The sequence below is a fragment of the Aphelocoma coerulescens genome, chromosome 29, assembly GCF_041296385.1.
Source record: "Aphelocoma coerulescens isolate FSJ_1873_10779 chromosome 29, UR_Acoe_1.0, whole genome shotgun sequence".
Lineage (NCBI taxonomy): Eukaryota > Metazoa > Chordata > Aves > Passeriformes > Corvidae > Aphelocoma > Aphelocoma coerulescens.
The window spans coordinates 1,887,710-2,020,657 of NC_091042.1; the positions used below are offsets into that span (position 1 = coordinate 1,887,710).

The 132,948-nt window shown below is 62.1% G+C and overlaps 8 protein-coding genes across 13 annotated transcripts in view; 3 read left to right on the top strand and 5 right to left on the bottom strand.

The window, feature by feature from the left end:
- Window positions 1-3,885: 3,885 nt before the first annotated feature.
- On the bottom strand, window positions 3,886-6,714 carry LOC138100034 (inhibin beta C chain-like). The gene is made up of 2 exons (XM_068997709.1): window positions 6,183-6,714; window positions 3,886-5,613 (listed from the first exon to the last, which is right to left on the bottom strand). The coding sequence occupies exons 1-2, from the start codon at window positions 6,487-6,489 to the stop codon at window positions 4,862-4,864; spliced, it is 1,059 nt and encodes a 352-aa protein (XP_068853810.1). The 5' UTR covers window positions 6,490-6,714; the 3' UTR covers window positions 3,886-4,861.
- Window positions 6,715-11,926: 5,212 nt separating this feature from the next.
- On the bottom strand, window positions 11,927-15,230 carry LOC138100053 (inhibin beta C chain-like). Its single transcript, XM_068997736.1, has 2 exons — window positions 14,423-15,230; window positions 11,927-13,185 (listed from the first exon to the last, which is right to left on the bottom strand). The coding sequence occupies exons 1-2, from the start codon at window positions 14,766-14,768 to the stop codon at window positions 12,443-12,445; spliced, it is 1,089 nt and encodes a 362-aa protein (XP_068853837.1). The 5' UTR covers window positions 14,769-15,230; the 3' UTR covers window positions 11,927-12,442.
- A 1,219-nt stretch (window positions 15,231-16,449) lies between these two features.
- R3HDM2 (R3H domain containing 2) lies at window positions 16,450-56,928 on the top strand. Of its 2 annotated transcripts, XM_068997568.1 has the most exons (24): window positions 16,450-16,490; window positions 35,341-35,539; window positions 36,309-36,350; window positions 36,777-36,863; window positions 37,082-37,208; window positions 39,415-39,493; window positions 40,157-40,216; window positions 40,391-40,531; window positions 41,079-41,187; window positions 42,300-42,395; window positions 43,287-43,318; window positions 45,240-45,472; window positions 47,863-48,032; window positions 50,101-50,190; window positions 50,776-51,018; window positions 51,582-51,708; window positions 52,140-52,375; window positions 52,698-52,852; window positions 53,282-53,382; window positions 53,990-54,159; window positions 54,307-54,451; window positions 54,538-54,638; window positions 54,736-54,820; window positions 56,257-56,928. In XM_068997568.1, exons 2-24 carry the CDS (start codon window positions 35,372-35,374, stop codon window positions 56,598-56,600), a joined length of 3,141 nt encoding a protein of 1,046 aa, XP_068853669.1. In that variant the 5' UTR covers window positions 16,450-16,490; window positions 35,341-35,371; the 3' UTR covers window positions 56,601-56,928. The 2 variants fall into 2 exon arrangements, with proteins under 2 accessions (XP_068853669.1, XP_068853668.1); XM_068997567.1 differs by lacking the exons at window positions 16,450-16,490; window positions 50,101-50,190 and adding an exon at window positions 34,987-35,120.
- Window positions 56,929-57,631: 703 nt separating this feature from the next.
- Window positions 57,632-61,879, top strand: STAC3 (SH3 and cysteine rich domain 3). Its single transcript, XM_068997681.1, is given in 13 exon segments — window positions 57,632-57,835; window positions 57,837-58,099; window positions 58,849-58,915; window positions 59,298-59,565; window positions 59,715-59,812; window positions 60,032-60,107; window positions 60,217-60,308; window positions 60,419-60,485; window positions 60,702-60,751; window positions 60,870-60,964; window positions 61,215-61,266; window positions 61,416-61,553; window positions 61,781-61,879. Coding segments are annotated over 13 exon segments (1,569 nt in total).
- A 14,140-nt stretch (window positions 61,880-76,019) lies between these two features.
- NDUFA4L2 (NDUFA4 mitochondrial complex associated like 2) lies at window positions 76,020-80,890 on the top strand. Of its 2 annotated transcripts, none has more exons than XM_068997690.1 (4): window positions 76,020-76,149; window positions 79,026-79,114; window positions 80,367-80,427; window positions 80,651-80,890. In XM_068997690.1, exons 1-4 carry the CDS (start codon window positions 76,093-76,095, stop codon window positions 80,705-80,707), a joined length of 264 nt encoding a protein of 87 aa, XP_068853791.1. In that variant the 5' UTR covers window positions 76,020-76,092; the 3' UTR covers window positions 80,708-80,890. The 2 variants fall into 2 exon arrangements, with proteins under 2 accessions (XP_068853791.1, XP_068853792.1); XM_068997691.1 differs by lacking the exon at window positions 76,020-76,149 and adding an exon at window positions 78,077-78,246.
- A 599-nt stretch (window positions 80,891-81,489) lies between these two features.
- Window positions 81,490-86,642, bottom strand: SHMT2 (serine hydroxymethyltransferase 2). The gene is made up of 12 exons (XM_068997640.1): window positions 86,526-86,642; window positions 84,849-85,049; window positions 84,667-84,746; window positions 84,313-84,513; window positions 84,151-84,232; window positions 83,482-83,604; window positions 83,274-83,413; window positions 82,973-83,138; window positions 82,796-82,895; window positions 82,437-82,592; window positions 82,071-82,178; window positions 81,490-81,892 (listed from the first exon to the last, which is right to left on the bottom strand). Exons 1-12 carry the CDS (start codon window positions 86,547-86,549, stop codon window positions 81,765-81,767), a joined length of 1,509 nt encoding a protein of 502 aa, XP_068853741.1. The 5' UTR covers window positions 86,550-86,642; the 3' UTR covers window positions 81,490-81,764.
- A 1,543-nt stretch (window positions 86,643-88,185) lies between these two features.
- NXPH4 (neurexophilin 4) lies at window positions 88,186-94,010 on the bottom strand. Its single transcript, XM_068997716.1, has 2 exons — window positions 93,960-94,010; window positions 88,186-89,068 (listed from the first exon to the last, which is right to left on the bottom strand). Exons 1-2 carry the CDS (start codon window positions 94,008-94,010, stop codon window positions 88,295-88,297), a joined length of 825 nt encoding a protein of 274 aa, XP_068853817.1. The 3' UTR covers window positions 88,186-88,294.
- An 11,512-nt stretch (window positions 94,011-105,522) lies between these two features.
- The window catches only part of LRP1 (LDL receptor related protein 1), an 80,094-nt gene continuing 52,668 nt past the window's right edge, over window positions 105,523-132,948 (bottom strand). The window contains exons 35-89 of one of the 4 annotated variants that reach the window (XM_068997655.1): window positions 132,536-132,667; window positions 132,202-132,336; window positions 131,997-132,126; window positions 131,389-131,515; window positions 131,050-131,201; window positions 130,811-130,935; window positions 130,278-130,649; window positions 129,052-129,241; window positions 128,486-128,690; window positions 127,741-127,933; window positions 127,013-127,138; window positions 126,799-126,927; window positions 125,842-125,961; window positions 125,123-125,236; window positions 124,605-124,754; window positions 124,230-124,352; window positions 123,612-123,728; window positions 123,297-123,425; window positions 123,099-123,221; window positions 122,558-122,698; window positions 122,283-122,470; window positions 121,617-121,800; window positions 121,353-121,438; window positions 120,988-121,107; window positions 120,217-120,404; window positions 119,620-119,825; window positions 119,238-119,426; window positions 118,913-119,061; window positions 118,436-118,529; window positions 118,040-118,156; window positions 117,829-117,948; window positions 117,277-117,399; window positions 116,569-116,694; window positions 114,875-114,991; window positions 113,131-113,237; window positions 112,838-112,970; window positions 112,377-112,496; window positions 111,814-111,936; window positions 111,419-111,562; window positions 111,207-111,341; window positions 110,910-111,029; window positions 110,289-110,560; window positions 110,023-110,201; window positions 109,678-109,784; window positions 109,398-109,514; window positions 109,139-109,315; window positions 108,614-108,754; window positions 108,339-108,512; window positions 108,087-108,248; window positions 107,569-107,743; window positions 107,127-107,231; window positions 106,872-106,936; window positions 106,554-106,641; window positions 106,328-106,472; window positions 105,523-105,693 (exon numbers count right to left, since the gene is read on the bottom strand). In XM_068997655.1, coding sequence (XP_068853756.1) covers window positions 105,556-105,693; window positions 106,328-106,472; window positions 106,554-106,641; window positions 106,872-106,936; window positions 107,127-107,231; window positions 107,569-107,743; window positions 108,087-108,248; window positions 108,339-108,512; window positions 108,614-108,754; window positions 109,139-109,315; window positions 109,398-109,514; window positions 109,678-109,784; window positions 110,023-110,201; window positions 110,289-110,560; window positions 110,910-111,029; window positions 111,207-111,341; window positions 111,419-111,562; window positions 111,814-111,936; window positions 112,377-112,496; window positions 112,838-112,970; window positions 113,131-113,237; window positions 114,875-114,991; window positions 116,569-116,694; window positions 117,277-117,399; window positions 117,829-117,948; window positions 118,040-118,156; window positions 118,436-118,529; window positions 118,913-119,061; window positions 119,238-119,426; window positions 119,620-119,825; window positions 120,217-120,404; window positions 120,988-121,107; window positions 121,353-121,438; window positions 121,617-121,800; window positions 122,283-122,470; window positions 122,558-122,698; window positions 123,099-123,221; window positions 123,297-123,425; window positions 123,612-123,728; window positions 124,230-124,352; window positions 124,605-124,754; window positions 125,123-125,236; window positions 125,842-125,961; window positions 126,799-126,927; window positions 127,013-127,138; window positions 127,741-127,933; window positions 128,486-128,690; window positions 129,052-129,241; window positions 130,278-130,649; window positions 130,811-130,935; window positions 131,050-131,201; window positions 131,389-131,515; window positions 131,997-132,126; window positions 132,202-132,336; window positions 132,536-132,667 — 7,967 coding nt within the window. In that variant the 3' untranslated portion in view covers window positions 105,523-105,555. Of the gene's footprint in view, window positions 105,694-106,327; window positions 106,473-106,553; window positions 106,642-106,871; window positions 106,937-107,126; window positions 107,232-107,568; window positions 107,744-108,086; window positions 108,249-108,338; window positions 108,513-108,613; window positions 108,755-109,138; window positions 109,316-109,397; window positions 109,515-109,677; window positions 109,785-110,022; window positions 110,202-110,288; window positions 110,561-110,909; window positions 111,030-111,206; window positions 111,342-111,418; window positions 111,563-111,813; window positions 111,937-112,376; window positions 112,497-112,837; window positions 112,971-113,130; window positions 113,238-114,874; window positions 114,992-116,568; window positions 116,695-117,276; window positions 117,400-117,828; window positions 117,949-118,039; window positions 118,157-118,435; window positions 118,530-118,912; window positions 119,062-119,237; window positions 119,427-119,619; window positions 119,826-120,216; window positions 120,405-120,987; window positions 121,108-121,352; window positions 121,439-121,616; window positions 121,801-122,282; window positions 122,471-122,557; window positions 122,699-123,098; window positions 123,222-123,296; window positions 123,426-123,611; window positions 123,729-124,217; window positions 124,356-124,604; window positions 124,755-125,122; window positions 125,237-125,841; window positions 125,962-126,798; window positions 126,928-127,012; window positions 127,139-127,740; window positions 127,934-128,485; window positions 128,691-129,051; window positions 129,242-130,277; window positions 130,650-130,810; window positions 130,936-131,049; window positions 131,202-131,388; window positions 131,516-131,996; window positions 132,127-132,201; window positions 132,337-132,535; window positions 132,668-132,948 lie in introns of all 4 variants that reach the window. The other 3 variants (XM_068997653.1, XM_068997654.1, XM_068997652.1) reach the window with 3 other exon arrangements.

Consider the following 132,948-nt stretch of genomic DNA (forward strand, 5'->3'; position numbering starts at 1 on the left):
GCGGCGGGAGCGTGCGGGCGTGGGCGGGAGCACGAGGGGACGTGACGGGGCACGCGTGGGGCCGATCCCCTCTGCCCGCCCCGCGTGGCCGGTCCCCCCACGCCGGGAGCCCCGGTGGAAGTCTCGGTTCCCCCGCGGAGCCCACGGGACGGCCCGCAGAGAGATCGGCGCCATCCCGGGAGCGAGGATCCCGCGGCCCGGACCCGCCCGACGGCTCCTACCTCCGGGGGGGCTCCGAGCGGCCCCGGGAGGGGCGGCGGCTCCGGCGGCTCCGCGTCCCCCGTTCCCCCGGTGGCGGCGGCGGTGGTTCGGTCTGGGAGAGAAGCGGCACATCCAGGGGGGACGGCGGCGGCCGCCGGGATGGGGCGGGACGGGACGGCGCCCCCCGCACTCCCCCGGCCCGCCCCGGGCGCCCGGAGTAAGTTACCGGAGCCCCGCGGGGGCGGCGGATCCCGGCGGGTCCCGCTCCGCCAACTGCGGCGGCGGCGGCGCCGATCGCGCTCGGGACGGAGACCCCGGCCGGGAGCGGCGGCCCCGAAAACCCGGGCTGGATCCGGGACACGCACGGCCCCGCGCCCGCGCGCACCCCCCACGCGCGCACCGGTCCCGCGCGCTCACGGCCGCCAGGCCCCCACGCGTGTCCGTGCGCTCGCGCGGGTGTCCAGCGGGTCCCGCGCGCTCGGCGGCCGCGGGCACCCACGCGTGTCCGCGCACCCGCGGGGCTCCCGCGTGGCCACGGGGCCCCGCGCGTTGCGTGGGCACACGGTAGCGCACACGCACAGAGGTGGGGACACGCGTGGGCACCTGTGCGCGCGGACACGGGGCGCTGGCAGCGGGCGCGTGTGTGGGGACCCCCGTGGACGCGCAGCTGTGCCCACTCGCGTGAGGGATCACGAGTGCACGTGTAAGAACGCACGCGGCGCACACGCGCGTGCAAGCGTGGGCACAGCTCTCGCACGGCTACACGCGGGGGACACAGCCCACGCACGCGTGGGGGGGACACTCTCCAGCCCTCGCACACAAAAGCGCAGGGGGCACAGCCCACGGATACGCAGTGGGGCACAGCCACCAGCCCACGGACACGCGGGGGGAACAGGTCGGGCACACGCGGGGGACACAGCCCGTGTACACGCACACGAGGTGGGCACAGCCCAAGCACACGGACACGCGGGGACACAGCACACACAGGCGCGCACACGGCGAGCACAGCCCACCCACAAGTGGGGTCGCAGCCCTCAGCCCACGCACACGCGGGTGTCACAGCCCGTTTACACACACCAGCAGGGGACACAGCCCGCACACAAACACGCGCGGGCCGCGCCGCCCACGCCCACGTGGAGAGAACCCCCCCATCCCACGCACTCGCACACGCGGGAGGCACAGCCCATGTACACGCAGGGGAGACAGCCACGAGCCCACGCACACTCAAGGGGCACAGCCGCGCGCTAGCAAGGGGAAAATAGCACGCACAGGCGGGGGGACACAGCCCACGCGGGGTCCCACTCCCAGCCCGCGCACACGCGGGGAACGCAGCACAGGCTCTCAGGAGGCACAGCCGCGCACCCTGGGGTCACACCCTGGGGTCACACCCTGGGGTCACACCCTTCAGCCCACGCACGCTCGTGGGACACATCCCCCACCCCGGGGGTCCCGGCCGGTCCCGTGCGGGGGTCGGGGCCGAACCGGGGGGAGCGCGCGGCGGGGCAGCGCCCCCTGGTGGCGGCGGGCGGAGCCCGTTGTGCTCCCCGGGCCGGTGCCGCCCGTGACCGGGGCGAGCCCCGCTGACCCCGGAGCCGCTTACCGGGATTACCCCGCCAGGAGCTCTGGTGTCCCCGGCATTAGCCTCCCCCTGTCCCCTGGTGTCATCGCGCACCGGGGGTGGCTTCACATCTTCACGGTGCGACAGCTCCGGGACCCCCGGGGCAGAGGGGCAACACGGGGACTGCAGTGACAGGATTTTAGGACCCCTCAGCTCCCAGACGTGGCCTGCAGAATCCATTCCCTGCCTTAGTTTCCCTCGCCACTGTCCTTATCTGGGATCAGCTTCTTCCCACCACAGCGAGAGTGAGGAGGGGTCTCTGCTCCCCGGGGAGCCCCCAGCACACAGGGGAGGATGACAATGGCTGCAGGGTCAACCCCTTCCTCTGACAGGAGGGGGAAACAGCCAGCGGTGTCCTGGGGTGCCCCCAGAGTCTGCCATGGCTCGAGTCCCGCCACAGCGGCCACGAAGCAGGGCCGAGGGTGTGGGTGCAGGTGAGGGGGTGGGCGCAGGTGAGGGGGTGGGCGCAGGTGAGGAGCTGCCTCCGTCTCCATTTTGTAACAGGCATAAGCTGCTCAGCAGCTTTACTCTGAGATGAGTGTGACCCTGGATAAGCTGCTTGGGGTCTGGGGACTTGCCCCGAGCCCGCCTCCCTCTTCTCACGGAACCATCTGCGTGGCCAGACTCTCCCAGGTCCCTTCTGCCACCAGCTCCGAGCCCCTGGGTGTAACCAACACCTGGGCAGGCCCTCGGAGCAGCTCTCAACCACCACACCCCGACCCCGCCTCATCCCCCACTGCACGAATAATCCCGGTCTCCTGTTTGGGAAAGTCAAAGCAGCTCAGAGCAGGGCCAGATGATCCCCCAGATTAGGGATTTAGCGGTGCCACCACAGCCAGCTCAGCACCTCGGTGCGGGGGCAGCGTGTCAGTGTGTCAGTGAGTCAGCACACGGCACACACGCATGTGGACACCCCCCTCCACACAGGGACACGCTCACTGCCATGGGGAAAACAAAGGAAAACTTCCCTTCTTGCTGGCGACAGAAAACACGTTTGTGGTGTCTTGGTGGGATGCTCCACGTGGCTGGATGCATTCCCTCCTGGAACGCTGATTTGGGAGGGGAACAGGGTGACTCTGCAGACACCACACACATCCCCGTGTGCTTCCTGGAGATCCAGCTCCCAGCGTGTGCAGGGCAGCACGTGCTCCCAGGACACGGACTGGGGGTGTGGGAGCGCCCAGGAGGCCGAGGCGTCCTGCAGGTGCCGTTGGCTTTTGCCCACAGCGGGGATATTTTGGGAGTGCGGTGATGGCCGCAGTGCCCCAGGCGCTGGGGGGATGCCCGCTGCACTGGCTGATGAAAGCTGCCCTTTGGCCGCTGGCAGGGCCAAGCTGGGAAATCGAGGGGGTTTGTCCCCAGATAAAACAGCCCCAAACTGAGCTTTGAGCGGGCGCTTGCGCAACAGGGACCCAGGCCAGCATGTGGGATCTCAGCGGGATGAGCATTGCCTCCCGCTCCAGGAGCATCTCACCCCAAATTCTGCAGGAGACTCCCCGTCACCCACCCGACCCTCTGTCTGGGATGGGGCTGAGACTGGGGTCATGGGTGGTGTTTGGGGGAGCACACGAGGAGGACTGGGGAGGTGGGACATGGTCAGGTTCTTTGCAGTGGGGCCCAGGATTTGGGGGTGGGCTGTGGCTCAGCAATTGGGATCACCCACCTGCAGCCAGAGTGACCAGAGTTCCACTTGGGATTGTTCCAGGTGAAGAACAGCATCTCCAAGCTGGGTGATGCTTCCCAGTGCCTGCCCTGCTGGGACACAGCTTTGATGCTCCCATCCCTCTCCAATCCCTAGTGAGGTGGGACCTGGGTCCCAGCCCCTGCTTGATTCCTGGGAACCCCATCTGCAGGGAAGACCCCCCTGCAGAGGCCTTGTGAGCACGCCAGGAGCCCCTCGAAGCCCACAGCTCCCCACAGCTTCCAGTATGGCAGTGCCATGCAGCTCCTGTGCTACTCCAGCCCCAGTGCCTGAGGGATCTGGACTCTTCTGGCCAAGCAGGACCCTCTCTCCTTCACCCCATCCCTGTAGGTGGTCCCAGGAAAAAGCAGCCAGAGCCTGGATCTTGCATTTCCACCCCTTTATTCCAGAAGTCACACCAAAATGTTTTATAATAAATTAAAACGGAGGCCATGTGGGTGCATGAGGAAGGGGAAGGCAGAGGGGGATCTTCGGCAGAGAGGATGGAGCACCAACGAGTCCCAACGGCTGCAGGAACTGAGAAAATAAGAACAGCTGCAAAACCAGCGGCATAAACCAAATCTGTACCTTGAGTGTGGTCTTGAAGGCAAAGTTTGAGCTGGAGCTCCCCTTATAGAGGCACCAGGCTGGAGGAGATCTGACTGGGGCTGGGAACAGGGGAGGAAAGCACAAACCCAGGGAAAGGAAAAGCACACAGGACCTGGAAGCTTGGCCCTCACAGCTCCACACCCTCCAGGGATCAGAGAACTTTGTCCAGTCACTGCTGTTTTGGGGTTCTTGACGAAGTCCTACCCTTCATTCCCCTCTCCCAGGCCTGTTATCTGTGCCCCATTCCATCTGTCCCCAAAACCAGGCCTGAACTGGGTGCAGGAAGGTTTGTTCAGTAGGGAAACAAGTGGGACTGCCTTGTCCTCCAGCTTCCCACCTGGAGGAAGCAGCTCCGTTTCTGCACCCACTCTGCTCCCAAGGAAGCCATGTCCCAACCCCTCATGAGACACTGAATGTGAACCAAGTGGGGCCCCCACACGAGGGGGGAATGTGACCACCAGGAATGTGAGATCAGCTTGGGGACAGCGCAGGCAGGGATGTCCAGAGTCAACAACACCCACAGCCCAGGCTTGGGTAGACCAATGTGGCTTTGGCTCAGTCCCATATGTCCCCAGAACCCCCTGCTCCAGGCACTCTCCGGAGATTCCCTGCTCCCCCTGACGAGACCCTCTCCCTCCCAGCCTTTCCAAAGGGGTCCATTGCACCGAGGGCTGACTCCAGCTCACGGAGCTCTCCAGCTCCTTCCCCCTCCACCAGAGGAGAAGGGGGGTCCCAGCACAGCTCCCCCAGCCCTAACTACAGCCACAGGCATCAACAATCATGTCGGGAATGTCAGTCTTGACAATATTGCTGTTGCGATCGAAGTAGAGGACGGAGAGCGGCCGGCGCCGCGTGGGCACGCAGCAGGAATGCCCCAACGCCCGGACGTTGTTGGCTTTGACAAGGTTGAAGACGGCCGTGTGGAAGGAAGAGGCCATGCCAGGGCTGCCGGCCACGTGCAGAGGGCACTGGCCCACGCAGTAGTTTATCTGGTAGCCCTCGGGCTTGATGATCCAGTCGTTCCAACCGATGTCACGGAAGTCCACGTAGTAATCCTTGCGGCAGCAGAGGTTGGAGTTCTGGCTGCAGCGGAGGCTGCGCTTGGCCACGTGGTGTTCGGGCTCCCTCACCTTCACCTTGGCCACCAGGAAGGGCTGGTGGGACCAGCTGGCATTGACCAGCGCCATGATATTGCTCCTGTCCCCGCAGCTCTCCAGTTCCAGCCGCAGGGTCCGGCTCTGCCCCCCGAAGAAGCTCTGCAGGGCCGGCAGGAGGGGGAAGGAGCGCCAGCCGCTGTCCGCTGTGCTCAGCCGCCTCTCCCCCAGCAGCGTGCGATTGCCCCGCGCCACGGCCCCGGCCTCGCTGGCCAGGAAGATCCTCAGGGTGAGGCCGGCCCGGGGCACTCGCAGGTAGAGCCAGAGCTGAGCCTGCAGGATGCGAATGTCCTGGTCCTGCGCCTGGCTGAACTGGAATTGCAGCCCCAGACTGGAGGGCGATGTGAGATCTGAGGGGAGAAAGGCATGAGAAGGTGAGCGCTGAGGGATGCTCCCCCGCCATCCGGCAAGTCAAGACTTCCAGCTTCGTCTGTCCTCCAACCTTCCCTGGGAATGCAACCTCCGGAATGGGGGGCTGTCCCACGCTGCCTGGCAGAAGGGGTGCAGAAGGGGAGCTTGCTCTCACCTGGCCCCTCTTCACAGGGTGAGGCTGGAAAGTGTTTCCAGCCCCCCAAGCTAATCCTGCAGCTCCCATCTCTAGCTACTCGGGAGTCCCAGGCACTCTGGGGAGCCCCATGTTTTGGGGGGTCATCGCAGCCCCTCAGGGCGCAGGGTCCCAACAGGCAGGAGCAGGAGAGGGGGCACCTCCGCCTCCCCGGCTGAGCCCTCGCGCAGCGGGGATGTCACTGATGCGCGACAAGTGCGGTGACTCCAGAGCTACCCACAGCCCGCGTGGGTCCGAGTCCCCGCACCCCGCGGGGCTGCGCGTCCCTGGGGGTCCCCAGCGCGGCAGGGCACGGACCCCTCGCCCCGGGGCTCACCGGGCTCACCCGCGCCCCGTCGGGGGTCGCGCACCCACCTGCCTCCGCGAAACTGATGATCTCGTAGCCCTGCTCCTCCTCCTCCTCCTCGCCGGTAACCCCGGGGCTCCGGTGGGCGCCTCCCGCCTGCAGCCGCCGCAGGGCGCGGGCCACCGCGGCGCGGGGCACGGCGTGGGCGAGCCGCGGCCGATCGCGGAGCCGCAGCTTTTCCAACAGCTGCTTCTTGGCCACCTCCTCCAGCAGCCGCCGCTCCGCGCCCGCCGGGCACGACGGGCAGCGCGGCTCGGCCGCCGCGCACAGAACCGCGGCCAGCAGCAGCCACGGGCCCGCGCCGCGCGCCGCCATCCGCGCCCACCGGACGGGACGGGATCAGCACCGGGAGCGGCACTGACGGGGCGGGACCGTCACCGGCACCGAGGGACCGGCACCGATCGGACGGGAGCGGGAGCGGCGTGACGGGACCGCGCCGATGGGACGGAAGCGGCACCGGGAGCAGCGCCGACGGGACGGGAGCGGCACCGGGAGCGGTGCGGCACGGCCTGCTTTGGGCACCTGCGGCCGGGGGCGGTCCCGCCGCCCCCCCGCCCCCCCGCCATTGGCCGCCGCACCTGCCTGTCCCGTCCCGTCGGGGATTACGGGGATTAGCACCCCACCCCCGCCTCCCCGCGGGGGGGTCGGTGAGCAGCCCCCCCATCCTCCCCCGTTCCCGGTCCCCGCCAACCGTCGGGTCGCTGCGGGAGGAGTCCCACGGGGGACCGAGCACCGGCCCCCGCCGTGCCCGCGTGGGCTGAACACGAGTGAGGGGTGATACGGGGGAGGTTCACGTGGGTGTGCGCAGAGAGTGGAACGTGAGGGGCTGTGCGGGCAAGGGGCTCTCTGTGCCCTGGGCTCTGCCTGCGGATCACCCTGGCATCAGCCCGCGGGGAAGAGGGACCCCGGCCAGCCCCGCCAGTACGGGCAGTGGGATCCTCCAAAACCTTCAGGGAGTGAGGGCTGGATTAAATCCTGGCCGGTGGAGGAGCCCCAGCAGCCAGCCAGAGACATCCCAGCTCAGCTGCCCATCCATGGATCCACAGACCTGCCCCCAGCCTGGGCACTGCCCCCAGGGCACCCCCGAGCCCTCCTAGCCATGACAGTCCCGCTGGGTGCTGACAGAGGACTCAGCAGGGATCCAGGGGCTCTGGGATGACCCTGCAGCTCCTGGGGACTGTCACGTCTCTGGGCTTTTGTCACTCCCACCAGTGATAGGTTTGGGGGTCTGAGCCCACCCCTTGGACCACCTGGTCCATCCTCAGCCCGAGGCAGAGCTGGGAAGGGCCAGTGAATGCATACACTGTGTTCCCTCCTCCTCACACAATAAAAAGCGGATTTGTGTGTCCTGAGGACTCAGGAGGTGACAGCCAGTGTCACATCAACCTGAAGATGTTTCTCAGACTCTTTGGAGAGGGTTGTGCAGACTGAGGCAGGGCAGGGACCGGCAGAAACCTCCTGAAAGTGATGCAAGGTGCCACATTGTGTGGGATCGGCAGAGCCCAGCTGGAGCAGGGAAGCCAGGGAACTTGAAGCCCTGCCAGGCCAGAGCTCCTGCATGTCCTGTGCCCACCGCGCCATGCACCGACTCCAAGGTCTTGACCACACAGAGCCCCTGGCCCTGGCCAAGCCAGAGGTGCCATGTAAACAGAGTGGGCTGTCTGGGAAAAAGCACCCACCGGAGGTGATGCAACCACGGAGCAAGGGGACAAAGGGCTCAGCTGGCCGGGCCTGCTGGCAGCTCCCAGAATAGCCCAGGAATGTCAACAGAGAGGAAAGAGTGGGCACAGGCTGGCCTGGGAGCACGGATCCCACAGGGCCTGGGAGCCCTGGCTGCAGGCAGGAGCAGGATGGAGCAGGATGGAGCAGGATGGAGCAGGATGGAGCAGGTGGCACTTCCAGCCAGGTGCAGGGCACACGTGCTCACAGGCAAAGATGCTCCCACATGGAGAGTGACTTCTTACAGGATCGGGGGTGGTGTCTTCCTGCTGACACAGGACAGAGTTAGATGGGACATTGGGAAGGAATTCCTCACGGTGAGGGTGGTGAGGCACTGGCAGAGGTTGCTTGGAGAAGCCCCATCCCTGAAGTGTTGAAGGCCACACTGGACAGGGCTTGGGGCACCCTGGGATAGTGGAAGGTGTCCCTGTCCATGGCAGGGAGTGGAACTGGATGATCTTTAAGGTCCTTTCCAACCCAGACCATCCTGGATTCTGTGATACGCACTTACACACATTCAGGCTCCCTCCCAAATATCTGGACACCTGCTCCATTTTGGACACTCTCCTTGTGCACCCCATACCCATCGCCCTGCTGTGCTGAATTCCCCCACCCCTGCCAGATCGTAGAGCCACGACCAGCGCAGGGGTGGGGGAAACAGGAGACAAAGCGTGGCAGAACGGGTGAGGGACTCTCCAGCACACCCACCCTCCGTTCCAGGCTGGCAGTGGGGTGTCCCCAAAGGGATTAACCCTGTCCAACCTGCCCAGATCCCTCTGCATGGGGCAGCACTCCAATGAACCCCCACTCCATCTCCAGCTTAGCAAGAGCATCCCATACCCCTCACACCACGTGCCCCCCGGCACGCTCCGGCCCCCGGATCTAGGGCAGGGGTCAGCACGGAGCCGTGGCGGCTCTTGCACCCATTGCATAATTGTGTTGTTGATTAAGCGGTTCCCAGAAAGCAAAGCCCAGGGACTGACCTGACCAAAATACCCCCAAAGTCCCCCTGGGCCCAGCACCCGGTGCACACATGGCTCCGGGGCCTCTGACCCCATGGCCGGTGGGGCGAATGTGGCACCCGGTGACCTGACCTGGAGGTGACAACTGGCTGGGCTGAGCCGGGACCCCCCAAGAGCTCGTGCAGCAGCGCCTGAGCATGGCTCATGGAACCATGGAATCATGGAATCATGGAATCATGGAATCATGGAACCATGGAATCATGGAATCTTGGAATCACGGAACCACGGAATCATGGAATCATGGAGCCATGGAATCATTAAAGCTGGAAAGTCCTGGATCATTGAGTCCAACCAGTAACCCAGCACAGCCAAGGCCACCATTAACCATGTCCCCAGCTGCAACATCCACATGTTTTGGAACCCTTCCAGGGATGGGGACTCCACCACTGCCCTGGGCAGTCTGTTCCAGGGCTTGACCACCCATTCCATGATGAAATTTTCCTTAATCTCCAATTGAAACCTCTCCTGGCACAACTTGAGGCCGTTTCCTCTTGCCCTGTTGCTTGTTCCTTGGGAGAAGGGCACCAGTCACCACAGTGGTGCTGCTGGCTGGGAACGGGCCATGAGACTGAGAATTAACGGGCCATGAGACTGAGAATTAAACATTAACTCTTCTCAAGGCAAGGGAAGGGACTGTCAGAAATTCCCACCCCTCCTGGGAGCTGGACTTGCCCAGGGACACTTGGCACAGTGCGCTTGGACCTTTGCTTCAGGGGCTGTTGATACTGGCAAAGGGTCCTTCCAGCACATCTGTCTCCTCCTGGAGTGGAGACGGAAGGGACATCACATCTGTCCCCATCTGTGTCACAGCTGCATCCAGGCTGATTGCATGGATGCCATGTCCCTGTGGCATTGCTGTGCTGGGGGCTGCAGGGTGGGCTCCCCACTGGCCTTACTGGTCCCAACAGGACAATTTCCCATCACCAGGCCTGAGCCACCCCTTCCACAGCCTCCTGAGGGATCAGGGGATACCAGCAGAGCACAGTGTCATGGCAGGGAGGGACGATCCCTGGCTCCAAGGAATCTTTCCTGATTGCACCCTCCTCACCCTGCGAGTTCCCCAGGTGGGAAGTGCCACCTTGGAATTCCTGAGCACCCTGTGCTGTGGGTGAGGAAGGGGCTGTCGGGTCCATTCAGGTGCCGTGTTTCCCGTGGGAGCAGGACAAGCCCCAGCTCAGCCTCTCAGGGTTGTGCTGCTTGAGCTGAGGGGTCTGTGGGGCCACAGGACCAGCCAACAGCTCTCCTGCCCCTTCCCTGGTCTCTGCGTGCCCAGAGCTGCTGCATCCCAGGAGGCTTGGCCCTGGCTCCAGGGAAGCTGTTTGTTCAATAAATATAGACAGTGAAACGAGGCGTTGGAAAAAGAAGGCAAAAAACAAACACCAAACCCTCTTTGGGTTTGCGCAAGTGGCCTTGGATGCCAGACAGGATCAATCCCAGAGCCTTCCTCCCTTCCCATGTGGCAGGAACGCTTTGGGTCCAAGTCCTGGAGGCACCTGGACACCTGGATCTGGGGAGAAGGGGGTCCCTGCCCCATCAGGGCTGGTGGGAGGATGTGTACAATGTGGGTGGTGTCACCTGCTGATGGCCCTTCCATCCCTTCTCCAGGTGTCAGAGGTCCTCCAGGACAACCCTGCTCCAGCCAGAGCTGCTTGTGGCTTGGGGCTCATCCTGGAGCAGGCAGAGGACGTGAAGCTGGATGGGGAGAGGGTCTGACACCACCTCCTCACTCTTCTGACCCTTTCCCCACCTGGATCAGTTCTGTCCCAGCCTCTGGGGTCAGTTGTCAACCCTTGCAGGTGGATCCCAGGACTGAGGTCACCCTGGCTGGGGCCATGGGGGTCCCCATTCCATGGGGGCTTCATGGGAGCGCCTGCCACAGGGTGTGTGCGTGTGGCCAAACACTGTCACCTGCTCCAGACACTGTCACCTGCTCCAGACACTGTCACCTGCTCCTGGCTCTTCCATCCGTTCTCCACATGGGACAATGTGCGTCCTGCCCTGGCTCCAGCCAGAGCTGCTCACGGCTCATCATCCTGGAGTGGGCAGTGGATGCAAAGCTGGGTGGGGAGAGGGTCTGACACCAGCTCCTCCTCCTGCCAACCCCCTCCCTGCCCACATCACCTCTGTCCCGGCCTCTGGGGTTGGTCGTCAGCTCTTGCTGAGTGGACCCCAAGACTGAAGTCACCCCTCAAGGATCACCCCAGGACCCCCCACCCCAATGTCCCACCCCAGCACCTTCTCCCCTCTTCTCCAGTCCTCGCAAACGGGGGACACGTGGGGAGCGGTGGAGAAACCCGAACGCGCAGTTACGTAATGGGGCCGAAGTGTTGGAGCCGCCCTTTGCCCCCCGCTCTCACGGCCCTGACATGTCCCACTTTGCTGTCACCAGGCTGGCGAGGGGCAGCGGGGGGGGACAGCTGCTCTGGCTGCAGGCCAGGGATGTGCCGAGGGGATGCTCTGCAGTGGGGCGAGGGGGTTTCGGGGGGTTTCTGGGTGCTGAGGCTGCCCCAAAGTCTGTCCGCTTCAAAAGGCAGAAGCGTTTCTTGGTTCTGTCCTGATTTGGGACAGGGGTGGCCAAATACAGGTGGTTTTGGTGGAATGGGAAATTCGGCCCAAGCAAGGAATGGCGCCTTTCCTGGTGGGAATTACAAATCTGTGCCCAGTGGGTTACCCTGCTATGCCCTGGATTTGGTTGGGATGAATTAGGGGTTCCCCATTGTCTTGGGGTGACCTTATGATGTGTATCCCATATCGCTGCCTATGCCCAGAAATAAGACAACCTCTACCACCCCTCCTCCAATGCCGTGTTTCCCCATCCATCCCCCTGGGAAAGGCAGCCGAGGGGCAGAGAGCATGGGAGGGCTTTGGGAGCAGTGTGGAGATGCCCAGTCCCACTGCCTGGGTTTTCAGTGGCAGAACGGGTCTGTCCCGTGCCATCCCAGGGCTGCCCATGCCAGGAGCACCGGAAGATGTGCTGGTGAGTGACAGGGCACACGCACAGGGACACACACCACGGCTGGGAGTCTTTATTGGACACCAGGTAGCTGGGGTGCTTGGAGAGGAGGACACATTCCTCCCACTGGGATAGATTTCCCTTTCCTCTCCCTGCTCAGCCACGTGTCCAGCTGAGTGGGGCCATGGGAACGACCCCTGCCCTCTGTCCTTGCCAGCCCCAGCAGCCCAGGATGGCCACTGGTGGGTCCTGTGTTGGTGTAGCCGCAACCATGGCGCACCACGACCTTGGGCTGGGATGGCAGTGGGACCATCCTGATCTGGCAGGAGAAGGCTCTGGAGTCCCACATGAGCCAGTCTGAGGGGCTGTGAGAGGAATCCATGGGCAGATCTGAAGGGGGAAAGAACCATGTGGGAGTGGAGAGAGGAGGGGACTTGCACATTCAGCATCACCCTCGATGCTTCACCCTGAGGAGGAGAAACCCCCTTGGCAGAGCTCCTGCCTCCCAGCCAGGAGCCGGGAGGAGGGAGCCCTGCACTGCCATGTCCTGGCCTCCCGCCCACTCCGGCAACACTCAGGTGCAGCCACAGGAGTCCACGATCATGTCGGGGATGTCGGTCTTGACGATGTTGCTGTCCCGGTCGTAGTAGAGCAACGAGAGGGGCCGGCGCTGGGTGGGAACACAGCAGGAGTTCACGGCCGCCGCCGCGCTGGCAGCCTTGATGCGGTTGAGGACGGCGGTGTGGAAGGAGGCGGCGAGGCCGGGAACGCCGGCCATGTGCAGCGGGCACAGCCCCGCGCAGTAGTTCATGTGGTACCCCTCCGGCTGGATGATCCAGTCCTCCCAGCCGATCTCCTTGAAGTCCACAAAGAATTCCTGGCGGCAGCACATCCGCGAGTCCCCGCCGCAATCGATGCCACGACGATGGAGACGGTGGGGTGTCCTAGCCTGGGCTTGGGCCACCACAAATGGCCAGTGGGAATCACTGTGGTCAGATGGCAGCGGGGACCCCCAGTCCTCCGGCACCTCCAGTTCCACCGTGAGCCGTGGGATGTCTTGTCCAAAGAGGCTCTGGACAGCTGCTCCAATGTCCAGCGTGGTCCAGCCGGATCTCTGCACCTCCAGCTGTGTCTCGCTGGCCACTGTCATGTTTGGCCTTGCTGGGTCCGGCTGCAGGATCCTGATGGTGACGGGCTGTGCCCCGGGGCTGGGGGCTGCCCAGAACAGGTAGAGGGTGGCCTGGAGGATCTCAGTGCTCCTGGCCACCTCCTGGGAGAAGCGGAAATGAAGATGGACACTGTGGGGAGTGGAGGATCCTGTGCACAGAACCAAGAGCAGAGTCAGGAGTGAAGCAAAGCAGGGACTCGCCTCTTCCCACCCCTGCCATGGGCAGGGACACCTTCCACTATCCCAGGTTGCTCCAAGCCCCGTCCAACACGGCCTTGGACACTTCCAGGGATGGGGCAACTTCTCTGGGCAACCTGTGCCCATTTTCACAGGGAGGAATTTCTTCCCAAAATCCCATCTAAATCTCCTCTTCTCCAATATGAAGCCCTTCATATTCCAAGATTCCCCTTTGTCCTGACACTCCAGGACCTTGCCCAAAGTCCCTCTCCAGCTCTCTTGGAGCCCTTGTAGGTACTGGAAGGGGCTCTGAGGTCTCCCCGGAGCCTTCCCTCCTTCCTTGGCTGCAGAGCTGCTGCTCCTCCTGGCCGAGAAAGGGCTGACGGGGCCATGAGAGCACTCGGGGCTCCTGGCACAGCTCTGCCTGTGAGGACACAACCCCCTCCCCGTGCTCCAAGCCTGGGATCACCCCCCGGCTCGATTCCAGCCAGCGATCCACCAAGCCAGGAGACAGCTCCCCATTGTCCTGCAGTGTGGGAACACAACGTGCCGCGGAGCAGCATTGTCCCCGAAGGGCTTTGAGGACACGGGGCCTGCGAGGGGAGTGGAGCACCCCCACCTCACCACGTGGAATTTGGTCTGGGAAAGTGAGGGTGCAGGGTGCTCTGTGGGATGGGGTGGCGAGTCTATGTCTCTCCAAGGAAAGTTGTCTGCTAGAAGTGGGATTCTCTTTATCCAGGGATGCTTGTCAGGAGCCCTGAGTGTGTTTTGGGGAGTTCTCTCCTCCCAGAAGCAGCAGATTTTGGAGTGAAATGAGGCACCCACCGCTTTGGGTGGGACGTGGAGGCACTGTGGGCTGTGGAGCTCTGTCCACATGCTATGGGCTGGCAGGAAATCGAGGCTAAAAATCCCGTTTCGGAAAACGTGGCCATTGGAGCCCTCCACCTCCAGCACAAGGGGGACGGTTCAGCCGAAGTGGGCAACAGGTGACACGACACAGCAGCACATCCGCGCTCTGTGCCACCCTGCCACCTCTGCACGTCCCCTCTGTGAGTGATTCCCTTGGGACACGCTTGGGATGTGGATACAAAGGGTCGGGAGCCTCTGGCACCTTCCAGCAGCATTCCCTCCACCCCGTGCACCTCCCACCTCCTCACGACCTCCCTTCCCTCCATGCCCCCCACCCACAGGATGCGGATCCGTACGCACCTGACTCAGCAAAGCTCAGGATCTCGTATTCCTGCAGCCCCATCCCGGGACGCAGGGGTGGGACGCGGCCGTCCCGGAGCATCCCTGGGGTGGCGGCCGTGTCCGAGCGCTGCGCTCGCATCCTGCGGAGCGCGGTCAGCAGGGCCCCTCGGGCCGGGGGCTGGGGGGCGCTGGGCCTGGCTGGCAAGCGGAGCTTGGCTAGGATGCTCTGCTTGGCCATCGCCAGGAGCGCGTCCCGCTGCGTGCCGGGGGCCAGCGCGGCCACCCCGCAGGCCGGGCACCACGCACCCTTGGCAGCCGCCACCCGTAGCAGGCTCAGGAGCAGGAGAGCCACGGTGACCGTCATTGCCGGTGGCGGGAGGTGACAGCGTGGGGGTTCCAGCAGTGTCCGAGAAGCCGAACGGGATGAGCCAGCGGCAGCGCCGGGGCCAGGGAGCGGAGCAGGGTGGCGGAACTGGGCTCAGCGGGAGCACGGAGCGAGGATGGGCTCGTTCTCCTGACGTGGCCACAAATATTGGCTGATCCCGGGCGAGATAAACGCCCCTGCGCTCCCGCGGAGCCGCCCGGGCGCGGGCAGCGCGGCGCGGCCGCTCCGGTTAAGGTGGAGCCGGGCGGATGGTGCTGCTGCTCGGGGGGCGCAGAGCGGGGACATCGAGGCCGCCCCGGTGCCACCTCGGTGCCACCCCGGCGGTGCCCAGGCAGATACACGGTGGAGGCTCCCGGGGTATCCAGGGTGTACCGGAGGCCCCCGGTGCGCTGTGGGGACCACGGAGGCGGGGGGTCCTCGGGGAATGTGGGATCCCTGCGGGCTGGGGGAATCTCTGGAGGTCGGGGATCCTCAGAGAAGGGAGATTCTGGGGGATGGAAGGGCTGTTGGAGATGGGAGATCCCGACCAATGAGGGATCCCCGGCGGATGGGGAATCCTGGGGAATGGGGTAGCCTTGGGGGTGGGGGATACTCAGAGAAAGGGAATCCCAGGAGTATTCCCGGCGGGATGAGGGACCCCTGGGGATAGGGGATCCATGGGGGATGAGAGATCCCTGGGAATGAGGGATCCCCAGAGATGTGGGATTCCCGGGGCTGGAGAACCCTTGGGGATCTAGGACCCCTGGGGGGCTGTGGGATCCCTGGTGATGTGGGACCCCCCGGGAGATGTGGGACTCCTAGGGAATTTGGGATACCCGGGGATGGAGGATCCCGGGGTGTTGTGGGACCCCGGGGAAGATGTGAGATCCCTGGTGATGTGGGACCCCGGGAGGCTGTGAGATCCCTGGTGATGTGGGACCCCCGGGGGACTGTGGGATCCCTGGTGACGTGGGACCCCCGGGGGACTGTGGGATCCCTGGTGATGTGGGATCGCCGGGGAGGTGTGGGACCCCTGGTGATGTGGGATCCCCGAGGGGCTGTGGGATCCCTGGTGATGTGGGACCCCGGAGAGGTGTGGGATCCCTGGTGATGTGGGACCCCCGGGGGGCTGTGGGATCCCGGGGTGCTATGGGATCCCCGGGGAGGTGTGGGACCCCCGGGGAATTTGGGATCGCCGGGGATGGAGGATCCCGGGGGCTGCGGGACCCCTGAGGGGGCAGAGCCGGACTCCCGCGCGCGGGGGGGCGGGGTCACGGCGGGTGGGCGGAGCCTGTCCGTAGCCCCGCCCCAAGCCCCGCCCCTTTCCATAAAAGGCGCTGCCGCGCGCTGTGGCGCCCCCGCCGCTCCCTCCGCCGCGCCAGGGGGCGCCCCACGCCCCTCCCGCCTTCCCCGGCGCGTAGCGTCCCTCCGGTTGCCACAGCAACGCGGGCGCGCGGGCGCAGGATGATGACGCAGCGCGCACGGCGCGTTGACGCAGCGCGCACGCCGCGGGGGAGGGGCCGCCTCCTCTTTCCCTTTTTTTTTTTTCCCGTTTCTTTCCCCGTTTTTCCCCGTTCCGGCCACCCTCCCCTCCCCCCCCCTTCCCCCCCCGTCCTGCGCCCCCCGCCGCCCCGCCCGGGCGGCCTGCGCTGGCCCAGGCCCGGCCCGGCCCGGGGTGGCGGCGGCGGCCCCGCGGCGCAGGGCCCGGCCCGGCGCGGCCCGGTAAGTGGAGCGGGGGCGGGGGGGATCAGGGCTGGGGACAGCGCGGCGATCGCGGTGCACCGGGGACGGCGGCCGCCGCGGGGACCCTCCCACGGTGCCCCCGGTCCTTCCCCCGCGGCGGCGGCGTGTCCCGGGGCTGCTCCCGCCGGGGCGCTGCCGTCGGTGCTTCCCGTCCCGGGGCTGCCCCTCTCGGGGGTCGCTCGGTGCGGGCTCCGGCACGGGGCTGCCCCTCTCGGGGGTCAGTTCCTGGCCGCCCCTCTCGGAGGTCGCTCATTGCGGTTCCCGGGCTGCCTCTCTCGGGGAGCGCTCGGTGCGGGCTCCGGGGCTGCCCCTCTCGGGGTCCGGCTCCTGCGCTGCCCCTCCCGGGGCTCGCTCGGTGCTGCTCCCCGGGGGCTCTCCGGGCCTCGCGGAGCCGCTGCTCGGAGCAGTCCCCCGGAGCCGCTTCCCCGGGCACGTTGGTGGAGCACGTGGAGCCGGAGCTGCCGGCACCCGAGACACGGCAGATCCCGCTGGGAGCCGGCAGTGCCCGGGCTCGGCTCGCACGGAGCTGGGGAAGCCGAGAGCCACAGGTGGGAGAGGAGCCCGGGGCCCTTCAGGAGCTGGGAAGCGCCGTGCGGTGTTCTGCTCTCCTCACGGACAGTGTCTTTGCTTTGAAATGCTTTTCCCGGCAGTGATCGCCAGTCCTGGCATCTCCCAACAGGTGGGAAGGTGCTGGTTTGGAGGGGTCCGGAGGGTCTGTGCTGGTGGCATACGTGGAAAGGCGGTTTTGTTGCTTCTTTTTCGGTGTTCCTGGCCCTGAGACCGTTGAAATCCTCCCAGGGTTTTTATTTGGTACCTGTGGGAATTTGGGCTGAGGGTCAGAGTTGCTTCTGTCTCCTGGCAGGAGGTGTCATAGGTGAGTTGATGTTAATTAAAGTGTTCGTTAAAGCGTCCTCAGGTCTGTTTGAAATGGACTGGTAGAAATCTGTGCTTCTGAGCTGCTGGTGGAAGCAGATGTAGCCAGTGGGTTGGGGGAAGGAACATCACCAGAATCCTTGTTGTTCATTCCCGAACACGTTGGCTTTTGGGGAATTTAAAATTAAATGTCCTGGCTCAAACCTGGTGTGGGCCTCACCTCTCTCCCCTTGTCCGAGATCTCCCTGTGGTGGTTCCTAATCCTGGGAGCTGATTTGCCTCTGCCTAATCCCAGTGACCTGTTGCTGTAGGGGTGCTCTTAATGCCAGCATGGATCAGCTCAGGGACACAGGAGCTTTTCCACGCTGGGAAAATTCCCAAGGGTTCCTGGAATACTTTTGTGATTCTGCAGCGCTGACGAAAGGTGTTGGGAGGAACAAGGTGGATTTTTGGCCACGTTTGCTGAACATGCAGCAAACCAGAGTGGGAACTCCACACAGCTGAAATCCCTGTGCCTGGGAAACTGTGGGCCGAGGATTTGGGATTCCTGGAGTGGGGAGTGTTGGGAGAAAGGGCGGCACTGCTCAGTCTCACAGGAATTGTTTGTTCCTGGTACTTGTCACTGGTTGTCTGACCTGGCTTGGAAAAGGGGTTGGAAGGAATGCCAGATCCCTGGAAGTGTCCAAGGCCAGGCTGGACAGACCTTGGAGCTGGGATAGTGGAAGGTGGGCTGGAACTGGATGAGCTTTAAGGTCTCTCCCAACCCAAACTATTCCAGGATTCCCTGATTAGAGGGGCCTCACCTGACCCAAAGGGGAAGGAAACTGCTGTGCTGATGGATGAATTCCTGAGAGAGAAGCAGCTCCTCTGGCTCAGTGCTGCCTTGGAGCAGTGGAGAATATCCATGTCCAATCCCTCCTTCCAGCTGTTCCACGGGACCCCTGGTGCTGGCTGTGACACCGGATCCCCCGTTGGAATCGAGTTCCCCTTATAGCACTGATGCCATTTGTGTTGCTAAATTTAAGGTCGTGGCAGTGCTGCTATTCCAAACCCCTGATTTTGGGGGGAAGGTGCCTAAATCACCCCTTTGAGGTGCCTAAACCACCCCTCTCAGCAAACACTGCTCCCAGCCCCGCTCTCTGTGCCTCTGTCTGCACCTCTGCAGTTCACTTCACCTCATTATCTCATTTACTATTAAATTAGAGCCAGATCAGAGCTTGTTTTAATAAATGGATTATTTTTTAGTTGTCTTCGAGGAGGAGGTGGCTGCCCCAGAGGCACCACAGAGGGATCTGTGTCCAAACTTCCAGAGCAGCTCTGGGAGCTCCTCTCCCACCTGAATCACTCCAGTGCAGCAGGTTTGGGTCACTCCGTGTTATTCCCAAGTAATTTGGAGCAGGAGGTGCAGCCAGAGACAGGGAACACAGCTTGGCACCTTGAAGACTTTTCAAAGGGCTTTTTTTTTTTTTTGGCTAAAGAGAAACTCAATAAACTGATCTTGCCAATACTCGGTGCTTCCCCTGCATTCCTGTGCCAAGGCGCTTTCCTGGCCCTAAATTCTTCCCAAATATCCATTTGTGGCTGGATCCAAAGGCTCCAGCAGAGGTTGAAGCCCATGTTAAAATGATTTAATGCCTGTTGAGATGATCCTGAGCCTCTGAGCCTGGCTGCAGGGGCAGAACTCCCGGTGGATTCATTCGGGAATAAGCTGTGGGAGATGTTGGTGTTTCTGTGCCCTGGCAGGGAAGGCGATGTTGGGAGGAAACAAATGCATGGGACAGGGGGATTCACCTCCTACCTTGGTCTGAATCATTTTTTTAAGGATGGGTTTTGGAAGTGCCTGTTGGAGTTTGGAGAGGTCAGAGACCTCCAGGTGCCTGGAGTGTATCTGGAGAAGGACAGTGGAGCCTGGGAAGGGGCTGGAGCAGCAGGAGAAGGGGCTGGAGAACTTCTGAGGGAGCTGGGAAAGGGGCTCAGCCTGGAGCAAAGGAGGCTCAGGGGGGGGCTTGTGGCTCTGCACAACTCCCTGACAGGAGGGGGCAGCCGGGGGGTGTGGTCGGGCTCTGCTCCCAGGAAACACCAGGACAAAGGAAAACAGCCTCAAGCTGCACCAGGGGGGGTTTGTGTTGGACATCAGGAGGAATTTTTCCATGGAAAAGGTTGTCAGGCATGGGAAAGGACTGCCCAGGGAGGTGGTGGTGGAGTTCCCATCCCTGGAGGTGCCCAGGGAATGACTGGATGTGGCACTCGGGGCTCTGATGGGGATCAGTCACAGGTTGGACTTAATGCCCTTGCAGATCTTTTCCCACCTCAGGGATTCCATGATTCTGTGGAACAAGTGGCAGACCTGATGGTGCTTGACAACCTGACAGTGCATGACCACTCTTTCCATGTAATATTCCTCCTGCTGTCCATCCTGACCCTCTCCTGGAGGAATCTGGGGCCATTTCTCATCCTGGTGTTCCCTGGGAGCAGAGCCCGACCCCACCCGGCTGCGCTCTCCTGTCAGGGAGTTGTGGGGTGAAAAGGTCCCTCCTGAGCCTCCTTCGCTCCGGGCTGAGCCCCTTTCCCAGCTCCCTCAGGAGTTCTCCAGACCCTTCTCCTGCTGGCCCAGCCTTTGGCCAGCTCTGGCCACGTTCTGGCCCCTCAGTGTCCCTGTGGCCGTGAGGGCCCAGAACTGGATCCGGCACTGGAGGGGCCTCAGCAGTGCCAGCACGGGGGGACAATCCCAGGTGCCATCGGCCTTTTGCCCACCTGGGCACACCTGGGCTCGTGTCCAGCCGCTGGCACACCAGGGCCTTTCCCAGCTTTCCAGCACCTCTTCCCCCAAGCTGGAGCGTTCCATGGGGTGGTTGTGACCCAAATGTGGGACCCAACACTTGACCTTGTTGAACTCAAAACACACTCAAGGACCTGAGGGAGTTTCCCTCCCCTCCAGCTCTCCTCCATCTTTCCTTGCACCTTCCCTCGAATCCCACGACCCCGGCTGAGATCCATCCCTCCCTGGATTGCAGCCCAGGTGAGGGGTGTGGGACGGGCTGGGGTCTCCCTCGTGCCTGTCAGCACCGGGATTCCCTGGCACACGCTCCGGGATGAGGCGCGTGTGGATCCAGGGGTTCCTGGGAAGGGCAGCTCCATCCTGGGTCAGGAGCACGAGCTGTCTGTGTGTGCCGCAGGCTGAGTCACCGCTGCTTCCCGGAGAATTTCGGGGATGATTGAGTGTGGGCAGGCCCAGCCCACTCGTCAGAGCAGCTCTTTTTGGGTTTTTTTTTAATGAAGTTTTTTAAATTTTGCTCTTGCTTTGACATCTTTTTCTTTGAGGAATTAATTTCTCCTGAGCTGAGTTTAGACACAAAATCTGCTTTGTTTGGGAAGGTGTTATCCCAGAAGCTGACCTCTCTGGGGAGGCTTCAGGCAGGAAATTCCATGAGGAAATGGGATCCTCTGCTGCCTGCTTCCCTGTGTCCATCCCAGGAGCTTTGAGCCCAATCCTGGTGGGATTTTACCTTGGATGGGGGGGAAGGAGGGAGCATGAGCAGGAAAGAAAGATCCAGAACGTGGGCAATGCAGTGATGCCCAGTAGGATCCTGTCCTGCCTGGTTCCCCATGTCCAAACCCAAAGGACCAGGAGCTCTGAGCCCACTTCTGTTGGGATTTGACCCTGCATGGGGGGAAAGGAGGATGAATGGAAAAGGAAGACCCAGAATGTGGGGAATGCTGAGGTGTTCGTGTCCTTCCCAGCAGGATCCCATCCTGCCTGCTTCCCTATGTCCAAACAACCCTGAGCTTTGAGGCCAGTGGTGTTGGGATTTGACCCTGGATGGGGGGGAAAGGGGGGAGCCTGGAAAAGGAAAACCTGGAATGTGGGGAATGCTGAGGTGTTTGTGTCCTGCCTCCGTGACTGGCTTGGTTGCTCCAGCCTCAGCCTGCTCTCTCCCTTTAAACGAGTCTGTATCCCAAAATTTTGGGCTTTTCTTTTCCCAGCTCTCCCCCACAGGTTGCCTTCAAACAGGGACATGGGATGTATGGAAGCAGTTGGTGTCCTTGGCGCTGCCTGGATGGACGTGAGCCCCTCCTGCTGAGTGTGATCCCAACAGCACAGAGCTTCCCAGAATAAGGAAAAATCCTAAATTCCCACTGGGATGTGACTGGGAGGGTTCAACAGCAGATTTGCTGGGCTGGTGAGAGCAACTCTGTTTTACCAGGGAATTTTGGAATCCCAGGATGGTTTGGGTTGGGAGGGACCTTAAAGCTCATCTCATTCCACCTGCCTGTCAATCCTTACGGGTATTCCCAGCTTCTGTGGATGGATTCTGGGTGGATTCTGGATCGCAGGAGTCTTGACTTGCCACTAGTGGGAGCGTTGGGAGCTTCTCCTCCATCTCCTCACTGACCAGCAGCTTTTTTGGGAGTTTTGGTGTCCTGTCAGAGTCTCCTCACAGCAGCTGCTGCCATGTCTTCCCTATATTTATTTTCATGTTTGTTGGGAAAACTCCAAAATATTTATGGAAAGCCTCTCGGTCCAGAGTTATTAGGTTTTTAATCACCTATACATGACACAATTTTATTTTTCCTTAGGAAAATCTCACTCTGTATTTTCTTATTAGTGGCAGTTCCCCATCTCACAAGTCCTTAGGAAGCTGGGATCGTTGTTCACGAGGAAGCAGGGAAAAATCCGTGTCTTTCTGGAGCTATTTTTGAAGCTGAGAGAGGAGGGGAGAACGCAGCCATCTGGCAAAGTATTCCTGCAAAACCTGGAAAGCCCATTTTTTTCCTTTAGAGCATCCCCGTGGCAAACTGGGATAAAGGGGCTGTACCTCTGACTGAGGTTAATTAATAATGAATAGGGAATGGGAAGTGTTTTGTACAGGTGGAAGGAGCTGGTAAATGATCTTCCTACATCCTTTCTGTGTTCTAATCACCACCACGAAAATCCAGGTGACACCTACACTGTTCAGAGAGTTGGATATTTTAGGGTAGCACAAAGTTGGGTTGGTTTGGGGTTTTTTTTAGGATGCAGGAAGGGTGATGGAATCCTGAGACAAGAGTTTTCCGCTTATTGCCTGACTGGGAGTGGTGTTTGTGTGATGATATTTGTATGGTTTTGATGGATAGATTGTATATTTATCTATTTTTATACATTTTATATCTCTATAAATACAACATTCTTTATTTCTATAATTTGGGGTACAGCTCTTGGGACAGTTGTCCAGCAGCTGCTGTTATGGGTGATGAATGGAAGTGCCTGGGTTGCTGGCAGCTGGATTTGAGGTAGTACCCACCTACATCCTTCCTCCTGCTGGGGCTCGTTTTTTGGGACTCTGCCTCCTTGCAGGGCTCCGATCCAGGACAGGATCCAGCCCGGAACGCTGCTGCTGTGCTAACAATAATTGAGTTAAATTCCCAGCTAAAAGAGAATGTGAACACCTGTGCTTGGGGTCGGGGTGTGGAGCTGCTGGCACCCCTCGTGCTCCCGTTCCTGCCACCCCTCTCCTTCCCTCCGTTCCTCCGGAGCGGCGCATGGTCTATTTTTAAATCTTGCTGGGCTCTGTATTGCGGCATTTCTCTTCCTGAATTATTTATCAGGGATTGGAGCTGAATGGAGCGTGCTACGTTCTCCCTGCTCGGCGCTGCCCACGTGTCTGTCTTGAGCCATTGACAGATTTGGTTCATGGCAAACCACACCGGGCCCGGCTCGGACAGGGGCTGGAGGGGTCGAGGGGTCACAGGCTGGGCCCAGACCCTCTGGATCTCCGGGTGTCTGATGCTGGGACAGACAGGGAGGGAGTGGTTGCTGTGATAATGCATCCGTGGCCAAGCCAGGTTTGAATGGAAAGGCCCTTTTTTAAAATAGAAAGTGGAATTAAAATTCTTTGTGCTGCCTGGAGAACGCTTCCAGCCCGGGAAGCGTCACCTCTACACACATGCCGAGGAAAACACGGGATCAGAATGTGGGCGTGGAGGACTTGGGAAGGTCCTTGACTCTCCATGTGGTTCTGTGGTGTCTGTCCAAGTGTTTGTGTCCTCGCTGACCCCCGCGCTCGGATGCTGGCAGGTACCTGGCAGCACCTGACGTTGAGTCACAGCAGGCAGCCTCTCCATCTCCAACTCCTCTCCGCAGTCCGTGTGCTCCTCATGTCCTTGGAAGCAGCTGCTGTCTGGGGCGTGGTTCCACCTGTGCACTCCAGTAATTAACGCTGGCAATGGCCGCTGCTGGATCCTGAGCAAAGTCAGTTCCATCCCAAAGAATATCTGTGCTCCAGCTCCTTGGGGATTCTCCTCTCCCTCATCCCTGTGGTGCTGTGGGGGCTGAGGCTGACAGGAGTGAGACGTGAGCCTGTCCCAGATTTGGGGCTTTCCCCCATTCTGAGGGGACAGGGAGTTCTGTGCTCTGGGTGGGTGCATGGATACATGGAATTCCCTTGGCAAAGTCTGTCTCTGGGAGATCCCAGTCCTGCTTGCTGGTGGCGACTTGCACCAGTGCCACCCCACTGGTTTAATGTCACAAGTGCTGACTTTTCCCCCTTCCGGTGGAATTTATCCACTTCCTAATTGACTCCTCTCCATGGAAGCTGGGCTGCCAGACAGAGCCTGGGCTCATGCAGGGAGGAGGGAATGTCTTGTTGCTTTTCCCTTTGTTTCCTCCTTGCTGTGACCGTTGGGCACTGGCAGCTTCCCTGCCAGCCGGGAGCACAGGCAATACCTGGAACTGCTGCATCTTCCTCGTCCCCGCTTTCCCTGACCCAGTTTCTCTGTGTGGCTGCGATTCCAGAGCCGAGGGCTCTCGGTATGAGAGGCAGGAATCTTCTCCGTGGGGCTTTGTCCAGGCTGCTGGGGCTGATTCATTCTTCTTCTTCCTCCTCCTCCCTCCACACGGGATTTGTTGTCTCCCATGTAAGGAGAAGGATGCAGCTCAGGAAATCCTCTCACTTGCACTGTGTTCCATGAGGATGAAACGCTGCTGGCTCGCAGCGATGGACGGGGATTTTGGGAAGAGCTGGATGAGCCTGCAGGAGGCTGCACTTGTGCTGTCTGGGGCAGGTGCTCACGTCTTGGGGCCGGAGGCTTTCGCATTCCGAAATCTGCTGATCCACCTGCCCAAATGCCAGAGCTCAGGTCTGCAGGCTCTCATGGAGCTGCTTTTCTTCCTCCTTTAACTACACACAGTGAGGCCTCGACATCCAAACCAATGGGATGTTCTTTGAAAACAGGGAGATCTGGAAGAAGGGGAGAGCACCCATCCTGGGTTTTCTCCTTGTACAGCGCTGATCCTGCCACTACAGGGCTCCAGCACCCATCCCTCATGATCCTGAGGCTCCAGCACCCATCCCTCACAATCCTGAGGCTCCAGCACCCATCCTTCATGATCCTGAGGCTCCAGCACCCATCCCTCACGATCCTGAGGCCACCTCTGACCACAGGATGCTCCTTAGCAGAATGAAGCTGTTGGCTTCACTGGGTTTGGGGGAGCTTGAAGGCTCTGTGTGGAGCAGTGATCCTTGCCCTGGGAATGCTTCCTCTGCCCCTTTCTGTCACTTTTTCACTTGCAAAGTGTCTCCTGGAGCCGCTTCAGGGCTCAGAGCTCCAGGTTTCACACTCCAGGGGCCTATTCCCAGGTGCCAGGAATAACCAACCCCCAAAGAGATGAGTTAAAAGGGGGTGAAAGCTGGTGCTGAGCTGTTGGGCTGATCCCTGGGTCCCGCAGGCCTGGCTGCCACGGAGACTCACTCTGAGCACGCGCTGCCGGCCACGGCTCCAGCCCGGCTCCTGCTGAGCAACCGGGGCTGCCGCTGCCTCTGGAGCTCCTGAGCAGCAGCAGAACCCGAGCTCAGCTGGAGATCCTCATCCTCCTTAGGCTGAGCTCAGCTGGAGATCCTCATCCTCCTTAGACTGAGCTCAGCTGAAGCCCCTCCTCCTCCATAGACTGAGCTCAGCTGAAGCCCCTCATCCTCTGTAGATAGAGCTCAGCTGAAGCCCCTCATCCTCCTTAGACTGAGCTCAGCTGGAGCCCCTTGTCCTCCTTAGGCTGAGCTTAGCTGAAGCCCCTTGTCCTCCTTAGGCTGAGCTCAGCTGAGGCCCCTCATCCTCCTTAGGCTGAGCTCAATTGAAGCTCCTCATCCTCCTCCCCCCTGAGCTCAGCTGAGGCCCCTCATCCTCTTTAGACTGAGCTCAGCTGAAGCCCCTCATCCTCCTTAGGCTGAGCTCAGCTGAAGCCCCTCATCCTCCTCCCCCTGCTCAGACCCTGGTGCCCATTTCTCAAAGAGCCCGTGAGGTTGTGCTTTGGTTTTCTTGCCCAGGTTCCTTCATTGTAAAAGTTCTTTGCAGAATTGAGAGTAAAAAAAACCTAAAGTGGCCAGAAATGGGAGACATAAAAGGAACTGGGATCCTTTGGATCCGTCTTCCTTGCACCTTTTGGTGGGAAAATCTTGTACCACATTCCTGGAGTCTCTGCATTCCAAGGTGTGGGATGATGAATTGAGACCTTTGACAACACTGGAAGAGCATTGCAGGTGATTTTTGTCTTCTTGTCCCTCATAATTCCTTTCTCCCCCATTTTCCATCCATGGGATGTGGAGAGCAGATTTGATTGCGGCCTCTGTGCCTGCAGAATCGCCAAGTCTGGGGTGGAAAATGCCTTTCTGGGGAAAATTTAAGCAAGCGAAAGGTTTCCAACTTCTCTGGGGCTGTTTGCATTTCTTGTTTTCTGCCTCTCCATATTTAATCACCGATGAATGAGCAAGAAAAATAAAGAACTGAATTGAAATTAAACCGTTAACAAAGTGACCCCTCAGAAGAGTCGTGGCAGCAGTGACAGGAGCAGAGCAAGGCTGGCTGTGACCCACCTGGGCAGGTGTGGGGTGTCGTGTTGGGTGTTGTCCACGCACCTGAATCCTTCTGGAGGCTGCTGATGCCTTGGGTGGTATCTGCCATCCCTTCTTTTATGGAATCATGGAATACCCTGAGTTGGAAGGGGGGCTCCCAAGGATCATTGATCCCAACTCCTGGCCCTGCACAGACACCCCAAAATCCCACCCTGGGCATCCCTGGGAGCAGTGTCCAAAGGCTCCTGGAGCTCTGGCAGCCTTGGGACCATGCCCATTCCCTGGGGAGCCTGGGCAGTGCCCAGCACCCTCTGGGAAGACCCTTTCCTGATATCCAACCTGACACAGCTCCAGCCATTCCCTGGGGTCCTGTCCCTGGTCCCCAGAGCAGAGGTTGGAGCTGCCCCTCGGGATGAAGCTGCAGCCCCCAAGGAGTCTCCCCTCAGTCTCCTCTCCTCCAGCTGAACAAACCAAGTGCCCTCAGCTGCTCCTTGTGCGTCTCCTCCAGACCTTTCCCCATTCCTGTGTCCCTCCTTTGAACACTCTCCAGTATCTTTAGACCTTTTCCCTATCGTGGTGCCCAAACTGCCCCCAGCACTGGAGATGAGGCTACCCCAGCCCAGAGCAGAGTGGGACAATCCCCTCCCTCACTGTCCAGCGGTGCTGGAGCTGATGCCCCCAGGATGTGGTGACTCTCCTGGCTCCAGGACACACGCTGCTGACTCACATCCAACCCCCCATCCACCAGGACCCCCCGGTCCCTTCCGGGTGGCTCCGGGGCTGGCAGGGGACGGATGCTGCGTCTTTAACGGCGTCTCGGGCTGTGCGGAGGCAGCTCCATTGAAGATTTGCGGGAGAGCAGGAGGGGGGTGTGGATGTGGCTATTGGCAGAGCTGTGCTGACATCCCTGGGAACAGCTGGGATCTGCTCCGCTGCCGAGCCGCTTGTCAGAGCCCTGAGCTCGCCGGAGCAGCCGCAAAGATCGCAAACGTTTTATTCGGGAGAGCTGGCGGGGGCTTCCCGGGAGCGATGTTATCCTGGCAGAATTCCTCTTGAACTGGTCGTGGCCATGGAGTCTCCGTTGAAATCGGGAAACAGCTGACGTGCTCAGAGTGCACAACCACCACGGTGAGTTTATTTTTAGAATGAGGTTTTAATTATTTGGGGCTTGAGAAAAAGAAAGACCGATCAGACTTTTCTTTTCCCCCTCCCCGGTGCAAAATGCAGCGTCAATGTGGGTGAATATTTCAGGGATGGGGACCTGGCAGTGCCCTCTCCCACTGGGAAGTGCCAGGATTTCTGCTGCTGGATGGGGTTAATTTAAAATGGAGCTGGACTAAATGAATATGTGTCTCTGGGATCCCAGTCAGGACTTGGGAGCGTGAGACGAGCTCTCCTCTTCCTCCTTTTGTGCTGCCGGGGATGCACCTACGGAGAGAGGGAATCCCCGGTCGGCATCCTGTGCTCTGCCATGTCATTAAGGAGTTCCCCTGACGGCATCATGGAATCTCCTTGTGCTCCAAGCGTCTGCAGCTTGCTCCTGGGTAGTTCCCGTTGTTTTGCAGACAGAACGTTCCCGGCTCTTTCACTGGGTTATATTTTAATGGATTTACTTGTTTGGAGCTGGCTAGCCGATGGGGAATGTTGGCTACTCAGTTGGCTGCGTGCCATGTGACGTTTTCGGGGTGGCTTATGCAATTTGGTGTTCTGTAGGACAGTGTTTGTAATCATTGATACATTGACCCCATTTTTAAAATTAATTTAGACCTCTCACTGAGTTGGGTTTAGTGGAACCAGGAGGTTGGGTTGACTTTTCCCCCTCCTCGCACATGTCCGTCATCCAGTTTTGCCTCATGCCCAAGAAGTTGTGCTCTCATCATTCCAGATTTAGTGCTGGGAGCTGGTTTCCTTGGGACTGAGGTGTGGTTACTGTGCTTTGGGATCTCGGGGTCTCTCTACCTGCTCTTCAGTCTCCTCAGACTTCACACTCAATCCCAACTTCTGCTGCTGGCAGCCAACAGATGAAGTTGAGTTTTTTCTCTGAATCATGATTTCCCCATTTTTTTTCTATGTTCAAATCCATTTCTGGGTCCCACCTGGAGAACATCCCATGTCTCAAGTGGCTCTGTGTCCTCTGCCAGCATGGGGAAAAGCGGGAGCAGCAGCTGGAGAGCAGGAGGAGGGATGCAGATAACATTCCTGCCTCGTGCCTTCCTCCTGTGGACATTTGGGTTTGAGAAACAAAGTTTGGGGATGTGCTTTGCCAGCCGGGTCAGCTCGGGAAGGTGAGGGAATTCCTTGTTCCCTCATCCAGATTTTTAATGCTGGTGCTGCTGCCTGGCTCAGGCTCAGCACAGGAGCAGCTGCCAGCAGGAGAAGAGCTGTTTTCCATCTTTTCCTGAGCCTGGTTGGTACCTCCAGTGCAGGTGCCTCATTACGGATGGGCTCAGGAGGGAATTCTGCTTGGGATTCTCCAGAAAAATCGGGAGCGTATCGGTGGGAGCTGTGCCAGGGATTTCCGCTGAGCCATGGAAGGGTTAACAGAAATCCCTGTTCAGTGCTGTCCTATTGCATCCTGACACTGTGGAAAGTAGGTGGATAATTCCTTGCTCGCTTTTCAGGAAACCCCTGTGGTGGACAGCCCTCATTAATTGTTGCTGGGAAACTGCTTTGACGTCACCGGAGCAGTTCCCTGCTCTTTGGGTGAATACAGGAATAGCTTGTGATGAGGAAGTGGGAAGTGGTGTGAAATGGAGCAGGGAGCTCTTGACAGGGGATTCTCATCCTGGATTTCTTTCCTCTCTCCCATAGTTCTGCCCAGGAACCCTCAGGAACTGTCCACAAAGCTTCAGTGCTGCACTGGGAGCAGCGCTGCCTTCTCCAGGAAGCCCTTTGTTCTCCAGGGCTGTGTCACTGATGATCCTTCACTTTTTAACTGTTTTGGGGTCAGGGTTTTTTGCTGTTGGTTTTGGGTTTCTTCCTCCTCCAGATTTTGTGAACGAGGGGTGAGAAGGTTATTGCTCAGCCTAAAGCAGCTCCCAAAAAATCAAAGGAGAACAGCAGGATCACAGTTTCCTGTCCTTTTAACATCAAACCAATAATGTCCCTTTTCCTTCCTGAGGGGAGAGCAGGGCTGAGAGCAGCCCTTGGTGCTGGGAGGTTCAGGCTCGGACAACTTGGAATTAAAACTGTTTAATCCCACTTTCCTTAGGGAAATGTTCCTTAGGACCATTTTAATTCCTGGGGTGTTGATGCAGTAGGTTCCTTTCTCCCAGCGTTACCCTGTCAGTGTCTGGGAGCTGGGGCACAAGATAATTGGAGCAGGAATTCTCTGTGATTCCTTTTCCACACGTGGAAATTAGGTTTAAACAAAGTTTTCTCATTCAGGTCAGAGTATTTAAAAGATTTTTGTACCCAGAGGTGCTGGAGAGCAGCAGAGATCAGCTGGGGCTGTGGCTCAGGTGTGCCCAGGTGGGACATGAAAGGGCCTGAAAGGTGAGGAAAGTGAAAGAAAGGACCTGAACGTGGAATCATGGAATGGTTTGGGTGGGAAGGGACCTTAAAGCTCTTCTCATTCTGCCCCCTTCCACTAAACCAGGCTGCTCCAACCTGGCCTTGGACACTTCCAGGGATCCAGGGGCAGCCACAGCTCCTCTGGGCACCCTGTGCCAGAGCCTCCCCACCCTCACAGGGAGGAATTTCTTCCTGAAAGAAGGAATATTGATGTTTATAAAACTTTTATACACTTTTACACGATTCCTGGGTGTCACATGGAAATGATTTTGGCAGTCCCAATACTGGTCACACTCCTAGAATACTCCTGGAAGTTGACACCTCTCCTGAGTTTAGTCCTTGCCTTGATGGAGGGAGGTACCAAAATATCCGAGTATTTTATTCCCCCTGAAATGAGGTTGTGCTTTGAGATGTTTTCCACAAGGAAACCTCCTGATTCTCCAGAATTCACTCAGACTGACCCGCATTTCCTGTCTGCTTGTTCATGTAAGGTTATTTCCCCCCTTTTCACCTGGAGTCAAACCCTTCCATCTGCATCAGAATTTCAGGATTTGATGTCATGTGGGGGTGGAGATTAGGACTCAAAGCAATGACTAAGCACGGGGACTGTGCAGGCAGAGACGTCCGGCCTCCTGTGGGGACTTTTGCTGGGTTTTGTGGGAACTGTAAGGTAGGGAGGAATTAAATCCCTCTCCAACTGATGATAAGGAATAAGGAGTGAATTCAGGAGAGGTGGCTTTGAAGTTGGAGTTTATGAGTGTTGCTGCATTTGGGGTTTCTCACTGAACCAGCTTGTCCCAGTCAGAGCTGTTACCTGACTGGGAGCTGCTTTCTCCAGCAGGAGGAAAGGGGAGTGAGCTCCAAAGGCTCTTTACCTGTCAGAATTCCAGCCGAGCCTGCAGACTTTTCCTGGGCTGCTGGGGCTGCTGGGGCTGCTGGTGCAGTGCTGTTTTGCCTGAGTGGAGCCCAGGATGGAGATATTTCGGGAGCTTTGGTCCTATTAACAAATCCTTCCCTCCCGGCCTCTTGTTGCACCTGGCAGGTGCCCCCGATCGTCGGGATTGTCTCAGCCGCTCTTCCCTGGCCGAGGAGGAGCCGCTGGGACCATCCCTGGGCACGGAGAGGGCCCGGCAGAGCCCGAGGGGCTCCGTGCCGGGAGTGGCAGCCCCCTCCCCACCCCGCCGCCTCCGCTTTTCCCTGTACGAAGCCTTTTCCGCAGCCTCTGCCGCGCCGGGGATGGGGGGACCTGAGTCACCCCCGCCCCGTTGCTCCTGGCGACAGGGCCCGTTGCCATGGAGCTCGGCTCCCCATTGGCTGCCGGGCAGCCAATGAGCGAATTGCTCGCCAGAGCATCACTGGTACCCGGCGGGAGGGCGGTGGTGGTGGGTGGTGGGTGCTGCTGCCCCCAAACACAGGGGGACAGTGGGTGCTGGGGACAGCATGGGATGATCTGGGCTGGGAGGGAGCGTAAAGGCCGTTCCATCCCAGCCCTGCCACGGGGACACGGCCCTGTTGAGTGTCCCGTGGAGCGAGTCTGGGAAAGCCGAGGGAGGCAGGAGTCTTGTCTTGGAAGCCAGGTGGGAATGCTGCAGCACTGACACTGCTTCCCGCGGCCGTGGCTTGGGTAGGTGCTGGGAAGGTGAAACCCACCTGGAATCGTGGAATATTCTGATTTGCAAAGGACCCCAGTGATCACTGAGTTCAACTCTTGGTCCTGCGCAGACACCCCAGCAATCCCACCCTGTTCCTGAGAGCGTTGTCCAAACACTCCTGGAGCTCTGGCAGCCTCAGGGCCGTGCCCATTCCCTGGGGAGCCTGGTCAGTGCCCCAGCACCCTCTGGGGGAAAACCTTTCCCTGATAACCACCCTAAACATCTCTTGACACAGCTCCAGCTGTTCCCTCAAGTCCTGGGTCAGCGGAGAGCAGAGATTGGTGCTTGTGAGGAAGCTGCAGATGGGAATGAACAAGCCAAGTGCCCTCAGCTGCTCCTTGTGTGGCTCTTCTGGACCATTCCCTATCTCCATGTCCTTCTTTTGGATGCTCTCCAATAGCTTTAGATCCTTCTCATATTGTGGCACCCAAAACCGCCCCCACAGAACTTGAGGTGAGGCTGCCCCAATGCAGAGCAGGACAATCCCCTCCTTCAGCACCTGTTCCCTTAGCCCTGAAACCTGAGAGGGAGAGGCTGAGGCACCTCAGACCCCTCTATCCCCACCTCAGATCCTTCCATCCACACCTCAGACCCCTCTATCCCCACCTCAGATCCTTCCATCCCCACCTCAGACCCCTCTGTCCCTGTCTCAGACCCCTCCATCCCCACCTCAGACCCCTCCATCCCCGCCTCAGATCCCTCCATCCCCACCTCAGACCCCTCTGTCCCTGTCTCAGACCCCTCTATCCCCACCTCAGACCCCTCCATCCCCACCTCAGACCCCTCCATCCCCACCTCAGATCCCTCCATCCCGCTGCACCACCGGAGCCGTGTGTGGGCAGCTGCACCCGGCAGCCATATGTCTCCTTTGCACCCTCATTTAGCTCAGGAGCGGGTCTGTTCCCTGAGAAACAAGGCCAGGAAGAGAGTTTATTTAGCAGGAGCTTCCTGCCTTTTCCAGATTTGCTGCCGGATCCATCTGAACTGGAAATGCAGAACTTTCTTGCTTTTATTCCCTGCCCAACCAGGAGCTGCTGCTGCTGCATTCCCAGGGCTCGGCAGCTGCGAACTGCGGGTGGCAAGAAGGCAGCAGAGGTGGAATTCCATGTTCCTTTCTGGAGTGAGGAGGAGGATGTAAATGTGTCCCGACTCCCTGGCCCTTGGCCAGCATTCCCAGTGTGCCCAGTCACTGCTGTCACTGGCCCAGTTGCTTTGCCAATCCCCATCCCCAAACCAAAACAGCAACAACACCTCACCCACCTCCTCCCTTCCACCTTCTCCCACCTTTGCTCCCATTCTCTTTCCTGACACAGATTTTGTGTTGCATCTGTGTGATTTCTTTCTCTCTCCCGAGGCCCAGCTCAATCCCACCCACCCCCCCCGAGTCCTCTGAACTTCCACACTCTCCACAAGCCCTGTCTGTCACCGTCACTCGTGTCTGCCACCCCCTCGCTGCATCCCACGGCTGCCCGAGGGAGCGGGGCTGATTCATTCATCCCGCAAGGAATCCTCCTCTGGAAAGCAGCAGTGCACAGATCTTCCCTGGATTCTGTATGCAGGGAAACGTCCCGGAGGCTGGCTGGCGGGGACGGAAGCTGTAACAGGAGGGGGCAGCTGATAAATGTCAGTTCTGTGGCTCTGAGTTGTCTTTTCTGGGAAATCTGATAATATTCCCCGTGTGATGCTGAAGTTACATTGCAGCACGATAGAAAAAGATCCTGTTATCCTTCTTAAATTTGGCTGAGGTGTTTGGCTTGGGGGGAAAAGCTTGTTAGAGGGTGGGTGGTGCAAAGGGAATGAGCTGTACAAAACCTACTCCTTTATTTGAGTGTCATGTGTGCAGTTCCGGTGCTGCCTCCTTCCTCCCTTCCCCAAATCTGCTCCAGATCCTCTCAGAATGTTTAAGCCCCCGGCCTGGGCATGAGCCTGGAGCAGTTTCCTACAGTGTGGAGTGTTTTGGGGTGGGGGGAGGCAGTTTACCACCTTCCCCCCCTGCACAATCCTCCCACCAATGAGGCACATCAGGCAAAGCGTTCCCTTTTCCCTTCCTGACCTAATTCCTGTTGGAGCAGCGTGGGATTCCCTCGTGTGGGGCTCGTCACCCTGTACAGCATCCCTGGGAACACCACTCTGGATATCAGCCCACTGGGGTGAGGACAGGCCCTCGCAGCTGCAGGATGGATGCTTTCCCTGCACCTTTTTCCCACAGATTTTCTGGGATATTTCCCACCCACTTGAGGTGTCACTTAGCCTTGGGTTGAGTAACTTTTCCCTTTCCTGGTTGTCCCATCTATGGCCCTGGACTGGCAGCAGCCTCACTCACTGCAGCCTTGAGCAGGTGGTGATGGAATGTAGGAAGCTGAGGTGGCCAAGCTGCCTCCGTGGGTCAGTCCTGTTCCAGTCTCCCACTGGATCTGGCGTTTCCCACTCGCCCTGGGGCACCTGCCCTCCATGTCTTGGCAAATTTGTTGCAAAGCCCCGTAAGAATCCATGGAATGGAGGCAGTTCCCTGCGTTCTCCTGCTTTCTGTGTCTGGAAGTGATTCCAGTAACTGCATAAATGTCAAATACACCTTTTGTGCTCAGCAGCTCCACAAATTAAAGGGGAATGGTCTGGGAATATCAGCTGTCCCTGTGCAGAGTCGGGAGCCGATCAATCTCCGTGGGGTCTGGCTCTGTTTCAGCCACGTTCTGCCAAAGGAGTTGGAAATGAGTTGTTAAACATCAGATGTGTTTTCTGGTATGAGGGGTTTTGTTTGAGCCTCGCTCTGATTTAGGCTCCCCTTTTCTTTTTGGGAACTTGTCTCTCCAGAGGTGTTTCCCAGTGCCACATCCCTCCACAGCCCCGTGGAGCTGGTTTAGTTCTTGCTCAGACTCCAAGAGCTGCTCTGAGTGACCAGAATCATAAAATCATGGAATGGTTTGGGTTGGAAAAGACCTTAAAGCTCATCCCATCCCACCCTGACATGGCAGGGACACCTCCCACTATCCCGGGGTGCTCCAAGCCCCGTCCAACCTGGCCTTGGGCACTTCCAGGGATCCAGGGGCAGCCACAGCTTCTCTGAGAAATCCATTCCAGCCCCTGCCCACCCTCACAGGGAGGAATTCTTTCCCAGTATTCCACCTAACCCTGCCCTCTGGCAGTGGGAAGCCATTCCCTGTGTCCTGGCACTCCAGTTCCTGATGAGCTCTAGGAGCAGGGCTGATGTTTTGATTCCAGATGATCAGTTTGGAATTAAAACTTAATCTGATGAGCGGGTCCTGGTTGAGGCTCTCAGCACCCCAAAGCACAGGCGCTGCCCTGTCCAGGCTCCACTCTAATCCAGAAGTGCTTCCAGGGGCTCTGGGGGCTGCCTGCTCCTTGCTAATCAAAGGGAAGCAATTAAATGCAACTTTAGCAGGAATTTTTGTCTTCGTGTGTAATTCGAGTCCCACTTGTCCTGAGGTATCTGACCAGAAGGAGACAGCAGGGTTGCCTTATCTCCCAGAGCATGTTTGGAGTACAAGGCCATTTTCTCACTGAAGATTTGACTGACTCCAAAAAGATTGGGCTGGGATTTGGGGAAATGCAGATTTTTGGTGGTGGTTTGCCCTGGGGCAGAGCACAGCTCTGGCTGCTGGAATTTATTTCACCTGTGTGATGTTTGCTGGTTTAGAGCTGCCCTCAGTCTCGCTCTCCATCACTTACCTGCCTCAGGACCTCTGTCTACCTCAGGGACTTTGTCCAGCCCTGGTGCCTCCAAAATCCTGGTGAGAACCACAGAGCTCCTGCCAGATGCCCTCGAGCTGGGGCTGCACCCGGGGGATGAGTGGGGGGGTTTGATCCGAGTGCTTGGGATTTGTGGGTTTGGGATCTGTGCACGAGGTGGGTTCCAAGGAAGTTTCAGCCTGCACGAGCAAGAGTTTGTGTCCAGAGAGAACCTCTGTGCACCCCTGACCCCCCGTCCGTGTCCTGCCCCTTGTCCTGCAGGTGCCCGTCGCTGCGCCGGAGGGCTCTGAAGATGTCCAACAGCAACACAGCACAGGAGTCCCTGGAAATTATGAAGGAATCAGAAAAAAAAGTGGTTGAGGAATCTCTGAACAAAACCAAATATGTATCCAGGTCACCGAGCAAGGAGGAGGTGGAGAAGGATGGGGGGGAAGAGGTCAGCGTGCGCCAGGAATCTCAGGTGAGTGTGGGCAGGGAGAGCTGGGCCCTCACCTGCTGCTTCCCATCCCTTCCCCAAGGATCTGAGCCTGGGCCCCCTTTTCCATGCTGTGCAGCCTTTCCAGCCTGCTCCTTGCCTCTTTAGCTGAATCTGCCCTGGCCAGAGGGATTGAAATATTCCCTGAGCCTGGGAGTGGAATAACTGAAATATTCCCTGGGGACACTCGTGCTCTGTCCCCAGGTTCTGGTGCCAGGGCTGTCACCTCCCTCTTACTCCTTTCTTTGATCTGAGGATGAGTTAATGACTTCATGTCAAGTGAAGGCATCCAGGGAGAGCTTGGTTTCAGGAATGCTGCTTGACTATTGCTGCGCTTCAGTTAAAAATAGGACGGGAATGTTTTGGGATTTCATTTCAATAAGGAAAAAAAGCTCAGTGCAAGCATCATTTGCGGGTGCTGGGACTCATTCCCACTGCTCTGCTCTCCTGCCACCTGTGCTTGTGGCTCCTTGTGGAGCTTGAAGCAGTTCCCACCCTCAGCTGCCTGCTGGATGCTGCTGCCATTCCAGCTGTGGGCTGGCACAGCTGCCAGATGTGCTCACAGCTGCATGGGCAGAGCCGGAGCTGTGCAGGGAGAGCCTAACCAGGCACTTGGGGATGGACTGGGGGAGATTTCTGGGCTCGGTGGCTCTCCAGACAGAGCAGCAGCGTCTCTGCCATGATCCCCTTTTGTGTCCCAGGAGTGGCAGAATTCCAGGTTAAGCCTCTTCCCTTCCCTTTTCTCTCTCCACAGAAGCGAACGTCAAGCCATGGACACGCCAGGAAAAGAGCCAAGGTAGGAGTTCTGCTGCCATCCCAAATTCTGAGCTGAGTCCTGATCCCAGCCTTGGGATGCTGCTCCTGAGCCTTTCCTGTCTCTGGAGGCCACGTGCAGCAGAGGATGGGCAGGACAGGGATTTCCGTGTGCTCCCTTCTAACAGGATAAAGGCTGGAATTGCTGTGTCTGGAAGTCAGGGAGTGCAGGAATTCAGGCAGGGAACTTCTCACCTAAAGTTTGGTTCGAAGGCTGAAGGAATAAAACAACTCCTTGTTCAGGGATTCCAAGTCGTTGTATATCCCTGAATATTGAGGGGAATATCCCTCTTATTGAGCAGTTTAATTGGGAATGGCTGCACAAGTGCCTTAGGAATGCAGCTGCAGGAATTCCAGGGTGTGTTTTGGCTGAGGTGGTGTAACCACTCTCTTTTTTTACCTATTCCAGTCTAACTCAAAGCTTAAACTGGTCAGGAGTTTGGCTGTGTGTGAGGAATCCTCGGGCCCCTTCGTGGATGGGCTGCTGGAGTCTCAGGTAAGCTCAGAATGAGACAAATTTGGGAGTGTAGAAGCCCAGGAAATCCATGTTTTGCTAGAAATGATCCAAGTCTTCTCTCCTGTGCCTTGGGGAGCCAAAAAATTCCCACAAGAGCTGGTTGAGACCTTCCCGTGGTGCTTTTCTCAGCCACTGGCATCTCCAGCCATGGCTCAGGGAATGTCTGAGGGACTCCAACGTCCTTTGTTTCATCCCAGGACATCATCCAGCTGCACGTGAGCTGCCCCTCTGACAAGGAAGAGGAGAAATCCACGAAAGATGGGGTGGAGAAAGAAGAAAAAGACAAGAATAAAGAAAAAACACCAAGGAAGATGCTCTCTCGAGGTCAGCTGCTGGTTTGAACTGGGGCAGATGCTGGTTTGAACTGGGCAGGTGCTGGTTTGAAGTGGGGCAGGTGCTGGTTTGAATGGGGCAGGTACTGGTTTGAACTGGGCACATGCTGGTTTGAACTGGGCAGGTGCTGGTTTGAATGGGGCAGGTGCTGGTTTGAACTGGGGCAGGTGCTGGTTTGAACTGGGCAGGTGCTGGTTTGAAGTGGGGCAGGTGCTGGTTTGAATGGGGCAGGTACTGGTTTGAACTGGGTCAGGTGCTGGTTTGAGCTGGGCAGGTGCTGGTTTGAAGTGGGGCAGGTGCTGGTTTGAGCTGGACAGGTGCTGGTTTGAAGTGGGGCAGGTGCTGGTTTGAGCTGGGCAGGTGCTGGTTTGAAGTGGGGCAGGTGCTGGTTTGAGCTGGGCAGGTGCTGGTTTGAACTGGGGCAGGTGCTGGTTTGAGCTGGGCAGGTGCTGGTTTGAAGTGGGGCAGGTGCTGGTTTGAGCTGGGCAGGTGCTGGTTTGAACTGGGCAGGTGCTGGTTTGAACTGGGCAGGTGCTGGTTTGAACTAGGCAGGTGCTGCTCACCTGCTCTGGGAATGCTCTGGAGCTGGGGCAGCTGTTGGATGTGTGCTCGGTTGTCTCTGCTGCTGCTGGGCAGGACTGTGGGGTTGGTAACATCAGGGAATCCTGGAATGGTTTGGGTGGGAAGGGAGCTGAAAGCTCATCCCATCCCATCCCATCCCATCCCATCCCATCCCATCCCATCCCATCCCATCCCATCCCATCCCATCCCATCCCATCCCATCCCATCCCATCCCATCCCATCCCATTCCCTCCCATCCCATCCCATCCCATCCCATCCCATCCCATCCCATCCCATCCCATCCCAGCCCCTGCCATGGGCAGGGACACCTTCCACCATCCCAGGGTGCTCCAAGCCCTGTCCAGGCTGGCCTTGGACACTTCCAGGGATCCAGGGGCAGCCCCAGCTTCTCTGGGCACCCTGTGCCAGGGCCTGCCCACCCTCCCAGGGAGGAATTCTTTCCCAATATCCCACCTAACCCAGCGCTGTGTCAGTGGGAAGCCATTCCCTGTGTCCTGTCCCTCCATCCCTTGTCCCAAGTCCCTCTCCAGCTCTCCTGGAGCACCTTTAGGCCCTGGAAGGGACTCTTAAGGTCTCCCTGAAGCTTTCTCTTCTCCAGGTTGACACGTGCTCATCCCATCCCACCCCTGCCATGGCAGGGACAGCTCCCACTGTCCCAGGTTGCTCCAAGCCCCTTCCAGCCTGACCTTGGACACTTCCAGGGATGGTTCATCCACATCCTTCCAGAGCAGAGCATAGAGAAAGGGAGGGAGGGATTCTCCATTCTCCAGGCTGACACATTCCTAACAGACTCAGATTCCTGAGGCATCAAAATGGCTGAAAGAGACACGTTGGATGTGGGGAAGAAATTCCACCCAAAATCCCCGTGGGGCAGCTCCGCACCGGTGCTGATTTGGTTTCATTGGTTTATTCTGCAATTATTTTTAAATTAAAAAGGCTATGGGAAGAGGGGAAACACAGGCCAGCAGGGCTCTCTAGAGCCTGCAGCATTTAAGGATTGTAAGGCAGAAATTGCTTGGACCAAGGTGTGGAATATCCACCTGCAAGGACCTGCTGGGACGGCAAGGAGGGTCCGGAGGGTGGTCCAGGGGGTGGTCTTGGGGCCAAGGTGTCCTTCCACAAACCCATCCTATCAAACTCTGTCTGGAATCCTCCTGATGGGGCCTTGGAGTGCCTTGTACTGGGTGTGCTGGTCCTGCTGTCCTGGGAAAAGGCTGCTTAATCCCTGGGTTAGACTGGGGAATGCAGGAACGTCATCCTTGTGCACACAGACACTGAGACACAGCCCTTTCCCCTTCCCTTCCCTTCCCTTCCCTTCCCTTCCCTTCCCTTCCCTTCCCTTCCCTTCCCTTCCCTTCCCTTCCCTTCCCTTCCCTTCCCTTCCCTTCCCTTCCCTTCCCTTCCCTTCCCTTCCCTTCCCTTCCCTTCCCTTCCCTTCCCTTCCCTTCCCTTCCCTTCCCTTCCCTTCCCTTCCCTTCCCTTCCCTTCCCTTCCCTTCCCTTCCCTTCCCTTCCCTTCCCTTCCCTTCCCTTCCCTTCCCTTCCCTTCCCTTCCCTGTAATTTGGGGTTTTTTTTGTTAATTTGTTCTGCTGCCCTTGTTGTTTTTATTTTTCAGATTCCAGCCAGGAATATACAGACTCCACTGGAATAGATTTGCATGAATTTTTAGTAAATACACTGAAAAAAAACCCACGGTAGGTCCTGGTCAGTAAAACTACTCCCTGAGGGGTCTGTGTGTCCCCGTCTTTGGGCATTCCTGTATCCTGGGGTATTGCAGCACTTCCAGACAGACCTGCAAGTGGTTTTGTGTTTTCCTCTTTGGAATTCCAGGAGTTACCAGAGCTGGGACGATGCAGAAACTAAAAGCACAACTGTAATTTTATATCCTGTTTAATTCCAAACATGGAATTGTGTTTGATGGAGAGAGAGAGGACAAATGATTTGGTTGAATGCAAAGAAATAGTTTTGATTGCTTGAAACCCTTTTCTATAAATGATTGTCAAGTGTCAGCCCATAAAGGAGCTGCTGGGGGGACAATCAGTGGAATTGAGGGAAAGGCTGGCAAGGGAATAGCAAAGCTGGAATCTCCACCAGTGGAGCTTCCAGCAGAGCAGGGATTCAGGCTTTCCAAAGCCAAGCACTGTTAGCAAAACACCCTTAAACTGGAAAAAATCTGGTGTTCAGTTTGGAATATTTGCAAAGCACGGAGTTCTTTAGCCCATTCTGTTACCGTGTGGAATCAGGTGTCACCTGCTCGGGGAGTTTGGGACTTGTTCTGCTGCAGGAGAGGGGTCGGGAGCAAGAAATGCTGTTCCACTGTCCCTAAAGTGGCCTTTTCCTTTCTTTTTTCTTGGCAGGGATAGAATGATGCTGCTCAAGTTGGAACAGGAGATTCTGGAGTTCATTAGTGATAACAAGTAAGTGATCATCGAGTTTGTGTCAAGAAAAAGGGGTTTGTAATGCGGAGTTTGGGAATTCGGGCTCCCAGGGGAGAAGGGAACATCCTCGGGACACACCGGTGAGGAGACCTCTTCCCTTGTACATCCTGACATGACTGACTGCTTGGAATTCCAACCCTTTCCTCTTCCCAGCAATCAGTTCAAGAAGTTCCCCCAGATGACCTCGTACCACCGGATGCTGCTCCACCGGGTTGCGGCTTATTTCGGGATGGATCACAACGTGGATCAGACCGGGAAGGCTGTGATCATCAACAAGACCAGTAACACACGAATGTAAGGTCCCTTCCCTTCCCTTCCCTTCCCTTCCCTTCCCTTCCCTTCCCTTCCCTTCCCTTCCCTTCCCTTCCCTTCCCTTCCCTTCCCTTCCCTTCCCTTCCCTTCCCTTCCCTTCCCTTCCCTTCCCTTCCCTTCCCTTCCCTTCCCTTCCCTTCCCTTCCCTTCCCTTCCCTTCCCTTCCCTTCCCTTCCCTTCCCTTCCCTTCCCTTCCCTTCCCTTCCCTTCCCTTCCCTTCCCTTCCCTTCCCTTCCCCCCTTTTCCCCTTTCCCCCAGCCCAGGAATGCTCCATAGCAGGATGGGTTCCACACCACATTTTTTGTTGCCTCATAAGAAGGGGAGATCCCTCTCTAGAAGAATCAGAGTCATGGAATGAAGGAATAGGGAAGAATCTTTTCCTTCCAGCCCTCCCTGGCTCTCCGTAGTTCCTGGAGAAGGGACAGGAGCTCTCGATGCCATCAGCCAGAGCCAAAATTTCACATCACAAACATCTTGGTCTGTTCTGGGCCCGGTTTTCCCCTCCTAACAAGGCTTGGTTTCCCTGCAGCCCTGAGCAGAGGTTCTCTGAGCACATCAAGGATGAGAAGAACGCAGAGTTCCCGCAGAGGTTTATCCTGAAACGGGATGACACCAGCATGGATCGGGATGATAACCAGGTGAGGGGTGGCTGTGGGGCATCTGCAGCCTTTGGGAAAGTCAAATGTGACTGGTCACAAGGCAAGAACAACTCCAGAATTCTCTTGGGTTTCCTGAAGTAGCATTTCATAGAAGCTCCCACCCCACCCAAGCAGCAGCATCTGAATTTCGTGAAAGCTTTTCCAAGTACTGTGGAAATGGATGAAGAATTGGTGTGGGTTCCATGGGTGTGCTTCTCCATACCCTCAAATCAGCCAGGGGCGAGGCCAGGTTTTAAGGTGGAGCCTTTTGCCAAGGTTTCCTTGGGAATACCCCTCAGCTGAGTGTTGCCAAGTGTCTTTCCCCTCTCTCTTCCCGGGGCTTGCAGTGAGTCCTGCCCTTCCCCAGGGATCTTGGGGTCTTGTAGCTCCCATCTTCATAGAAACATGGAGTGGTTTGGGTTGGAAAAGACCTTAAAGCTTATCCAGTGCCACCCCTGCCATGGCAGGGACACCTTCCACCATCCCAGGGTGCTCCAAGCCCCATCCAACCTGGCCTTGGACACTCCCAGGGATCCAGGGGCAGCCCCAGCTTCTCTGGGCACCCTGTGCCAGGGCCTCCCCACCCTCCCAGGGAGGAATTCTTTCCCAATATCCCATCTAACCCCAGAGTCACATTGCCCCAGTGCTGTCCTGTGCTCTGGGCCCTGTTCCTGAATTCTGGTCAGGATGAGAAGCTGGTCACTGCAGTCAATCCCAGATTTTGGTTTCCCTGTGGTGGCACTCAGGGGTGCGGCTGCCGATGGAGCACAGAATCCCTGAGGGGGCAGAAGCGTTGGCACAAGCTCCAAAGGGTGACCTTCAGCTTTTCCCCCTGGGAACAGACTGTTGGGGATATTCCTGATCTCTGGCTCAGGCAGAGTTCAGGCAGGGTGGTTGTGCTCGGGGCAGGAGGTGGATGGATGTCAGGAATGAACATCCTGGCACCTCTGGGAAGTTCATCCCTGGACTCGGGTGTCCCGAAGGTAGGTCCAAAGGCAGAGGCTGAATCACTGCATCCAGGCACCACCTAATCCACATCCCACCCAAAATTCCCAGCAGCTGACTGCTCCCGCTGGCAACTGCTGACCCCTGAGCTGTGTTTGTCCCTTCAGATCAGACTCCCCTTGCAGGATGGGAGAAGGAGCAAATCCATAGAAGAGCGAGAGGAGGAATATCAGCGGGTCAGGGAGCGGATATTTGCACGAGAGGTAAGTTTGGATCACTCACCTGCCAGGACCCTCCTGGAGCTTTGGGGCAGAAGGTGGCCTTGAATATGCTGAGAGGTCAGGTCTTGTTGTTGCCTTTTTGACCAATTTCCCAGAATTTTTGGGATGTGCCAGTGAATTCCACCTCCCAACAAAGACATCTGAGATACTGGGCTGGAGGAGCCACGCCTGCACCCTCCAATCTGCTCCTTCCATAAAATTTCAGGGATCAGTGGATGCAGTCCTGTTCCTTGCTGCCCAGAAGATGATAAATTTACACAGTGGCATTTTTGGGGTGATCAGAAAACCAGTTCCTGCCCCAAAGGGAGCAGCAGCTGCATCTCCCAGTTTCTTCCCCATGCTGGAGCTTCTACCTCCTGACCCAGCAGTGCAGGGCTCTGCCTTTCCTGGGGGAATTTGGGCATTCCCAAGAGGAATTTGAGCAGGCTGTTTATTGTCTGTCTCATGAAGTGTCCAGCTTGGGTATTGCTTCCTGAATTCCCTGCTCTCTGCTTGAAGCTATGTCCCACGCTCCCATCTGGCTCGGAGGCTGCTCCAAGGGCACTCCCAGCTGGAGTCAGCTCCAAATGCTGCATTTAGTCCATAAAGACCCTTCTGTGCCTGGCCTCAATTGTCACATGGACAAATCAAAGCTGCCTCAATGCAGGAGGGAGCTGAGGACTCAGATTTGAGTGATCTCGGGTTCGCAGGGATCAGGAAAGGTTCCCAGAGGCCTGGCTGGAGATCCACAGGGAGCTGATGTGCAGGAGGTTCAACACCACACCTCAACACACACTGTCCCAGCCCCACCCTCTGGAATCACCTGGGTTTGTTCTTCCAGAGTTACTAAGTCTCCCTTTTCTTTCCTCCCCATCTCCGTGGTCGTGCTCCCAGTCTGGCCAGAACGGATACCTCACGGACAGCAGGTGAGTGCTGCCCTGCAGCCCCTGGGGGTGTCTCCAGAGCCCTGCATGACTCTAAAATGATGCTTTCCTCTCATCAGACTCTCCACAGAAGGCTTTGTAGCTCCCACAGACAGAGGCAGATTTGTAGAGATCTCTCTGTGTGATTTATTTTGTGCTGTGTCCTGCTGAGTCTCCCCCATGCTCAGCTGCTCGTGGAGTTACTGACGGTGTTTTCTTTGCAACGTCAATTTGGAGTCCTTTTTTGGCTGATTCATCAATTAAAAGGGAGGGTGGGAATGGCAGGGAGGAATTCCAGCAGTTTTCAAACCATTCCACCTCTTATTCCCCAAAAGGATAGGAAATCCCTGCCCTTACAGTGCCAGGATCAGCATTAGGATCAGGCAGGGTTGTCCCTAATCCCTGATTATCAAGGCTGGATGATTTGATGGTGACAGCAAAGTGTCTCAGGCTCCAGCTCAGCCAGAGGAGCTGCTGAGGGCACTGGAACGTGTTTGAGCAGCATTTTCTTATTAAGCAGTTTTCCCATGGATGAAAGGGTTGGCATGAGGCTGGTGAGTCACCGGGCACAGACCCGGCTGCCGAGGTGTGGGGATAAAAACGGGATCAAAAGGGAGAGAGTCTCATCCCTGCTGGGCTCTGCTGTCCCAGCCAAAGCTCTGGAGATGGGGCAGCTCCGTGTGGGACAGGACAGGAGGATCTGAGCCAGGCAGGAGCAGCTTTGTGCCTCTCCTTGGGCCATCACCTGCGTCAGGCTGTCCTGGAGAATGCGGTGTCCTCAGCACAGTCACAGGGGCTGTGTCCTGGGGTGTTCAGGACAGCAAGGACAGTTCTCAGATCTGTGAGGTTGGAGTAAAACTCCCCCAGAATGGAGCAAAAGCCCCGTTGCTGATGGGGCTGCAGCTTTGGGAGCTGAGCTGCAGCCACAGCTGTGCCAAGAGCTTCCCTGCCTGTGGTGCCCAGGCCCCGAGGAGCTCGGTTAAGCTGCTTTTGGGGTTTCCCTGGATGGGAGAGGGAGGAGATGTGGGCCTCGGGACCATTTTGAGCTCTCTAGGGACATAACCATTGTGCTGCTTTTCCAAGAGATGCATTTTTGGCTCCCACAAACTCCCAGCAGCACAGGACATCACCTCAGGAGTTCCTTCCAAGCCTCTTTTTTCTGAGCCAGGCTTGGCAGCTTTTCCTCACCATCCATCCCCAGGGAAAGCCCAGGAACCCATTCCCAGGCTTCCTATCTGGGCTGATAGACCAGGCTCACTGCTCAGGGTCATGTGCTGATATTCCATAAAATCTTGCTGTGGTCAGAGCTGGCCTGGGCTGAGGGAGGGTGGTCAGTGTGGGCACAGCTCTGGGGGTAGTGACATCCCAGAATCCTGGAATGGTTTGGGTTGCAAGGGACTTTAAAACTCATCCCTTTCCACCCTCGTGCCATGGGCAGGGACACCTCCCACCATCCCAGGTTGCTCCAAGCCCTGTCCAACCCGGCCTTGGACACCTTCAGGGATGGGGCAGCCACAGCTTTGGGCAGACAGGCCCAGCTGGGCAGAAATCCTCACCAGGGCTGGGGTGGGAAGTGGTGTCCAAGATCTCCATCAGCCTTGTTTCCAGGCCTTTAAAAGCTCCCCGTTCTAAGATGGGGAGCTTTTTAGCACAGGATCTTACTCTGACCCTGCTGGGGTCTCCTCCAGGCTGGGGTCAGGCTGGGGAAGGGGCCAGGAGCTGGCTGTCACTGCAGGGGCTGCATCAGCACAAGAAGCTGTGCCCTGGGGAGGTTTTTGCTGTCAGACTCCCCCCGCCCCAAAAGGGTCCCAAACCCAGCTGCTGACTGTCCCCACCACCCTGCCCTGGGTGTGCTGGTGCGGCACCAGCAGCTCTGCCACTGCCCCTTCACTGGAGCCCCGTTTGACTCCTCTGCTCTCTGCAGGGGCAACCGGGACGGGCTGAGCCGGGCCTCGGGCAGCCGCCAGAGCAGCACCGAGAGCGAGATCAAATCCCTGGAGCCACGGCCCTGGAGCAGCACGGATTCCGACGGCTCCATCCGCAGCCTGCGGCCGCCCGTCACCAAAGCCAGCAGCTTCAGTGGCATCTCCATCCTGACCCGGGGGGACAGCATCGGGAGCAGCAAGGGCAGCACTGCCAGCAGGACGTCACGGGCAGGTACGGCGCTGCTTCAGGCAGGTGTGGGGCCCTGTCCCTGCCAAAGGGCACCTGGCACACGGTTTTTGGGCTGGGGAACTGGAGCTCTTTCCCTGCCAAAGGGCACCTGGCAGACTGGTTTTGGGCTGGGGAACTGGGGCTTGTGGTGCTCTGGTTAAAACAGGACATGGGTGGCACCAGGATCTCGGTAGCGTGGCATGGATGTGCCACCTGGTTGTGCCACCTGGTTCATCACCTGCTTCTTCAGAACTCACCATTACCTCTCCCATCCCTTCAGCAGAATTACCTGGGGCAAAGGGCAGAGTTTGCTCCCAGCCCCTGTGACTCAGACTCCCAATTTGTGTTGTTTTCTCTCCTCTGCTGTGCCCCAAGTTGTGTTGCTGTTCCCTTCTGCTCCCAAAATCTCTCCCACCCCTGAGGATCCTCAGGATGAATCTCCTGGCACTGGGTCTTGCTTTCCAAGGAGGAGGGCCATGAAAGGTGTCACCCGTTGGTCTCATCAGACATTGCAGTTACCTCGTCAAAGACTCTGTAACTGGGATCTGCCCACGATGTTCTCTCAGGGATTCACTGGATGGGAGCAAACTGCAGGCTTGAGCTCCAGAGCTGCTGGGAGCCAAGGGGAATTTGGCTGGAGCCAAAGGGAATTAGGATCCTGAGTCTCTCTGCTGCTTCAGCTCAGTCCTTCCTTGTCCATCCAGCCCAGCCCATGCATGGGGGATGTTTCCCTGGGGTGTCACAGGTGGCCTGTTCTGGCAGCAGCTTCCCAAGGGATGTGTGTGCTGGGTGGGCATGTCCAGGACACCTCCCCTGGGTCAGGGAGGAGCAGAATCCCTGATTTCCAACCAGCTGCTTGGCTGAAACACCTGAAAGATGTTTGTGGAAGAGGCAGCCTGGGTTTTGCTCTCACTTAATCCCGTGACAGCTGAGGAGCTGTGGGGCAGCTGGTGGCTGTGTGGTGTCACTGAGCAGAACCTGGTGTTGTCCCACTGTCCTCTGTTCCCACTGGTCAGCAGCAGGTGCCAAACCCTTGGGAACCATCATTTTTGTGGGCAGGAGGGGCAGATTGGTGCGTGTGGGCAATAACTGCTCCACAAGAATCCTTCCAGGGCTGGATCCCAGCACCCAGCCTGGCTTTGGAACCACACCTTCATCTCCCAGTTCAGAGGTGCCCATGGTGTCTCCTGGGATCCTGTTCCCATCGTGTGCAGGGCTGTGCTCACTCTGGGAGCTGCAGCCACCTCCAGGACTGATTCATGGAGTGCTGGGAGCACTTACTGAAGATCTGTCCCAGCGTGTGCTGAGCAGAGTGAGAGAAAAGCTGCTTTTTGGCTCTTCCTGTAATTTTCCCTCCAGGCCCCACCCCGGGAACAGAACATTTGCTTTCCAGGCTTTATATAATGGCAAGTGATCAGAAACATCTTGGGAGAAAGGGAAAAAAAATGCAAAGGAATTGTCGCTCGAGGAGAAAAAACACCAAGCCCACCTTCTTCCACATCCTTGTGGTTATTCCGTGGGGGTGGAAGTGCTTGGGACTCAGGGGCTCTTTTCCCATCCAGTCCCTGAGCAGCTGGGCCAGTGGAATATTCCCTCCTTTGCAGCGTGTGGCTGCTGACAGAGCTCCTCAGCAGAATCCCTGGAGATCAGCTGTGGAAATGTGGGAGATCAGAGGCAGCACTGGTTAAACAGCAGCCACTGGGCATCGAGCAGTAGTTGCACAACCCTTTTATTTCTGGAAGTAAGACCGGAATACTGAGGAGACACTTCCCAGCTGGGTGCCAGCAGTGCGTATCGTGCTCCTTCCCAGCTTTTCCTGCCATGGGAAGGGATTGCTTTCAGCCTGCCATCATCTCCCAGCCTTTTCCAGGGAGAAAAGGGGCTCAGTGAGGCCGTGGAATGGGATCCCCCCACTCCCCTCTGCTCCGGGCAGTCAGACGGGTCATGACAGGGTTGGTGTGCAGGTGGGGCTGTGCTCAGAGCTGAGCTGGGACTGGGAGCAGCTCTCCAGCTCCTTCCCACAGACTCTCGTGATCCCAAGCTGATGCAGGTGTGCCTGGCAGCTCCCTGGTTTTGGGATCCTGTGGGGGTGAAGAGCCTCCACCAGGCCAGTGCTGCTGTTGGCAGCCCAATTCCTCTTCCCTGCATGTGGGGCAGAGGAGGAGATCCCTGATCAGCTTTGGAGGGTCAGTGTGTGTGCACCTGGACATGGCGAGGAGGGAGGTGCCACCCCCTGGAGCGTCAGCACCTTGCTTTGCTGTGAGCAGAGACCAACCATCCCTTACCCACCGCCTGCTCACGTGTCCCCGTGGGAGCTCCAGCCGTGACAGGATCCCCCCGAGCCCTCCCCTTTCCTCCTGGATCCTGTCCCTCCATGCCTGTCTCTGTTGCAGGTTTGGTGCTAGGTGCCCCTGAGACCTGCAGCCAGTCCCCATCGTCACAGCCCAGCCGTGGCCTCCTGCCCTGCACGGCCCCGCAGCCGCCCCCACAGCCGCCCCCGCAGGCCCCCGGCCTCCCCCCAGGCCAGCAGCAGCCGGCCATGAGCAGCCCCATGATGTCCCAGGTGAGTCCCACAGGGTACAGGGAGTGGGGAAGCCGGGCTGGAGGAATCCCGGGGTGCTCTGGGCTTTGGGGGTCCCCACGCTCGCTGTCCTGCTGTGCTGAGGGCAGAGCAGGAGGAGGTTGGGCTTTGCTGTGTCTGAGTGATTCTGTGGGATATCCCACCTTCCCAGCTCCCTATGGTCTCCTCTGGGAAAGGGTCTGTAGCCCTTGGATGAGTGGCAAACTGGAACCAGTTCCACTCAGGACCATCCCGAATGGGTGTTGGATTTGGGCTCCCCAGGGCTGATCTGAAGTCCTGGGGGAAGGCAGGCCTGGAGCAATGCCTGTTGTGTACTCCAGACCGTCCCTCCCTGAGTTAAAGCCAAGGGATGTTCTGTGTCTCACAGCCTGCTGGGCTGTTCCCAGGGCTGGAACCCTCCAGGAAGCACCCATGGGTGACATTCCCATGTCCATGTTCTGCTCCTGAGGCTGTGACCAACCACAGCCCAGCCCTGTCCTGCTGCAGGGGTGGGGATGGGGTGGGAACCATCCCAGTGCGGGGTTTGGGGAGCACATTCATGTGGAGTGGGTGGTGGTGTGGGGGTGTCCACAGCACCTTCCTGTCCCCCACGTTGGTGCTGGACCTCAGCCTGCCCAGGAGCTCCACAGGGATCCTCTGGCATCACCTTGGGCTCGTGGTGTCTCCTACAGCAAAGAGCTGCTGGAGTTACAGCCGAGGGGTTCAAGGTGCAGCAGGGCAGGGAGGTTGCTGGATAACCACACCAAGGCTCCCTTTCCCATGAAAAGTTGGACCACGTGTTCTCCTGAGGTCCCCTTCCAGCTTGGGCTGCTCCGTGATTCTCAGTGTTTTCACTAGACTGAAATGAGAGGAGGGAAGAACCTCCTCGAAAAGCTTTTAGTGCAGGTAACAGGAACAGCTCCTTGCTGGCTTTTCCCAGCTGCAGGAGAGGGGAGAGCCCTGGAGTGGCTCTGGGGTTGTGGATCTGTTTGTGGAGGATTCTGGGGCTCAAGGGATGAGCTGTGTCCCTGGGGTGTCTGTCTGGAGCTGGAAATGCAGAGTCCCTGGGTGGGATCTCGTGCAGGATCACCGGGTTGTGCTGGGGTTTCAGTTTGTATCTTCTACTGTCTCGTCCAAGGGTTTAGGTCCTGGTAAAACTGATTTCAAGGGTTTGACTCTTGGTGAAGGGTCTGGAAATGCACCAGCCCCATGTCCCTGTCCCTTCCATGTCACCAAAGGTCAAATGAAAAGATCAAACCCCCCTGTCCAGCGTTGTCACAGGGTCAGTGCCCAAAGCGCAGGGTGTGTGGGGTTTGAGTGAGGGGTTCTCATAAAGCCGGTGTCCCAGGTGACACAGTGGGGGTCCCTGTGGAAGGTGAGTGTGCAGGAATGGCCAAGGAGCGCTGCAGGGAATGCTGGAAACGGGAAAGACACGAGGGCTGTGCTGGGAGACGCTGCTCCTGCTGCTGCTGGCCCTGGTGAACTCGTGTCACTCTTCCTGCCAGGCAGGAGCTGCTTTGGGACAGCTCACTCGTCCCCAGCTCTGCAGAGCCTCCGGCTGGGCCGTGTCTGATGGGATGGATGCTGCCCTGGAATGGTCTCTGTGCTTCCCAACCCCTGCAACGCCCCTCTGTGTTTGCAGTTGGCTCACTTGACTAACCTTGTTGTTCCTTCTTTCTCTCCTTCCTTTTCCTTCCTTTTCCTTCCTTTTCCTTCCTTTTCCTTCCTTTTCCTTCCTTTTCCTTCCTCTTCCTTCCTCTTCCTTCCTCTTCCTCTTCCTTCCTTTTCCTTCCTCTTCCTTCCTTTTCTTCCTTCCTCTTCCTTCCTTTTCCTTCCTTTTCCTTCCTTTTCCTTCCTTTTCCTTCCTTTTCCTTCCTTTTCCTTCCTTTTCCTTCTTTCCTTTCCCTTTCCCTTTCCCTTTCCCTTTCCCTTTCCCTTTCCCTCCCTCCCCCCCTCCCTTCCTCCCTTCCTCCCTCCCTGCCTTCCTTTTTTTTCCCCTTTTCCTCTCCTCCCTTTTCCTATCCCTCCTTTCCCCCTGATCTCTCTCCATTCCCTTCTCTGCTGGTCGTAGCCGGTCCCGGCGCTGCAGCCCGTTCCGTACTCTCCAAGCTCCTGCCCCCAAGTCCTCTTGCCAGTCTCTCCACCCCAGCAGTACAACCTGGTACAAACCCCAGTTCCTCTTCTGCACTGTCTGTTGTGCTCTGTGCTGTGTTTGTGTTGTGTGAGCTTGTGCTGATCAGGTACGTCCCGGACACCGACCCCCTGGGGTTGGGATTCACGGAGCTCTGCGCTGCAGCGGGATGCCCGAGGCCACGGGAGCACCGCTGCTGGAGTGGAGCTCTTGGAGAGACCCTGGGAAGAGCAAATTCCAAGCCCAGAGCTCCCCAGCCATGCCTGTGCTCAGTGCTGCGGTCTGGGGCCGCCCTGTGGGCTCAGCCAAGCCCCTGTGTTGTCTCCACTGGGATCTTTTGGGAATGGTGTGCCCCGTGGGACGTGGCCGCTGGGCTGGAGTCACCCCTGCCTGCGTGGGACCCCGCAGTGTCCCCCGTGTCCGCTGAGCATTTGGCCCCCCCAGTTCGCATGTCCCCCTGTGCTGCTCTGGGGCTGTGGCTCGTGTGTGGGGGCCTTTTTGGGGGAGCTGCTCCCAGAGCAGGGAGAAGGGGTCTGCATCTACCAGCAGAGCTGTGTCCTCCCTGCTGCTGTCCCACGTGCCGCCCTCCTCCATCCTTCCCTTATCCCACTCCAGGCCGACGAGCTCAGCAGCCCCTTTGGGCAGATCAGCCTCAGCCGACAGGGCTCGACGGAAGCCCCAGATCCTTCCTCGGCGATGTTCCAGTCATCCCTCATCTCCCAGCACCCTCAGCAGACAGGATTCATCATGGCAACCCCTGGGCAGCCCATCCCCACCTCCAGCTACTCCGCCTCGGGGCACACGGCCCCCACTCAGCAGGTGCTGCAGCCCCAGGGCTACATTCAGCCTCCCCAGCAAGTAAGGACACGAGGGGACATCCCCAGAGCTGCCAGGCCAGGGACTGCTGGGGAGTGGGTCCCTCTTTTTCTGCTGCTAGTTGGTGATGGTTCCATCCACGGGGGTCCAGGCTCCGGGTCTCGCGCTCCCCTGCTAGGCACAGGATGCTCCCCGTGTCCCTCTGAGCCCACGAGGCTCTTACCTGGGACCCCCAGGGCCACTCCTGGCTCTCAGCAGTGGGGGAGGGACAGTGGCCGGACTCAGGGCTGACACCTCTAAGCTCTCTTTGGGGTCCTGCAGGGCTTTATGACCTCTAGGATTGTCCCCTGAGCTGTGAGGAGAGAGTTGTGCCTACTGTGCTCTTGCACTACTGTGCTGGGAAAGGCTTGGATGAGGAGGCTGGGAGGCGCGGGAAGGGGCTGCGGTTCCCCGAGGAGCCATCAGCTGGCCAGAGCCAAAGCCCTGGGTGGTTCCCTTCAGCAGAAGCCAGGCCAGGTGAGAGAGAAAACTGGTCCTGGGGGATCAGCTTTCTTGGTCCTGCCCCTTGCCGTGTCCTCACCACGGTGTTTTCTTGCCCCCAATAGATTCAGGTTTCTTACTACCCCCCCGGGCAGTACCCGAACTCCAGCCAGCAATACCGACCCCTCAGTCACCCAGTGGCCTACAGCTCCCAGCGCCCACAGCAACTCCCCCAGCAGTCCCAGCAGCCAGGTAAGGGGCTGGAAAGTTGGGATGGGGGCAGCTTTCCCTTTCCTGCTGCTTTTGTTGGCTCCAAAGATCTCCCGTGTGCTGTGTGGGGCCAGGTCACTCTTCCCTGTCTCCCACTCTTTGCTGGACCTGCCTCTTGGCTGGGAAGTTGGGATGCCTCCATCTGCAGAGGCTGTTGAGTCCTTCCCCTCCCTCTGCTCTCAGCTCACTGGAGGGGGGATGAGGTGGATTTAAGCCCCACTGAGGGGCTGCCAGGGGGATTTAAAGCCAGGAGCTTCCCTTGGGTGTGTTCACATCTGCTCTGAGGGAAGCCCTTTCCCCACTTTTTAGCAGGAGGTGGGAGCAGAGCAGGAATTGATTCCCTAAATCCTAAATCTGGGGCTGTTTCCTGTGTCCAGCTGGGAAGCTGCTCCATCAAAACCTTGTTCTGGCAGGTTTACAGCCAATGATGTCCAACCAGCAGCAAACATACCAAGGTGTGATGGGGGTGCAGCAGGCACAGCCCCCCGGGCTCCTCAACAGCCAGAGGAACAACATGGGGGGCCAGATGCAGAGCGTAATGGGGGTGCAGCAGGCGCAGCCCCCCGGGCTCCTCAGCAGCCAGAGGAGTGGGATGGGGAGCCAGATGCAAGGTCTGATGGTGCAGTACACGCCGCTGCCTTCGTACCAGGTGGGCATCTGCTGCTGCCCAGCGTGGGGGGCTGGGAGGGAGCCTCGGCTGTGCAGGATGTGCCCCGTTCCTGTGCCTGAGGGATGGAGCCCGAGGTGGGGATCCGCTCACAGGGCATTCCTGCCAGCTTGGGAAGGGCACATCCATGTGGGAATCCTTGGGATGGATCTGGAGCAGGGGGACCGGGAGAATCTCTGGGAGGGGCTGCCTGTGCCTGGGTGAGGTTGCTCTGGGCTGTAAGAAAAAACCACCTGGAATCTCTTCACCTTGGTTGTTCCCCCTGCTCCGTTACCTGTTACCTGCTGCTTTCCTCCCTGCCCAGGTTCCCATGGCCAGTGAGTCCCAGAACGTGGTCCAGCAGCCCTTCCAGCAGCCAGTGCTTGTGCCAGCCAGCCAGTCTGTGCAGGGGGGGCTCCAGGCTGGAGGGGTCCCCATCTACTACAGCGTTATCCCCACTGCCCAGCAGAACGGCACCAGGTGAAGCTCTGCCTGGGGGTTCTGGCCTGCCTGGGGGAGAAAGGGGTGCTGTGCCCACGGTGGGGGTTTTGGGGGTGTCCCATTAAGGCCAGGAATCAGCCTTGATGATCCTTGTGGGTCCCTTCCAACTGGGGAGATTCCATGATTGTGTTTGGTGATTCCATGATGATCCTGCTGTGAGCACACCCTGCTCCTGTGGCTGGAGGGGGCTGGGCGCCACAAGTGGTGCTCCTCCCTGACCTTGTCCATTCCTGGCTCCCTTAGGGCTTCCTGGCCACCAGTGTGTCAGGCTCCCATGTGCCCAGCCCTCTTCAGAGGCTCCCGTGTGCCCTGCCATCCCAGTAAAGAGGGAGCTGGGAATTACCTGCGCAGATGCCCCAGCTCTTCCTCCCCATCCCCATCCTCACCTGAGCCCTCTCTGCCCCACAGCCCATCCGTGGGGTTCCTGCAGCCTCCTGGCTCCGAGCAGTACCAGATGCCACAGTCCCCGGCACCCTGCAGCCCCCCCCAGATGCAGCAGCAGTATTCAGGTATGAGGGGCCACGGGCAGGGCTGGCATCAACTGCACGGGTGGGATCAGCTTTTGGATCACGGCCAAATCTGGCAGCTTCTGTGCAAGGGGATTCCTTAGTCTGGGAATGATCAGGATGTGGCACTGGCTCGTGCCTGGCATCTCCCTGCCGTGGTGGGCAGGGGGGCGGAGGGAGCTGTGGATTGGTGAGAGCGGGAAGAACTGCGGATGGGGAGCCTCGGGATTCCTGCTCCCTGTCACAGCTGCTGGGAGCGAGCTGGAGCAGAAGCTGGACTGGGATGGTGGAGGTCTGTGCCTGGATCCGTGCTCGGAGCCTTTGCCTGGAGTTCTGTGGAGATGCTCAGAGCAGTCACTGAGCTGCCATCCATCAGCTTGACCCCTGTGCTCCCATTTCTCCTGAATTAATCATCATCACTCCCAGATGTAACCTTTGATATTAGAGAGGAATCCCCAGCAGGTCCTGGTGGGGTTTTTGCAGCTGGAGAAAGGCAGGAGTGGCAGAGGAGAGAGTCCAGAGAGGGATCGTAGGGAAGGGTGTGCAGTGGCCGGGCAGGTGCCCCGTGTCCCACAGCAGCAGAGCCATCTGTGCCTGTGTCTGTCCCCAGGGGTGTCCCCGTCAGGCCCCGGTGTGGTGGTGATGCAGCTGAATGTCCCCAACGGCCCCCAGGCCCCCCAGAACCCCCCCGTGGTGCAGTGGAGCCACTGTAAGTACTACAGCCTGGAGCAGCGGGGGCAGAAGCCAGGAGACCTCTACAACCCCGACACCAGTGCTCAGGTACTGGGGGAACTGGGAGGGACGGGGAGGAGGCAGCTCAACCTTTGGGGTGGGCTGGGTGAGGGGTGGGGGGTTACCCCATGGGGTCAAGGCAGGTGTGGGAGCCGTCACAAGCACTGGGGGTGTCTGACACTGTCCCTCCCCCAGGCCAGCACCCAGCTGAACAGCCCCATCACATCCCCCACCCAGTCCCCGACGCCGTCGCCCGTCACCAACCTCAACAGCGTGTGCACGGGGCTGAGCCCCCTCCCCGTCCTCACACAGTTCCCCCGGCCCATGGGCCCGGCACAAGGTAAGGGGGAGGTGTGTGGGGCCAGCTCAGGGCTGGGAATGCTGCGGCATTTCCCGGGATCCCACAAACTCGGGCTCCTTGTGCAGGTGACGGGCGGTACTCGCTGCTGGGCCAGCCGCTGCAGTACAACCTGTCCCTGTGTCCCCCGCCGCTGCTCCACAACCAGCCCAGCTACACAGGACACCAGGTACAGCCGGGCCAGGCCGTCCTTTCCCAGCCCTTCTGTGGCTCTGTGAAGCCACAGTGTCCCCTGAGGTGACACGGTGCCCTTTTTATCCTTCAAGGGGCAGACCGGAATGAAACACGGAAACCGGAGCAAGAGACAGGCCCTAAAGTCAGCGTCCACCGACCTGGGGACAAGTGACGTAGGCAAGTGACCCCCTCGAGCCCCTTTGCCCTCTGATGTCCCCACATACAGATGTTGGAGACTCCAGGTGCCATCCCTGCCCAAGCCAGCATCCCACAGGACCCCGTGCTGGTTTTGGACAGCGGCTCCTGCCAGTCCCTCCTCCCCACACCCACAAACACCCCCCAGCCCAGGTGAGCCCAGGCTGGGGGTGCAGCAGATCCAGCCCCAGCCCGCTGTGCGCCGAGGGAGGTGGGAGAACAGGGAGTAAAACCTCTGGAGGAAAAGGACACCTGGGTCCTGTTCCTGCCTCTCAGAGGGTGGAAATGATGGAGCAGGTGGAGCTGGCAGAACTGGGATTTTATTCCTCTTTATCAGCAGAAAGTGAGTGTCCAGACACTGAGATCTCATTCCCACCATTGCTTTCCCAAGTCACTCTTCCCATCCATGCTTCCCTTTCCCATGGGGCCTGCAGCTTCAGAGCTTCCTCTTTGGGATTTGGGATGTCCCGGCGTGGCTGTGAGGGCTGAGGGCCCCAGTGAGTCATTTCTCTCTGAAGGACACCCCATGCCCGGGGGTGTCTCCGCTGGGTCCTCAGGGAGGGAGGGACCCACAGCTTGGATGGAGCAGCTCTCCCTGACCCTCTGGAGGCCTCAGGCGTGTCCCCCATGTCACCTCCGTGTCAGCAGCTGGTTGCAGGGGCCCTTTAAGAGCTGCCTACCCCCCTCCTGCCTGGCATGGTCCGTACGTGCCACGTTAATATTAGCAAAGAATCCCTTCAGCAGCTCTGCTAAGCCCAGGGCCAGGGCTGGAGCCAGGAGCTGCAGAGGGATTTGGGTACCACCAGGGAGGGTCCTGGAGCTGCAGAGGGGTTTGGGGATTGCTGGGCAGGGGCTGGAGCTGCAGAGGGATTTGGATACCATTGGGGCAGGGGCAGAGGTCAGAGCCAGAATCTGCAGAGGGGTTTGGGTACCATCAGGGAGGGCCTGGGAGCTGCAGAGGGATTTGGGGACCACCAGCAGGGCACACCCAGTGCCACCATCCTCCATGGGTGCAGCCATTCTCCCTCCCAGGGTCAGGGAGTGTGGGGTTGGCTCCCAGTCCTGGTAGAGGAGGTTTGGGATAGAAAAGCGGACAGGGCACTTGGGAAAGCCTGAACTGCCCAGCTGTCCAAAGGCCACCAGGAGTGTCCCCATAGCCCTGGGACACTGGGAAATACCCGCATCTCCTCCTGAAGCAGAACCAGAGCGTGGGCACGAGAAGGGATTGGGATGGGGCATTCCAGGGAGCAGGTAGGGATGCTTTGGAGGGGAAGTGACTGGCTTAAAAAGAATCGATTCCTGCTGCGGGGGCAGCTTGGCACTGCACTTGCTGTGCCCAGGAGAGGTGGGTGCTCCAGCCTGGGGCCGGGGCGGCTCCTGGGCCACCAGGCCAGTGACACCAGGCTCCTTCCCCGCAGTGCTGGGCCGGGTGCTGGAGGTGACGGACCTGCCCGAGGGCATCACACGGACAGAGGCCGACAAGCTCTTCACGCAGCTCGCCATGGCCGGTGCCAAAATCCAGTGGCTCAAAGAGACTCAGGGGCGCCGCGGGGACGGAGGCGGCGGGGACAACAGCGGGACTCCGGAGAACGGCAGGCACAGTGACCTCGCTGCCTTATACACCATCGTGGCCGTGTTCCCCAGCCCACTGGCTGCCCAAAACGCCTCCCTCCGCCTCAACAACTCCCTCAGCCGCTTCAAGCTGCGTGTGGCCAAAAAGAACTACGACCTGCGGGTGCTGGAGCGGGCAAGCTCCCAGTAGGGCTCCCGCGGGCACCGGGCACTCCCCTGGGCCTCTTCTCCTCCCACCCTCCCTTCCTCTCGCCCTCCTTCCTTGATATATTTATATGAACATAATTAAGAGACAAGAAGTTGATTTTTCTTTTTTTTTTTTAATTATTATTATTTTTGGAGTGACGCCCGTGCCCGCCCCCCTCCCCTGTGTCTATGGTTTTGTTTAAGCACTGTGTTGGACCGCACATACAGGTGTTGATTGGTATGTTCACTGCACATTTTATTTAATCGGATTATTATTTTGCGGGGGGGTATTTTTGGTTTTATTTTATTTGGGGGGTTGTTTTTAAATTAAAAAAAAAAAAAAGGAAAATTGTCCCATCACTCGAATGTAACTTTCCGTTCTCTGCCAGGGCCAGGGCTGGGGGCTCTATGCTGCCTCTGGGGGGTGAGGGGACAGCAGAAGGGACACTGGCAGGGGGATGGTCCTGCCCAGTGCTGCCCTCCAGCTTGGCATGTCCAAAGGCTGTGAGCCTGTGGAGTGCCAAAGTGGGGAACCCAGGCTGGGATCAGAGCATTTGGATTGGGGCTGAACTCCCCTGAGAGATGTCCATGACCCCATCCAGCTGTGGAATTCCAAGGCAGGAATGAGGGCCAGGAGTGGCCCCAGCTGTGTGCTCTGCCAGGAAGCATCAAATCCCTGCTGACAGGAGCAGCATCTGGAGCTGGTGGGTGCAGGTGGGGACAGGATTTGGGCTGGCACAGCCAGAGCCTCTGGCAGGAGCAGGATGCTCCCAACCTTCCTGGGCAGGTACAGCTGGACAGGTAAGAGCTGCCAGGAAGGGGGGGGCTCTAACCCCAGGCTTGTGCCAGCCCCCACCTCACTGCCACCCACAGCCAGGCAGGGACCCGAGGGACCCCGAGGTGCCCGTGAACTCCAGGGTCCTGTCCCTGTCACAGGCAGCCCGGCAGCAGTGGGATCCCAGCTCCTGCCATCCCAGCAGAGCCTGGACCAGCAGGATTTGGTGCCAGAGGGTGCGAGGCAGCCACTCCTACCCCATGAGAGACCCCACTGCTGCCCCTCTGCCCGGTGACCCCCCAGCCTCAGGGGCCTCCAACGCACGAGTGGAGACACCGAGGCTGGAGCCTTTGGTGTGCCCAGCTCCTGGAACCCTCCGTGTGCCCGATTCCCGGAGCCCTCGCTGTGCCCGGTTCCTTCTCCGTCCCATGCCAGGCTGGGGGGGCCCCTGGCACGCCCAGCAACCCACCAACGCAAATAGCCGGTGGCTCCTCCGCCCGCTCCCTCCCGGCGCACGCTGGGGCTCCAATTTCCCGGCGTCAGCCCCCGCCACCGCTCAGCTGTCGTCCTCCTCTGCCCTGTCACTCCGCTCGCCACGGGACCGGGCCGGCTGCCGCCCTCCCCGCGCGCCGGGCACGGGGGGCTGGGGGCTCTGCAGCCACCGGGGCCCCGGCACCGGCCGCCCTTCGGGGGGTTCTCCAGCGCAGGGCGAGACCTCCAAGCGCAGGGTGAGTGTCCCCGTGTGTGGCCCCCCTCGCCGTGGCCGTGCCCACCCTGGGTCTCCCCCGCTGCTGCAGGGCCTCGGGGTGCCCCACGCCCGCAGCGCCCCTCGCCCCAGCGCTCCCCAGTCCCGTTGCTGCTTCCCGATGGTTTTCCCGGCAAGTTGCCACGGGGCTGGAGGGGCCTGGGGGGTGGGTATCACCAAAAACAGCGAGGTCTGGGTGGAAGCACTGCGGGGAGGGTTGGCAAAGGTGGCATCGGGATGGCTTTGGGAGTAGCTCCTGCCCCGGTGGCAGCCGAAAGCCAGATGATGCCCATCAGTGTCCCCCGTTGTGCTCATCTGAAGGGCCGAGAGTGGCACCGTTTGCGGTTTCACGGTGAGATGGGGATGTCCAGGCCGAGGTGGGCACGTGCAGGTGGCCCAGGGGCTGGCTCACAGCACTTGGCACCGCGTTCCCGAGTCAGCGGATGTGCCACGCTCTGGGCTGGGCACCGGCCTCCTCCAGCCTGGCTCTGGGGCTCTCCGGGACAGAACCAGCCCTGGCCGGGGCAGGGGCTGCGGGACGGGCGGTGGGAGTGACCCCGGCGTTTCCCCTGGCAGAACCAGCCCTCTCCAGGACAGCGGCTGCGGGACGGGCAGGGGAAGGGGAAGGGGAGGCACTGCCCACCCAGCAGGGTCTGACCGCTTCAGCCCCTGCCGGGCTCCTGCAGCCGGACCTGCCCCAGCCGACGCCATCTGTGTCTCTTCCCCTCGCAGCATGACGGAGAAGGAGGTGCCAGAGCCACCAGCTTCACCTGCTTCAGGTGGGAAACCCAAGAGCCGGGTAAGTGGGTGTCCACAGGGCAGTTTGGATGGGTGGGGAAGCCCCCTCTCTATCATCATCCTGCCGCAGCCCTAGGCGGCTTTGGGGGCCGGGGGTGCTTGGTGGGACCCCGATCCAGCCAGCTGCTGGGTGGGCATTTCCCAGCTTGGCATTTCCCTGGCGTGCCCACATCTATGAGGTGCCCAGGAGCCACAGTTTTCCCTTTAGTGGGGACTTCACGGGACTGGGAGGAGGGTCGCCATTCTCAGAGCATTCCTGGGGTCTCCTCCCGCTTGTGGAGGGCGGCTCTGGGTCGAGGCACTGGGGTGAGGAGCCAGGCACGGGGTCTCTGCCCTCCTGCCTCCCCCACACCGCCACGCACCATCCGTCCTCTCCACCCCAGCAGCTGCAGAAGCTGAAGCAACTTTTCCAGCGAAAACCCAAGGAGGAGCCGGAGCCGGCGCTGGAGCCACAGCCCAACGGGGAGCTGGTCAGCCCCTCGGGGGGACCCATCTACTATATCTATGAGGATGACGAAGAGGAGGAAGAGGAGGAGGAGCCCGAACCCCCTCCCGAACCCGAGAAACTTGTCAATGACAAACCCCACAAGTTCAAAGATCATTACTTCAAAAAGCCCAAATTCTGCGATGTTTGTGCCCGCATGATCGTCCGTGAGTCCTGAGGGGGCTGGGGGCCATGGGCAGGACCGGGGGCCGCGGGAAGGGCTGAGGTTGGGGGCCAAGGCTGCCCAGGGCTCTGTCCCGGCCGTTTCACAGCTGCAGTGTCACATTCCCTCTCCTTTCCACCCCCCCACTGCCAGTCAACAACAAATTTGGCCTGAGGTGCAAGAACTGCAAGACCAACATCCACCACCACTGCCAGTCCTACGTGGAGATGCAGCGTTGCTTCGGCAAGATCGTGAGTGTCACCCCCCCCGCCTCCAGCCCCCGGCTCGGGCACCTCCGGGAGCGGCCACCTCGGCCCCCGCGGGCAGGACAAAGGTGCCACCACCCCTGTCATTTCCTGGCTCAGAGGGGGACCCCGGCATCCCCTTTACGGGGTCCCCGAGCTCTGACAGATGGCCCATGGGTCCGGGTGGATGGCTGATGCTGCGACCCCCCCCCTCTCTCCTCGCAGCCCCCCGGGTTCCGCCGGGCGTACAGCTCCCCCCTCTACAGCGACCAGCAGTACGCCGGCACCAAGGACCAGCTCTGTGAGTCCCCGTGCCGGGGCACCCCGTCCCCTTGGTCACCACCCCGGAGTGCCCCATCCCCTTGTGTCCCATCCCTGACCCCCCCCTCACCATTCCCGTGCCCCCCCAGCAAACAGGAGCGACCCCGTGTTCGAGACGCTGCGGACGGGCGTCATCATGGCCAACAAGGAGCGCAAGAAAGGGCAGGAAGACAAGAAGAATGTGAGTGTGGGGTCGGGCCCTCCCCAAATTCCAGTGGGTGCGGTGCCAGCACCCCACTGCCCCCCAGCCCCCCCATGCTGCACTCCCTGAGAGCTTTCTGTGCCTTCCAGCCCTTGGCTGCGATGATGGACGAGGAGTCGGAGGCCACGAAGCCGGTGGGGAGCAAAGCCGAGGGTGGTGAGCGCGGGGCCGAGGGTTGGGGGCTGAGCCCATGGGACAGGGAGGGAGCCCCTGGCTGATCTTGAGGGGGTCAGCAGGGTGGGTGTGCCCTGCAGAAAGAGGGTCCCCGGTTCAGGTCCCCACCCTGGGGCTCTCGCTGCATCCCCACATTGGCTGAGGAGACCCTCAGGAGGCACCACCAGGAGAGGTGTGACCTCCTCCTCCCGTTCCCAGGTGCCTCTGAAGGGGACAAGAAGGCTGAGAAGAGCCCAACAGATGACAAGGTACCCCTCATCCTTGCCCTGCACCCCGAAACTGTAGACAGCCTGTGGGATCTCCCTGCTGGGATCCTCGGGGCTGCCTGCAGCCCCTGGGACTGCAAACCTTACTGTGTCCCCCCAGAGCAAGAAGCCACAGCCAGGGGGGTTCCTGCAGTCCCACTATTTCGTGGCACTTTATCGCTTCAAAGCCTTGGAGAAGGACGACCTGGACTTCCCGTGAGTTCCCAGCCTTGTCCTGGGCTCTTTCCCGAGGCTTTTGGGGTTTGGCTCGATGTGGTTCTGTGGATTTCCCAAGGCTGAGCTGCTCCATGCAGGACCTGCCTGTCCCTGAGCTCATGGGCTGTGCGTGTCCCCTGCCAGATACGGGGCTCGAGGAGCTGGTTCTGCAGGAAAAGCGGTTTTCCTTGGGGTCTCCCATGGCCGGGAGTCCTGCCCTCCCCTCAGAGAGCCCTTCCTTCCCTTCCAGGCCGGGGGAGAAGATCACGGTGGTCGATGATTCCAACGAGGAGTGGTGGCGGGTGAGGCTGGTGTGCGGCAGGAGGGAGAGCTCGGCTGGGAAAGGGGGGAAACCCGAACCTGCTGTCAACGCCCAGCCTGGCAGGGGGTGGTCTGAGACCCCTGGATTGGCTCCGACCCCTCCTTGCACTCCCCCACTGCCTCCTTCCAGGGAAAAATCGGTGAGAAAATCGGGTATTTCCCCCCCAACTTCATCATCCGGGTGCGGGCGGGCGAGCGGGTGCACAAGGTGACGCGTTCCTTCGTGGGCAACCGGGAGATCGGGCAGATCACGCTCAAGAAGGATCAGGTGAGACGGGACCCCCCCCCCCCCCAGTCACCACCCGGGGACCCCCAGCCCCTCTCCAAGCCCCCCATCACGGCTGCACCCCACATCAACCAACATCACCCTCCCCCCCACTTCCCACCTCCCCCAGCCCCTTGGGTGAGACCTGCTCTGCCCCGACCTCTCCACACCTGGGGTTCCCCCCGCTCTGGGGGTCGCGGGGGTCTCACCCGGCCCCCTCTCGCCTGCAGATCGTGGTGCAGAAGGGGGAGGAGGTGAACGGTTACGTCAAAGTCTTCACCGGCCGCAAAGTGGGGCTGTTCCCTGTGGACTTCCTGGAGGAGATCTGAGGGGGGCTACGAGGGGGGGACCCCCGGGATGGGGACAGAGACACCCCTGGGATGGGGGCGGAGAGACGCTGGCTGTGGGGTGGGGATGGGGACAGGGACGGAGAGAACGGCTGCAGGGCAGGGATGGGGACGGGGGACCCTCGGGATGGGGAATGGAAGGACCCCGGGATTGGGATGGGGAGCCCTGGCTGCGGGACAGGTATGGGGTCAGGGAAGGGCACCCCCATTCCTGCTGCCTCCAGCAGTGGGGTTCCTGGGGCAGCTGTCCCCCCCCAGGACCGGGGCAGGATGGGGGGACAGGAGGTGCCCTCAGGGGCTGTCCCCCCGCGGGAGGTTTTGGTGCCCCCAGAGACACTGGATGCAAACAGGGGGCACCCCCAGACTCGCTGTGGATGCCCCCCCCCCCGACTGAGTGGGGGGACACCGGGTGCCGTGGGGAGGGTCGGGGGGGGTCCTGCCCCGCTCCTCCCGGGTTTTGGCAATACATGGCTGCGCCCACCCCCCGCTCTCCAGCGTGGATTTAATGGGGGAAGGGGGGGGCACTGTGGGGGTGCGGGTGGTCCCCGCTCTGGGGGGCACCGGAGGGTCCTGGGGGGTCACTGTGGGGGCATCGATGACCCCTTGGGAGGTGCCACTGTTGGGGTGCGGGTGGTCCCCGCTCTGGGGGGCACTGGGGGGCCTGAGGGGTCACTGTGGGGGCATCGATGACCCCTTGGGAGGTGCCACTGTTGGGGGGGGCCACTGGGAGGGTGGCGGCGGGGGGGTGTCACTGGTCACTGCGGGGGTGCCGGCGGCCCCTGATGGAGGGGTCACTGGTCACAGGGAGAGTGGCGGTGGCCCCTTGGGAGGGCGGGGGGGGGGGGTGTCACTGGTCACTGTGGGACTGCAGGTAGCCCCAGCGGGGGCTCAGCCGGGCACGGGCGGTGGGAGGGGATAGGGCGGCACCGGGACCCCCCCGCCCCGTCCCCCGGGGGGCGGGCGCTGGCGCGGGGCCCGGCGAGGCCCGAATAGGGGCGGCGGGGGACAGGTGACGGTGCCGGGGACAGGACGAGACCTTGGAGCGCGGCGGGGGCGGGCGCCGGGCCAGGAACAGGTGCCCGGGCCCCGGAGCGGGGGCTGCGGCCCGTGACGTCACGGGCCCGTGACGTCAGCGGTAACCACGGCGACGGGCAGGCGGGGTGGGCGGGGCCTGCGGAGTGGGTGTGGCCGGGCTTCCCCGGCTCCGCCGCGAGGGGGCGCTGCCGACACGCCGCGCGGCACCGCTGTATGCAAAGATATGCAAATTAGGCGGGGAGGCTGCGGCGCCCCCTGGCGGGCGGCTGTTGGGGCAGCCCCCACCCCCCACCCCCCCCCCCCCGGTACCGGTACCGAGGGGGGGATTTGGGGGGGGGGGGGGGGGGCAGTGCCCCAGGGGGAGTGTCCGTGTTCCCCCCCGCTCTGTGGGGCCGGGCCGGGGCTGCTGAGGGGGTTCCGGGGGTACAGGGAACCCACACTGGGGGTCTCCCCCCATTCCCAGCATCCCAAGGAGATGCTGCTTCAGGAATGATGGAAATGAGGGGGTGCGAAGTGGGGGCGGGGGGGGAGGGGGCAGTCCCCGGGACTGACCTCCCTCCCCCCCCCCCTCCCCTCCTGTCACACAGCTTTAAATGCCGAACCATTAAAATTTTCCACCTCATTTGCGGCTCCTCACACGGTTAATTTTCCCGGGATTGTCTATTTATTTATTTGCGGAGCCCTGCGGGAGGGGGGGGGAAGGCGGGGGGGGGGGGTATCAGCTGATTTGCTGCATCTGGGCGGTGGGGAGGGAAAGGGGGGGAACCACCCTGGGAAGGGGGGAGGGCTCTGGCTAATTTAACAGCTGAAGAGAACAACTTAATTGGAGTCAGCTGGAAAATTGGGTAAAACCCCTTCTATCAGCCTACCACCCCCCAGCCCCCTTCCCTGCCGGCTTCTGGTGGGATGCCAGGGTGGAGATGCGTTTTGGGATGAATTTTGGGAAGAGAGGGAGAGCTGGCCCCAGCCAAGCAGCTGCCCTTCATTACAGCCAGGAGCTAATTGGATTGATCAGCAGTTAATAGGGAATTAAGAGGTGAAGCGCACCCCCCCACCATCACCCCTCCATGTGCATCCCCCTCCTCGCATCCCAGCTCCCGCTGCTTCCCGGATGGATGCGGGGGGCAGGCGGAGGTGGGGAGTCACTGGCACCCGGTGGATGGGCTGAGGATGAGGGGTGGGATGGGATTTTCCACCCCTCATTTAAGGGCTGCTGAGCACTTTAGGGTTTGGGGTTTTTTTTCCTGTTTTCCCGTGGTTTTGCCATTCCTGGTGCTCCCAGCCTGGCTGTGACCTGGCTGCTTGCAGAGTAGGGGGGGTCCCCCCAACACTCGGCATCTCCCCGCTCCTCCTTAGGCGAAGGGGTTGCCCCCCATCCCACCCCATGGAACACACAGGGATTCAGCTGGAGGAGCCCCCCTGACCTCCAGATTAATCACCTCCATTTCTCTCTGCATCTCGTGAAAGGTCAGGAGTCTGCGAGGCCCAGGAATTAATTGAAATCCCACCGGTCTCGTTCCAGATCCATACATCATCCCAGGGGAGCGGCTCCGGGATGCGAGGGTGGGGGCACCCCCTCCTGCACCCCCTTTCCGGGGCGCGCGGAGGACAGGGAGCAGCAGATGCAGCGCTCGGAGCTTGTTCTCCATCTCCAGGCAGGGAAATAAATGGATTAAAGTAAACGAAAGCGTCTGCGCTCCCCACCTGCCCCCCCAGCCATAAATCAGCATAAATGCAATTTCCATATTCATGGTATTTATCCAATAACTGTCCTGTCCCAGATTAAACGCGCCCCGGGGAGCACCGGGGCTCCTTATCTGTACCGGGGGCTCCCGGGGAGGAGCAGCTCTGCCGGGGGCTGGGGCGGGAGGGGGCTCTGCTCCTCATCCTCCTCCTGAGGGACTGGAGAGGGGTGGGCTCCTCTCCTCATCCTCCTCCCGGGAGGCTGGAGCGGGGAGTGGGGTGGGGGGTTCTGCTCCTCATCCTCCTCCATCGCTCGCGGCCCCGGCGGGTCCTGGGAGAGGAGCTGGGAGTGGGGGCCCCAAGGCTCGGCAGTGCTCCTGTCCCACTCCCTTCCCTCTGCTTTCTCCCCTTTCCTTTCTGTTCCTTTCCCCCTCTCCTCCTGGTGGGGCCGGGGGGGAGCCTCGGGGTCCCCACAAATCCCCCGCTCCCCACTCCACTCCCAGCGTGGGCAGGGACAGGGTCCGATCGCGCTCCAGCCCCCGGGGGGGGACACGCGGACCGTCCCACCCGGCTCCGAGGGCAGGACCAGGGGTGCTGGTGCGGGTTGGGGGGCAGCTGCCCCCCCCCCCCCCGGGGTCCCCACTGTGGCTGGGGACACACGCGCCACGTCTCCCACTGTGACAGGTCCTTGTCAGCCCTAATGACCCGAGTCCGGCAGGGCCCCAGGGCTCGGAGCTCGTTACGGGGGATTTAATGAGGGCAGCAGCAGCCACCGCCGCTGGCTGTTTGCCACTGGCGGTGGCCTCGGGCCCGCGAGGACCAGGGGCGGTCCCCTCCATGGCACGGCACTGAGTTCCTCAGAGTCCCCCGAAAACACCCACAGCCCCCTCAAGCCCTCCCAGGCTTCACAGGTCCCCACAATCCCCCCCGCAGCCCCTTCTCTCTGCCCCCAGCAGATCTGGGGAGCTGGGGCAGTGCCCGCCCCCCGCCCCTGCTCAGGCCGCTCCAGCCTCTGGTGGAGGGAACAGAGGAGTTTGGGGGCTCTTGGGCTGTGGGTTAGGGGTGAGAGGCAGCAGGAAAGGCAGATTTTGGGGGGTATGAGAGCCAGGGGCCAAGGGGGGTGCAGCCAGGGCCGGGGGGCTGGTTCTGGGGTCCCCTACATGGCACAGCACCGAGCCTCTCACAGCCTTGCACAGCTTTCCCCAGCTCCTCACAGCCCCTCAGAACCCCCTCTTAGATTTGGGGGCTGCAGCCAGGGCTGGGGGGTGCTGGTGTCGGGGTCTGTCCCAGCTGCAGAGGTGGCGGGGGGGGGCCAGCCTGGCTGTCCCCCAAATCCTGGGGACCGGTCCCAGCTGTGTGGCGGTGCCAGGGCTGGGGGGGCTCAGCCGCGGGGACACTCCAGGTGCGCCAGCCCTTTTTTTGGGGGGGACAGTTCTGAGCCTAGGGGTGTCCCGTCTGCAGCGCCTCTGCTCTGAGGCAGCCGCGTCCTTCTCGGCTCCACAGCAACCTGCGCAAGCAGGAGCCGGCGGGCAGCGGTTAAATATTTGGTAAAGAAGGAGGCGAAAGCAGAATCGGAAAGAACTGGGGGGGAGGGGGGAGGGTTGGAAATGCGCTGTGACCCCACCCTGCTGCAGAGCGGGGCACACCCCAGGCACCCGGGGGTGGTCGCATCCTGCTGGGACCCCGCGCAGGGCAGCGCAGGCCCCACCCCTGCAGTTACAGGGCAGGTGTTGGAGGGAGGCCCCCGAGGACCCCCTGTCCCTGCTGAGCTCTCAGCTGAGCAAACCAGCCCCGCACCCCCGACGGGCCGGGGTCTTTGGGTGATGAGAAGATCCCCTCCTTGTCCCCCTGGCACCCCTGTTTGCCTGCCGTGGTCCGGTGACCCCCCCTCAGGCACTAATCGAGGCCGGGATGAGCTTTAGGGCAGCTCTGGCTCCTGGGGACCAGGGGAGACACTTGGGAGGGTCCTGGGGATGGACAGAGCATCTGGATCAATCCCTGCCCTCCTGCTGTCCCCCCACTGACTACTGGGGACCAGGGGGGAGACCTGGAGGGTCCTTGGGGAGGGACAGAGCACCTGGATCAATTCCAACCTTCCTGCTGCCCCTGCTCCCGGCTCCTGACCCCCCCTCCCCGGCTGTGGGATCCATCCTCCCAAATCCTTGCCGGAGGATGAACCCCCCAAAGCCTGGCTGGGGCGTGCGGCCGCCTCAGCCTCTGTCCCCACAGCCCCTGTGAGGTGAACTAAATCCATCCTAATTAGCGCTGATTTGCATGGGGAAATGAAAATTAATCTAGCTTGGCTTTATTGGAATTAGTGATTCCAGTTGGGCACATCAGGCAGTGGCAGACGTCTGGAGGGGCTGAGGGGCTGCCCCCCTCCTCTCCCCCTCCAGCCTGGTTTGGGGTCTCTCGATGGTGACACGAGGGTGCTGGGGAGCATCCACGGGATGGGCTCAGGTGCCTGGGCTGGGCTCAGGCGCCCTCCCAGTGCGCCCCACTCCCTCTCCCAGTACCCCCAGTTGTGGGATACAGCAAAGAGCCCTGTTTCCCCCAGTTGTCACATCCCACAGGTGGTTCTGGGCAGGGTGGGAGGAGAGCGAAGAGCGGGGATGACACTAGCGCTGGCACCGCTGGGGTGGGAGACGCTGCAGGGACGCGGGGTGTCACATTGGGCGTGGGGGTGTCATGTGCGTCCCTGTATTTCCACACCTGAATGTCCCTGTTCCTGGGCATCTCCACAAGCGCGTTGGCAAGTGTGTGCCCACGCGGGTGCCCAGTGCGCGCCACGCAGGAGCACGGGGTGGGGGGCGACAGCGGGGGGAGCTCCGGCCGCGCCCCCTTCGGAGCCCTCTGGCCCCGGCTGCCTCCCAGCGCCGGCGCTCCGGGCCCGGGGGCGGCAGCGGTGCTCATTGTTATGGGGTCCGTGATGAGGCGGCGTGCGCAATTCTCATCCCGCTCATCAAAAATTAACGAGGAGAAAACAGCTGGGCAGGAGCTTGGTCCGCCGCGGGGTGGGGGTATCACGGTGTGACAGGCTGGGGGGCCGTGGGATGGGGGTCGGTGCCTGGCACTTCATAGATCACTTCGCCTTGGGGTGTCCCTCCAGCCCCAAACTGGCCACATCCCTCTGGGATGGGGTCTCCACACCGCAGGAGGACCCAGTCCATGGGCAGGTTGTCCCCATGCCCCATCACCATCTCAGGGTCACGTCTGGCTGCGTCCCCCTGCCCCATCACCACCTCGAGGACGCGTCTGCCTGCGTGATCCCCCCCAGCCGCCCCTCGGGATTTCATCCCGGCTGACAGGAGCGAGACCTCCCAGCTCCTGCGGCTGCATTTGCAAGTCAACCAGGAGCTGAAGGGCCGGTGGCGGCGCTGGCAGGGGCCACCTGTCCTGTCTACCTGAGGAAAGGGACGGGGATGCCCAGGGGAGGGGTGGGAGGATGGGGCGAGCCCCGGCGCGGGGGGATGGGGCTGTTTCCCCCCCCCCCCGTGTTTTCCCTGGCTGCGGGGGAGGGGTTTGCCTGTCTGGGGGGCTGTTTCCCCCTCCGCGCAGGCTGTAAACACTCAATTAAGCGGGAGCCGCGGTCCTGCCTTCCCTGTCGCTGCGGGTAATTATGTCGGTTTTTCGGTGTCAGGCGCGGCGGGGAAGCACGATTCCAGCTAATTGGAGCAGCAATCCCAGCCCAGACCCTTCCGCAGCTGCTGGTGCTGCCGCGTGACAGTGGCCCGGGGCCCCCCCCGGATCGGTGCCCGCAGGATGCCTGGAGCCACCTGGCCCCCGGATCCAGAGCTCTTCCTGGATTCCACCTGTTCCCTGAATTCCATCTTCCCACTGGATCCCACCTGTACCCCGGATCCAACCCTCTCCCTGGATTCCACCTGTACCCCGGATCCCAACCCATCCCCTGGATCCCACCGGCCCCTGGATCCCACCCTCCCCCTTGATCCCACCCTGCCCACCCTTCGGTGCTGCGGGACTGGCTGAAGTACCTGCTGGGTGCTGTCCTATGCTCTGCTCCATGGTGGGCTTGGGTCCCCCTCTCCCAGTTTTTCAGGGATCATTTTGGGCTCCCCAGTCCCCCCAGATCCCTCCGGGGGCTGGGCACACCTGGCAGCTGAGGTGTGCAGGGCTGGGGAGCCTTTGAGGATCCAGGGAAGGATCTGCAGGGAGAAGGGAGCTGCCTATCAGGGTGAGCCCTGCCAGAACTGGGGTCTGCTGGGGGAACCCGGGATTTGGGTGTGGGGGAGGACTCGCTGCCTCCCATCCCAGGGGAGCCGCACCGGGAGCTCAGCATCTGCCATTGATTTCTTATTATGGAGTTCAGGAAGAAAAATGAGGCGCTGGGGCTGCGGAGCCGCCACTGTGATTTGTTGCCTTCTCAGCGTGTCCTGGCGGGGATGGGAATTGATTTTGGAGGCTCTGGAATCAGTCAGCGGGGCTGGGGTGGGGGGAAATACGGGGGGTGGAGAGGGGACAGCTGCTGGGGGTTCGGCACAGCCCCCAGAATGTGGGAGATGGGACCCCCCGGACCTGCTCGTGGTGGTCCCCACGCTGTGCCGGGGGTGACAGCTTCCATGGGGGGGACACAGGTCCCTTTGTTGTTGGGTCCCTGCCCTGGTACTGGGGGTCCCGGGGCCGCGCTGAGTAGGTCCAGAGAGGCTCACGGAGGGGGGGCTGTGGCTGCAGGAAGGTCCTTGACCCTGCACCAGCTGCAGGAGCAGGAGGAGAAGAATAAAGAGAAGGACCGAAGGAGAAGGAGCAGAAGGAGAAAGACGAGAAGGAGAAGAAGGAGAAGGAGAAACAGCAGGGCACGGCGGAAGGCACGGCCCCACCCGCGTCCCACGCTGCCGAGTGCCCCCGGCGGCCCCTTCCCGGTCCCTGTCCGGTGCCGGTGCCCCCGGGCCGACCCCCGCCGCCGCCACCAGAGGGCACCACAGGCCTCCCGCAGGCCCCGGGGCGGCCCCGCGCGGCACCGGGCGGGACCGGGCCGAGACCCCGCGGTGTCCCCGCCGTGCGTGTGTCCCCACCGTGTGTGCGTGTCCCTGCCCTGTGCGTGTGTCCTTGCCCTGTGTGTGTGTCCCCGCCGTGTGTGTGTGTCCCCACCGTGTGTGTGTGTCCCTGCCCTGTGCGTGTGTCCCTGCCCTGTGTGTGTGTCCCCACCGTGTGTGTGTGTCTCTGCCGTGTGTGTGTGTCCCTGCCCTGCGTGTGTGTCCCTGCCCTGTGTGTGTGTGTCCCTGCCCTGTGTGTGTGTCCCCGCCGTGTGTGCGTGTCCCCACCGTGTGTGTGTCCCTGCCCTGTGCGTGTGTCCCTGCCCTGTGTGTGTGTCCCCACCGTGTGTGTGTGTCTCTGCCGTGTGTGTGTGTCCTTGCCCTGTGTGTGTGTCCCCGCCGTGTGTGTGTGTGTCCCTGCCCTGTGCGTGTGTCCCTGCCCTGCGTGTGTGTCCCTGCCGTGTGCGTGTGTCCCTGCCCTGTGTGTGTGTCCCCGCCGTGTGTGCGTGTCCCCGCCGTGTGTGTGTCCCCACCGTGTGTGCGTGTCCCTGCCCTGTGCGTGTGTCCCTGCCCTGCGTGTGTGTCCCTGCCCTGTGTGTGTGTCCCCGCCGTGTGTGTGTCCCCGCCGTGTGTGCGTGTCCCTGCCCTGTGCGTGTGTCCCCGCCGTGCGTGTGTCCCCACCGTGTGTGTGTCCCCGCCGTGTGTGCGTGTCCCTGCCCTGTGCGTGTGTCCCCGCCGTGCGTGTGTCCCCACCGTGTGTGTGTCCCCACCGTGTGTGTGTGTCCCTGCCCTGTGCGTGTGTCCCTGCCCTGCGTGTGTCCCCGCCGTGTGTGTGTCCCCGCCGTGTGTGTGTGTCCCTGCCCTGCATGTGCGTGTCCCTGCCCTGTGCGTGTGTCCCTGCCCTGCGTGTGCGTCCCTGCCCTGTGTGTGTGTCCCCACCGTGCGTGTGTGTCCCTGCCCTGTGCGTGTGTCCCTGCCCTGTGCGTGTGTCCCTGCCGTGTGTGTGTGTCCCCACCGTGTGTGCGTGTCCCTGCCCTGCGTGTGTGTCCCCGCCGTGCGTGTGTGTCCCTGCCCTGTGTGTGTCCCCGCCGTGCGTGTGTCCCCGCCGTGCGTGTGTCCCCGCCGTGCGTGTGTGTCCCTGCCGCGTGTGCGTGTCCCCACCGTGTGTGTGTGTCCCTGCCATGCGTGTGTGTCCCTGCCCTGCATGTGCGTGTCCCTGCCCTGCGTGTGTGTCCCTGCCGTGTGTGCGTCCCTGCCGTGCGTGTGTCCCTGCCGTGTGCGTGTCCCTGCCCTGCGTGTGTGTCCCCGCCGTGTGTGTGTGTCCCCACCGTGTGTGCGTGTCTGCCGTGTGTGTGTGTCCCTGCCGTGCGTGTGCCTGATGCAGGTGTGCGTGTCTCTGCCTGTGCACGCGTGTCTCAACGTGTGCACGTGTCTCATCTCTGTGCAGGTGTGTCTGATGAGTTCACGCGTGTCCCAGCCGTGTGTGTTTGTGTGCGCGTCCCAGCCGTGCGCACATCTGATGTGTGTGAGCCTGGGCGTGCATGTCCCAGCCGCGCGCGTCCCTGTCATGTGTATCCATGTCTCAGCTCTGTGTGTGTGTCCATGTCCCTGCTGTGTGTCCGTGTCTGTGTCCCAGCCACGTGTCCGTGTCCCAGACATGTCCCAGCCGTGTCCCAGCCGTGTGCTCCTCTCCGGCCCCACCGGTGTCTTTGTCACGATGAAGGACGAGGCCATTCTGTTTATTAAATTGTAGCGCGGCGCGGCGCAGCCCTCGGAGCCGCTGACCCCGGTTATTTATAACGCGGGCGGGGAAATCGTAGCTCCGGGCTGGGGCTTTTCTGTGGAGAATTATGGAAAAAGGAATCGATAGTGCGGGCTGGGGCCGAGGTGGTGGGGAACTGTGGGGTCAGTTCCAGGAATCGCTTCACTGCCATGGCTGAGCTGAACCCCCCAGCTCCCCAGGACTGCCCCCAGCTCCCCAGGATCCTCCCTGGCTCCCCAAGACCCCCTCGGCATCTGGGGGGAGGATTTTGCAGCAGCACTGGGGGGTGTCATGGTGTGGGGGAGTCAGGGTCTGGGGGTGCCAAGGGTCTGGGGAAGTCAGGGTTTGGGGGAACAATGGTCTGAGCGTGTCAGGATCTGGGGGTATCAAGGTCTGGGGGTGTCAGGATCTGGGGGAGTCAGGGTCTGGGGGAATAATGGTCTGGGGGAGTCAAGGTGTGGGGGGAATAACGATCTGAGGGCTATTATCAGGCTTTGTGGGTATCAAGGTCTGGAGGAGGCAGGATCTGGGGGTGTCACAGTCTGGGGGAGTGTCAGGATCTGGGGGTGATCCCCGCACCCCGCCGCGGCTGTGGGTCGGAGCTGGGCTCTCCCGGTGCTCGTCCTGCCGCTCCCGTGATTAATGTGGGGAATTAGGCCGGTAATGGCTCTTAAATGACGGTGCCAGTTGCAGGCGCCGCGCCCCGATGGGTGATGGATGGTGCCGGGCCCTGGGTGGGCGCGATCGGAGCCGCGTCACGATCAGGGCAGGAGCGAGGAGGGGGCTGTGATGTCATGGAGATCAGTGACGTCACGGGGCAGGTGTGACTCTGCAGTGTGACATCACACTGACATCACACTCCGACTCCGCGCCACCGACCCCAGGCGCGCGGGGCTGGCAGGGCCGGGGCTGCTCCCCCATTATCTGGCTGTGCAAAACATCACGACATGTCGCGAGAGTGCTGCTGGGTGATGCCCATTCGTGCCCCTCGGGGTCCCAGGCAGCAGCACGGGATCGCCGGGATCCAGCCCCTTCTCCCTGCTCCAGGGCTGATCCCGGAGCGCACGGAATGGAATCCATCCCGTTAATTCTCCATTTAATTATCGGCTGTTTGTTTATTGTTTGTTTGCTTTACTTGGGATGAATTTTTGATGCTGGTTTCCATCACGCCACGCCAGAATCCGGTGGGATTTACGGCTCTGGAGGGAGTGGAGGTGGATCAAGGGGAAGGGTCCCCAAGGGGTGACCCTGTGTCACTTGGGGGACACAACCAGTGGGTGCCAGCTGGGAGGGCCAGGGGGGCTGGGGGGACTGGGGACTTGTCCCAGGGGATGTGGGGATTGGGAGGGGTCGGGGGGGCGTTTGTGGCCTTGTCCCATGGGAGGTGTGGAGCCGGGATGGGGACGGGGGGGCCATGGCTTGTTCTGTGTGGGTCGGGAGGGATCTGGAAGGGCAGGAACTTGACCCAAGGGCTGTGTGGATCGGGAGGGGTCTGGGGGAGTTGATCCATGGGATGTGCGGGTCGGGAGGGTCTGGGGGAGCTGGAACTTCACCCAAGGGCTGTGTGGATCGGGAAAGGTCTGGAGCGGTTGGGAACTCGTCCCATGGGATGTGTGGAGCTGGGATGGGAACGGGTGGGGGCTGTGGATTTATCCCATGGAATGTGCAGATCAGGAGGGGTCTGGGAGGGTTCTGTGAACGTGATCCATGGATTGTGCCTGGGAGGGGTTTTGGGGGGGCTGGGGGCTTGATCCATGTGACCTGTGGATCGAGAGGGGTCTGGGGGGGCTGTGGACTCAATCCATGGGATCTGTGGATCGGGAGGGGTCTGGGGGGGCTGTGGATTCAATCCATGGGATCTGTGGATTGGGAGGGGTCGGGGGGGGCTGTGGATTCAATCCATGGGATCTGTGGATCGGGAGGGGTCTGGGGGGGCTGTGGACTCAATCCATGGGATCTGTGGATCAGGAGGGGTCGGGGGGGCTGTGGATTCAATCCATGGGATCTGTGGATTGGGAGGGGTCTGGGGGACTGTGGATTCAATCCATGGGATCTGTGGATCGGGAGGGGTCTGGGGGGGCTGTGGACTCAATCCATGGGATCTGTGGATCAGGAGGGGTCTGGGGGGGCTGTGGATTCAATCCATGGGATCTGTGGATTGGGAGGGGTCTGGGGGACTGTGGATTCAATCCATGGGATCTGTGGATCGGGAGGGGTCTGGGGGGGCCCTGTGGGGCAGGGGGGTGCTCAGTGCCGAGGCTGGGAGCCAGAGGAAGCGCGTGCTCAGGTGCAGGCACGTTCATGCCGAGCCGCAGCATCTCCCATTAATGAAGCACTTCATCACGGCGCCGTGCCAGGGGGGGCACCCAATTCCGGGTGATAAATTCCCGGCGACGGCCCTCGCTCGCTCGCAGCAGCCGTGATTCTCCTTCATCTTGAATAATATTTTTGGAGCGGTTGTAAAATAACCCAGCGCAGCAGCTGCCAGCGGAGCCGCGGGCTCCAAATCCCCCTCCTCCGGCCCCCCCAGGGCCCCCCCGACGCCCCCAGCCTCAGCACTGGCGATGTCACCTCTGTGTGTGTGTCTCACGTGTGTGACCACGCGGATGCCGAGCAGGTGTGGCCGTGGCCGTGCACGTGTGCGTGTGCAGGGACACGCAGCTGCACCGCAGGGCCTGGGGGTGCCCCCCCCCAGACCCTCGGGGTGCCCCCCAGGTGATTCCCCCACACCCTTGGGTACCCCCAGGCTCCTTGGTTGTTCCTTTGGATCTCTGAGTTTTGTGGTCATGGTCCCCCTTGTCCCCCCCAGATCTCTGAGTCCTCTGCTGGGTCTCTGAATTTTGGGGTGAGGGTCATCTCCAGATCCTTGGGTGCCTCTGTGGATCCCTGAATTTTGCAGTGAATGTCTACCCAGAATCTTAGACCCTCCCCTGAACTCCTGGATTTTGGGGTGAGGCTCCCACCCAGACCTCTGGCCCCATCTGGACACCTGAGTCAGACCACTGAATTTCAGGGTGAGGCTTCGGTGAGTATTCCCTCTAGACCTCTGAGTCCCCCGTGGACCCCTGAATTTTGGGGTGGGGATTCTTTCCTGGACCCCTGGATGAGTTCCCATGGATTTACTGGGTAGACCAGAGCCCCCTGGTGTGGGTGGGCATGGAGCTGCCCAGATGTGCACATCTGTGTAGCCCACATGTGTTCCCACATGTTCACGTGTCCCGGGCTAGGCCGCTGTGATTCCTTTCCTTCTGGGCAGAATTTGCATGTTTTTCCCCCAAAATGCTGACCCCCAACTCCATGTGTGCCAGGCTGGGGGAGAAGCTCCAGTGGCACCTCTGTGCTGGTGGTTATGGTGTCACCCTCGGGGGGGGCCCGCCTTGGAACCCCCCCCAGCTCCCCGTCACGGCTGCTCCCGAGGGTTCCTGGCACCCCCACGGAACAGGGAAGCACCGCGAGGAATTAAGCTCTTAATTACAGTCATTAATGAGCGTGGAGGAGGCTGGGCTCCGTGGGCAGGGAATCCCGTCACGTGCCAGGGGAGCTCCTGCAGGGAATGGGGGGCTGGGGGTGCAGGGTGTCCCAAAGCAGAGCTGGGACTGACAGGACCGGGGTCCCCCGGACCCTCTGGACCCGGTGCTCCGGTGCTGGGTCCCACCACGTACACAGGTGTCTCTATGCACACACCCCATGGACCCCTCATGCCCCCCACCCCGTACCCCACTTCCCCGTGCCCCCCTGGCCGCCCTGGGCAGAGGAAGGTGACGAAGGACACGCGGGCCATGCCCAGGGCAGGATGCTCCGTCTCGGGGAGTGGCACTTAATCAATCGCATCTCCGATCTCTAATTATGTCACCCGGGGCCTCGGATGTGCCTCAGCCTTCTCTTGTATCCATGGACTCCCGAAAAATTCCTCCCCTTTGTCCTTTAGGCTTGGCTGGAATCGGACAGGGTGGGTGGCACCGTGGTGGGGGGGACTCCACAACTGGGTGGGAAAGGGGAGCATCCCGGGGGGACCCCAAGGACCTCCAAAGTAGGGGCTCACGGGCACGGCTGTGCTGGCACTCGCTGCTGCCATAGCATGACCAGCCCCCCCCTCACCGAGGGTGGGAGTCCCCATCCCTGCTGGGTCCATCCTGCCGCCTCTGGCCGCCCGCTCCATCCCTCTCCCGGTCCTTTGTTGGGTACTAATAGCCGCTTTCCATATGCACGGCAGCATCTGTTCCTGCCAGGGAGATTTGCATCGCTAAATGTAAATTGGGTGTTCTATCATTTATCATAAACGGGAGGGCGGGGGGTGGGGGGGGGCGGGGGGCGCGGAGGGGGGCGGCGAACCCCGGCCAAGTTGTCATCGGGAATCACACGGCTCATCCTTCGCCCCGGCACCGAAGTGCGGAGCCACCTGTGATGGGGCTGGCCCCGCGTGGGGAGGGACACCGAGGCCGTGCGGGGACATCGGGGTTCGCACCCAGCGCTCATCGGTCCCCCAGACATCGCGGTCACCCCGGGGGAGGCTGGAAGGAGCGGAGGGCGCCCGGGCTCAGGATCTGATCCCCAGCCTCCTTCTCTCCCTCCCCCCTGGCCGTGTCCCCGGGCCGGGATGTCCCGACCCGCCCCGTCCCTCCCAGCCCGGCTGCAGACGCCTCCCTCGCCTCCTGCCCACCCTCCATCCTCGGTCGGACCTCGGAACCCGCCGTCATCGCCGGACGGATCCCGCCCTGGCCATGAAGGGTCCCCTGCGTGGAGGAATGTTCTCCCGGCATGTCAAACGGCACCCCGGCGTGAGTCACCCAGCCCCCGCTCCCTCCAGGGACCCCCCATCCCTCCCCTGCCCTCTCCCCCTCCTCGCAGGGACCCCGCGCAGCCCCCGTTCCTCGGGCTTGTCCTTGCCCATCTCTCGCCACATGTCTGGAGCCCCTGGGCTTCCTCACGTCCTTCTCCATCCCTCCATCTCACCATCCCACCCCCCATTCCTCCTGTTCTCTGTGTCCTTCCTCAGCCTCCTCTTCCTCCCACTCCCCAAAACCCTCCTCAGCCCTCCAGTCCCACGTTATTCCAGCTTCCCCTTCCCACTGTCCTCCCGCACTCACAGCACCCTCTGGGTAAGCCGGGAGTCCTGGGGATCCCCATCTCTCCTTCACCAAGGAAAGGTGAGACCACCCAGTGCTTCCCACCCCATTCCCTCCATCCAGCACTGGCGAGGGGCTGGGGCTCCTTCACTGAGCCGGGCTGGGGTACCTCAGCTCTTACCCACACCCCAACAGGCGGCTGGTGGGCGAGGGGAACTTCCCCGTGTCCCTCGCCACCCACTACACCCTGTCTGGGGACATCTTTGTCAGGGGGGATGGAAATGAAGCCCCCTCCCCACTCACCCCAGCAGCCCCAGATCTGTCCCTCAAAATGTCAAGCTGAGGGTTTTGGGTAAAAGATGCCTCAACCCCGGGGCTGGGCACTGCCAGGGGAGTGCCAGCACCGTGGGCACAGGCAGGTGGGACTTCCAGGGTGCTTCCCACGTCCTTGGATGGGCAGCACAGGCCGAGGCTCCTGTGTGATCCTCAGTTCAGAATGAGGAGATTTGGGATGTTTCTGTTCCTGCCATAGCTGTGAGTGAGCGAGTGACTTGGGGGGGCACAAAGAGGACCCCAAACTGGAGGTGTAAAGGCATGGGGGGGTCCTGGGTGCTTGCACACGGCAGGACTGTTGTTGGCAGGGGCTGTTGGGGCAATTTTTGTGGTGTCACCCACTCCATGCGGCGTCATCCATCCATCCCACACGCTCAGCCTGCTGGGCAGGTGTAGCCGCGCTTTCACCCGGCGATGGATCCTCTGCCGCAGCGTGCCCGGCTGCCTGGCAGTGATGGATGTCCCAGCTACGCTGCACAGCACCGTGGCCGTGAGGCACAGCAGCACTGGCAGGCCCAGAACCCGCTGGCACGGCTCGGTGGGCACCGAGCGGCCACCAGGCAGAGCCTGGCACCGCGCCCCACCGCCCACCCGCCTCGTGCCTGGGGGAAATCGGGCTCCACCGCTGGCACCTGCGGCTTGGCAGCCTCCTCCTGCCCCTAATTCTTCCCAGCCATTAATTACCCAGACGGTGTCGGCAGCAGATGGTGAGACGGCCCCGCTGCCCCGAATCTTCTCCAGCAGCCACAGCAATTCCCGGCGCTGCGGCAGGTTCTTGATTTGCCAGCGCTTGGGCAGCGGCTGCTGCCAGCTCCTGCTGGCACTCGGTGCCAAGGACCATCATCCACTGATGGCCCTGACCTCCTGGATGGGCGCTGGCATCTGCCGGGCGCTCCATCGTTTCAGCCTGGCTTGGGCACGGCACTGCCGAGCAGGAGCTGAGCCGTACTGGGGACACTGGGAGAGGATGGGGGGGTCCAGTGGGGAGCAAAGGTTGGGCAGGGGGACACAGCTGTGTTTCCCCCCTTCCCCATGCAGGTCATGGAGCTGCTTGGCAGCGAACAGAGGGCTCGGACTGACCCTTTCCATCATATTTTCCAGCCGTGTCCCCCCCTCCCAGTGTCATCCCAGTGGGGAAACTGAGTCACGGAGTGGTGGGCGTTGAGCTCGGGGGTACTTTCTCAGAGCTGCGGCTGCCGAGCAGAGCTGCGAATCGAGGCAGGTGCTGGCGATGCGGCCCCGTTAATGGGCAGGACGAGGCTCCCTCCCAGGGGCACGGGCTGGCGCCGCGCTCATTACGCTGCCCGCGTCCTCCCCGGCGCGGGGGCCGCGGCAATTTGGGGGAGGTCAAAGCCGCCTCGGCTCGGCTCCGATTGAGGCCGCGTCGCTCCGGGCACTGGGGGATTGGCAGCGCGAGCGGAGATGAGGAGATGGAGCCAAGGTGCGCTGGGAGCCGCCGTGGGCACGGAGCGGGGGGTGAGCTGGCAGGATGAATGTGGTGGGGTTGGGGGTCACTGAGTGCCCCCCAGACCCGCGCTGGACCCCCGGCTGCTCAGCCTCCGCGTGGCCCAGTCCAGCCCAGTAAGATGAACTGGACCTCCTTGTCTCGTGCTCCGTCAGGAGATGGTGCAGAGGGGGTGCAGAGCCTGGGGGGCTGTGGGGGGACAGAGACCCTGTCTAGGGTCACGGCATCGCTCGGGGACAAACCTTGCCCAGGGCCGAGTACCTCAGGGAGGAACCGCGAGCTGAGGCTCAGCCCTGAGCAGCGGCACTGGGAACACTGGGAATGCTGGAAATGGGGTGCTCGGCACCCAATCCTTCAGGGAAAAACCATAAGCCGAGGTTCGCTCTGACCAGGGGCACTGGGAACGCCAGGAACCAAATCCTTCAGGGAGGAACCATTAAACTGAGGCTTAGCCCTGAGTGGAGGCACTGGGAACACTGGGAATGCCGGGAATGGGGTCCCCAGGTCCTCAGCAACGCCAGTGCTGGGCAGCCACAGGCGGAGGGGAAGTGATTTCTCATTCCAAATCCAATTCCTCTCCAACGCGAGCCGATTTTTCTCTCCCTCTTTTAATTCAGTCACTCAAGCTGACAGCTACACTGTGTACTGCAGCCCGGCTACAGGATTGCTCTGCCATATTCCCCCTGTAAATCTCCCGGCGTGTCAGCTCTCCCTTTCACTCTCCAGTCCGCCTGATAAATATTCATTTTATTGGGGTATTTTTCATTTCTCTCTCTCTCTCTCTCTGCAGCTCGTTCCCCTCATTGGCTTCATCAGTGTGGGCCTGGGCAGCGCGGTCCTGTACCTGCTGCGGCTGGCGCTGTACAGCCCAGATGTCAGGTATGGGTTGAGGTGCCCTGGGCACCCCCGGGGCACCCCTCGGGCTCTCACCCCACACCCGCAGAGCATGGGGGGGGCTCAAGCCAGGTGTGGTAGCAGCTGCTGGGGTGCCCAGACACAGCTTCGTGGCGAATGATGGGGGGAAAATGTGGGTCCAGAGGTGCCCAGAGGGAAGTTGGGGGGTTGTGTCCCCTCTCCTTGCCTTGGGGGGATGCGGGGAGGGCCCCTCCAGCTCCAGGCGCTGGGAAGGAGGTGAGTGGGTGAGAAGGACGTGGGTGAGAGCTGAATGTGGCTGATGGGCAAGGGTGTGGGGAGGGTGGGGTGGAGGGGAATGGGAAATGGGATGGATGGCTGGAAAAGGGAGAGGGGGAGGGAGGGACAGACAAAACCAGCAGGGAGGGATGAGCAGAGGGAGAGGTGTGAGGATGGATGGAGAGATGGGATGGGTGTGGGAAGGGTGGGATTGAGCGGGGAATGGTCAGAGGGATGCTTGGAGAAAGGACAGGGAGAGAGAGGGAGGGAGGGAGGGATGGACAAAACCAGTGGGGAAGAATGAGCAAAGAGCGAGGTGTGAGGATGGATGGATGGATGGATGGATGGATGGATGGATGGATGGATGGATGGATGGATGGATGGATGGATGGATGGATGGAAAGAGAGCTGTGGAATCCCAAAGGATGGATGGGCAGGACAGCTCCACGTGCTGGGGTGACAAGGCTGGTTTTCCCAGGTCCCCACTGCCCCCCACCTTGTTTGTAATTGTTTGCTCCCTGTAAAACCACTCATGGATTTCATCTGGCACCAGCTGAGCTCAGCTCCACAATTAGCAGATCCAGACACCTTGGCAGGGGGGGTGTTTAGGGGGGGAATAACAGCCCCCCCATGCCCCAAACACATTAATGCCATTAAACAGCTCCAGGGGGGCTGTGTTTGCTGCACGGCCCCCCCTCCATCCCCCGGTACAGACACAAACATCTTCCCAGATGGAAAATTCTGCTCTTGGCCAGCACCAGCGGATGGGGGGGGGGACAGGAGAAGGGGGGGCAACATGAGCTGCTCTCTCCAGGGACCCCATCCCACGGCTCCGCTGGCCTCCCACAGCCCCTCCTGGGACAGGAAGGGACGTGTCCAGTTTGGGAAGGTGTCAGGGAGAACTGGGGATGGTGGTGTTGGTGCTGGGGGGCTACAATGGGGTGGGGAGGGTCTCTCCCCCACTCCTTACAGGCGCTGATGTCCCTGTCACCCCTCGCAGCTGGGACCGGAAGAATAATCCTGAACCCTGGAATAAGCTGAGCCCCACAGACCAGTATAAAGTGAGCACTGGGTGAACTGGGGGGGCTGGCAGTGTGGCGGCGGGGAGGTAGCCACATTTAGGGCAAAACACTGCGTTTTTCTCTGGGAGGGTAAAAGGGGGATCAGCCCTGGAGCAGAGCCCCCCAACTCCTTGTGCTCCAATTTGGGGAGGGGGCTCTCCGTGTCGTCCCCCCCCCCTACGGTCAAGGCCAGGCTGCAGCGACACCTCCCTCCCTTCTCCAGTTTCTGGCAGTTTCCACTGACTACAAGAACCTCAAGAAGGACCGTCCCAGCTTCTGAGCCACCTCTGGGACGTGCTGGGCTGGAGGGGGAGCCCACCCCTCCCCCAAAAACTCCCTCACGGCCCCCCCAGCTCCGCCACAGCCACCACACACAGCTCCCACTGCTTCTCCAGCACCCCCAAACTGCGTAGACATGTCAGCCCCCCAATAAACCACGTCCCCGTGGGTGCCCCTGCGCCCCTCACCCTCACCTCGTGGCTGTAATTAACTCGTAGGACAGTAATAAATTAGTGGGGGGGGGGCATGGGCGGCAAATGGGATTCTTTATGGTTTCCCAGAGCCAGGAACGCTGGAGATGTTATCACCCCCCCGGGAAGGCTGGGACTGGGGGGGGTGTGGGGGGGGGGGGTCGCATCCTGCTGGAAGCAGGACAAGCCCTCGGATGCTGTTTCCGCTCTCCCACGCTCCAGGATCGCCCCCACCCCGGCCCCTCTGGAGAAGGGAAGAGCTGGGAGGGGTGGAGGGGTCACACCCACACGTGCGAGCGATGTCCTGGATGCGTGTGCACCCCCCCCGGGGATACGTGACACGGGGCAGGGTGCGGCTGGTGCCCATCTGGGCAGGAAAAAGGGGGGAAAGATCCCAAGCTATGGCCCCCACACTCGACCCCACAACTCAGCGTCACCCCCTGCCCTCAGAGCCCACCAGGGGAAGCACCAGGATGGGGACACTGAGGCACGAGACCTCCCCCTGCCCCGGGTCTCCTGGCATGGTGCTGAGGGGCTCCAGCGACCCGACCCCCACCTCCCTCTGCCCCCCAGCACAGCACCCACACACCTCCAGGCTCTGCCCCCACATTTATTAGCAACCCCTCCCCATAGAAAAGTGCAAGATGAGGCTGGAACAAGCGGTGCCCCCCGCCCCAAGCAGGGGCTGGGGGGGGTCTCTGTACCCTAACACTGAGAGCAGGACAGGCGCACGCCGCCCACACCCCGGGGACGCAGCACCCAGAGGTGATAACGGGGAAGAAGGGGAGGAGGGAAGGCAGAGGGTGGGTCTCAGCCTCTCCTTGCTCCCCCCAGTGACCCCAGCCTGGCAGGAGGGGTGTCCCCCCCTCAGTGGTCGCTGAAGCCGGGCATGGGGAAGGCACGAGCGAAGGTCTCGACGCGCTGGCGAAGGTTGCTCAGGCGCTGCTGCGTCTCCGAGTCCTGCAGCAGGAAAGTCTTGAAGTCCTGGAGCTTACCTGGGGGTGGGGGGCAGCAGGTGAGGAGGGCGGGACCCCACGGCAGCCCCATCCCTTCCCAGGTACCCGCGATGGGCGCTGGCACTGGTGTGGGGAGCAGGGCTGGCACCACGAGGGCAGCAGGGCTGACGGACACCCAGGAAGAGGGAAATGGGGGGGAGACCCCCCCGTCGCTCACTGGTTTTGCTCTTGACGTCCAGGGCCAGCGTGATGCCCTCATCGATGAACTCCACGACCTTCTGGAAATCCTCCTCACGGAACTGGCGGGAGGTCAGCGCGGGGGCACCTGGGGACGGAACCCATCAGGGATGGGACCACTGTGGGGGCACCAGCCCCACAAGGAGCTCCCAGAGTCCCAGCCCCTCACTGGGGCTCCCCCAGTCCTGGTCCCCATGGGGTCCTGCCCCCTTTCCGGGCCAAAACCGGCTCTGAATTCCCGCTTGGAGTCCTCAGAGAAGGGTGAAACAGGGTGGGGATGCTGTGGGGTGAAAGCCTGGGGACCCCCCACCCCAGGGATGGACCCTGGCCAGGGCCTGCCCCTCACCGAGGCGCAGCCCCCCCGGCGTCAGCGCGCTCTTGTCCCCCGGGCACGTGTTCTTGTTGGCAGTGATGGAGACGAGCTCCAGCACCCGCTCCGCCCGCGCCCCATCAATGCCCTTGGGCCGCAGGTCCACCAGCACCAGGTGGTTGTCGGTGCCACCTGGGGAGCAAAGGAGAGGGGTGAGGACCCCTGAGCACCCCCAGACCCCGATGCCACCCCTTTCCTGCTCTGCAGTGCTGCCTCTGTTCCACCTCACCCCCTCCAATCCCCCTGCACTCCCCACTGCTGCCCCGAGACTGAGCGGGGCCACTCGTCCCAAAGCTCACCCCTCTTGTCCCCAAAACTGCAGAGCTGAGCATTACCTGACACCAGGGTGTACCCACGCTGCAGCAGCGCCTGTGCCATGGCCTTGGCGTTCCTCAGCACCTGCTGGCAGTACTCCTGGAAAGCCGGGGAGCTGGCCTGGCAGCGGGGACACCCCATCAGCACCAGGGGGGCCAGGTCACTCCCCGCCCCGAGCCCCCCACCCCAGCACGGACCTGTTTGAGGGCCACAGCCACGGCAGCAATGGCGTGGTTGTGGGGTCCCCCTTGCAGGGAAGGGAACACGGAGAAGTTGATCCTGTCCTCCAGGTCGTAGAGGGTCTCCTTCCCTGTCTTCTTATCCACGGAGCGCACGCCCTTGCGGTAGAAGATCAACCCCGACCTGGTGGCAAGAGACGCTGGCACCGCTCCTCCTGCTGTCACCCCATGGGTGACACCACCCCCATGGTGGGGGACGAGTAGCAGCTCCATCCTCATGGGGGGGGTCCCAGGGGTTCCCGAGGGGTCGCAGCCTCACCTGGCGCCGCGCAGGGTCTTGTGCGTGGTGCTGGTGACCACGTCCGCGTGCTCGAAGGGCGACGGGATGGCCTTGGCCGCCACCAGCCCGCTGATGTGGGCCATGTCCGCCAGCAGGTACGCCTTGACCTCCTCGCACACCTGGGGACACCACGGTCACCTGCTGGCCCCAGACCCCCGGCCCCAGCCCCAGGCCCCTCCCCACGTACCCTCTTGATGCGGGCATAGTCGATGAGCCGGGCGTAGGCGCTGGTGCCCGCGATGATGAGCCGGGGACGGAAGAGCCGCGCCGTCACCTCCAGCTGGGCATAATCGATCAGCCCCGTGGCCGGCTGTGAGGGACAGACAGACAGACAGACGGGTCAGTCAGCCCAGGGACAGACAGACACAGAGACAGATAGAAAGATGCGTCACTCAGCCCAGGGCTGGATGGACAGACAGACAGAACTTGGTCAGTCATCCCTGTGGCCAATGGTAAGGGACAGACAGACAGATTGGTCAGTCCAAGGACAGACAAGCAGGTCAGTCAGCCCAGGGACAGACAGACAGAGAGGTCAGTCAGCCCCAGGGATGGCTTCGAGGGATGGACAGACAGACAAGAGAGCTTGGTCAGTTAGTCCAGAAACAGCCAGCCTGGTCATCCTGGGAATGGACAAATGGACAGACAGACAGACCCCTCTGCCCCCTGCCCTGAGCACAGCACGTCCAGTTGAGCCCTGGGCATCTCCTGTGGCACTGGGACACGTTGGGACATGAGAGGAGACAGAGGGCAGGGGTTTGGCAGAGCAGCTCGGACACCTCGGGGCCACCTCAGGGCCACCTCGGGGACAGCTCAGGGCTCACCCCTCAGCTACAGACCCTCCCTTCCCCCAGCTCACATCAAGCTTGTAGGGCATCGACTCGAAGAAGATGGAGGTGGCCGAGATCCTCTTGACGTCGGTCATGTACCCGTGCGTGAGGCTGTGGGGAGGGCAGGGGGTGAGGCCGGGACCCCGGGGGGGTGGTGGCCCCCAGGCTGCCCCCCCCAGCTCCCCACGTACTGGCCCCCGTCGGGCAGGTCCAGCCCCATCAGGCGGTCGTGGGGCTGCAGCAGGGCCGTGTAGGCAGCGAAGTTGGCCGGGGAGCCCGAGTAGGGCTGGACGTTGACGCCCCAGCGCGTGGGGTCCAGGTCGAAAGCCTCCAGCGCCCGCTGCTCGCACAGCAGCTCGATCTGATCCACCACCTCGGCCCCCCCGTAGTACCTGGGAGACAGGGTGGGGTCACCAGGGGCTCCCCACTGCTACCCCCCCACCCGACCCCATGGGGTGCAGAGGGCAGCCCCCACTTGGGAGCACCTTGGGGCTCCCCTGGGCAGCCGAACCCCCAACCCCCCCCCAGCCCACTCCCCGCTTTACCTCTTCCCAGGATACCCCTCCGAGTACTTGTTGTTGAGGCAGGAGCCCAGGGCTTCCAGTGCTGCCCGGCTGCAGAAATTCTGGGGGGAAAAGGTGGATGGGAATCGGAGCAGCCAAACCCCCCCTACACAGGGGGTCCCCCAGGCCCGTCCCCACCCATGCCCGAGCCCCCCGGCCCCCACCTCAGAGGCGATGAGCTCCAGCCCCCGGCACTGCCGATCCTTCTCCTTCTGCACCAGGCTCCACATTTCGGGGTCACTCTCGGCCAGGCTCTCCTGCCCCGTCCACCCCGGGACGTGCCCGGCGGCAGCGGCGGAGGCAGCGGGGCCGTGCTGTGCCCGCTGGCTGCCGGTGCTCACCCGGCCCCCCCATCGCTGCAGGGTCTGTGCAGAGAGGGGGGGACAGGCTGTGACCCCTGGAGCTGCCCCAACCCGTCCCAGGACCTGCAGGTGACAGTGGCAGGAGCAGCACCCCGTGTTCTGTCTCCAGTCACCGGTATCACCCCGCAAGGTGGGCACATGGGGACCTCAAGGACCCTGCAGGGCACGTGGAGACTCCTCCATGGTCCCCCCAAGGCACATGGGGACCCCCTCAAGCTCCACAAAGGGCACACGGGGACCCCCAAGGACCCGTAAGGAACGTGGGCAACCCCAGGAACGTCACAAGACACATGAAGACCCCCACCCAAGCTCTCCACAGAGTACACAGGGACCCCACAAACCACATGGGGACCCCTCCCAGGTTCCCACAAGGCACAAGGGGACCCCCAGGACACACGGGTACCCCCCCAAGCTCTCCACAGGGTACACGGGGACCCCACAAGCTACATGGGGATCCCCCCAAAGCCCCCATAAGGCACATGGGGACCTCCAAGGACCCCACAGGGTACATGAACACCCCCTCAAGGTCCTCCCAAGGCACACAGGGACCCTCCCAAGGCACCTGAGGATCCTCCCCAAGTTCCCCACAAGGCACTCGGGGATCCACCCCCCAAGCTCGAGCGCACAGCCATGGGACCCTCCCCTCGTTGGACCCGGTGCTACCGGGGGGGTGGCCGTGGGGGGACCCCCTCAAAGTCCCCGTGCACAACCAGGGGGGCCCCCAGTGCCCTCCTCAGCCCAGTGCCCAGTGCCGGGTGATGTAACCGCCGCCGCCCCATTGCATCACCCGCGGGGCCGCGGGCACCGGGCAGGGGCCAAGGCCGGTGGCGGTGGCGGTCCCGGCCCCGGGGACTTTGGGACGGACGCAAAGTCCGCGGGTGGGGGGCGGGGGGGGCGGGCTGGGGTGGGGGGGGGGGGGGGGAACACCGGCATGGGGGTCCCGGTGCCCAAGCGGCCCAAGCAGGAGAACCGGGATGGAGTTGAGAGCCCCGGGGGCGATGGAAGGCGGAGGAAAGGGGACACACGGGGAGAACGACGGGGCACCGGGACATCCCCCCCCCCCACCAGTGGGCACCGGGACCCCCCCACTGGGGACGGGGACACGCCGGGGACCCAGACCCGTGCGTGCACCGGGGGCTGTGGCACACTGTGGGCACCGGGACCCCTGAGAGCACCGAAAGACCCCCGGGGACCGGGAACCCCCTGCGTTCCGAGACACCCCCTCCGAGCACCGGGACTTCCCGTGCACCGGGGGCCCGAGTGGGTGTTCGCCCCGCCCCTCCCCTCCCCCCCCGGGTACCGGGACCGTCCCCCCGGGCACCGGGACCCCTGAGAGCACCGGGAGACACCAGGGACAGGAGCGCCCGGTGAGCACCGGGGGATGCGGGAAGCGGGGATCCTTACCGGGGACGCTTACCGGGAACCGGAGACCTCCCCCCCGCCCAGGGACCGGGCCCCTCTCCCGGCCCCGAGGCTCACCCTGCCCAGACGGAGCGGCCACATCTCTGTCCGCGCTGCACGTGGGTCCCGGCCGGGTCCCGGTCCCGGTCCCGGTCCCGGTCCCGGCCCCCGCCTGGCCCCGCCCCCACGCGCGCGCTGCCGGGAGGGCGGAGCCACCGGAGCCCCGGGGCCGACGGGAAACTGGAGGTCCGGCAGCTCCCCACCCCCCAGCCGGGGTCAGCCGGGTCCCTGCACCCCCCCCCATCCCTAATCCTGGGGTCCCCCATCCCTCCAACCCCCTCACCCCAGGCCGGGGTCCCCCATCCCTCCCCCCCCGCCTCATCCCGGGGTGCCCATCCCTGCTCATCCCCCAAACCGCGGTCTCTCATCCCTGCACCCCTCCAATCCCTAATCCCCGGGGCTCCCTCCCCGCTGAACCCCCCATTCCTAATCCCGGGGGTCCCACCACCTCGCTCCCCCCCCGCCATCCCCCGTCGGGGAGGGATCAACACACTCCTTCTTTTTTCCCAGGCTTTTCTTTATTTTTCACTTTTTTTCCATTTTAATTTTCTTTAAAAAAAAAAAAAAAAAAAACAGATGAACAATCCCCTCCCCGAGAGGAGGGGGCACCCCCGGGAACCCCCCCATCGCATCCCTCACCGCCACCTGGCACTTCTTCACGGCGTGGGGTGGAGGGGCTGCACGCCTGGGGGGGGGGGGGGGCGGTTCTCCATGGAGTTTGGGGGGCGGGGGATCCATGGGCCACCGGGGGCACAGATGTGGCACCGGAGGGTGGCCAATGGCGGGGGGGGGGCTCCAGAATGCCTGGGTCGGGCCCTTGCACACGCGTGGTCTGGGCTGGACAGGTGTGTCACACACACAGGTGTGCACGGCTGGGAGGCTGCAGAGCCCCCCCAGTGTATGGGGTGAAGACTGAGCCCCCCCCCCCTGCCAGCACCTTGACACCCCCCCCCATACCGCCTGTGACACCCCGGAGGTGACATCGCATGGGGCTGTGCCCCCCAATGCACCCCCACACTGCCAGGGACCCCAGCCCAGCCCCCAGCAAGGGGGGGCTCCATGCCTGCACCCCCCCAGCTGCAGTAGGAGAGGTCTCAGTGGGTGGGGGGGGCCGGAACCCCCAGCACCAGTTGTAGCCGGGTGGGGTGGTGATGGAGTTTCAGTGGGTGGGGGGGGGGGTCTCAGTGGGTGGGGGGACCCCCAGGTACAGGTGAACCCCAGTGGTGGGGTCTCAGTGGGTGGGGGGACCCCCAGGTACAGGTGAACCCCAGTGGTGGGGTCTCAGTGGGTGGGGGGACCCCCAAGTACAGGTGAACCCCAGTGGTGGGGTCTCAGTGGGTGGGGGGACCCCCAGGTACAGGTGAACCCCAGTGGTGGGGTCTCAGTGGGTGGGGTCCGGGACCCCCAGCACCGGCTCTACCCCCAGTGATGGGATGTCACTGGGGGGGAATTGGGACCCCCAGCACTGGCTCTAACTCAGTGATGGGGTCTCAGTGGGTGTTGGGGACCCCCAGCACTGGCTGTACCCCACTGTGGTGCAGGGATGCTGCAGGGATGGGATGGCATTTGGTTGGGGGGGGAGGGGAATCTGCAACCCCCAACTGAATCCCAGGGTTGGGATGTCGCGGGGGGGGTCCAGGACCCCCAGCACTGGCTGTCCCAGAGCCCAGCACAGAGATGCTCCAGTGATGAAGAGGGGGCCAGCATGGGGGTGACAGGGGGGCCCCGAGTGACGACGGGGACACTGCACCCCCCCCATCCCCCACCCATCCCCTGCTCCACTGCCGTCAGCCGAAGTAGGGGTTGTCGTGCTGGAAGTTGTAGTCGGGACAGACCTTCTGGACCAGCTTGTAGTCGATGCTGAGGAAGGAGATGAAGATGCAGATGACCTTGAAGGGCTTGGCGCAGAGCCAGGCCGCGTGGCTCTGCGTGTGCTCCGTGAAGCACACCTTGGACGGGTCGTACAGGCACGGCTTGTTCTTCCGCGCCCGGTTCGTCTTCTCGTACTCCACGTGGCAGTTGAGCGCCTTGGCCGGGCGCCCCTCGGGCAGGGTGCTCTGCTGGGGAGGGGGCGGTGGCCGCGGTAGGGGTGGGGGGCCGGGCACCAGCACCTCGAAACCCACCGCCTTGGAGGGGGGCACGATGCTGACGGAGACGTTGCCCAGGCTGGAGGAGTTGTGTCGGAAGTAGACGCTGAAGGTGCCGTTGATGTGGTCGACGATCTTGCCCGTCACCAGGAGGCTGAACTTGAGCGTCTTGATGTTGAAGTAGAAGTCGCCCCACCCAAAAATCTTCTTGGTGCGGCTCGACTTGAGGGTGGGCTTGCGGTGGGCGCGGGGGCTCAGCAGCTCCCCAGCCGTCTGGTTCTTCTGCCAGTCCCAGGGGCTCCGGCCGGTGCCCGCAGGTGTCCCCGCACCCCGGGGAGGCTCTGCCGGGATCAGCCTCCCGGGATCGAGTGCTGGGGGCTTCAGAGTGCCATAGGGGACGTCCTTGAGGAGGCCAGAGGTGCCCATCTCTAGGTACCCCAAGGTCTTGGCGACGTGACCCCCAGCACACACCGTCTGGGGGAGAGAGGGCAGAGACTGCACGAGCTGTGCCTATGCCCTTCCTCGTCCTCCCACCTGCACCCTCCTCATCTTCTGCCTGCCTCCATCTTCTGCCTGCACCCCTCCTCATCCTCCTACCCACAGCCCCTTCCTCTTCCTCCCACCTGCACCCTCCTCATCCTCCCACCTGCACCTCCCTCATCCCTCTGCCTGCACCCTCCTCATCCTCCTACCTACAGCCCCCTCCTCATCCTCCTGCCTGCACCAGCTGGGCCGGGACCACAGCAGCCCCTTCCTGAGGTTCCCCTGGCCGCCAGGATGGACACCAGCGAGCAGAGCCAGATGCCAGCCCTAGCCTGGGACCCCAACTCTGACGTGTCCCCTGTCCCTCACCCCCCTGCCCACCTGCCCCCCGTGCCCCCATCCCTCATCCCACTGCTCCCAGGGTGCCCGCTGTGCCCTCCTGCCCTGCCAGCTGCTCTGGCACGCGGGATGCTGCTCCGGGAGCCCCGGCCTCGTCAATCACTGTCGCCCTGAGCTGGCAGGTGCTTGGCTGCTCTGGCAGTGTCTGCTCTGGATGACCTGGATCCCGGGGGGAGCAAAGGAGGGGGAGTGGGGAGGGGGTGGTGAGCAGAGGCACCAGCTGGAAGGGCTGGGGGAGCGTGGGGGGCTGTGCTCTGGTGGGAAGTTGAGGCAGGCCCAGGGAATGGCTCCTGTCATCGCTGGGGGCTCATGCTGGCATCACCCACCTTACGGAATGGCTTGATGCTGTTTCCTGTTTGGGAATGATCCCCATCAGAGATGATGGGGGTCCCATGACCCCCATCAGAGAGGAGTGAGCTCCCCATGCCCCCTCCTCCACGGCCGGGCAAGTCAGTGTGTGGGGTCTCCCCACAGTGATAGAGCAGCACCACGGGGGGACCCCAGCCACGGACCCCCACCCTCACTGCTGAGCCAGGGGCTCCGCCTGATCCATCCCTGGGATCCCCCTGAGGATCCATCCCTGGGATCCCCCTGAGGTGTGCCGGGCTGAGCCCCTAAATCTGCTCTGGTTGTGCTGTGCCAGAGAAAGGAACCCTGGGCAGGGCGTGCAACCCGGCCATGCCCATGGAGAAGGGATTTGGGGTGTTTCAGCCCCTTATGGGGCGGTCAGGGTGTGTGGCGCAGAGCTGCAGCTCAGCATCCATCCCTGCTCCCCCCTGCCCGGCCAGCCCCCCGCTCCCCCCGGCTCTTTCCAAGCGCGGCTGCTGCCTTCGCCCTTATCTATATTTCAACGCAGCTTCAAAGCCGGGCGCCTTCGCCAGCCGGAGAGGGTGGGGCAGGACCGGGATGGTGAGATAACAAGGGGAGGGGGAGAGGGGCACCGCCCAGCTGGGAGAGCTGCATTTTTGGGAGGGGGGTGGTGTCTGCACCCCAGCTCTGCTCCATCGCTCCGTCCATCACGCCTGGGACCCCTCACACCCCACTCTGGGGAAGCCGAGGGGCACCAGCTGGGAGCCCCCCAAATCCTTCTGCACCCACGGCGAGGGGCTGGGGGCTGCAGCCCGCGGGGAACACGCACAGCAGCACACGCTGCCGAGCCCCCACCACCGGGAAGGATTTCTGGAGGTTTCTGAGCTCCGCGCTGGATTTCCATCTCAGCCAGGGCTGGGAGCCAAGGCCGGTCCTCAGCAGTGCCGCAAGTGCCCGTGTCCTCCTCCCCTGCCTCAGTTTCCTTTTGCAGTGCCCCCTCTCCGTGATCCCGTGCAGGGCTGAGGGGGAATGTGATTGGATTGGAACGGGCTGCGATGGGACTCGCTGGAGGTGGCAACGCGGGAGGGACAGGGAAGGGACAGGGATGGGCAGGCAGTGGGGAGGGGACGCACTGGAAGCAGAGGGGGACAAACACTGGCAGCACCCGCTGTGTTCCTGGGGGCTGTGGGTGCTCAGGCCAGGCTGGTGCGGGACAGAGCCCGGGGCTGGGGGGCACAGGCCGGGCACGGACAGAGCAAACACCCCCCATCCCTGCAGGAACAGAGGCGCCCCAGCCCCTGCGAGCGAGGGGCCGGACTGGCAGCCCCCCAACCCCTCCAGCCCGTCGGCAGAAGCTGCTGGGGGAGCGGGGGATGAAAGGGAATTGCAGAGCAGGGCAGCGGCTGCGATGCAGCCAGGGCGATCGATTGCGGCACCAGCGCAGTCCGGGAGCGCGGGGGGACCCTCGCTGCCCGCAGCCCCCGCTGAGCCCGGGCCGGCCGGGGGGCTCGGAGCCTCCGGGCTCGGGGCAGGGAGGAGCCAGGCCAGGGACGCTTCAGCCACGCCAGCGCCGTGGGGAGCCAAGGTCACCCCCCTGCGCCCTGGCAGCGCTGTCGGCATTCAGGGCAGGTCCCGTGCACCTCGCGTTAAATATTAATGCTCCTGCTGTGCCGTCGGGGTGCAGCCGCGCACACGTGCCCCTGAACCTCCTGGACATGCGTTGTGGGTGCACAGGGGGTCCCAGTGCCAGCCCCTTCCCACCCTGTTCTCACCAGGAGCTGTGGCCAGTGCCAGGCAGGGCCGTGCCTGGTTCTGTGGCGAGGGGGGGGGCTCTGCTACCACGCACAGGTTACCTCGGTGTGCCTGAGATGGTTGTTTTTCACTGTCACATCGCACTGCTGATCTACACATCCCTGCCGCTCCCCTCCTCATCCTCTTGCCTGTGTCCCCCTCCTCATCCACCTGCCTGTGCTCCTCCTCATCCTCATCATGATCCCCGTGGCATCATTCCACGGCTTAGCTGCTCTCAAGCCCCTCGTGTGCCCTTCTGTACCCGCGTGGGGCTGCCGCATGTCCGCAGGCACCGTATGTCACCCCCCCCGTGAGCACACGGAGCCAGGCGAGGATGCGGGAAGGGCTGGAGGCAGCTGCAGAGGGACCGGGAAGGCTCTTGGTGCCGGCATCAATTTGGTTTGTCAGGCCCGGCAGTGATGGCCGCTCACATCCCATTTGCTGTTGGGGCCAAGCGCCGTCAGTTGCTCCCCCGAGACCCTCGGTCACCTTGGTGGAGGGCAGCAGAGCAGCGGGGGGGGGGACAGGGGGCTTGGCTGCCCCGGTGTGCGCTGGGATGAGCTCCAGCACCCCGAGAGTGGGGCTGGGAATGAAGGGGTATGGGATCATGAGGCAGAAGAGCCCCACCAGCACTAGGGGGGAGCAGAGAACCACGACAGCCCCCAACAAAGGCCTCATCTCTGCCACCAGCCTGTCCCTGTCCCCATGGCCAGTCTGTCTCCATGTCCACCATCACCCTGTTCCTGTCCCTGTCCCTATCCCCACGGCCAGTCTGTCTCCATGCCCACCATCACCCTGTCCCCATCCCTACCGCCAGCCTGTTCCCACCCCCATCCCTGTCCCCATCCCCGTTCCCATCCTGTCCCCACACCTCGGCGGGGTCCGCTGGCAGCACGGGCACTGCTCCGCTGCTCGGGGGTCTCCCGCTCTCCCCATGGGCGCGGGGTCAACCCAGCCTCTCCCCTGTCACCCCGGACGCCTTCGTTAGCGCGAGGAGATTAATTGGAGGTGGTGAGCGACAATCCCCGTGGGCCTGCTCCCCCCGGCACACGCAGCCCGGGGCGCCGTGGCATTTCCAAAGGTTAGCAGCAAACAAGGTGCCTCTGACAGCTCCCATTTATCTCCCGGCGCCGCGCGGGTGCTAATGCGGTGCCGCGGTGCCGCGCCGGGCTCCGCGGGCCTGCGGGAGGGACCCGGCGTGCCCAGGCGTGTCCGAGCGGCTGCGCGTGGGCGAGAGAGCGCGGAGAGCTCCGGGGCGGCTGTTCCCGAGTCTCTGGGTGAGCGTGTGCACCCGTGGGTGCCGCAGGTGTGTGCCCGGGCCACCTGCGTGCCCGAGCGATGCGACAAATGCCAGCGGGTGCTCTCGAACACACGCGCCGCTCCACATGCAGCTGGGTGTGCACAAACACCTCCACGTGTCCTGCGTGGCCCTGCGAGCGCGTCTGTGTGTGCACACGCACGCGGTGACACCCGCATGGTGACACGCACGCGGTGACACACGCATGCACGGAGTGAGGTGCTCGGTGTGGCTGTGCGTCCCGGGTGACGCGTTCCCCTGCTCCCCGTGCACCCGCCCCCGTCCCCACCACCATCCCGTCCCCATCTCTACCATGCGTGCCCGCCCCCATCCCTGCTGCCAGCCTGTCCCCATCCCTACCAACAACTTGTCCCCATCCCCGCTGCCAGCCTGTCCCCATCTCTAACAACAACTTGCCCCCGTCCCCACTGCCAGCCTGTCCCCATCAATGCCACCAGCCTGTCCCCACCCCTACACCCAACCTGTCCCCATCCCTACCAACAACTTGTCCCTGTCCCCACTGCCAGGCTGTCCCTGTCCCTACAGACAGCCTGTCCCAATTCCTGCCACCAGCCTGTCCCCATCAATACTATCAGCCTGTCCTGATCCCTATCCCCTATGTGTCCCCATCCCCACTGCCAGCTTGTTCCTGTCCCCACCCCTGTCCCCATCCTTACAGCCACGCTGTCCCCAACCCTCCCAGACAGGCAGGGTATGGCCTGCACACTGAGCTGCAAGTGGCCGCCCTGGGCAGCGCTTGGTGCCAGGGCTGACGTGCTGCTGGGCACCCCCGGGCTGGCAGCGGGGAGCTGGGGGCACTGGGGATGGCTGCAGCCGAGGGTGCTGCTCCAGGCAAGGGACCAAGGGCAAAAGGACAGAGGAAGAGGTAACACACAGGGACAAGTCGGGACACACCCGTGCATGGCCACCCTGCCACGTGTACAGTCACAGGGATGGCTGGGTGGATCCTGCTGGGAGAGGGGCTCAGTGAGACCCCCCTGAAGGCTTCCTCAGTCCTTCCTCTGCCTCTTCTGTGCTGCTGCGGCCACAACCCCTGATGGGGTGGTGGGCAGGTGAGCACGACACCCCCAACACCACGACGGGCACTCCCAGCATTGGGATGGACATCCCCAGCATTGGGATGAGCACCCCCAGCACCAGGATAGGCCCCCCCAGCACTGGGATGGGGCACCCCAACACTGGGATGAGCATCCCCAGAATCGGGACAGGAACCTGACACCAGCACCTCCTCAGCCAGAGGAGAGCCTGGATGAGCTCACCAAAGCCAAACCCACCAAATCCACCAAATCCAACCAAATCCAACCAAATCCACCAAACAACCCACCAAACCCATCCTCGGGTCCTTCCCGTGGTCCTGCTGGGGTCCCACTGCCGGTGACACCGAGATGCTGCATCCCAAGGGCCGGTGTCACCTCGAGCAGAACCATGACCCGCACGGGGCCAGGGGGGTTGGCTTTGGATCAGCTGTGCCTTCACCCCCCAAACAGACACCTCGCTCCTCGCCAACAGAAAAAATATGCAAATGCTGCAGCTTTATTAACGCGCTCGGCACGCGCTGGCTAATAAATATTTCATAGCCCGAGTAGGACTTTTTTTCTCCCTCCTCCTTCTTTCTTTCGTTTTGGTTCCTTTTCCCTGTCACTCGTTTCCTGCCTTTTCTTTCCTCAGCCGTTGTTTTATTTATTTATTACTTTTAAGGGCTTCACGGTGAGGCAGGAGCTGGGAGGTGGCTGGAGGGGGGGGGAAGCCGGGAAAAAATGTACATCCCGAGTCTCTCCCCCCACGGGTGAAAAAGGAAAGTGCTGTTAAGAGCAAAGGAAAAAAATATAATAGAAGGGAGGAGACGGCAGCAGGCAAAGGATTCGGGGCTTGTGTGACTCATTGGGCTGGAGGAGAAAAGGGAATGAATGGGAAAACAGGAGATAAACGGAGCAGGAGGGGGAGAGGGGGTGCGGGTGGGTGGGCAGCAGCCAGCAGAGAGGGGACACGGGGGCGGCGGAGGACGGGGACATGTGGCTGTTGGGCATCTGTCACCCAGCAGCCCCCTGAGCTGACCAGAGGCCAACAGGCCTGGAACCCCCTTGATTGACTTCAGAGGCACCCAGCTGCTTGTGGGGGTCACTGAGGCGGGGGCTCCTGCTGGCCACCCCCAGTCATGCTGTGCAGGACGTGGGGACAGGGGCAGCTCACGGGGACGGTGTGTGGGGACAAGGAAGTACAGCCAGCAGGGACGGGTCCCAGGTCACTCCCACACCTCTGGCGCCAGGGATGGCCCCCAGGATACCCACACTCCCCCTCCTCGGCCCTGCCTCAGTTTCCCCCCAGCAGAACAGGCTGTGGGGTTCCCTCCACCCCTCTTGCAGCTCTTCAGCAGGTGAGGACTTTCCAGGGCTGCAGAGAGGCAGCGGATTCCCCCAAGTCCCCCAAAAACAGGGGGACCCCAGGCCCGCGGCGACACAGCCCCCACCTTCTGCCTGGCTACTCCCCCCCACTCCAGCCACCCCCACCCCTCGCCTCACCATTTCACTTTATTATTGCAATAAATGTAGCCATAAAAGTGGCAGGTATTGGCGCGCACAGAGATCGCTGCTTCTGAGCTATGGAAATGTAATTTCGAGTGTGCCCGGGAAATTTTATAAGATCGTATCAGGCGGGATCATAAATCGCATTTCCAGCCCCCCCCACCCTACCCCCCTGGATGAGACAGGGCCAGTGCGAAGGTCACCACAGAGGAGGTAAATGCCGGCCTGTCCCCTCGGTGAGACCCCATCCCCATGCCCCCCACCCTGCACATCTCCCCCTGACATTCCCGGAGCCAGCTGGGATCTGTTCCCCCCAGGAAGTGGGGGGCAGCAGCAAAGACACAGCTGTCCCCCGCACCCCCCGACAGTGGACTTTGAGACCCTCCAAGAAACCCCCCAGGAGCGCTGGGGACCCTCAAGGGCATCGCTGGCGCTGCAGCTCCTCTGGGGTCACAAGGACCATGACCCACCACAGCCGAGTACTGGCTCCCATCAGGATCAGGGGACAGGGTGTCCCTGCAGCCCAACGTCCCCTGGGACCCTCCTCACGACCCCCAGGGCTGGATTCAGCCGCTCTTTGCAGCCACCACCCAGCCCAGGCTCCGGCCTCCTGCCGGTGCCAGGTGAGGCGTTGCTCTGCCTGCTGCAGACGGAGGCTCCGCTGCCCTGTGCCGGAGGGCCCGGGGGGGGGGACAATGAGAGGATCTCCCCCACTGTGACATCCGCCCAGCAGCCGGGACGGTCACGGGGGTCACACGGGATCTGTGCACAGCGGGGTGCGCTGGGAATTGATTTGGGATTGATTCGCGTCCCTGCTCTGTTCCTCCACAATGACTTTCCTTTTGCAACAGGGAAAAAGGCGGGGGGGTGGGGGGTGGGGGGGCACGGGGACGTGATTATTCCTTCAGCAGCAATCCAAGCGGCGGGAGAGGAAGCTTCATCTTTCCTGGGCCATTTACCTCCAGCGCCCGAGCGCGAAGGCTGAGCCAGGCACCGCGGCGAGGCTGGAGCTCGGCCAGGGCAGGGGGTGGGGGGGCTCCAGCTGCGGGGTCTCAGCGCGGCGTCACCCCACGCTTGGGCCACCGGCTGCGGGGACCTTGTCTCCCCGAAAGGAGGAGATGTGGATGCAGAAAGGGTGGGCAAAGTCATTAATCGGGGAGTGTTAATTGGCAAGGGTGTGATTAATGGTGGGGGCTCAGCTGGGGGCTGCTGTGGCAGGGGGGGAGCACCTGCCTTGCCCCCCATCCCAGCTCGGCCACCTCTGCCAGTCCCCAGAGGAAAACTGGCAATTAAAAACAGGAAGAGAGAGGGAAAAGCAATAAAACGGGACCCGGCTTGGAGCCAGAACGACACCGGGAAACGCAAGGGTGGGTGGGTCTGGCTGGGGGGCACCCCTGGGTGCCCCCCCTCCCCAGTCACTGCTCCCCCTCCTCGGTGAGGCTGTGCCAGCCACGCTCCAGGCTCCAGCCTTATTGAATCTCCCAGCTTAGGGTGCAAAGGGCACCAGAGGGAAGAGTTATTAAAAAAAGGGAAATGAGTCGCTTGGAAACCTTCTTTCGGAATAACAGTGTGTGTTTGTTTGGCGATAGATTAGCTCAGCCATGCTGAGCACACAGCACCCGCCGCAACGGCGGGCGGCTCAGGGAGCCGCAGAAACGGCGACAGGGGATGTATGGAGCCGATCCCGGCCCCGCGGGCACCGTCCGGGCACCGACCCGCCGCAGCCGGTCCCTGGAGCTCAGCACCCCCCGGGGCCCCCGGCCAGGTGGGGCTGCAGGGCAGCACCACCACCCAAACCCCACATCCTCTTCTCTGGCCCCAAATGTGCTGCACAGCTCCCAGCAACGAACCGGGTAAATTCCCCCTGAAAATGGGAGCTGGGAGGGTGAGAATTGGGGTGTCCTTGCATGGAAAGGGCTGACAGCATCTGCTAAGAGCAAAGCCATCTGTCGGCCAGCAGCCCAGGAGACAGCTCCTGGGTGACAGCAAGGCGAAGGAAGGGGTGAAGTGGATGAGTTTGGCATCCCGGGCCACCAGCCTCTGACTGGCATGGCCACCGGCGGAGAGAGGCAGCATTTTCCTGGGAAGGGTTAATCCAAGATGGAAAACCTGCCAGCAACACTCAGGTGCTTCACAGACAGCCGCTGTCTCACCTGCCTGTGCCAGAAAGGAGGGAAACCGAGGCACGGGCGCCAGGGGAGTATGGGGGGGCACATTCTGGCAAAGGCAGCAGGGATGGAGCAGGGTGAGGAAAGACACCGTTGTCCCCAACCTGGTCCTGCTGTGGCACCCAGCCACCCCATCTTGACTTCATCCTGGTGTTCCTGCCCGCTCCTGCCTGCTCCAGGGCCAGCATCACCCATCCTCTCCACTGCTGAGCCTTGCTCAGTACTGGGTGGGGGCCACCCCATCACCAGGACATGGGGCATCCAGGGCCGAGGGTGGTGTCAGCCTTCCAGGAAGGCCAGGGGGACGTGGATAGAATCTCCCTTCCTCGATCCAAGGCCGGCTGTGTCCAGCCGAGGGCCCTGGGTGCACCTGGGGGACTGGCTGGGACCCTCGGCAGGGGGGAGCCAGGCCAGCCCCACCCGGAGGGACCCCGAAGATTTAATGCTCAACGAAGAGAAAATAATGGAATGCATAAAAATAACGCAGGAGCCTGGGAAAGGCTGGGGAGGGGGGGGTGTCACTTGCAATCAGAGGTGGGCTCGTCCCCCTGCCTGTTCCAGCACTGCCAGCACTGCAAAGCCCGGGCGGCTGCAGCCGCGAAGGGTGGGGTGCCGGGAAGGGGTGGTCTGCACCCCCACAGTGGGAACAGCACCCAGATGGGCTGGGAGAGTTTGTCCATCCCAGCCGGGATCGATCCCAACACACCAGTGTCACCCAGCAGGGACTGTCAGCAAACCCACGGCCGGGGGGTGACACCCTGGGGGTCCCACACGCTGGGGGTCCCACACGCTGGGGGTCCCTCCCTTCCCTCCTGCGCAGGGACAAGGCTCTGCCCTGGGGGTGCAGCCCCTCCTGTCCCTTTGCCCGGTGCTCCCAGCACAGCCCTGGCGGGAAGCAGCACTGGGAGCCCCAGTCCGAGGCGCCCACTGGAGCCGGGGGGAAGCCAGTGGGATCCTCCCACCCATCCAGCTGCCTCCTGACCCCCAAAAGAGATCGGGAAAGTTTCTCCCCAACAGGCCCAGAGCACCAAGGGGCAGGAATGGCTCAGCTACCCTTCCCTGGCACCCGGTGGGCCCACGGCTGGGCAAGACCCCCACTCCTCCCGGAGCACTGGGAGGGGGGGGAGGGTCCTGGACCCCCACCGCAGAGGGGTTGGGGCTCAGGGCATCTCCCGGGGTTACCCCTGTGCAGGAGCCTCCCGCACCCTCATGCCCACCCCATGCCCCAGGATGTGTCCGTGTCCGTGCCCCCCAGCTTTGAGCCCCCCGTGCCCCCCCTCAGCACCGCCGCCTGCGTGGGCGGGGGGGGCGGGGGGGGGGGCAGGGCAGCGCCCTGCTCCGGATTTCATCAAAACAAACCCATTTGTCTTGAAGCAGCTCCAGCACCGACAGATGCTCTGCAATGGATGGACACGGGGAGGGGGGGTCACGCCGAGCCACCGCCACACGCGGGCACACGTCTCCCCCTCCCCACGCAGGGAGCAGTGTGCCAGCGAGAGACAAGTTGCAGGAGCCTTTGCCTTGGGGGGGTCGGGTGGTACAGGGGGGGGTGTGGGGGTCCCTGATGTGCATCCAATTCCCGAGAGGGAATTGACTCGTTTGATTTTATTCATGAAACACAGAAAGTAAAAATGGAGTGTCAGGAAATCAGATCTGCTGGGTGATGAGCCCGGCCCCCCCGGCTGGGCTGGGGGGGCACCATCCCCCCCTCCTGACCACCACGGATGCAGCTGTAGCCCCCCGAGGGGCTCCAAGAGGAGGTGGCAGAGGGGGGACACGCGGGGGCGAGTGGCCTTGGGAAGCTTTGAGTATCTGGGACTGGGGGACATTTTGGGGGGGGACTCTGCAGGCGGGGGGGTCTCTGCGGCTGCAGCCTCTCCCCAGCTCCCACAGACAGGAGGAAGGGGGGGAAACAGGCAAAGCCCCCTCCCAGAGGCCTGTCCCGGGGGTGCGTCCACCCCATGGCTGGGGGGCACTTGGTGAGATGGGGATGGGGTGGGTGGGAGAAGCCCCCTGGCAGGGCTGAGCCCCCCCGTGCAGGGGCTGAGCCCGAACCGAGTCGGGACAGGAATGAGGCGTCGCCTCTGCAGGTGGTTTTGGGGCTCACGCCCTTGGCAGAGCCAGGGAACAGCTGAACCCCCCCCCCTAGTCCCGCGTGGGGGCCCCCCCGGCACGGAAGTCACCCTGCTGCCCGCTCCCCAGGTGCGCTGCAGGTGCGGGGAGCGGGACAAGGGCACCCCCGACCCCCTCGCGGACCCCCCCGGGCAGAGGGTCCGATCCCCCCCCAAGCGTGGCCGCCCCCACGATCACGCCCGGCTCCGTCTCGCTGCCCCCCCCCCCCCCGCATCTGCCAGACGGCGCCTCCCGCGCTCTGCAACCGGGGAGGGGGAGAAGCTGGAGGGGCTTCACCGGTCACGGGACCCCCCGAAGCTCCCCCCGACACCACAACTCTGCCCGAGCTCCGGGACAGCCCCGGTCCCTCCAACTTGGGGGGGGGTAGGACCCCCCATATGCGACCTCTGTCCGCCGCCCCCCCCCCCAACTCTCCCATTCACCCCCCTACGACCCCTCCTCTCTGTGTCTGCACGACCCCCCCAGGGTCGCGCTTGACCCCCCCAAACCGTCTGCTCTTTCCGTGACTGCCGGAGCCCCCCCAAATGCGCGACACCCCCCAAACCGCACCCCCACACTGCACGACCCCCCCAGCACCGACCCCTTCCCCCACACACACTGCACGACCCCCGTCAGGACCCCTCGCCCCCTCCCCCGGATTTGTCCTACGCCCCCAAAAACTGCACGACTCCCCCCTCCTGGAACTGCGCCCCCCCATCCCCCCGGTAATCGCCCCCCTGCCCGGTAACCGCGCACCCCCGCACGCCCCGCGGCGGCGGCAGCTCGCCCGGGCGGGGGTCCCGGAGGCCCCGTACCTGCAGCAGCAGCAGCCCGGGCCCGAGCAGGGGTAGGCGGCGGCGGAGCATCGCGGGGCTCCGGGAGCAGCGGCGGCGGCGGCGGCGGCGAGGGGCGGCGGGAAGAAAGTTGGAGACTTGCGGGGCCGGGCGGCGCCTCGGCGGCCCCGCCAATCCCGGCCGGCGGGGGGGCACCGGGGGGGCGGCTCCGGGGGCGCCGGGACCCCGCACCGGCCCCGCGCGCACCGGCGGCTCCGCCACAGACCGGGGCACGGGACGCGGGGAGAGCCGCCCCACCTCGGGGTGCCTCCGGTCCTACTCCGCCTCTCCCCCCGCATCTCGGGGTGCCCCCGGTCCTACCCCCCCGCCTCCTTCAGCATCCCGGGGTGTCCCCGATCCTGGCCCCCCGGTCCCTTCTCCATCAACCCGAGGCGTCTCCGGTTCTACCCCCCCACCTTCCCTCGCACCCCGGGGTATCCCCAGCTGTGCCCCCCCCCTTCCCCATCGCCTCGGGGTGCCCCTGGTCCCGCCCCACCTCTTCCAGCAGCGATGGTGCCCCCGGTCCTCCCCCCACCCCTTTTCTGCCACCCCCGGACCCTGGGACACCCCGGTCCTGCCCCTCTCTCCCGGAGACCCCGCATCCCCCGGACCCGCTCCTGGCTCCCCATCCTCCGGCATCCCGGGGTGCCCCCCTCCTGCTCCCCGCTCCCCCAGATGATCCCGAACTTGTCCCCCTCTACCGCCGTCCCCCGGGATGCTCCCGGTCCTGCCACCCCCCCGCCCCATCTCCCCGAGACCCCGCTGGAGGCACCGGGGGGACACCGACGGTCCTGCCCCTCCTGGGGAGGGCAGAGGGTCCCCCCCTGCTTGACCCCCCCCAAAACTTCAGCAAGAAGGGAGGGGGGCACCCTACGGAGGGTCTCTGGGGGGCACCTCAGACCCTGCCACACCCGAGGGGGTCCTCTTGTCCTGCACCCCCACCCGCGTCGGGCTGGACACGCCACCTGCGTCACCTGCACGGACACATGCGTGTGCACATGGACACGCGTGTGCTCAGCCTCCAGCGCCCTGCCCGGCCCCTCTCCCAGGGCTTCTCACCCCCCCGAGAGGTTTTCACCACCCACCCCCCCCACCGCAGCCCCCTCCTCACCCCATCAATTTATCCTTATTCCCATTATTGTTTTATTACTGTGATTATCCCGGAGAGCTGCCGGCGGGGACTTGGCATCGGCAGGGCTGGGGGCATTTGGGGGGGAGGGGTCTGGGGCACTCGGGGGGGGCTGGGGGCACGCGGGGGTGGTGGGGGCACGCGGGGAGGGCGCTGCAGAACCGCGTGGACATGCGGAGACGGAATGGTGAAAGGTAACGGAGAAATGGGAAAAGGGAAGGGAGAGGGCGAAAAATGAGGAAGACGGAGCCGGGGAAGAGAGAGGAGCGAGCAGAGCCGCGAGGAGCGGCGCGTCCAGAGGTCCTGGAATCAGCGGGGTCCCAACCAGCCCCAGACCAGCCCCATGGGGGTCCTGGGCACGTGGGCACGAGGCCCCCTCTGCCCGGGGTCCGCAGCTGGGGGTCAGAGGAGCCTCCCCCACTTCAGGGAGAATTCCTCCAACCCCCCGCCCCCGCTTGCTGCTGCCCCGGTGCCAGCGCTGCCGGTGGGTGTGAGACCCCACTGCCAACCCCACAGCCCCCCGCGGCTCCCTGGCCCCCCACTTCCCGCACCGCAGGAGCCTCCGCACCCCTATCCTCTCCCAGCGAGGTCCCCCAGGGACCCCAAAGCTGCTCCCCCCTCTGCCACACTCACTCTGAAGAGGATTGGGGCGGCTGAAGCCTGGGGGGCTGTGGGGGCACCCAGACCCCTCGGGAGCTCCCCCTACATCGCCAAGAAAACTCCAGGAGATCCCGGTGTCCCTGATGGTCTCACGGGAGAACAAACACACACCGGGGTCTGAGAGGGGTTGGGGGGCTCAGGAAGAGCCCCCCCTCCCACCTTATTAGCCCACGGGGCTGAGATGGGAGGGGCAGAAACAAGCGGGGGGAGGGGGGGGATGAATGGGGAAGAGGGTGAAAAATAGAAAATATTGAAGGAAAAAGATAAAAAGGGTTTGGAGGGGGAGAGGGGAAAGGGAGGAAAAACCTCGGGAGGAGATTTAAGAACCGATAAGTGAACAAAGAGCTGGTATTGAAATAGATCTGAGGCCGCCGGCACCCGGCGCGGGGCTGGGGGGCTTCAAAGGCAGCGGCTGCGGGGGGCCGGGGGCTGCGCCGAGCTCGGTGATGATGGGGGGGAAGGGGGGGTGGGCGAGGGGCGACCCGCTCCGCTGAGCCACCGGCCGGGGGGGACTGGGACCTGCCATGGCCCTGGGGGCCCCTCACAGCCACCTGGCACGTGGCGAGGCTGCGGCCGACGCCACGAAGGCTCGACGCCCTGAGGGCTCGATGCCGCGAGTGAGGCCGGCCTGAGCCCCCCACAAGCCCCCAGGGGCGGCCACGACTCCTTGCCCACTGGTCCTGCCCACCGGTCCTGCCCACGGGTCCCTGCTGCTGCCCTGGGCGTGACGGGGGTCCCAAATGAGCCCCCCACCCGCAGCGCCCGGTGCTGTTCTGGTCACCCCTGTGGCTGTGGCAGGGCAGGAGGATGAGAGGATCGGCCCCACCGTCCTGCCAGACACTGGGGGACACGGAGTGGGGGGCACACGGGGGGCTCCTGGTGGGCACAAGGGGGACACGGGAGAGGGACACGGGGGGTATGTGGTAGGGAGACACACGGGAGGGGAAAAAGGGAAGAAACACGGGTGGGGATGTCCGGGGGGGACACAGGGGCACATGGTGGGACATGAGATGGGACACGGGAGAATACACGGGGGACACACAGCGGGGGGGCATGGGGGACACTCAGGGTGGGCTTATGGGGAGGGATCCATGGGGGGGTACAGGTGGGACAGGCGGGGGACACGTGGGGGGACACTGGAAGATACACGGGGAGATACACGGGAGGCTCACGGGAGGGGGAGATACACGTGGGGGTTCGGGGAGGACACACGGGAGGATTGCGGGGGGGGGACACGGGAGGGACACGGGGAGATACACGGGGGAGTCAGGGAGGACACGGGACGGGATACGGGGGGGCCACAAAGGGGGACATGGGGCGACAAGGGGGGGTCACACGGGGGGGTCACACGGGGGGGGTCACACGGGGGGGGCCAGGGGATGCACGCGCTGCCCCCCCCGCCCGGCTCGGTTCTCGATGGCGGTGTCGCCACCTGGTGGCGGCTCCCGGGACTGCGCGCGCCGCCGGTGCCGGTGCCGGTTCCCGGTGCTCGATGCTCGGTGCCGGTTCCCGGTGCACGGTGCTCGATGTTCGGTGCCGGTTCCCGGTGCTCGATGTTCGGTGCCGGTTCCCGCTGCTTGGTGCTCGGTGCTCGGTGCCGGTTCCCGGTGCTCGATGTTCGGTGCCGGTTCCCTGTGCTCGGTGCTCGGTGCCGGTTCCCGGCGCTCGATGTTCGGTGCCGGTTCCCGCTGCTCGGTGCTCGATGCTCGGTGCCGGTTCCCGGGGCTCGATGTTCGGTGCCGGTTCCTGGTGTTCGGTGCCGGTTCCCGGTGCTCGGTGCTCGATGCTCGGTGCTGGTTCCCTGTGCTCGGTGCTCGGTGCCGGTTCCCAGTTCCCGGTGCTCGATGCTCGGTGCCGGTTCCCAGCGCCCGTGCTGGGAGAACCCTGTGTGCCCCCTCACCCCACCTCGGTGCCCCCCACTGCGCCACGCGATGGAACAAGAGGTCCCGGTGGGATTCTCTTGCCATACAGAAGCCACCTGCGACCCCCCTCCCCGTGATCCCCCCCGAGCTCCCTCCTCTCCACACCCCGACCCTTTCACTTCCCGGGGCCAGGACTGGCACCTCCGGGCTTTGAGGGCATCACGGCTGTGACCCCCGGGACCCAGGCTCCCCCCGAAAGTGCCCCCCAACACTCCCACCCCCCCCTGCAACCAGCAGCCTGTGCTTCAGTTTTTAAAAATTTTATTTATAACAATATCTGTTTTGTTTAGTTGTAAAGTAATCCAGCAAAAATTATTAAAACATTTCCCCCCAATAAAAGGATGGGGTCCCCCCCCGCCCCCCCCACATGCGTTTATTTATTTCTACTATAAAAGCTAGGTCATTTCCAGGTTTTTTTTGTGGGTTTTTTTTTGGTTTTTTTTTCTTTTTTCCTTTTTCCTGTTAAAAAATGTGCATGTCGGAGAGCGGGCGAGGGGCAGGTGAGAGGCTGGAGCAGGGGGCTGAGGGGCTGGGGACCCCTCATCCCCACACCGCAGCGGGGCTGGGGGCTTCATCCTGGCCCCTGTAACAGTCGGGAAGAGAATGGGGGAAAAGGAGGCAGAGAGAGGGAGGGGGGGGATATGGGGGGAAAAGGTGGGGGAAAACGGCAGGGGGGAAGGCAGGGTGGGAGGGAGGGAGGAAGGGAGGGAGGGGGAGAATGGGGGGGGGAAAACGGGGAAGGGAAGGAGGGGAATGGGGGGCTGGGGGTGGATCGCAGAGGCCAAGCTGCAGGAGAAGGGGGAACCCGGGGAGCAGCAGATTTCGGCGGGGGAAGGAAACGGAGTCCCTGGAGAGGGGAGCTGCTGCAGTTGCGGGGGGGGGGGTGGGGGGGGCGGGGGGCGTTGGGAGCCTGTGGTCCCCGCTCTGCCTCCCCCCGACCTGTGCCCCCCCGGAGCAGTGACCCCACGTGTCCCGTCAGCCCCAGCCCCGATGTGTTCGCCCCGGTACCGTGACACCCCGGCCTGTGCTGGGAGCAGGAGGGGGTGCGGAGGGGTGGGAGGGAAAGGGGAAGAGGAGGTGGGGGGGCCCAATGTAAAGAGATTTAAAATAAACCAAAGCCGGGTCTGGCAATGAAGACGCCGAGGCCTGGGACCGGGGAATATACAGGTAATAATACTGCTCACATAGAAAAGTAATAATCCTTCATTTGTACATTTATACAGCGGCTCGTGGCCCCCCCCCCGGCCCCCCCGCCCGCCCCTGAGGCGGGGGCTGTGCCGGGCCCGGGCCCCGCGGCCCCTCGCCCCCCACGCCCCTATGCCAGGGGGTCTGCCAGGTCATCGTCCCCCCGCGCCAGCAGCTCCCGCTTCTCGTCCGTGCTGGCCAGGGAGTTGCGGCTGTTGTGGGCGCCCATGTACAGCGTGGCATAAACCGGGTTGGTGAAGTTGGTGGGCTGCGGAGGGGAGGGGGAGCAGGTGGGAGGGGGCACGGACATCCCCCCTGGCCAGAACTGCCGTCCCCAGGGGTGTTCCTTGCCCTGGGGCGACTCAGTGAGAGCCCCCACCAGCCGTGACCTCCTCCTGGGACATGGGATAGCCCTGCTGGCCCTGCCTGCAGCCCCCAGTCCCAAAGGGTTTGTGGCCCCTCAGAGCCCCCCCAGCCCCAAAACCTTTGTGACCCCTCACAGCCCCAAAGGCTTTGTGACCCCTCAGAGCCCCCCAGACCCAAAGGCTTTGTGACCCCCTCAGAACCCCCCAGCCCCAAAGGCTTTGTGACCCCTCAGAGCCCGCCCAGCCCCAAAACCTTTGTGACCCCTCGGAGTTCTCCTAGTCCCAAAAATCTGCGAATCCTCAGAGCCCCCCCAGCCCCAAAGGCTTTGTGATGCCTCAAAGCCTTTGCGACCTCTCCAAGCCCCCAACCCTGAAGCCTTTGAGACCCTCAGAGCCCCGCCAGCCCCAAAGCCTATTCAGCCCCTCAGAACTCCTCCAGGACCACTGCACAGAGAGCCCTGAGAGCTGCAGCAATGTGCCCCCCATCCCAGCACCCCCCACTTTGGGCAGGACCCTGCAGAGCCGACAGCCCCTCACCTTGTCAGGGTCCAGGGCGAAGTCTGCGTCCAGCAGCTCCCCCACGTCGTCGTCGGGCTCCCCCTCGTACATCTTGTAGGTGGGATTCCCGATCTCCACGTTCATGGCACCGTTGGTCATCCGCTGGTGCTGGAAGCCCTTGGCACTGAGGTGGACGAGGCAGAGGGTCAGTGCCAGCGACACCCGCCAGGGACAGCCCCCATCCCCTCCACCCCACCGGACTCACCCTTTAATTCTCCACTTGTACCAGACAAAAGCCACCACGGTGAGGAGGATGAGGAGCAGCAGGATGGGGATGACGATGGAAGCTGTTCCTGTGGGAGGAAGGTGTGGGAACAGTCAGAGCCTGGGGGGCGGGGGCAGCGCTCACACACCCCCACCCCAGCTCCAGCAGCCTGGGCTGGCCCTGTCCCCCCTCCACCACAGCACAGGGTTCAGGAGTCGCACAGGGGCACTGGGTAGCCCTGGATCACCCACAACGACCCCCCTGGCACGGCGTGGTGTGGAAGGGGGGGGTCACACACTGTCCCCCACCCCCACTTACGGCTGCTCTGCTGCTCGCCCACGATGAAATCCTCGCAGCGCGTGCCCGTCATCCCCGCGGGACACCTGGGAGCGCAGGGAGAGCACCGGGATTAGCGGGGCAGGGCCATGCAGGGAGGGAGGGAGAGGAGGGCACAGACCTGGGGTCAGGCTGGGGCAGGGGCACACAAATGGGGGTGTGTCAGTGATGGCTCGGGGGGCACACAGCCCGCCTGTCCCCCCCTCCCCTCCATGCCCCCCAGCCCCCTCCTCTTACAGGCACTCGGGCAGCTGGGTCTTGTCGCTGATGGAGCAGGTCCCGCCGTGCAGGCAGTAATTGTCACAGGTCAGGCAGCTCGGCGCTATCTTCCCATCAGGGCAGCTGTGGGGCACAGGGGATCAGCCCCATGGGTACCCTCTGTGCCCTCCCGGATGTTCTGTGCTCCCCCCAGCCCTCCGGGACTCGGCTGTTGGCTCATCCCACCAGCACAGCTCACGGCTGAACTGCACCCACGGCTGGGACACCAGGATGGGCTTTGGGGTGACACTGAGACACCTCCATCTCCTCCTCCCAGGATCACCAGGTCCCCTGGATTTATCTGCCCTAAATTATTGACCCAGCTCTGGCCAATCCTAACAGAGGGGAAAAGGTTTTCTCTGGGGGTCTCTGTGCCCACCACCCCTTTTCCTCCCTCCAGCTCAACATTCCCAGCACCTACATGCAGGAGACCTCCCCGCTCTGCTTGTTGATGCTGCACTTGCCCTCCTGGCACCGGGAGCACTTGTTCTCCTGGCACTGGGCGCCCTCGAACTGAGGGGGGCAGCGGCACTGCTTGGCACCGCTGGCCGTCATCTGGCACACGCCGTCATTCTCGCAATAGTCAAAGCACTGCCCTGTGGGAGACGAGGGTGTCAGAGTGGGCAGCACACTCAGAGGGCTGCTGGTGGCCCCAGTCCCCCACGGAGCACCACCACTGCCCACACAGCATCCCCCAAAACAGCGGGATCTGGGAATCCAATCCCATCGGTGCTGTTCCCAGAGGTCCCCAAGCACCTCCAGAAGAGGGGGACCAGGGAGCCCCACCCCTGATGCTGTCCCCAGGGATTCCCACACAGAGGGGGGGACCTGGGAGCCCAATCCCTCTAGCACTGTCCCCAGAGATCCCCAGACATCTCCAGGTGAGGGACACCCACCCTCCCGACGCCCCCACTGCTGTCCCCACCCCGTGGCACTCACGGTACTGGCAGCGGTCCCCGATGAAGGTGGGCAGGCAGCGGCAGGTGGGCTGGTTGCCCTGGTTGACGGTGCAGCTGCCGTTGTGCTGGCAGTAGTCCGTGCACACCTGCTGGTTGCACCGGGGCCCGGTGAAGCCGGTGGGGCAGCGGCACGTCGGCATTCCTGGGGATAAGACCCGTTAGCTCCGTGTCCACCTGTCTGTCTGTCCGTCCATCCGTCCGCTCAGGACCGGCCGTGATCCCCCTGGCTCACCCGAGGGGGAGGCGGCGCAGGTGCCCCCGTTCTGGCAGTAGTCCCAGCACTGATCGATCTGGCACTTGTCCCCGTTGTAGCGCGGCTGGCAGCGGCACTTGGCCTGTTTGCGGGCGTTGAGGAAGCAGCTGCCGCCGTTCAGGCACACCAGGTCGCACGTGTCAGTGGTGGGCACTGGGAGGGAGGCATGGAGGGGCTGGGGGTGAGCAAGACCGCGCTGGCAGGACCCAATCCCCCTCCTCATCCTCATCCTCTCCTCCTGCCGTGTCACCTACCGACGGGGGAGACGGTGGGCGAGGGAATGACCACGCAGGTGCCGTTGTCCAGGCGTTTGCCGTTGGGGCAGGTGCACACGGGGCCGCTGGGGCTGAGCAGGCAGAGCCACTCGCACTTCTTGCGGTCACAAGGGTTGGTCACTGCGGGAGGGGAGGGCACAGGCGGTGAGGATGGCAGGGAGAGGACGGCGGGGTGGTGACAGCATGGTGACCCACAGCCCTTCTTGCTCTACAGCACCCCTAGGACACTCCCCTCCACAGCCCTGTGCTGTCCCTCCCATGCCCTGGGGTCACCAGCTGACCGCTCACCACTGCAGCTGGACTCCCCCAACCCACCCCACCAACCCCCTGCTCTGCCCCCCCACAAACCCCCACTTTGGGCAGGGAGCTGGGGGTCTGCGTCCCATCTTCCCAAGCTCTGCCAACACTCCCCTCACCCTCTGGCACCTCACATCAGATACCAAGCCCTGGCACCTCCCTCCCACCCCAGGGGGAGCAGGGTGGGGGTCCCGAGCCCACACACACCCTCGGGCTGCTTGTACTGGTGGTAGAGCACGACGTCGGTGGCGTGGTTGAGGCCGGACGTCAGGTTGGTGACAGCCTTGTGGCCGAACTTGTGAATCTTGAAGATGCGGTTGTTGATGTAGGTGACGCCGTAGATGTAGTCCTCGAAGATGTCGATGCTGAACGGGTGGCTTAGCCCTGGGAAAGCCAGGAGGGGACATGTGGAGGCAGGGATTTGGGGTGGGTCTGAGGCCGGGGACCCCCATGGGGCACTCCTTACCCTTCTTGTTGTCGATGGCCACGACAGGGTCGGTGCCGTTGAGCCGGATGCTGCCGATGACGGAGAGCTTGGCGTCGGCCCAGTACAGCCTCTCGTTGTGGTAGTCCACAGCCAGGCCTGAGGGGACACAGCCCCCAGTGAGCCCCCTGAGCCCCTCCTGACCAACTGACCCACAGAGCAGCCCCATCACCCTTCTACTCTGAGCCCCCAGAACAACCCTCCCCAACACAAATGGTTGTACATGTCCCCATCATGGCTTTTGCCCCTGTCTCTCTCTCACCTGTTGGCCACTGGATGTTGTCCTGCACCAGGGTCTCCCGCAGCGTCCCATCCATGGCGGCCGTCTCGATCTTGGGATGATTGCCCCAGTCTGACCAGTACATCGTTCTGTAGGGACACAGGCAGCTCATTCCCAGGGGAACAGGACAGCCCGGTGACCAGCTGGAGAAACCCTCCTATGTTGTCCCCACAGCATCCTGGAGTCACCAGGTAACTCTGGGGCAACTCAAACACACACAGAGAGTGACACTGGGACATGGGGAGCTGCCACCACGGGTGGGCTCATGGTGAGGGGAGCAGGGTGAGGGCTGGGCAGAGGGATGGGACAAAGGCTCAGGTCTCTCACCCCCGCAGCGGGTCAACCACGATGGCATGGGGCTCATCGATCATCCCCGAAATCAGCGTCTTGCGGTTCTCGCCCTTCATCTGCGCCACCTCAATGACGTCCCGCCCCGAGTCCGTCCAGTAGATGTTCCCGGCCACCCAATCGATGGCGATTCCCCGCGGCATCTTCAGCCCTGAGATCTGCATGGGGAGAGCAGGGACAGGTGAGGGAGGACAGGGAGGACACCATCAGCCCGTCCCCGCCGCGCCCTGGCAGAGCTCGCTCACGTTCAGGTGGGTGACGCCGCTGTCGATCTGGCGCCGGTTGCGGTTGGAGGCGGTGGAGGCAGAGGAGGAGGCGGGCAGCTCCCGGTACGAGATCCTGCCCATGTGCCAGTTGGTCCAGTAGATCTTGTTGCCCTTGACGTAGATGTCCATGGCGTCGATGCGCACGTTCTCGTCGCCCTGGAAGGCCGGCTCGTAGGCTGAGTTGGGGTTGAAGGGGTACATGCTCCGGATCTTGTTGTCGTCCGCGATGTAGAGGATCTGGTGCTCGGAGCCTGCAGAGGAGGAGGATGAGGAGAGTCTGGCCTGGCCTGGACTGGGAACAGGGGCTCAGCCAGGAACGGGGGCTCAGCCAGGAACGGGGGCTCAGCCAGGAGTGGGGGCTCAACCAGGAACAGGGACTCAACCAGGAACAGAGGCTCAGCCCAGCTCTCTGGTGGGACAGGGACAGGGTCACTGCGAGCTCATCATCGCCTTGGGGCTCTCTGTCTGGGATGGACAGACTGACAGCACTGGCAGGAGGATGGAGGGAAGAGCACAGGGGTCCCATTGGAGCTCTGGGGGCATGCAGGGGGGTCCTGGGCACACACACAGAACCCGTGTGGGTGCCTGTTTTCTCCTGACCTTCCGCCTTGCACATGTTGTCTGTCTTCATGAAGTTCTTGGCACAGCTGCAGACGTGGGAGCCCTTGGTGTTGTTGCAGAGCTGGGAGCAGGTCCCGAAGCGCAGGCACTCGTTGATGTCTGGGCAGCGGGAGATGGGATCAGGGGAGACCCCAAGGGAGTCCCCACAGACCCCGACTCTGCCCCAAGGACACAATTCCTGCCGCCCGAACTCCACCCCAGCTGTGAAATCACATCTCACCAATGCCAAACCCCACAGCCCGATCCTGAGCCCTCTCCAGCTGCAGCGGGAAGTACCTTGGCAAAAATTCTTGTCCGGCACCTTTTGGAAGCCTCTGCGGCAGGTGCAGTACGAGGTGGACTGGGACTGGACGCAGTGGGCCTCATCCCCACACATGGTGGTGTTGGTCATGCAGTCGTATGACTTGTGCTCTGCAGGGGGATGTGCCGTCACACGCGCGTCACAGCGAGTCCCCCAGCCCACACCGGGCCCCCGGCTCCCCACCCACCCTGGGAGCAGGATTCCTCATCGGAGCCGTCGCCACAGTCATCGAAGAAGTTGCAGCGGAGGTTGGCGCTGATGCACTTCTTGTTCCCACACAGGAACTCGTTCTTGTCCTGGCTGCAGCTCTTGGGCTTGGCCGTGGGTGACTCTGCGGGTGGGGGGCAGCAGTTGTGACCCCCAAGTCCCGGGCACCCATCCCCACGGGACCCTCTGGGAGCAGGCAGGGACTTGGGATCCTGCATCTGCACCCCGATTTTGGGAGGGAAGACCAGACAAAGCCAATCCCAACACCTGGCCTGAACCCTGGGCTCTGGGATGACCATCCCAAGGGCTGCAGTGACCACGCAGGCACCCTGGCCAGGCGGGCACAGGGCTGTGCCCGCGGGCAGCTCCACTCACCGCAGTCCTTCTCATCCGTGTTATCTCCACAGTTGTCAATGCCGTCACACTGTCGACCGATCCACAGACATACCCGGTCATTCTTGCAGCGGAACGGTCTGTTGGGGGGACACTGGAATTTCACTGCACCAGCAAACAGAAACAAACGGTGACGGTGAAAGGAGACGCCGTAGCCAGGCTGTCACACTTGTCACGAGCTGCTGCTCGGCCTCTGCCCGCTCTCCGGGGAGGGCTGTCCCACGCGGGCGAGCGGGCTCCGGAGGCTGAAGCAAAGAGACTGAAGCAAAGACAATCGCCCAGCTGCTGTGAGCCCTCTCCTCGCCCAGCCCCGGCCCCCATCCAAGCCCCCTCCCCACTGCCAGCCCTTAGTCCCGCTCAGCCCCTCTGCGACTCCTTTCCCTCAACTGGAGCCACCTCCAGCCCCTCAGCCCCACCGGCCACCCCCGAGAGGAGCTGTCAGAGGTCTCCCCAGACCGTCCGGTCCCTGCAGCAGTGCCCGAGCCCCGGGACTGCCGCCCTGTGAATGGGAGGGCTCCGGGCAGAGGCACCGCAGGGTCACTCACAGCACTCCTCGGGATTCTCGTCCGAGTTGTCCCCACAATCATCCTCCCCGTCGCACTTCCAGGCCAGGGGCTTGCACAGGGTGTTGTTGCACTGGAACTCGTCCAGGGGACACGTGCGAACTGCAACAGCGCAGGAGGGGACACATCAGCTCGTGCTGCCCTGCTGCCAAAACCCCGGCCTGGGGCCGCAATCCCAATTTCCAGCACGGACAGGGGTGCCCAGGGCTGGGTGGGTTTCCAGGGCTCAGATGCATGTCCATGTGTGCTCAAGGGTGGGGCAGAGAGGGGTGGACACACACAGGGGAGCACTCCTACCCGCAGCAGGGACACGAGGGCAGGGAGGGGGTGACACGACCTGCCCTGACGGGACAGGCAGTGCTGCAGTGGGGACACAGGTGACACGGCGGCAGGGAGGGGGTGGACACGACCCGCCCTGACGGGACACGCAGCTCTGCCATTACCCCCGGTGCCGCAGTTCTCCTCGTCGGTGCCATCCATGCAGTCGGCGTCGGCGTCGCAGCGCCAGCGCATGGGGATGCAGTGCCCGTTCTTGCACTGGAACTGGTCAAACTCACAGCGGGGGGTGCAGTCTTTCTGCAGGGGACGGGCGAGGGACACGGTCAGCAGGGACAGCGTGGCCGTAGCAGCCGGCTGTCCTGTTGCCACACCCAGGCTCTGAGCCCCAAGGCCACCGGCAGAGGCAGGGGTGGGGATGTGTCTCCGTGTCCCTGTGTCCCCCTCGCCGCTGCCGTACCTCGTCGGAGCCGTCGGCACAGTCGTGGTCCCCGTCACACTTCCACCTGCCCGCGATGCAGCGGCCGTTGGCACACGAGAACTCGCTCTCGGAGCAGGGCCGGGGCGCTGGGGACAGAGAACACGGGGTGTGCCCTGAGCGTGGGGACACGCAGGCTGCGAGGGAAAGGGGTGGCCCTGGCTGACACGGACACACGGCCGGTGGCACTGGGGACAGGGGGGTACAGACAGAGCGGGGGGAGCTGCCAGAGGGGCACGGTTGGCACCACCTCCCAGCCCCTTCCCACCCCACTCCAGGGCTCCTGGCTCCCTGCGGGGGTGTTGGGGGGCACTGTGGCTGCCCCCCAGGTCACTCACTCTCCACAGGGCAGCACCAGCCCCACTGCTGCCCACCCCGGCAGGAGGAACTGCAGCGGTGCCCTGGCAGAGCCTCGTCCCCGTCCCCCCTCACAGGGCACGGGGACAGACACCCCCTCACAGCTCACTGGCACGGCCAGTGCCAAATCCAGGAGGACGGCACGTGGCACAGCCGCCTGCCTGGGATGGCTCTCGGGACCCTTCCCCTCCCCACGGCCTCGGGGTGTTGGGGCACAGGGACCCTCTGGTCACGGCACAGGACTGTGGGGGAAGAGGGGGATGGGGGGTGTCCAGGTGGAGCAGGGAGAGTCACGGTGGGGATGGGTTTTGGAGCCAAGTCCAAGCCATGCACGGGCCCTGCGGAGCAGCAGGGTTGGACCCTCCCCACTGGAGGGAGATGCTGGTGCTGATGCTCAGTAAATCCACCTGGATTGTCCGGTCCTGACCCCTCTGCCCTCACCTAGAAATTGTTGCCTTCATTGATTTTAGAGAGACTGTACATGGAATTAAAAGATTTTGGCAGGAACCTACCTCTGAGCGCCCCATAACGACAGTGTGAAAATGGAGAAAAACATAAGATGAAGTGAAATGGCACAAACTCAAAAACACGACGGGAAATCAACAGAAAAGAAAACAAAAGCTGCACCCTGAAGAGCTGCAGGGAGACAGAGGGACCCGGTGGGCACTGCGGGGTGGGAGAAGGGTCTGGCAGCAGATCCTGGTGCCACCCCACAGGCAGCCTGGGATCCTCTGGGTGCTGTGGGGTGGGAGAGGGTCTGGCAGCAGACCCTGGTGCCATCCCACAGGCAGCCTGAACCCCTCCAGAGGGACAGAGCCACAGTGGAGCCCTGGGAGTGGTCCTGTCCATGAGTACACTTGTGTTCCTTGGCTGCTCAGTGGGGCAGGTGCTGGCACACGAGTGGGAGCTCATGAAGGGGCAGCACTGGACTCTGTGCCCCAGCTCTGGGGATCCCCATGCGCTGGCCCACGCCTGGGGTTGTGACCCGGGTCCCTCCTGACAGCTCTGTGTGTCCCCACTGCCATCCCAGGTGCCACTGCCAGGCAGGGAGTGACACACGGGGCGATGCTTGGTGGCAAAGCAGGAGGAGGTGCCCTCGGGTGACTCCGGCCACACAAGGAGCGTGTTGGGGTCACCTCTTCCCTGTCACCCATCACCCTTGGGGTGTCTCCTTGGCACAGCCCCCCTCTGCAGGGCCAGGCTCTTCAGACCCCTGGAGTCAGGGGTGTCCTGGCTGGGGGACACCGTGGCTCTCCCGGCCACCAGCCTGACACTCTCTGGCAGCAGCAGAGGGGCTGGGGGGGCCCAAACCTGTCCCCTCTCCACTGCTCCTCCCTGGGGACAGCAAAGGCTCGGGGGTGGCACGTACTGCAGCTCTCCTCGTCTGAGTTGTCCCCGCAGTCGTTGTCGTAGTCGCACTGCCAGCGGCCTGGCACACAGCGGTTGTTCTTGCAGCGGAACTGGTACGGCTCACACGTGCGCTCGTCTGCGAGGGACAGCAGGGACAGGGACAGGGTTAGGCCATGGATGGGACAGGGACAGGAGTCAGCACTGCCCCAACCAGGGGAGGGACAGGACAGGGACAAGGACAGGGATCAGCACTGCCCCAAATCAGGGCATGGATGGGACAGGGACAGGGGTCAGCACTGCCCCAGATCAGGGGAGGGACAGGACAGGGACAGGGACAGGGGTCAGCACTGCCCCAAATCAGGGCATGGATGGGACAGGGACAGGGGTCAGCACTGCCCCAGATCAGGGGAGGGACAGGACAGGGACAGGGACAGGGGTCAGCACTGCCCCAAATATGCCATGGATGGGACAGGGATCAGCACTGCCCCAAATAGGGAAGGAACAGGGACAGGGGTCAGCACTGCCCCAACCAGGGCATGGATGGGACAGAGACAGTGGTCAGCACTGCCCCAATCAGGGGAGGGACAGGACAGGGACAGGGGTCAGCACTGCCCCAGATCAGGGGAGGGACAGGACAGGGACAAGGACAGGGGTCAGCACTGCCCCAAATCAGGGCATGGATGGGACAGGGACAGGGGTCAGCACTGCCCCAACCAGGGCATGGATGGGACAGGGGTCAGCACTGCCCCAATCAGGGGAGGGACAGGACAGGGACAGGGGTCAGCACTGCCCCAATCAGGGGAGGGACAGGACAGGGACAGGGGTCAGCACTGCCCCAAATAGGCCATGGATGGGACAGGGACAGGGGTCAGCACTGCCCCAAATCAAGGGAGGGACAGGACAGGGACAGGGACAGGGACAGGGACAGGAGTCAGCACTGCCCCAAATAGGCCATGGATGGGACAGGGACAGGGGTCAGCACTGCCCCAAATCAGGGGAGGGACAGGGACAGGGACAGGGACAGGGACAGGGACAGGGACAGGAGTCAGCACTGCCCCAAATATGCCATGGATGGGACAGTGGTCAGCACTGCCCCAAATCAGGGAAGGGACAGGACAGGGACAGCGGTCAGCACTGCCCCAACCAGGGCATGGATGGGACAGAGACAGTGGTCAGCACTGCCCCAAACAGGGAAGGGACAGGGACAGGGGTCAGCACTGCCCCAAATCAGGGGAGGGACAGGACAGGACAGGGACAGGGGCCAGCACTGCCCTGCATGAGGGCATGAATGGGACAAGGACAGGTGCCAGCACTGCCCCAATCAGGGGAGGGACAGGACAGGGACGGGGACAGAGGTCAGCACTGTCCTGAACGAGGGGAAATATGGGACAGGGACAGGTGTGAGCACTGCGCTGCATGAGGGGAGGGACAGGAAAGGGACAGGGACAGGCGCCAGCACTGCCCAAAACAAGGGGAAGGAAGGGACGGGGACAGTGACAGGGGTCAGCACTGCCCCACACGATGGAAGGGACAGGACAGGGGTCAGCACTGCCCTGCACCTCCCTCTGACCCAGCCCTGCCCACGCCACTCAGAAAAGGAGCAGCTGGAACTCCTGGGGCACCCCAGAAGAGACAGCCAGTGCCAGGACAGCCCGTCCCTCGGGGAGCAGGGACACAAGGTGATGCTGGCTTGTCCCCGCAGCCCCTGCTCACCGCATTCCTCCTTGGGCTCATCGGATCCATCCCCGCAGTCGTCCTCCCCATCACACTTCCAGCGAGCCGGGATGCACCGGCCCGAGTCCTTGCACCGAAACTCATCCACACCACAGGTCATTTGGGCTGGAGGGGACGAAGTGACACAGGCACAGGGATCAGCACTGGTCAGGCATGTGTTGTTCCCTGCAACAGCCTGGAGCTGGGGGAGATCCCCCTCCCTTCCAAGCATTGTCCAGGGAGAAGTCAGGGGGAGGAGGATCCCAGCAGGACAGATCCAGGCAGAGCCACCACCACCATCGCCCACTGCCCACAGGGACTGAGCAGGGACTGAGGAGGGGCTGGGGTAGAACTGGGCAGGGACTGGGCAGGGATCGAGGAGGGACCGAGGAGGGACCAAGGAGGGAATGGGCAGGGACTGAGGAGGGACTGAGGAGGGACTGAGGAGGGACTGGGGTAGAACTGGGCAGGGACTGAGGAGGAACTGGGGTAGAACTGGACAGGGACTGAGCAGGGACTGAGCAGGGACTGAGGAGGGACCAATGCAAAACTGAGCAGGGACTGAGCAGAGACAGAGCAGGGACCAAGGAATGACCAAGGAGGGACTGAGCAGGGACTTGCCACCCTGCTGTCACACAGAGGTGACCAGTGGCAGTGAGGCCCCATCTCACACGTGGCCAGCCCCCTCTCCCCATGCAGGCCCCTTACTGCAGTTGGCGGGTTCATCGGAGCCGTCCACGCAGTCGTTGTCACGGTCACAGACCCAGACACGGGGGATGCAGCGCTTGGTGATGGCACATTGGAACTGGTTGGGGGCACAGGTCACCTCCGCTGCAGGAGGGAGGAGGGGTGTCAGGAGGGGCAGTAGGGCAGGCAGGGACCAGCCACCCCTTGCCCCAAAAACCAGCTGCAGGGCTGAGAGGGGTGCAGGTGCTCCAGGGATCACAAGGGTCTGCTGTGCTCGGCAGAAGGGATGGAGCAGAGCCATCAAGCGGCCCCAGAAGACTCCCCGCTATGGGGGGGACAGGGAAGAGGCCACCAGATCCCTCAGCTGGGCAACAGGCTCAGCCCAAATCCACTTCAAGGGATTTAAGGATTTCATTTCCACTTAGGAGACAGCAGCAGGGGGTGATGGGGACAGAGGGTCTGCGGAGAAAGGCCTGGGACACTCCAGGGAGCCAAACACCCCAAGATACAGACCAGAGCCCGTCAGTGTGGCCCACGCTCGCTCCCACCCCACACCCCGAGCCCCCCACTCACGGCAGTCCTTCTCGTCCTCGCCGTCCCCGCAGTTGTCCTGCCCGTTGCAGCGGAAGATGCCGGGGATGCAGCGGTTGGTGTTGGTGCACTTGAACTGGCTGGGCAGGCAGACGTGGATGTCTGGGGGAGGAGGTGACACGGTCAGGGGGTGACAGGCTGCAGCTGTACACTGTGGGGGCCTGGGGGTCACGAGGGAACGTGGGGAACCTACCACAGTTGGCCTCGTCAGAGTTGTCCTGGCAGTCGTTGTCCCCATCGCAGATGAAGGCGGGGTTGGTGCAGATCCCTGTGGAGCACTGGAACTGCCCTGGCCTGCACTTGAACTCAGCTGTGGGGTAACACAAGGCCACAGGTTTGCTCTGAGGAACATTTTTAGGGCAAACCTCAACCTCAAACCCCTGCTGGACCCCTCTGGGGTCCTCTGCATGGAGCCAGCACCCAACTCCAGGCTCAGGCACTGCTCCACGGGACAATCCCAACACAGGGACAGGTGTGTCCCACTGCTCCCTGAACCCCATTATTGGACTGACCCTCCCCTCCACGGGGCTGTCCCAATAGGCCAGGGGTGCTGGGACATGGGGGGGCTGTGTCACCCCCCGGCACTCACGGCAATCCTCTGGCTCATCCGACCGGTCCCCGCAGTCGTCCTCGGTGTCGCATTTCCACCAGAAAGGGATGCACTTGTCATTCTTGCAGACAAACTGGTGGAGAGAGGAGCCCGTGAGGTGGCTCGGGATGGGGAGGGGGACCCCGAAAGATTTCATCCCCAGCGAGCTCAGCCCAGGACACTGATCCTGTGCTGTCCCCTCCAGGTATTCCCAAGTCCCAACCTGGAGCAAAGCCTTAACCCCACCCAAGCCCCGGGGTTTGAGGAGAGGGGCAGAAGAACATTCCAGAGCTGGAGGCTCTCTTGCTCCCCTAGACACCCCCAAACATGAAGTGCCACAGGAGGGAGGTGCTGCCTGCACCCACAGAAGACCCTGCTGCACCCCAGCACCCCTGGGGAGACCACGGTGGGAGGGACAGGGGCACAGGGAATATCCAGGCAGGCAGGGACAGGCAGGGACAGGCAGCAGGGGGTTACCTGGCTGGCTGTGCAGTTGGACACACAGGTTTTGCCATCGGTGCCCAGGTAGAAGTTGGTGGGACAGGCACACTTGTGCCCCCCGCCCGGCGAGAGCAGGCAGAGGTTGCTGCAGCCGCCGTTGTTGATCTTGCAGGGATGGTCGGGAACTGGGGAGAGCAGGGGGACAACAGCGAGTCAGACCCGGCTGGGGACCCTCAGGGTGGCGTGGGAGCAGCAAGAACCCTTGTCACCCTGCTCCTGCTCCCCCTGCCCAAGCCAGCGTCTCTCCATGTCCCTTTTCCAGGGTGGTTCCCCAGCACAGTGACCCCCGGGCCGCGCTCACCGTCGGGCTGGCGGTACGGGTGGTAGATGTGGATGTCCATGGGCCGGTGTAAGGTGCTGATCAGCAGCGTCTTGTTGGCTCCCGTCGTCTTGTGGGCCCGGTTGATGGACTTGGTCTCCCAGTCGGTCCAGTAGATGAAATCCTCGAAGAGGGTGAGCGCGAAGATGTGTGGGATGTCCTGGCTCAGCACTGCGAGGGGAGCGGGCGCTCAGCCAGGGGCTGTCCCACGTCCCCCTCCCGCAAGGAAGCAGCCACTGGACACAGAGAAGTGGCCAGAGCTGGGGACTGTCCCCAGCAGCCCTGCGTCCCATTCCAAGGCCTGGCCCACAGCCTGGACATCCCCCCAGCCCCGCTGGCGCTGCGGGAGCCCCGGCGCTCTCACCCGTGTGCCGGTTGGAGCCGTCCAGGCTGGCAAACTCGATGTAGTCCTCACGAGCATCGGCCCAGTAGATCCGGCTGTTGATGTAGTCCAGGGTGAGGCCGTTGGGCCACGTGATCTTGGTGTCCACGATGACGCTGCGGTTGGTGCCGTCCATGCCGATCTTGCCGATCAGCGAGTGGTCACCCCAGTCCGTCCAGTAGAGGTAGCTGGGGATGGAACAGAAGAGCAGGGAGAGGCTGAGTCAGAAACCATGGAAATTCCTCCCTGTGAGGGTGATGAGGCCCTGGCAGAGGGTGCCCAGAGAAGCTGTGGCTGCCTTATCCCTGGAAGTGTCCAAGGTTGGACGGGGCTTGGAGCAACCTGGGATAGTGGAAGGTGGCTGCCCACAGCAGTGGGGTGGAACAAGATGGTCTTTAAGGTCCCTTCCACCCCAAACCACCCCGTGACTCTGTGATAAACAGGCACAGGGCAGGGAGAAGCATCCTGAGGCCAGGAGGGAAGGCTTCATCCCATCTCCCAACCTCTGGGACTACGGCAAGATGACCACAGCCCCGTTCCCAGTGCAGAGGGGCAGGTCCGTGTCCCCCAGGCTCTCACCCATTCTGCACGTCCACCACCAGCGCGCGGGGCTCGCGCAGGCCCGAGTTGACCAGCACGGTGCGGTACGCGCCGTTGAGCTTCGACACCTCGATGGTGTCCCGGCCCTTGTCACACCAGTACAGGTTTCCTCCCACCCAGTCCACGGCCAGCCCGTCGGGGTTGCTGAGCCCCGTGCGGTGAAGGACCTGCCGGGAGGAATCAAAGGTGACGGGGCTGAGCGGGGAGGACCAAACCCTGATCTTTTGGGGGTGACAACATCCCCCTCGCCAGCCCAGATCTCCTTCCTCACTCCCCTCTTAGGTTTAGATGGGCTATTGGGAAGGAATTCCTCCCTGTGAGGGTGGGCAGGCTCTGGCACAGGGTACCCAGAGGAGCTGCGGCTGCCCCTGGACCCCTGGAAGTGTCCAAGGGCAGGTTGGACAAGGTTTGGAGCATCCTGGGATAGTGGAAGGTGTCCCTACCCATGGCAGGGGGTGGGACTGGATGAATTTCAAGGGTCCTTCCAACCCAAATCATTCCATGACTCCATGACTCTTCCCCCAGCCCACCTCGTCCCATACTTCGGGGCAGCATAGAGCCCACCCCTGCTTGAGATGGGGCTGCCCAACATCCCACAGCAAGCAGGGCTGATCCCCAGATCCCAGTGATGACCCCACAGCAAGCAGGGCTGATCCCCAGATGCCAGTGATGACCCCACAGCAGGGCAGGGGGTGGGTGAGGCCCGGCTGCCTGGCCCTGGGTGCCCCAGGGGCTGCTCTGTCCCCTCACCTGGACGTTGCTGCCGTTGATGTGCATGCGGCGGATCATGCTGCCCTGCGTGGTGACATCTGTCCAGTAGATCATCTGCTCCCGGTAGTCGAAATCCAGAGCCACAGCGTTGTTCAGCCCCTGGGGAAGGGGGAGGGAGAAGGGTTGCAGCAGCCCCGGTGGCTGGCATGGGCTCTGGGGGGTTTTATAGACCCCACAGCCTCACCGCCTGCTCCTTGCTCACAGTGACCTCCTGCCATTTAGATGGATCTACCAAGAGCCCAAACTCCTCAGCTGGAAGCTCCCGTGCCCTTCAGGGCCCTCTCCATCCCCAAATCCCAGCCACGTGGGGCTGGTGTCCCTCCTGCTCCCAGCTCAGCCCGCACCTGCTTGAGCAGAGTGTAGTTTGAGCCGTCCAGGTTGAGCTTCCTCAGATAGTACCGGTTGGCGAAGATGAGGAAAGGCTCTTCATCTACGTGGGGAAAGAGGGAAAAGTGGCAGGGAAGCACTGCTGGGACGTGGGCAGAACCCTGCAGACCTGCCACCCTCTCTGCCCCACTCCCTGGTGAGTTGGAGGCAGCCACTTCACCCTGTGACCAACTCCAGCGCCAGGAGCATCCCACGGTCACCAGGAACATCCCGGCTCTCACCTGTGACAGCCTTGCAGCTGGTGGGGTTGTCAGGTCTGAGCTTGTAGCCCTCGGTGCAGAGGCACTTGAAGCTGCCCAGGGTATTGATGCACTTCTGGCTGCAGGGGTAGGTGGTGGAGCACTCATCGATGTCGATGCACGTCTTCCCGTCGTCCTTCAGCCGGAACCCGGGACGGCATCTGCACTGCAGGAGCAACCCGGAGCTGTCAGACACCTCCAAGGCCCGCACGCCAGGAGGTGGCAGGTGCTGGGAGGTGACAAGTGTCACCGTGGGACACATGGACTCAGCAAGGACAGCTGAGATGCACAAACAGTGCCTGAAGCGCCCGCGTCACATCCCTGGCCCAGCTGGCACAGGACAGACACAACCCTCAGGTCTGCGGAGAGGGAACAGCAGGAGCTGTGCCAGGGGAGGTTTAGGCTGGATATCAGGAAAAGGTTCTTCCCCCAGAGGGTGGTCAGGCACTGGTGGTTGGCACAGCCCTGAGGCTTCCAGAGCTCCAGGAGCATTTGGACAACGCTCTCAGGCACAGGGTGGGATTGTTGAGGTTTCCTGTGCAGAGGCAGGCGTTAGACTTCCCACAATCCTTGTAGGTCCCTTCCAACTCAGGGCATTCCGTAACTCTACGATCCCTGCAGGCAGCCCCCCACCCCGTGGCCCCCTACCTTGTACCCAATCTTGAGGTCCTCACACTCCTGGGAGCAGCCGCTCAGCTTCTTGTTGAGGCACTCGTTGATGAAGCAGTTGAGCTCGTCGGAGCCGTCAGCGCAGTCGTTGTTGTTGTCGCAGAGCAGCGCCTCGGAGATGCACTTCCCATTCTTGCAGAGGAAGAAGGAGTCGTTGCACTTGTTCTCTGTGGAGAAGAGGTGGCAGAGGTCAGTGGGGGGTGGCTGGAACCCCACTATCCCCCGTGGGACCCCCACTGTGACCCCACAGGTACCTGGGCTGCTGCAGCGCGGGTTCTTGGGTGCTTCGTCCGAGTGGTCATGGCAGTCGAACTCCCCATCACACTCCCACTGCCGGTTGCTGAGGCAGCGGCCGTTGGCACAGCGGAACTCGTGGGGGCCACAGGTGGGGTACTCTGAGGGAGGGTGAGGGGCTCAGCCTGCATCCCACTTTCCTGAACCTTCCAGAGGCACCGTGGAGCCACTCGGAGAGAGAGAGGCACCGCGGAGCCAAAGCTTCCCGAGCTGCTGGGAGTGACAGGGACACCACGGAGCAGCTGGCCTGGGACAGGGCTGCTCTGCACACACACAGATCCCTCCGTGGGTTTGGATCTCTCCATGGGTTTGGATGCCTGTGCCAGGGCTGGGGGGCTGCTCTCCACCAATAATCCCCTTCTGCTGCCTCTCCAAGTTCCCTCTCACCACACTCACACCAAACCCCCCCGGGGTGATGAAGACCCTCCCAGGGTACTGTCCCAAAGCCCAGGAGGAGTGGGTCAGTCCAGCTCAGTCCCCCTGGGTCCCACAGACACCCACCACACTCTGGGGACTCATCGGAGCCGTCACCGCAGTCGTTGTCGTGGTCGCAGACGAAGTGCTTGGGGATGCACTGCCGGTTCCCGCACATGAACTCGCGCTCGTCGCAGGTGTTGTTGTACGCTGCAACAGGGCACCGCCACCGTCAGCCCCTGCCAGCCCCCTGCCACCCCCAGCCCCCCGCCCTCGGGCACTCACAGCAGCCGGCAGCGAGGGTCTCATCGGCCCCGTCCGCACAGTCCTTGTCCCCGTCACACAGCCAGCGCTCCGGCACGCACACGTAGGTGCCCGGGCACTGGAAGGATCCTGAGCTGCAGGTGGTCAGCCCTGGGGAAGGGAGGAGCAGGATGGAGTCCGGTCACCCCACTGCTGGAGGCTCTGGGGAGCCCCAAGACACAGAGCTCAGGAGAGCGGTGAGAGACCGTGGGTGGGAGAAGGGATGGGCAGAGGCAGGAACACGGCGATGGAGCAGGCAGGGACTGAGGCAGGGGAGAGGGGCTGCGGCAGACTCACGGCAGCGACTGTCCTCGTCAGAGCCGTCCCCGCAGTCGTCGGCCCCGTCACACACCCAGAGCTTGGAGATGCAGCGGTGGTTGTTGCACTCGAACTGCACGGGGTAGCAGAACTTGTCTGGGAGAGGAGAAGAGTAGGATATGGGGGTCAGAGCGAGGTGATATGGGGACGGGACACCAGCAGAGCACGGGCAGGCTGGGCCAGCTGGACTCCAGGAGCCCAGGGGGGTGTTGGGGGTACTGCTCGTGGTGATGGACACCACTGGGCTGGTGGGGGACTCCCTATTCCTGGAGCTGGGAAAGACCCCTAGCTCCAGAGCACTGTTTGGGGCTTGTTCCAGGAGGTTAGAACTAAAAATGGAGCTGAAGGGAGCCAAAAGCAGCCCTGTTCAAAAGGGCCACGGACACTTGTGCGTGTGCTGATCAAACCAGCACAGGAGGACGTTTATAGTGGTCACAGCTAAAAGCCCGAGAGTGTGGAGTAAAACCACAGAGGGGGAGGAATGTGGGGTCTGGTCCTTGGCAAAGAGATGTCAGGTAGAGAAGAGGGCCCTGCCCACCCTCCAGCACCGCCCCGTGCCCCGGCCCAAATCCTGACTGTCCCCACCCTGCCGCTCACTGCACTGGGTCTCATCTTCGCCGTTCTCGCAGTCGTCCTCCTTGTCGCAGGTCCAGGTCATGGGGATGCACCTCCCGCTCGGGCAGGCGAAGTAGTTGGACGGACATTTGGGCTTCCTCCCGCCTACTTTGTGAAGGAAACATCAGTGAGGATGACGGTGTGGCCACGTCCTGCCTCCTCCCAGCCCAGCACTGAAGGAATCCTCCCCCAAATCCCCCTGAGGTCCCGCATCCCTGATCTCTGCATCACCCTCTGCACTGGAGCCACATGGGCATAGGACAACAGTCCCAGTGGGCAAACAAAGCACCCACAGCCCAAGCAGACCCCAAAGGGGTATCCCTGCCCCTGGAGCCCCCTCTGCCCTCCCGCTCTCACCGGGGCAGTTGCGCTCGTCCGAGTAATCCCCGCAGTCGTTGGCGCCGTCGCACACCCAGCTGGGTGCGTAGCACAGGGACGTGTGCTCGCACTTCTGGAACGTGGTGCCCTTCACTCCCAGCTTGAAGTAGCTGCTGCAGTCGGTGGCGGCTGCGAGGAATCACAGCAGGAGCCCCGGTGACACAGCAGGAACCACGCCAGAAGCTCCCACCACGTGGTACCTGCCTCTGCCTGGCTGCTGGAGCCTCTCACACCCCAAACACCCCCAGATGTGCCCCACACGTGCCCAGGGCTGCAGGGACCCATTGGGTGGTGGGCGTGCATGGCACTGGGGGGCTGCAGGGATGGGCTGCGGCTGCCTCATCCGGCAGGTGCCCTAAAGCTGCGGGACAGGAGCAGGACCCTCCTCCCTCCCCGATCCAGCACAAATCCCAAAGACCAGGTCCCTGCCACCGGCACCGAGGGCAGGAGCATCTCCAGAGCTGGGGAGGGGTCAGGGGCAGCAGCCGGGCACTCACTGCAGTTCATTTCATCCGAGGCATCCTCGCAGTCGATGAACTGGTTGCAGCGGCTGGAATTCCCGATGCAGCTCCCGTCTCGGCAGCGGAACTCGGTGGCGGCACAGCTGGTTTCTGCCAGGGGACGAGGCAGGGTGGTGGGACCCCAAGTGCACACCCACCCCATGGCACCCATGGGTGCTGCAGAGGGGCATCCACACCCCCCCCACTGACCACACAGCTCTGGGCTGCCCACAGCGCTCCCAGACCCCATCCCCTTCCAGAGGAGACCCGGTGCCTCCTGGCTCACGCTCTGCCTGGCAGTCTGAGCCCCTCTCCCTGCCACAACCAGGCCTGGACAGGACTCTGAGAAGCTCTCGACCACCCCTGTCAGTTTGGGACTGAGCAGATCCATCCTGCAGCCCCCTAAGGGGGTGCTGCCTTTGGGAATGCTTGGGAGCCATGAGGAGCAGTGACACTGCGTCCTGTGCCCCTCCTGGGTGTAAAACCACTCTCATTGGGAGGCTCCGGGTGCTGCATGCCCATGCCCAGGCGTTTTTCCTCTCAGCTGTCACTCCGTGAGCTTTCCAAAGCACCACAAGCTTGACCCTGACTCTCCGTTAAGCCCCGGCTCTGCTCTGCTCCTGTCAAGCTGATGGTAACTCCCTCCTGAAGCCGCTGTCCCCGTCCCAGGCAGCTGACGGAGCCCTGGCAGGGCTGGCCGGGTGCCAGACACTCACTGTTGCAGGGCAGCTCGTCCGAGTTGTCCCCGCAGTCGTCCACGCCGTTGCACCAGTAGCGACTGGCGACGCAGCGCCCGTTCATGCAGTGCAGGTACCCCTTCTTGCACTTGCGGCTGCCTGCCAGGGGGGAGGAGGAGGAGGAGGAGGAAGAGGAGGAGGAGGAGGAAGAGGTGAGCAGGGGAAGGGCAGGCACCCCCGAGGTGCTCAGATCATCAGGGACCCTTCAGCAGGGGAAGAAACCACAGAGCAGGATCAGGGAACTGATCCCTGGTGCAGAGGGGTGAGGGCTGGTGTTTGAGGGTGCTGCAGATCCCACTGGCTCAGCTGCAGGTGTTCTGCTCTCCAGCCCATCCCCAACACTGGAAAAGGTCTGGAGACCTTAAAACCTGTCTGGGCACAGCTCTGGGAGGGTAGGAGGGACTGCGAGCACCTGAGGGATGCAAGGACGCCCTGGAGCCCTGGTTCTCTTTGCTGAGCAACCCTGGCAATGTCCAAGGCCAGGTTGGACGGGGCTTGGAGCAACCTGGGCTAGTGGAAGGTGTCCCTGCCCATGGCAGAGGGTGGAATGAGATGAGCTTTAAGGTCCCTCCCAATCCAAACTGTTCCATGATTCCATGATCTTGAACACAGGGAAAAGGATTGATCTACTGGAGCACTGTGAATCCTAAATTGTCATCTTCCACCCCCTTAAGTTTTTGCCTCTGTCCTCTTTAAGTTTTTATGGCAAATTCGAAGAGGTTCTAAGACTAATTAACGAGGGACAGACCTCGCAAGGCTGTGTGGAGGTTCCTGCCTCATGTGCTTGGTTGCCTTGAAGGGGAAGCCCCAGATTTGGTCCCTTCCAACCCAAACCATTCCGTGACTCTCTGAGTGGAGCTGGCAGCCTGGGCAGGGTGTCTGGGGGTGCCAGGGTGCATGTGTGGGTGAGCAAGGCAGCAAGAGGAGGAACCTTACTGCAGTAGGACTGCTTCTCGTCCGACTTGTCCTTGCAGTGCACGACGCCGTCGCAGGTGCGGCTGAAGTCGATGCAGTCGCCGTTGCCACACTCGAACTCGTCGTGCACGTTGCAGGTGGAATTCACAGCTGGACAGAGCATGGACACGTCAGCTCTGCCAGCCTGAGATTGGCCTCACCCCCTCCTTTCCTCAGCCCCTCCCACCCCCCTCACCTTTGCAGGTGAAATCCTCCTGCAGGACCCGCTCCCCGCGGCAGGAGCAGTTGACGTGGCCCTTGGGGGTGAGCAGGCACAGGTCTTGGCAGCCGCCATTGTTCACCCGGCATGGGGACAGCTCGCCTAGGACAGAGGGATGGTGGTCACACCAGGGATGGACCCAGTAGCCCCTGCTCCTTGTCCTCCCTGCTGGGCCAAAAGGTAGGGATCCCTCCCCAGGCTCTTCCCATGGGGTTATGGAGGGGGTAGGGGGCTGGAGGCACCCGGTCTCCCCACATTTTACAAGGAGATGCACTGGGAAGAACAGGGACAGGGAAAGTCCTCTCTGTCTTCAGCCTGCACAGGGTTTGGATATGGACAACTCTGGTGTGAGGGTCATGAGGGGGCAATGACAAGCTGGGAAGGATGAAGGGATTAATTACCAAAGGGCCAGGAAGGATGGTGGGATGGGTTCCTAAAGCTCCCGGAAGGACAGAGAAATGGATTTCCAAAATGCCAAGAAGGATGGTGGGATGGGTTCCCAAAGGACCAGGAAGGATGGTGGGATGGATTCCCAAAGGACCATGAGGGACAGTGGGATGGGTTCCCAAAGGACCATGAGGGACAGTGGGATGGGCTCCCAAAGGGCCAGGAAGGACGGTGGGATGGATTCCCCTTCCCCAGACCTGCAGACAGGGTGAGGGGCAGAGGGCAGGGACGCTGCAGGGACAGCAGAGGGTCCTTACAGCTGTCGGTGTCGTTGGCCACGGCGATGATGCCCATGGGCTGCTGGGGGATGTCCACGCGCAGCAGCTTCATGTCGGTGCCCACGTATTTGTTGGCACGCTGCACGGCCCGGCGCACCCAGTCCGTCCAGAAGATGTAATCACCGTACACGGCCAGGCCAAAGGGGTGCACGGGCTCCGACTTCAGGATCACCTGTCAGCCACGGAATCGTGGAACAGGTTGGGTCGGAAAGGATCTTCAAACTCATCCGGTTCCCACATCCCTGCCATGGGCAGGGACACCTTCCAGGGGTGCTCCAAGCCCCGTCCAACCTGGCCTTGGACACTTCACAGAATCCTTGAGGTTGGAAAAGGTCTCCAAGATCAAGTCCAACCTGTGACCAACCCCCTCCAGAGCACTCCATGCCAGGTCCAGCTGTTCCTTGGACACCTCCAGGGACGGTGACTCCACCGCCTCCCTGGGCAGCCCGTTCCAATGTTTAACAACCCTTTCCATTAAGAAATTCCTTCTCGTGTCCAACCTGAACCTCCTCTGGTGCAGCTCGAAGCCGTGTCCTCACTTCTCAGGGACACAGGCAAACTGGGAGCAGGAGGAACCCACTGTGGGATGCCCCAAACACATCCAGTGTCCACCCCAGTGAGATGCCTGACCTCCCCAGCCCCAGGAACAGCTCTGCTTCCCTCTGACCACGCTCCAGCCCCAGTCTGGACACTCTCCTCCCCATCTCACTGGCCTCAGACTCACGTGGCGATGGGAGCCGTCGTACTCGCAGCGCTCGATCTTGTCCAGGGTGGCATCAGAGAAGTAAATCTTCTCAGCCTTGTGGTCAATGGCCAACCCGTTGGGCGTCCGTATGTCCTGGTCAATGATGATGAGGACGTTGGCACCGGAGAGGGTGGCTCGCATGATGCTGGGGTGCTGCTCGTTCCAGTTGGTCCAGAACATCAGGCTGGGAGGGGACAGACACACAACGCCTTTGGAGCCCCAGCTCAGCCACATCCCTCCACGGCTGGGGGGCTTCCAGAGGCTGGGGGAGGGGTGGGACATCATTCCCACGTAAAAAGAGTGGGAAGGGGGTGAATGAGGCTGCTGGAACATGTGGCACTCTGTGGATGGGGATGGGACAGGGTGTCTGGAGCTGCTTTGGGGTGCTGAAGGATTTGTGGGCGGGGGGGGCCACAGGGTCTTTCCTCCCTGGGGGCCCAATCCTCTCTGTGCTGGGATCCAGAGCTTCCTTCCCAGTGGAGCGATGTCCACTGCAACCACGTGGACCCCTGGGGGGGCTGGCTGGACACTCAATGGCCACTCACTTCTGGCACTCGTCCAGCACAAAGGCACGGGGGTGGTCATCCCCTGACATGGTGATCACGGTCTCCCTCTCGAACGCCCCGAGCCGGCTCTGGTCCACGGTGTGCCGGGTGATGGTGGACGTGGTGTAGCTCGTCCAGTACAGCGTGTCCCAGCCGCGGTGGTACGCCAGCCCCTCCACCGAGCCCACGTCTGGGGGGACAGGTAAGGGTCACACTCAGCCCGGACCCCTGCATGGCCAGCGCTGACCCTGACACTGGGATGTTGAAATTTTTGCTTTAAATTACAGCCCAAACATCCCTTGGAGGCTTTGGCTGCTGGGTGGGGACTCAGTGGGGCTGGGGGCTGCGCTCAGGGAGGAGCAGAGACCCCTGAGACTCAGGAATCTCGTGGGCAGGGCTCTGCTGGAACAACCCTCCCTTGCAGGAAGGCTGAGGGATGGACACCTACAACACACCAAGGACTTGAATTTGGCTCTCAAGCTCCACACCAGCCAGACCTTGCTCTAGGCCCACAGCAGCAGCACTGGGAAGGGCAGGATTTCCCTCTGCCAGGGGCCAGCTGAGCCCCTGGGGCACAAAGTGACAAGGCAAAGCCTGGTGGGGACCAGGGAGCCCTTCCCAGCTGGGAACTTGAACCGTGCACCCATCCTCCCCCCTCATTAGCGCTCAGCAAAGGGTTTAATGAGGCGGCTGTGAGAGCTGGGCCTCGCTCTCCCCTCTCAGGGATAAAGCACCGCGAGCGCCGCTGCGAGCTCCCTCATTAGCAGCATGTCCAAGGCCCTGGCCCAGGGAACTCCTGAAGCAGCAACCACAGCTCTTTGAAGCTGCTGCAGGTGCCAATAAACCCAACCAAGTGCAAGGCGAGGGCCGGAGGTGAGGCCAGGGCTGGGCACCCCAAGGGTCAGGGCTCAGGGCGCTGCCTTGGGAGGTGAGTGTGAGCACAGAGCCGATCCCAACTTTGCTGCAGTGCCTGTTTCTAGAGCCATGCCCGCCCGAGCCTCGTGACATGCTCTCTGTGCCACAACGAGCTCTGCAGGCTGCTCCCAGTGCCTGTGTCTGCTTCCAGAGGCTCCTCAGAAACCTCACAGCAGAGCCTGTACCCACTGCCCCTCCAACAAAACACATTATCCAAGGACCAAAACCCTTCGGGGTGTGGGAGGAGGTGGGGGAGGACAGAGAGAGGGGTCTGAGGGCAGGCACAGAGGGGACAACCCTGCACCACTCACTCTCCACGATGGTCTTGCGCCCCGTGCCGTCGTCGTTGATCTGCTGGATGTTGCCGAAGTGGATGTCGCTGTAGAAGATGCGGTTGCTGCCCTTGGAGCCGTAGCGGTAATCGAAGGCCAGGGCGATGACGTTCTTCATGTGCTCCGCGTCCTCGAAGGGCTTGATGGGCGCGTTGAGGTTGTTCTCATCCGAGAGGTGGATGCTCTTGAGGATGGTGCGCTCCGAGTAGAGCAGGTACCCGTCGTAGTCCCGGCAGCTCACGCCATCCTCGGACAGCATCCCGTGGGCGCAGGCGCACGTCCTCTGCCCGCTGCCGCGGAACAGGCACAGCTGCTGGCAGCCCCCGTTGTTCTGGGCACAGATGTTGGTGCCTGGTGGGGGGACAGGGGGGATTGGGCGAGGCACTGGGCAGGATGCACCCGCTCGGCCGCTTTCGGCTCTCAGCGCTCCCGGAGGCGGCAGGGACATGGTGACGCCTTTGTTTCCATCCCCGTTCCCGACGTGAGGAGCTGCCCCCCACACTCGGACCTACCCTTCTGCCGGGCCCGGTTGAAGACTTTGATGTCCTTGAGCTGCACGCCGATCCCGGTCCGCAGCGACACCGACTCGGTGGCATTGTCCTTGTTGCCTCTTTTGATGGAGCCATTGGCGTGAGTCCTGAAGGAGGATGGAGTCACTGAGTGACCAGCACAGGACCCTTCCCCACCTCGCCACAGCACCCACCGGCTCCCCCCACCCTCCACACAGCCCCCAGCCCCCTTGGCACCGCACCTGTCGCTCCAGTAGATGTATTCCTCAAAGACCGACACGGAGAACATGTCCATGTTGTTGCTGGACAGGACGACCTCCCGGTTCTCGCCCGTCTCCAGGTCAATCCGTTCGATCTTGTCTGTCCGGGCGTCGCACCAGTACAGCTTCCCATCCTGCGGGGATGGGAGAACATCCCAGTTGGCCTGGGGGCAGCACCCTCTGCACCTCTGGCAGGATGTCCTGGGGTTCAGACTACCCTGGACAACCCTCCTGGAGCCCCGAGGAGGGCAACCATGTCCCCACCAGCAGCAGGACATGGCCACAGGGACCCTTGGGACTTGTACCAGATGCTGACTGTACCTCATAGTCCACGGAAATCCCGTTGGGCCAACTGATGCTGACGTTGACCAGCACCATCCGCTCGGTGCCGTCCAGGCGCGAGCGCTCGATGCGGGGGTACTGCCCCCACTCCGTCCAGAACAGGTACCTGAGGGGACAGCAGGGACATCACCGCAGGGACGTCACCAGGAGCAGCATCCTGAGGCCCTTTGGCCATTGGAGTAAAGGACAGACACCACCCCATTCATCCCCCCACACCGGGGCCTCAGTGCAGACCCTGCCCGCTCACAGACTGGGCATCACATCCCCTGCATCTCCATCCCTCCCCACATCCAAACACCGCTCCTCTCCCTGGGGCTCTGTCCAAAGCTGGAGCCAGTCTGGGGAGGCTCTGCTTGGATTTCCTGAGGTGCTGGTACCCACTAGCTCCCAAGGGGCTCCCAGGGAGTTCAGCCCATCAGTGAAAGGAGGGTTGAATCCAGGGTTTGGACTCCTTGGTGTGGCAGGAGATCTGTGAGTCCTTCCCTGCTGTGTGCACACCCTACTGTGTCCCCCTCTGCTGGGAGCTGCGGGGGTCTCACCCTGTGCCCACCCTGCGGGTGATGCCCCTCTCTGGGGCGGTGTCTCACCCCTTCTCTGGATGGACCGTGATGGCCCGTGGCTTGTCCAGCCCCTGTGAGATGACCACATAGCGGAAGGACCCGTTCAGCCTGGCCACCTCGATGACGTCGAAGCCCTGGTCCGTCCAGTAGATGTTTCCTGCAAGAGGGGACGGTGAACCCCCCGGCAAGCCCCGCTGCCCCCGCTGTCCCCAGGTCCAGAGCCCCATCCCACCAGCGATCCAGTCCACGGCGATGCCCTCCACGCGGCCAATGCCATTGGTCACCACGTCCTCACGCCACGTCTGGTCCCGCTTGGCTCGACTGATGGTGCTCAGGCCCATGTCCACCCAGTAAATCGTGTCGTTCTCTGAGAGGGACAAGGAGGCAGGAGGGGACGAGTAAGTGATCACCTCTGGTCACTCCAGGGTGGTAAAAACCTGCACCTCAGGGCCCTGAAATCCTGTCCTCTGAGGGGGTGTTCCAGGGCAAAGTGCTGCCAAAGGGAGGGATCTGGTGATGGCCCCTCATGCTCCCCATCCCGCATCTTGTTCCCAGCCCTGCATCACCTGCATGGAAGTCGATTCCCACAGCCAGGGAGGTCCCCGACACCGGCACGAGAGCATCTGACTTGTCGTTGGGGTCCAGGGGAATGCCCCGGATCCCCTCGTGCACCGAGTACAGGAGGAAGGAGCCAACACCTGCGACAGGTGCAGGGACAGTCAGACACATCCCAACACTCACCGGCTGTCCCTCCACCATGGAAAATGTGACAGGGGAGAAGCATGAGCCTGGCAGTGCTCCACAGGCCCAGCATGGACCTCCCTGGGGGCTGCAACCCCCAGGCACAGCCCGTTCCAGGGTCTTGCCCTGCTCCGGGGGGGCACGAGTGAGGCCCCTTCTCACCACCCACCACCCCCACCCCGTGCTGGCAGAGGCTCTGTGGCGCATCTGGGTCAGGGCAGCACTTGTTATTCAGCCC

Bases quoted from the DNA above. Each gene is read 5' to 3' on its own strand.
- R3HDM2 (XM_068997567.1), top strand. From the start codon at position 35,011: ATGTTTGCTGGTTTAGAGCTGCCCTCAGTCTCGCTCTCCATCACTTAC. The intron at 45,473-47,862 runs GTACGGCGCTGC...TCTCTGTTGCAG, and splicing joins CAGCAGGACGTCACGGGCAG to GTTTGGTGCTAGGTGCCCCT. The intron at 52,376-52,697 runs GTGGGCATCTGC...CTCCCTGCCCAG, and splicing joins CGCCGCTGCCTTCGTACCAG to GTTCCCATGGCCAGTGAGTC.
- LOC138100053 (XM_068997736.1), bottom strand. From the start codon at position 14,768: ATGACGGTCACCGTGGCTCTCCTGCTCCTGAGCCTGCTACGGGTGGCG. The intron at 13,186-14,422 runs GTGCGTACGGAT...TTCTGTGCACAG, and splicing joins CCTGAGCTTTGCTGAGTCAG to GATCCTCCACTCCCCACAGT.
- NXPH4 (XM_068997716.1), bottom strand. From the start codon at position 94,010: ATGCTGGGGATGTCCATCCCAATGCTGGGAGTGCCCGTCGTGGTGTTG. The intron at 89,069-93,959 runs GTGTCGTGCTCA...TCTCTCCCCCAG, and splicing joins TGCCCGTCGTGGTGTTGGGG to ACGGTGTGTGCTGGGGGTCA.
- SHMT2 (XM_068997640.1), bottom strand. From the start codon at position 86,549: ATGTGGCCGCTCCGTCTGGGCAGG. The intron at 85,050-86,525 runs GTGAGCCTCGGG...CTCTCTGCACAG, and splicing joins GGCCGCTCCGTCTGGGCAGG to ACCCTGCAGCGATGGGGGGG. The intron at 83,139-83,273 runs GTGAGGCTGCGA...TCTTGCCACCAG, and splicing joins AAGACCCTGCGCGGCGCCAG to GTCGGGGTTGATCTTCTACC.
- NDUFA4L2 (XM_068997690.1), top strand. From the start codon at position 76,093: ATGAAGGGTCCCCTGCGTGGAGGAATGTTCTCCCGGCATGTCAAACGG. The intron at 79,115-80,366 runs GTATGGGTTGAG...CACCCCTCGCAG, and splicing joins CTGTACAGCCCAGATGTCAG to CTGGGACCGGAAGAATAATC. The intron at 80,428-80,650 runs GTGAGCACTGGG...TCCCTTCTCCAG, and splicing joins GCCCCACAGACCAGTATAAA to TTTCTGGCAGTTTCCACTGA.
- LOC138100034 (XM_068997709.1), bottom strand. From the start codon at position 6,489: ATGGCGGCGCGCGGCGCGGGCCCGTGGCTGCTGCTGGCCGCGGTTCTG. The intron at 5,614-6,182 runs GTGGGTGCGCGA...TTCTCCCCTCAG, and splicing joins CATCAGTTTCGCGGAGGCAG to ATCTCACATCGCCCTCCAGT.